We start from the raw sequence: 117,209 nt of genomic DNA on the forward strand, positions 1-117,209 counted from the left end.
AGGGATTTTTCTACCGTATAGGGAAGACGGTGATTATACCAACTGTGCTACCCAAGAAGACAATATCGAAGCCTTATTACTTTAGTCACAAGATCAAAAAGCAAAGAACAGTTTTTCGCTGCACCTTTTCTTGCAAAACCACATCCTTCCTAAAATGAAGTTTTCGAACGGATATCTTAAATTTTCCCTCTGATAAAACAGTGCATTTCGGTAGACGCCTTACTGAGTACTCTTAGTTAACGTTGATCATAGCTTGCCCATCACAGTAAATATTTCCCATGCAATCAAAGTGATTAAGATGCTTCCTAAACAAAGCTGCAAACAGTTCAATTCTGTAATCTTCTCTTTGTTTCTCGGAGCAAAAACTGCTACTACTCGGAAAAAGAGTAACTCAGAGAACAAATCTGTTTGCTAAAATCTCGAGGTTCTTTAATCTGCATCATTTAGATTTTTAATATATAGACGAAGAACTGGCAACCAATGCATTTAGGTCTCGAGTGATAATAGTGGTTATCATCTCTCGAGTTGCCGTAACTCAAAAGAGCAATATATTAGACAGAATAAGTTGCAACTCATTGAAATGTGTGGCAAAATTAAGCCATCTTCTTTCCAATGGTGTTAATATGCAAGATCCTTTGCTAAAGTATAATACTGTGAATTGAAATGACACAGAAGAAAATATAATACTTTTTTTTTTTTTTTTTTTTTTTTTTTTAACAAAACAGCACTGTGGTAACTGTTTACAATTTGTATAAAAAGAATTTTGTACTTTTTTTCACTTCCTACAGATGGAAGGAATGTGTCCAAAAATCGCTAAATTCTGTGAATACAGTACTAATTTATCATCACCTGATTTATAGGTTATTGAATATAGTACTGCAGTATTAGGCAATATGATTTTATTTTCAACTCACGTTTAATATGAATTTTTAGTATAACACATGAAAATTCATGGTCCCCAGTCAGGATATGTAATGGGGTTTTACTATATTATCAATTATTATCAGTTGACATTGGTGAAGCGTTGGTTTGCAGTGCAGTGCAGTATTGAGGAAACTCATATGAAAGATCAATTCTAAAAAAATACGTACGTTTGTATTGTATATTAATGAATGAAAACCAACTTGGAATCAAAATTCAAGATTTTGATTCATTAATATATCGTATATATATTTTTATACCAACGTCTCACCAAAGAATCGTTAAAAATGAGCAAATTCTGATTTAAGTCCGTCAGTATATTTGTGATATGATTGAAAATGTACTGACAAATATACTGACAGTATATTTGTGATATGATTGAAAATATTCTCTGAAATTGGAATATATCGAAAGTTTGCATGAGCGTCAATTTTTAAATTTATAAAGGGAGTCACCGTACTCGCAAGATTTCAAGAACACTGATGTACTCGAACATAGACTTTTTTTCTTTCACTGTTTTTTCTTTCTTCCCCATACGGGGTAGAATAACCACCCTTTTAAATGACATCAGCTGTTTTAAATTACGTTACATGCTTTGCATATAGTCTCCCCATAGAGTTAATAGGGTTGCTCATTTTAACAACAGCTGTTTTAACTGCTTTATCTCACAGCTAGTGATTTGACCTTTTGTCACTAACATACATATGTCACGGGACACTATCATTCCTCTCGACATAGTTCAGCTCAATTGATTTCCGCTGGATAGGAAGTCGTGGGATATTAAATAGAGAAGTCGGGAAGCAGAAGTTAACGATAGCTGTACAGGCACAATTGGGATCATCATGTCTACCTTTAGTGTGCAGAACGGTGTTACTTTGGAAGTTAAAGACCGAGCACATAAACTCTGTCGCCAGTATCTTAGTGGAGCCTGGGCTAAAGTGCAAAGTTCCGAGATAAAGCTAGAAAAGGTCAGGTAGGTTCCATTTATATATAAGCGAAAATTGAGTGACCGGGGTTCAAGCCCATGACTACTAAATACGGTGCTGTTTCTTGTGTTTTTTCGATCTTGTGAACGCCTTTGACAGTGTGGTTGTCCCAGAGTATAAACAGAAATTTTATAATCAGCTGCTGCCGTTTTTTGCACTCTTCATTTATATCTGATCTCCCACTATCTTTAATTATTTAAATTTAATTTTTTAGATGAGCGAGAGTTCATTTAAAAGTACCCAATGAATTATTAACATCTTAATAAATATTAGCACTCATATCTATTGTTTTTTTTTTTGAACGAGGTCCCCTTAAAAAAATATATTATTATTTCAAAATGAAGATAAAAATGTAAACTTTTTGATCTGAGCCATAATTTAAGACGTGGAGATTCCTCTTTGAAGCACCCCACCTGCAAAACAAAAAAAAGTTAAATATAATTTCTGTGCATCAAATAACGGCGAAACTACCATATTACTAGCTGTACTAACTCAGACGGCACAAAGAATCAAGGGGATTCTAGTGGCTAATATATACGGTATTTAATGAGCACAAGGAAGGGGGTTTCATTCGCCACTCTAGAGGTGGGGGAGACAGAATTTGTAAAACTTTAGATACGAGGTGCTGCGATATTGATCCGAAATCCCACTTGCTATATGGTTTTAACCCAACACTTACCGACGAATCATGAAGGAAACCTAACATAAGTCTGTAAATAACCATTTTTGATTATTTTACTCATATCCAATTACATTCTGTTTATGCTTATATGCACTAGATTAGGTTTGTGTGTATTAAGCGCCAAAGCAACTAAGGTGTCATTATGTTGTGTCTGTAATTACGTGTGTTCTTTGGTCGGTGTTCACTTTGCTGGATGAAAAACTCCACTTTCGAGAGAAAAAAACATGAAACTCTCGCCTGATGTCGACTAACTTAGCCACGCTGGGAAAGAAGCCGATAAAAATTACTCAGTCATTCAGTCCCTCAATACAGACACCGAGAAGTGTATTCAGTGAAGGGAATAATATGTGAATTATTGTTGCCTAGTTCATCAGTTATATATCTTTTTTCTTTTTCGATAATTTAAAGGAAAGCGTATACAATCAGTAAGAAGCCTTACACGGGAGAAAAGGACCCAGGAAAAACATTAAAGTTGAAGTGGTGAACATAATAAATAATGAGGTAATAGGCACTATTTTTGTTTAAAGTAGGCTTCTCCTGTTTGCAGATAATAAAGCATTCAAAACCTACGTTGGTACTATACTATTATGGTTATTTCCGAATTGGAAATATGTACATAATGTGGTTAAACGTTTCGTGGTATTTTCTTACCTCTTCTTCAGTGACAGTCACGTAATGCAATATCACGTAACAAAAGATCATTTCGCCCACAAGAACTTGTTATGTACATATTTCCATTATGACTTTATGTTCATATTTCCAAATCGGAAATAAACATAATACTAACATAGGTTTTGAGTGCTTTATTATCTTCAAACAACACAGTTTGTCTACGGATCGTGCCGCTCAAGGAATACCTTAGGCATCACTCGTTGTACGCCCTCGTGGGTAGCTCAGTTAGTAGAATCGCCGTCCTCCCAAACTGGGTGGAAAAGATCTGAGTTCCGTCGATGACGTGAGAAATAATTATGGGCCTTTTTTCACAACGTGGCTGAGTTATTCGGTTTTAGGAGAGGGATGCACGTTTTTCCCTCCCAGAAACTGGAGTTTTTCGTCAGTAAACAGAAAATCGACCACAGAACACACGCAATTACAGACAATATACACGAAGCAATATAGCCTTAGTCTCTGATGCTCTTAAAACCCTACAACAACAACAGCTTGTTGTACTTATGCAATATCTCTGGAGCTGGTCAAGCGAATATTCCAATGACTGATGTGCTGCTTGCAGCCAGCATGTTGTCATATTTGCACAAAAGATTCTGTATAATTAAGATGATTAAAAAAAAAATCATCTTAATTATACAGAATGTGTGAAGGTATTAGACAGAAACGGATTTATGCACAAGCGCATGAGCCGCTATGTCCATCCGTCAAAGTACTCCCAGGAAATGGTTGTAAAGGTCCTCTTCCCTTACGTAGAAGGATGCCTGTAGGGGGTTATCAATTTATTTTGCATCTTGGTCACCTTACAGTCGCTGACAGGAGCATTTCTTAAAATAAGATTTTAATAGACGTTGTTTTTCATCGTGTTAAAATAAAGCGGACAGCAAGCGCCATTGTTTTAATTTAAACCTTTTTCTCCTTTTTTGTTAAGATATGTAACGTCATAATTTTTTTTTTATTATTAGTGGAGGTCTCATGAATTTTCTCTTTCGATGCTCTCTTCCGGAGTTACAGCCATCTTTAAGCGACGAACCCAGAGAGGTCCTACTTAGATTCTATGGTGTAGAAGAAGTTTATGCTAAAAACCGCTTAGAAGAAACAGTAGTGTTCACACTTCTATCAGAACGTAAACTTGGGCCTAAATTGTATGGAGTGTTTACTGATGGCAGACTAGAGGAATATATTCCTGTAAGTTTATATTTATTATTTTTTTTATTTTCATCATTGTATGAAAAATTTATATTAATGTACTATTTACAAAGTTAAGTCTACTGTGGAAGGCTAAAGGAATTCTTGCGAACTGAAAGAAGTACTGCTTGAGAGATGTTAACCGCTACCAGCGTCGAGCAAAATATTAAAAAATCGACTGCAAAATTTCAGCACTGCTTGTTGTTGCTATAATTCCTTTAACGGGGTACAATAGTGTTTAATTTTGTAAATCATTATTTGATTATATTGTATTGCTGACACTCTTCTTTTGGTAAGAGATATTCAATCATAAGTCACTAAAATTACAAAATGTTAGGACATCCTTTGATTATGGATTCAGCAGAGAGCCAACACGATAAACTGTCCACCAATTTTTGATAAGTTTCGATGGAAGTACTTTGCCATTTTTCATGCAGGAAATCTTTTAATGCAGCTTGTGAAGTCAGTCTCAATTACTGAGCACATGTTTCATTAACTTATCTCATGAATACTCAGGGAGGCTAAGATCGAAACTCTGAGCCTTTTGTTCCTAAGATAGCGCATTGCTCTCTCTTCAAACCAGGTCATCATTTCACTCAATGTGTCCTGCGACTATATCATAAGGAGGATTGCCCTGCTGAAACTTGTATTGCCATTCACATCATAAAATTCCCTCATATATGAAGTGCAACGAGATTTAGAAGGCGCCTGTTGGAAGGGAGTGGTTCTAGGGTTCAAATCTAAATCTTATGTCGACCAGTAGTAGAAAGATTTGATGACTCCAATTAATAGTTAAAATAACTCTTCTTGACAGCTCAAATCCCTCCTTTCTTAAATTTCTGCATATGGCTCTTGTCTAGAATATCGTAGTAGGACAATCCATTCATTGTACCTTCTACAAAAATCATTGGTCCAACGATTTTTGGTTTTTCTCAGATTGACCAAGCGTGATTCATCACTCCACAGAATACTTAACTATTATAATATAAATTTTGGCTTCCATATGGTAATTAGGCTTCAAATCTCTCTTGTACCCTCTTGAACAATTTGAGTGATTTTAATGTAGCTATACTTGCTATGTTGTTTAGTAATATGTTTGCCTAATTTAAGACTTCTCTTTGTTATAATATGGGGTCGGCTGCTTTGCGATTCAACTTTCCCATTACCTTTCGTATTCCACTTCCCTGTGATTGCCCTCTTGGGTAGACACAGATAGCATTATCACCATTCTCCCACACCGGGTGAAAAGACCTGAGTCTGAATCTCGTCAATGACGCTAGGAATTTTTAATAACCTTTTTCCCAATGTGGCTAAGTTAGTCAGTCTCAGGCGAGGGTAGCATGTTTTTTTCCCCGGAGAGTCGGATTTTTCGTCCAGAAAACAGTAAACCGAAATGCACCCTGACAAGCAATTTACAGATATATTATACACCGCGCAATATGGCCTAAGTTGCTGATGAGCCTAAAACCGAATAACAACAACCTCATGATCTTTCATACAATGGGAAGAGGCTTGAATCAGCAGTATAGAGACTTCTTCCCTTTCCTACGCTTACGGATTAACTTAGCCGTCTAAATCCACCGCTTCTTATAACATTTTGATAAGACCTCATATATCAATATCCTTACTTGTGATGGCCATGCTATAGAATGTGTAATTTAACCGATTGTTATTATAGAATTTTTTCAGCCATCAGGGACAATATTCATCATCATCATCAACCATTTTCAATCCACTGCAGGATGAAGGCTGCTCCAGCAACTTTCCAGTTCCTTCTGTTTTGTGCAACAGCCATTCATTTACTACACACGAACTCGTGAATTTCATCTATCCATCTCCGTTGTTGTTGTCTTCCGGGTTTTCTTTTAGCTCCTCTTGGATACCATTCTATTATTTTCTTAGTCCATCTGTCATCGTGCCTTCGTGCTATGTACCCAGCCCAAGACCATCTCAGTTCTTTAGTTTTGATAAGAATGTCCTCTATTTGTGTTTGCTGTCTAATCCATGTGTTTCTCTTCTTATCTAACAGTCTGATTTTTAATATAATTCGCTCTATTCTTCGCTGTGTGGTTTTCAGCTTATCTTCCATTCTTTTGGTGAGTGCCCAAGTTTCACTTCCATAAGTCATGGTAGGAAGTATACATTGGTTCATTATTTTACGTTTCAGACAAATTGGGATATTGCTCCTCAGTATGTAACTATATTTCCTGAATGCTATCCATCCGAAATTTATCTTCTCTTGACTTCCACCCATTTATCATTATTGCAGCTAATGACTGCGAATGTCAGGGACAGTATTATTAGCTTGCAAAATATACTTTTGTCAGTTGCACTAGATTATTAGTCGCGGCAGAAGAAGTATGATTACTTTCAAATAGTGACTGTTATTACAGGATATTCAGGTTAAGCTTAAATATTATGATTTGAAATTGTGGCTTTGAATATGGTTAAAACAGTTCTAGCTGTGGCCGTCTGAAGTGGACCAGAGATTCTCGCAATCTTGTGAAGACCCGTTACTTTTCTTTTTTTTTTTTTTTTTTTTTTTTGTTAACTCGATACTTGTCCTCCTAGAGCTGCTCATACACTGTGCTGCCACTCTATTAGGTACTTCTGCCTAGTAGCGTGTTGAGCCTCCTTTAGCCTTCAAAACAGTCCGAATTCGTCTAGGCATGGATTGAACAAGATGCTAAAAACGTTGTGCAGGAATGGAGTACCATGCACACACGAATGTGTCACACAGTTCCTTGAGATTCGACGGAGATGTAGGCCTGTAGCGAACAGCCCTTTCCAGCTTATCCTAAAGATGTTCAATAGGATTGATATACGGGGACTGAGCGGGCCACTGCAGCAAAGAAAAGTCATTGTCATGTTCCTGGAACCATTCCACAGTGATTCAGGCTTTTTCGCATTATCCTGCTGGAAGTAACCATCTGACTGAGGATAAACTGTCAACATGAACGGATGCACTTGGTCAGCAAAGATGTTTAAGTACAATGTGGCATTCAGACGTGAATCTATTGGTATCAATGGACCCAACATAACACTGCTCATACCACCTCGCACAGTAGTCGTCAGACATGACAGGTCCATGGATTCATGTTGTTTTCGCTAAATTCTCAGCCTTCCATCAACATGATGACCATTAAATTCGACTCGTCAGACCAAGCAACTGTTTTCCAATCCTCGATAGTCCAGTGCTGGTGTTGCTGTGCCCACAGGAGGCGTGCTCTCTCTTGTTCTTCATTGATAACAAAGGTTCGCGATGTGGACGTCAGCTGTTGTAGCCCATTCGCGACAAAGTGCGACTAGTGGTCCGTTGCGATATTTTGTTCTGCGCACCAAGGTTGTATTCTGACGGGAGGTGCGACATTGTGGCCTGTCTGTTTGCTTGCACAATTCTAGCCATCCTCCTCTGACCTCTCTCATCAACAAGCGATTTTCTTCCACAGGAGTACCGTTGAGAGGATGTTTTCTGTTCGTTGCACTATTCTCGATACACCCTTGAAACTGTGGTGCATGAAAAGTTCAGGAGGACTGCCGTTTCAGAAATGCTTTGTCCAGCTCGTCTTGCACCTACTACCATGCCACATTCGAAGTCTGTTAGATCACTCCCTTCCCCATTCTTGTTACGGTTTGTATGCTTAATTGATACTAGAAAGGTTGTTCTGCTGCATTTATATCCATAACTGTGGTCATGTAACTTGCAGCATTGTGGGACAAACCATTTATGTGCACAGCAGGAGTGTGCCTAATAAAGTGGCAGCACAGTGTATATCTTAAGATCACTTCAGCTGGATAAGATACTGAAAACTTGCATATACTATGCACAGGTTATCAATATCCTTAAATTATAAGACTGGTGTTTTCAGAGAAAGTTACCCAAAATAAGTAAAGTTCACTAATCATCTTGAGATGATCCCCAAATTTATTCCAAATATAGTTACATGTTGAGTTAATCAGCAATCATGAAGAGGATACTTGAAACTGCAGGTGGCACTCACATTTTGAATGATAAGTATCCAAAAAACCGCCAAGTAAACTCAGACATGAGTTATTGCACGACATGCCTATAATTTATATATATTCTGTGGTTTTCTTTTTATTTGTATTTTTTTTTTTTTTTTTTTTTTGCATTTAAGAACGAAAACCCACAGTTTCTCAGATTTAAAAATTAAAATATACCTGGGCACAATTTCGTATAACGGTTTTTTTTCAGGTGAGGACTGCTAATATTTTTTTAATATTCCCTGAATACTAAAATAAATGTGAATGGAGCAAGAGATCCAAATTATAGTACAGTCAAACTGTATTTCCACATGGCGCTTTTGTCATGAAAAAATATGAATGGTAGGTCGAGTTGAAATAGGAATCTATATTTTCAAAGAATACAACATTTCAACATTTCATGACATTCTTCATTACAGAAACTATTCTGTTCCTTCCACGTTAGTCCATCCAGAGAAAAACATTTATCACATTCCTGCTTTAATGACAATGCACGTCCATTGAACACCTAAAATAAAGACATTCATTTAGTGGAAGCTCCTCGTGGTTAGCACAGTTGGTAGTATCACCGTCCTCCCCACACCAGGTATAAAATACCTGATTTCGAATCCCTTCGATGACGTGAGGAATTTTTATGATATTTTTTTCACAACGTGGCTGAGGTATTCGGTCTCAGAGAGAGAACAGCATTGTTTTTTTCTCCCGGAAACTTGGGATTTTCGTCCAACAAACATAAAATCGACCTCAGAACACACGCAGTTTACAGGCAATATACACGGAGCAACATGGCTTTAGTCGCCGATTCTCAAAAACCCAACATCAGGTCGGGAGTGGAAGACCCTTTTTTTCACTCTTCAAATTCTTACGTTGTAGTGTATTATAAACTGGCATTCCTTTTGTTTTTATTGTTTTTTTACTAAAATTATATCAAAAACAATAGCAGATTTCAAAAAGTCGACTTTATTTCATTTTTCTAGTCTAGGCAAGTTACAAATGAAGACTTTAAAGACCATAAAATCTTCAGCATGGTAGCAAAGAAAATGGCTAAGTTCCATTCACTGGAAGTTCCCACATGTAAAGAGCCTTCCTGGCTAATTGACACATTGACAAGGTTCGGAAATAATTCATGACAATTAGCATGCCATATATATAGATAAAATGGATAATTCTTTTCATATAATGTTTCAGTGATTCGTTAACAGTAAAAACAGAGCCATAATTTAAAGGTGAAAAGTACAAACTAAAATAAGCAAAAAAGTCCCAGTGAACATCCCGCCGTAAATGAACCGTTTTCGAGATAATGCACATTTTCTGTAAAGATCCGCCATTGACTATGGGAGCACTAGTTTAGCCAAAAGTTGTGAATCCTTTGCTAAGGGTGGTTTTGTTAAACATAAGATAATACATTTTTAATTATTAGTTTCAACACCACAGGATTTTAAAGATGTTACATGTTACAGGATGTTCTTTCTAACACCCTTTCCTCAACATCAGCTGTTATGCTTCTGGACTCACCTGCTCGTACTCCATGTGCGAAGCACCTATGTTCTCTAAGGCGTTGATGTACCTTGATGAATGTGCACCTGTTGGGCTGCCTTTTGCAGGGAAATGCTTCTTGTTACAAAATGTGCAACCTCGAGTGCACTGCCGTTGGCTTTACCAAACATGAAGTGCATGTCCGCATACTCTTCGTTGCTGTAACCTCTTTCCATGTTGACTATCCTTTGACGAGTACCAGTATACCTGAGATGGCAGAGAGGGAAACGGAGAGCATAAACAAACAAGTCAGTGGTGGATCTCAACTCTGTACACTTCATCTTGTCAGTGGTGGATCCCAACTAGAAATGTGCAATATCTGGAAAACGTTTCACTTAAGGACTCATATTTACTAGGTTTTTTTTGCATATTGTAGTCTGTACAGTTCACCTTTAAATTATTGACAATCACTTTTGAAACACCCTGTATATAACCTTTAAATGCAACCTTTAACATTTATATATAAACCTTTAACTTTTATATATAAAGGTTACATAATTAAAATAACCATTAATTATCTGTAAAAAATAGGCTTCATTTTGGAAATAACATTTGGAGCATTATTTAATAAAGTTAAATATGTTTAAAATTTAAAATTCAGTTTAATCGGGACAAACGGAAAAACAATTATGTTGAAGAAAAGTGAAAACAAAAAATTAAAACAAATTAATACAGAAGCTCTCAAGTCGAGGAGACTCTTCATCAGCTGAAATACGTTACTACGAAAACAAAGCATGCCTGATCGTGTTCATGTGAAGTGTGGCACAAGTGCAGGCAACAATTACTGGTTGAAGCTAGATGGTTGTAACTGTCACTGCAAAGCGCGTACATGGGGTGCGCGCCAACGTTCATCACACTGGAGGATAATTGCCTCCATAATAGGATGAATACGTGTTCCTTTATTTCGATTTAAAGCACTATGTTGTCAACACGATATATGGAGTGATTCTAGCCACAACTGTTGGTGGTAATTTCTCGAGTTCATAAAATGAGATCACTGGTCATATTCACTTTGGTGAATATGACTACAGTGGTCTCAGACAGTTTTTTAATCTTAAATATGTTATTTATTCGGTGAAAAATATATCGATGTAAGTGGTTTAACTCCTAGATTAATACATTAAGAGTCATGCAGTAAGAATCTGCAGGTTAAAGACCCACTGGGCCTCAGGTTACGTAAATGTAGGCTTTAGCCCTAAACTATACCGTAATCTAAATTACTACACACCATCAGGCATCGCTCATATTGTGGATTTATACTTCTCAACTGGGTTGTCCCCATTGCAACACCAGGGTACCTGTCCACCCACTGATGAGAAGCCAACAAGCTCTGAAACGGTGCCGTATGGGTGATGGTATCCGCTGAGAATAAGTAACACTAGTCTTCTCCTATGGTGAAGTGTTACTTATTCGAGGTAGGGCAATATCATGGCAACTCATTTTGAAGGTATTCACAATATGGGATTTGATACTAGAGAGCTTTTAAGTGCTCGATATTTCCTATATTCTATTATATTATGAATCAACAGGGCTTACCTTTATTTTTGATATAGGAAGCTTCTTTTCCAACTCTCCTTGTCCAACTCGCTAATAATTCATGGGGAAGGCGATATCAATTTTGCAAAACATTGTCATAAAGTTAGATTTTGGAGGTCTAAACTGGCTAATAATTAAGGATCGATATTTTTCTTTTTGGTGCTGTGGCAGGAATTTTGAGTTAAATTTAGGGGTCTAATAATTGGATATGGGGTGGGGGGTGGGGGTTATTCTCTACATTCCTTAAGTCGGACTAGAACTTTTCGGGGTGTCATGTTCACGGGAAGAGAGCTACTCACAATTAATCCGAAACTTTTGTCTTATGTTGTAGTGTTTGTTCTTCACGCAAGCGTATAAGTGACCAATCGTCGGACAATAGGAATGGCCTACGGATATTGATTGAAGTGGCATGTAGTTTCATCTCTAAGGTTTCTGCAATAACTAGTTTGTAGTAGTTGTGTTGAATATTTATAATTTTAGTTTCATTAAAGCCGAATGTATGTCGTTCATTTATGGCGTGGAACGAAAGTTCCAATGCATTTGAACGACCCGCCCGCACTGAAGCTTCGTGTTGTTTTGCTCGAAGCTGTGCCACTCCCATGGTGGATCCTACGTAGACAGCGTCACAATTTTTGCATGGCATACTGTATACTAGGTCATGCTGTGATTGGAATGTGGTATTTGAAGGTCGATTTCTGAAGAATGTGTATAATTTGTTCATGGGTTTTGCTATGATTTTCATGTCGGTTCCCTTGCATATTTGGTTAAGTTTATTGTACCAGTGCTCGATATATGGAATGGTGATGAAATATATTTTGGTCTTGTCGGATTTTTTTGCAATGTTTGTTGCGAGGTGGTTGTTATTTATTTTATCACAGGCTATTGTTTTGACTTTGTTTATATAGGTTAGTGGGTAACCCCTATTTGAGAATCTTCTAGTTAGTTCATTTATTTCAGTGGTTAGAGAAATCTGGGTGGAAGAATATTTAAAGGCATTTAGAAATTGGTTCAGCATGACCGATTTTTTGTATGGTTGGGGATGGTAACTGTGGAAGTGCAGAAGCATCCCTTTATTAGTGGGTTTTCTATACAGGGTGTTTCAGTTAAACGTTTCAGAACTTCTAAGAGGGGTAGGGTACATCCTGACAACTCGAAATCATATAGCAATGTGGGGTCGGAAATGCTTTCCTGAAGCGGTGTTGTACACAAAAGCACCATAAAGAAAAGAGACCGTAAGTGAGAAATCGTTTTAATAATACATGAAAAGAAGCAAAAGGTACATGGATTAAAGTAAGTGTTCGAAGTTTCTTCCACGGGCTACAATGCACGCCTCACATCTCCGACGCATGGACATCCGAACATTCTGGAATACTCCAGGCGAATTTCGAATTTCTTCGGCAGCTACAGCGATTCTTGCAACCAGCTCCTCAGCATTGTCAACAGGGGTGTCATAAACTAGCGATTTCATATGACCCCAGAAATAAAAATCAAGACATGATAGGTCGGGTGACCGAGCAGGCCAACGCACGGGACCACCACGTCCGATTCACTGTTGACCAAATGTGACATCCAGGTAGTTACGAACATCTCCGCTATAATGGGCAGGGGCTCCATCGTGTTGGAACCACATTGTCTGTTGCGTCCATGCAGAAATCTGTTCATCTCTCAAAAGTTGTGGCAATACTTGCTGCAGAAAGATCAAGTAGATAGGTCCGGTTAGACGACACGGTAACAGGTAAGGTCCGATGAGGTGATCTCCCATAATACCGGCCCATACATTGACCGAAAATCGAATCTGTGCTGCACGACGTCGTATTGCATGCGGGTTCTCGACTGCCCAGATATGGTTGTTATGCGTGTTGAAAATTTCTTCCCTTGTGAAGGATGCCTCATCGGAAAACAACACTTCAGCAGGAAAAAGGGGATTTGTAGCACATTTTCCAAGGTACCACTGTGCGAAAGCAATACGAGGTGCATAATCCTCCGGTTGCTGTGTCTGGACACGCTGCACGTGAAACGGATGCATGTCTTGTTCTCGGAGAATCCTCCAGACGCTGCAATGGGAAACCCCGACTGCGTTTGCTAGACTTCGTGTACTCGTTCTTGGATTCCCCTGTACATGCTGCAGCACATTCTGTTCGACGGCTGGAGTCCGTGCTGTTCTTACCCTGTCCCTGTCAGCTCTTTCAAATGAACCTCTCTCAGCTAACCTCTGGTGCAGTCTTGCAAAGAAATTATGACTGGGAATACGCCTCGTCGGATATCGTTCCGCGTACAAACGCTGTGCGGCTGGCCCACTACAATTTGCAGCCCCGTACGCCAAATGCATATCGGCTAACTCTGCGTTCGTGTAATCATCCATCCTACTAACTTGGCGTTCTTGTTCAAGAAATTCGAAATTCGCCTGGAGTATTCCAGAATGTTCGGATGTCCATGCGTCGGAGATGTGAGGAGTGCATTGTAGCCCGTGGAAGAAACTTCGAACACTTACTTTGATCCATGTACCTTTTGCTTCTTTTCATGTATTATTAAAACGATTTCTCACTTACGGTCTCTTTTCTTTATGGTGCTTCTGTGTACAACACCGCTTCAGGAAAGCATTTCCGACCCCACATTGCTATATGATTTCGAGTTGTCAGGATGTACCCTACCCCTCTTAGAAGTTCTGAAACGTTTAACTGAAACACCCTGTATATGCTGAAATTTAGTTTTTGGTCTAATCTGTGTATGGTAAAATTAAGGAAATTTATGGAGTGGGATTCTGCTTCAGTTTCTAATTCAAATTTTAGTCTCTGATGGTTGTTATTAAAAACCTGTAGAATATTGTTTATGGTCAAGTGATCTGCGATGATTAGGATGTCATCCAGATATCTTCCGTAACATGTGATATCTCCCTAGTGAACATGACACCCCGAAAAGTTCTAGTCCTACTTAAGGAATGTAGAGAATAACCCCCACCCCCCACCCCATATCCAATTATTAGACCCCTAAATTTAACTCAAAATTCCTGCCACAGCACCAAAAAGAAAAAAATCGATTCTTAATTATTAGCCAGTTTAGACCTCCAAAATCTAACTTTATGACAATGTCTTGCAAAATTGATATCGCCTTCCCCATGAATTATTAGAGAGTTGGACAAGGAGAGTTGGAAAAGAAGCTTCCTATATCAAAAATAAAGATAAGCCCTGTTGATTCATAATACAATATGGGATATACTTAATGATGCCAATTTATAACTATTTATGTAGTTGGCTACATACAGAAATGATCCAAATGCACTAACTTGTACATTAGTTAAACTATTTACGTAACCTGAGGCTTTAGCCTTAAACTATACCGTAATTATAATAGTTCGTAACTAATAAATATTCAGCCTATTTAGGTTTACAATGTTTTTAGGTCTCTGTATTTATTTATTATAATAATATTCTACGTTCAAAACGAACAAAGGCGAAGAATTTGTCAATTACTTCTACAGTGACTGCAGCAGTTAAATCCTGTTAAATAAATATTTAACAAGATTTAACAGGATAAAATAAAAAATGTCTATTTTATTATTTTAATTCTTTAGTTTTAAAATTCAACAATATGTTTTTTTTATGATTTCACAAAAATGTTTGCCACGTGAGACTACGAGGTCCCCCCTTCAAGATTCCCGGGGGTGACTCGCTCAGTCCCCCTGTGCGCATTCCTATGGATATATCCCTTTTCTGATCTGTAATCACTGACTTGCTAGAATAGAACTAACTATCCAGTTTAGTGCAAGTCGCATTAAACTGACTGAGCGGGAGTGCAGTAGCACACGCTCTTTGAGTAGACCGGGGTTCAAGCCCCTGACTGCTGAATACGGTCGTTCTGCCAACCCGCACTGGACCAGCGTGGCAGATTATGGTCCATTTCCCTCAGCATGAATTGTTGATGAGGCTTCCACCCTGCAGTGGGTTGATAATGGCTGCACTTTACTTTACTTTTATCCTAGTTAGTTTAGTGCAAGTCGCACTAAACTGGATAGTTAGTTCTTGTACAATTTTCTGGTATAGCAATCCCAACATTGCTATACCAGAAAGTTGTCTGATATAGCAATGTTGGGCACCTGGCAACTCACCTCTGAGATGGCAGTAACCATCAAAGTGGTCACTATGTGATGATATCATCATTCTTCTCTTTCTTGGTGATGTCCTTCTACTTATGACTCTCTCTCTCTCTCTGGGTAACTCGGGAATTTTTTTTTTTTTTTTTTGGCTGGTGCAGCATAAGCCACAGGCTTCCTTGCACCATATAACTAATAATAATAATAATATATTTCAACTACTGTAATTAGCTGTTTGTTTGATTTGCGTTTTCTTGGTAAATTAGCAAATAAGGATATAATGCGCCAAACAAATACAATAGGCCCTCTTTATATCGAGGTTCGCTTTACACAGGTTTCTATAACGCTGTTCTTATATTTTAACCTGTACTGTATCTCACTAATAACGCTATCACAACTCACTATAGTGCTCTTTTACCAGCGTACAGATTGAATTTTTGAATTGAATTCTTTTACAGATTGAATTTTTGGCATGTTTAAAACGGAAACGTTTTATGGAATGTAGTCGATAGCATGAGAATGAATAGCAAAACAGCATTAAAACGCTTCTCAAGCCGACTTGAGAAATTTTCCCACGCTCAGTAAAATTTTCTCCCATGCTAATCTGTTGCAGTCCAATGGCTTTTACATTGTTCGGAGATCAAAATTTGAAAAACGATCAAGCTAAATAATGGCTGATAAGCAACAACGTCTAGACGCGGTACGAAGACTACAAAGGTAAAAAAAAGATTGAGTTTGAAAATTAAATAAGACGTTTTGAAGCGAATCGATTCCAGTCAACGACGAGTGGATGTATGCAATAATTTAAGACTGACAGTTTCAACTGTAAGAACAATCATAAAAAATAAAGAATTAATTTTACCATCGGGAAAGACAACTGCTCCACTACAGGAAAATAAAATTGACTAGGGCTAAGCCGGCTATCATGATTGAAATGGAGCGACTTCTAAATAATTTTATTGAAGATAATATACAACTTAGAATTCCCATAAGTTCCAGTTATTATTAAATAAAAAGCGATTAGCATATATGAAGATCTGAAAAAAAGTTAACCTCCAAAAAAATGTGTAAACATTTAACGCTAGTAAGAGCTGATTCGATAGATTTAAAAAGCGCTATAACATACACAACATAGCTATCCAGAGAGAAGCCTAAGTGCAGATCAAAATGGAGCCAAAACCTTCAAAAAAGAACTTGTTAGCATTAGCAGTGGCATATGATGCATGTACATCAGTCAATATATAAAAAAAAAAACCCTTCCCATTTCACCCATCCATTCGTTCCAAACGTTTCTCTACTTCTTCCTTGAAATTATTTAAGCTATCAATTTCCACAATGACAGATGGAAGTTTCTTCCGGCAATCAACTACCTGCTGGCTAAAGGAAAATTTCCACACATCTATTCTACCACTGTCTTTCCTCAATTTGAGTTTATGTCCCTCAGGTTGTTAATCTGAACAAGAGAAAGAATTTCATCAGCATTGAGTCTGCTGCTCAAACCATTCAATTCCTTATACATCTCAATCAGATCACCTCGCAGGTGCCTAGTCTCCAGATGCTGCAATTTGCAGACTTATGCCTTTCTTCGTAAGAGCACCTATTTGTTCCCCTCACCGGCCTTGTTGCCCTTCTCTGTACTCGTTCTAGCAACTCTACATTCGTCTTAAAATAAAGCCTCCAGACCTGTATGCAGTACTCAAGATGTGGCCTGACCATTGCCTTATACAAGGGGATAATCATCTCTTTATCCTTCCTAGCAAAATCCTGTATATCATTGACAAGACCCCATGAGCTGCTGTGGCCGCCTGTCTGCACTGTTCAGAAAGCCCAATTTTCATTCTCCACTGTCCTGATCCTGAGTGTAGTATCACACAGATGGTACATTTCTCTGTGGTTACTACTACCCATATGCAGTTCTTTGCATTTGTCAGTGTTAAATGTCAGTTTTCACTTCTCAGCCCATCTGCCAACTTTTCTAGATGCTGTTGCAGTAGCATACTGTCATTACTGTTATTAACAAACCTGCTAACCTTTGTATCATCAGCAAAATTCAATATTAAGCCTGATATAGCTTCATCAATATCACTGATATAGAAAACAATGAGCTGAACACCGAACCCTGGGGGACTCTACTAACATGAGCCCATGAAGAGCAGTATCCATTGATTACCACTCTCTCTCTCTTCTCCTACTCAACTATCCTTTTATCCATTGTTACAACTTGCCCTTAATGCCACACTGCTCCAATTTGCACAGTAGTCTTCCATGTGTAATAGTAGCAAAAGCTTTCCTGAAATCCAAGTATATGATATCAAAATAATTTTCTGCATCCAGTTCCTTTGTGATCAATCATAGTATCCAATCAGATTGGTCAGACAACATTTTACCTTAACAAATCCGTGCTGTGTCTGAATTATTACTGCGGTTTTGTCTAGATGATCCTGCAATGCTTCCTTTAGCAGTGACTTGGTTATTTTTTGCCGGAACAGAAGTTAAACTAACAGGTCTGTAATAATCATGTCACCTTTTGATCTCTCCTTGTGAATTGGAGGTACATTTGCAGGAATTATTGATGAGGGATGTTACACTGCTCAACACCTCTTAAGGTGGTAGATGACTTTCATCTACCACCTATTGCTTATTGGAGGCTTGAAGTGGTGAAACCCATGTTTAGTCTCTAGAGCAAAGTTTCCGCCATCCCACTCCTGCCATACTTCTCCTTCAACCCATGCACGGTACTAAGTACTATAGATTTTGATACCTTTCGTGTTTGGGGTTTTCATAAAAAAAAAACAAAAAAAAAACGAGTTTTGAACATAAATGAAACAAGACTTTTTTGGAAACGAATGCCTAAAAGAAGTTTCTTGTCGAAAGAAAAAAAAACATGCAGAATCGGTTAACTTTATTGTTGGGTGGTAATGCTGCGGCGGATTATAAATTAAAACTCCTTAGTTTACCATTCAGAAAATCCAAGGGCTATTAAGGTTTTCCTAAATCAAGCCTGCCTGTAATTTGGAAGGCTAATAAAAAATCTCGGGTAACCAGGCCTCTTTTTGATGATTGGTACTCTGAAAATAGACAATGTGCCAGAACATCCAAGCTAAGAGAGCTTAGAAGACTTGAACAATCATATAAAATTTTTTACACACCTCAAAACAATACATCTCCGATCCAACTGATGAACCAAGGTGTTATTGTCACATTTAAGGCTTATTAGCATTAGTAGAGGCATATGATGCAAGAAAGCAAACTTATGCAGCATCAGCCAAAAAAAAAAAAAACTTTCACTTCACCCCTCCGTTCGTTCGAAATACCTGTCCAGCTGAGCCTTAAATTTATTTAGGCTATCAACTTCCACAATAAGGGATGGAAGTCTCTTCCACCAACCAACTACCCGCTGGCTAAAGGCAAATTTCCGCACATCTATCCTACATCTGTCTTTCCTCAATTTGAATTTATGCCCTCTCAGGTGATTATTCTGAGCAAGAAGCAGAATCCCATCAGCATTGAGCATGCTCAAACCATTCAAGACTTTATACACCTCTATCAGATCACTTTGCCTGTGCCTAGTCTCCAGACACTGTAATTTGCAAAACTTAAGCCTTTCTTTGTAAGAGCAACCCTTTGTTCCATTCACTAATCTTTTTTGCCCTTCTCTGTACTCGTTCCAGCAGCTCTACATCCTTCTTGAAATGAGGCCTCCAGACCTGTATACAGTACTCAATGTGTGGCCTCACCATTGCCCCATACAAACAAGGGAATAATAACCTCCTTATCCCTGCTAGAAAAATTCCTGTATATCATTCATATGACACCATGAGCTACTCTTGCCGCCCGTCTGCACTCCTCAGAGAACTTCATATCTGCCTGCACAATAACCCACAGGTCCTTTTTATTCTTTACATCTGTCAATGTATTACCACAGAGTTGATACGTTGCTCTGCGTTTGCTGTTTCCCATATGTAGTACTTTACATTTGTCAATGTTAAACTTCATTTGCCATCTCTCAGCCCATCTGCTCAACCTTTCCAGATCCTGTTGCAGCAGCAGCAGCATAGCGTCAGTAGTGTCCTTAACAACCCTGCCACCTTTTTTATATCGTCTGCAAACTTGTACATTAACCTTGATATACCATCATCAATATCATTTATAAACACAGAACAGAATAATGGACCCAACACTGATCCCTGAGGGACTCCACTGATAACATTAGTCCACGATGAGCAGTGTCCATTGATTACCACTCTTTGTCTTCTCCCCCTCAACCATAGCAGCCCTTTATCCCTTTATCATTCAACCCCTTTATCCATAGCAGCAATTTGCCCCCAATGCCACACTGTTCCAATTTGTTCACCAGTCTTCCATGTGCAACAGTATCAAAAGCCTTTCTAAGATCCAAGTATATAATATCAAAGTTATTCCCTGCATCCAATTCTTTTGTGACTGCATCATAGTATCTAATCAAATTGGTCAGGTAAGACTTCTCCTTAACAAAACCATGCTGTGTCCGAGCTATAACTGAAGTCTTGTCTAGATGATCCTGCAGTGCTTCTTTAACCAGTGCCTCCATTAATTTTCCTGGATCAGAAATTAAACTCCCAGGTCTATAATTACTTGTGTCAGCCTTTGATCCTTCTTTGTGAATTGGGGTCACATTTGCTCATCTACAGTCTATGGGTACCTCCCTGAGTCCAAGGAAGCTCTCATAATTATGGCAAAGGGTTTGCTTACTTCCTTTGCTGCCTCCTTTAATATAACTGGATAGATCCCATCCAACCCAGGTGCCTCTGTTGTGTTTATCTTCAACAATTTCTCCTCCACTTTACTTTCAGTTATTACAAGATTATCCAGCTTACTGCCAGAGTTGAATACACTTCTGGCATTCCCCTCGCTGAATAACTCATAATGTGTGAATGTCGTTGCAAAATATTCATTTAATTTGTTAGCTACCTAAGCAGGATCATCAACAGTTGAAGTATCGATATCAAGTGGACCAATCTCTTGATCTGATTATCAGTAGTGATTCTTCATGCATTAAGAATCTGCAGATAAATTCTATACAGTGGGACCAACTGATGATGTTACCAACAGCAAACTCAAAATGGGAAGCATTCAAGGAACTAATCTTGGAGGCTACCAGGCTTTACATACCAACTAAGAAATATTGTTCAAGGTTTAGGCCTAAATGGTTGTCAGATGAACTAATGAGACATGTGGCAGAGAAGAAAAATGCATGGGATACATACAAATTAATGGGTGACATGGAAGCCTATGATAGATATAAGTTGGTCTGTAACCAAGTCACAAAGGAGATTAGGCAGGCAAAGGCAGACTACGAAAAATGCTTGGCAAAGGATGCAAAGAAAAACAGAAAAGAGTTCTTTACCTATTTAAACTCAAGAAGGAAAGGGATGAATCAGATTGGTCCACTGGATATTGATGATTCAACAGTTGAGGATCCTGCTCAGGTGGCTAACAATCTAAACGAGTATTTTGCATCTACATTCACACATGAGGAGTTATTCAGGAAGGAGAATGATGTAGGTAAAGTAAACATTGGCAGTGAGCTGGATGATTTTGTAATAACTGAGAGGAAAGTGGAGGAGAGATTGTTGAGGATAAACATAAAAAAGGCACCTGGGATGGATGGGATCTATCCAGTTATATTAAAGGAGGCAGCAAAGGAAGTAAGCAAACCCCTAGCCATAATTATGAGAGCTTCTTTGGACTCAGGGGAGGTACCCATAGACTGGAGATGTGCAAATGTAACCCCAATTCACAAAGGAGGATCAAAGGCTGACACAAGTAATTATAGACCTGTTAGTTTAACTTCTGTTCCAGGTAAATTAATGGAGGCACTGGTTAAAGAAGCACTGCAGGATCATCTGGACAAGAATTCAGTTATAGCTCAGACGCAGCATGGTTTTGTTAAGGGCAGGTCTTGCCTTACCAATTTGATTGGATACTATGATGTAGTCACAAAAGAACTGGATGCAGGGAATAACTTTGATATTATATATTTGGATCTTAGAAAGGCTTTTGATACTGTTGCTCATGGAAGACTGCTGCACAAATTGGAGCAGTGTGGCATTGGAGGCAAATTGCTGCTATGGATAAGGGGATGGTTGAGTGGCAGAAGACAGAGAGTGGTAATCAATGGACACTGCTCAATGTGGACTAATGTTATTAGTGGAGTTCCTCAGGGTTCAGTGTTGGGTCCGTTGTTGTTTTCGCTGTTTATGAATGATATTGATGACGGTATATCAAGTTTAATGTCCAAGTTGCAGATGACACAAAGGTTGGCAGGGTTGTTAAGGACACTACTGACTCTATGCTGCTGCAACAGGATCTGGAACGGTTGAATAGATGGGCTGAGAGGTGGCAAATGAAGTTTAACATTGACAAATGTAAAGTACTACATATGGGAAACAGTAACCCCAGAGCAACGTATCAACTCTGTTGTACTACACTGACAGTGGTGGAGAATGAAAAGGACCTGGGGGTAATTGTGCAGGCAGATATGAAGTTCTCTGAGCAGTGCAGACGAGCTGCAAGAGTAGCTCATGGTGTCTTGTCAATGATATACAGGAATTTTTCTAGCAGGGATAAGGAGGTGATTATTCCCTTGTATAAGGCAATGGTTAGGCCACATCTTGAGTACTGTATACAGCTCTGGAGGCCTCATTTCAAGAAGGATGTAGAGCTGCTGGAACGGGTACAGAGAAGGGCAACAAGATTAGTGAATGGAACAAAGGGTTGCTCTTACGAAGAAAGGCTTATGTTTTGCAAATTACAGAGTCTGGAGACTAGGCACCGGCGAGGTGATCTGATAGAGGTGTATAAGGCTTTGAATGGTTTGAGCATGCTCAATGCCAATGGGATTCTTCATCTTGCTCAGAATAATCAGCTCAGAGGGCATAAATTCAAATTGAGGAAGAACGGATGTCGGATAGATGTGCGGAAATTTGCCTTTGGCCAGCGGGTGGTTGTTTGGTGGAACCGAGTTCCATCACTTGTTGTTGAAGTTGATAGCCTAAACAAATTTAAAGCTCAACTGGACAGGTATTTCGAGCGAACGGAGGGGTGAAATGGGAGTGTTGTGTTTTTTTTTTTTTTTTTTTTTGGCTGATGCTGAATAAGATTGCTTTCTTGCATCATATGCCTCTACTAATGCTAATGCTAATGCTAATCTGATTCATCCCCTTACTTCTAGAGTTTACATAAGTAAAGAACTCTTTTCTGTTTTTCTTTGCATCCCTTGCCAAAGATTTCTCGTAATCTGCCTTCGTCTGCCTAATCTCCTTTGTAACTTGGTTGCAGATCAACTTATATCTACCATAGGCTTCTGTGTCAAGTGTTAATTCATATGTATCACAAGCATTTTTCTTCTCTGCCATATGTCTCATTAGTTTATCTGACATCCATTTAGGCCTAAACCTTGAACAATATTTCTTAGTTGGTATGCAAAGCCTAGTAGCTTCCAAGATAAGTTCTTTGAACGCTTTCCATTTTGAATTTGCTGTTGGTAACATCATCAGTTGGTCCCATTGTATAGAATTTAAATACTGTCTCAGACCATCGTAGTCGCCTTTACAAAAGCAATAACTCTTCCCTTTACCCCTGATGGTAGTTACCTCTTTGAGTAAATCCCACTTCAGCACACTGTGATGACTGCCACCTGGTGGTTCCTCTATCTGCAGATTCTTAATGCATGAAGAATCACTACTGATAATCAAATCAAGAGTATTATTCCTTCTTTTTGCCTCCTGAACATGCTGATGTAGAAAACAATCATCCAATAAATCCACAAAAGCCTTGCTAGTGTGTGAGTGACCAACCCACAAATTCCAGTCAATATCTGGGAAATTAAAATCCCCCATTATAAGACTCTCTGAGTTACTGGCCCACAGTTTCTTATTATACTCATCAGAGTCATTAGGCTTATAGCACACTGCTACTCTCAATTTTGATCTCCCAATGCTTATGTCACACCAAAGTTACTCGACACTGCACTGTCCAGCGATGTTGACTGGCTTCACTTCCTTGGATTTTATGCGTTTCTTAACTAATAGCATAACCCCGTCCTCCCTTCCTATCCTGTCTATCTTTTCTGTACACCCCAAATTCGAGTTCTGCATTCCTTATATCTGTGTGACCCCACATCTCTGATATCCCAACAATATCCGCCTTTGATGCTTTGAGCAATACCTCAAATTCATCGGATTTATTTACCAAACTCCTAGCATTGGAGTACACGGAAGTATACATGCACCTGTTCTTTTTCTTAGCTACCCTAACACAACCCATGTGTTTACTTGTACCGCATTGACTTCCAGCAGTCGTTGAAATATCCTGCATCTTGTTTTCCAGGCTTCTGCTCATTCCAATAGAAGCAGTGCAAGAATTACTTTCACCTCTCCCAGTGGCTACTGTTAATCTATTAGTCCTTGTAACCCCCCCCAAACTAGCAGTTTTCTGACCCACTTAACACTGCCTCGATAGCATCAGCAAATATTCTTTCACCCTTTCTATTTAAATGTATCCCATCCCTGTAAAATAAAAAAAGTCTCTCCTGTTAACAAGTACAGAGCAGGCTGAAAAAAATTCTACCCCTTGAGCCTTGCACAATCTTTCCAGGGCTGAATTGATCGACAAGGCTCTCATCATATACTCCCTCCTATTGTGTCTGGGCAGAATTGGAGACACTTTCAAATTTAACCGTAACTCGTGACTTTTTTTCAACATTGACCTCTACTTGTTAAGTAATTCTGCAGGTCTCCTACTCTTAATGTCATTAGTACCAATATGTATAACAGTATCACCTTTTGTGCCCATAAAAGATTTTATCTGCTCTACAATGTCATCGATTTTTTCCCCTAGCAGACATACCCTGGTCCTGTTCCACCTATCCTTTTTACAAAGCATGTTCTCCATTTCCCCTGACAATAGAGTCACCAACAACTACTAGTTCCTGTGGGAACTGCGCATTCTGCCTTGGGGGTTGCCGCTGTGTTGCGTGATGACAAGTGCAAGCTCTGGCGTTGATGTGGGCAGCTGAGAACTTGATGGGCCCTCACTTTAAATCCTTCGAGGTCATCCACCCTGGCCTTCAAACTCTCATATAGACCCATAACAACGCTGAGTTGTTGCCTGATTTCGTTACACTCCTTGCATCGCGCATACACAAAGACATCCCCCATGGCAAAATCATGTCCCGTACCCGATTGATCCACAAGCATCATACAAGCAGTGCATTTTAACAGGCTGTGATTTATAAGGCAACTGCCCCCCCCCCCCCCCCCCCCCCAGTTCTCCTCTGAGCCACAGCACTCCAATTAGCTTGAGCCTTTTGCTTTGCTGCTCTGGTCTGAGTCATGACTTCGATTTAATTTCAATAAAATTAAATGCTGTTGGTTTCAATAAAATTAAATGCAAAATTATAACCCTAAACTTGTATCCAAACACAGTTATAACGCTATATATATTTTTCAGTATCAAATATTATCTACGAGTTTGGTTTATATAACTTCCGTATCAAGTTATGTATTAATTAATTATGTTTCGTTTGTACTCTAAGTCGTATGTATTTAATTAAAAGTACAATTTAATTGACAACGAAGTTTAACAAAATAAGTAGATTTTGCTGATTAATTGACAATATTATATTATATACTAAACTATACACATGTATACTATACTAAAGCTATCTAGTTCGGAATATAATGTATCGTATAACAATGGCGCAAGTTACGAACTGTAAATCTACGGATAATTAAGTATTAATTAACTTCCAAATCTTGCTGTCTCAATTCAGAATAAACTAACGATCCTGACTAGGTCTATAAGCTACTTATAGTAAATAATTTGATGTATCAATTGGACAATAAAGCGGCTAAATATGGCTAAAAAATGGCTTACTACATAAGGAACACCTTTTTCCAAGCTATTAAAGCCATCAGCACTTGTGAAAATGTATCAGGCTTAGTGTTGCCAACTCTTAACCCACCGTAAAGATACACTATTAACACCTCACATTTTACTAAAGCACATTTCTAGGGGTTACTACCATAAAACAATAAAAACAATTTCCAGTTGCGTTTCTGCTAGTGGAATCTGTTATAAACTGGTAGTAAACTCGATCTAATTGCATTCGCGATAATACCGATAGCTGGAATTTTACGTTATTATGGTGAAATGTGTTTCCCCTTCACTGATATAAAAAAACATAAATACATTTTCAGAATCTCCTCTTCATTCCTATCGTGTTGCGTTCAGTTGGGGTGATTTTGCGTTCGACTGCCATTTCTTGTAAACACAAAGGCGAATAGTGTATAAGCAAATTCGGTTCGTGTTATATAAGATATCGTTCCCCTATTTATAAATCGTGTATGATCGAATTCGTGTAATGTAAACACGTGTTATACGAGGACTGACTGTAATTACATTTGCCCTTTTTGTTAGTCTTTACAATCTGGTACCCCTTCCGATTGATCGCTGTGAGTAGCAATGATTGACACACCTTGCATGCAATGGTTAGTCTTAGTTAGAGTGTTTATCACTCCCTTGCCTTTGTTTTAAAATTGGATACTCATTTTCCGATTTTAAAACAGCGGCAAAATGGGGATAACCACCCTAAGACTGACCATAGTGGGCTAGGCATATCATCACTATTACTGACAACAATCAATAGGAAGGGTTATTAGATTGTAAAGACTAACCAGCCTTTTTTCCAAACAGAAGAAGCTATTTAACCATCAGTTTATTTATTCAAATTGTATTAGTCTTTTTTGACTTCATTTTTAAATTATTCTAGAAATGCAATTTAATAGAATGTTCATTACTTGTTTGTTTGGGGATTTGTTATGTGTGTCGGCAACTATAGCCATAGTGCACCAGTTCATTACTCTGGCAGTTGTTACCACTCATATAGGTGCCTCTGTAGCCAGGTGGGCAGTAGCAGCAGTGCGTAGCACATGCTTCTTGATTAGACCAGAGTTCAAGCCTGTGACCACTAAATACGGAAGATGCGGAAAGGTCAGGGAATGACCATCGCATATCCCCGGAGCAATATGGCCTTAGTTGCTAATGCTCCTAAAAAAAACCCAAAACCACTCATATATGACGATTACATATCTTCTAAAACTACAGTGGCAGACAAAAAAAATGCATCACCTTAAAAAAAGTAACATTTGTAGTGAAATGTATAAGATATTGTTTGATTATAGTTATTTTGTTTGTCACAAGGCAAAGGTATTGTATCAGATAATGCTTCTATTGCATCAGACAGTAATTGCAAGGTATTGCATCAGACGTTTCTATAAATACGGCATTGGAAGGGTATACACACTCATTAGTATCCTGTTTTGCAGATGTGTAAGCATGGTTCCATATGTTCAGTTGACACCAAGAAAAAAAAATGTAGCTGTTCCTCTGTCCCAGGAAGGATATTCTACACGTGCTATCGCTGATAAAATAGGCCACCAGTGAACAGTATCCTTGGTGCTGAAACTAAAGCTATTGTTATTGTTATTTGGTTTTTTAGGAGCATTAGCAACTAAGGCCATATTGCTCCGGGATATGCGGTGGTCATTCCCTGACCTTTCCGCATCCTCTGTATTTGGTAGTGACGGGCTTGAACCCCGGTCTAATCAAAAGCGTGTGCTACGCACTGCTGCTCCTTCCCACCTGGCTACAGAGGCGTCTGAAACTAAAGCGTGAAACCGGTGATGTGAAGAAAAGACCTGGATCAGGCCATAAGATCGATATTTGAAACGGCTATGCCATCATAATCGCCATGCTAGTGCTCCTGATCTAAAGCTGGACTTTGGAATGGCCTCTGGTGTTGAAACAAGTGCACAAACTATCCAAAGATGGCTTTTGGGGTGCCTCTGTAGCCAGGTGGGCAAGAGCAGCAGTGCGTAGCACATTCTTCTTGATTAGACCAGGGTTTGAGCCTGTGACCACCAATATGGCCTTTGTTGGTAATGCTCCTAAAAACCAAATAACAACAACAACAACGGCTTTTGGAATGTGGTCTGCATGCCTATCAGCCCAAGAAGAAGCCTATGTTAACCCAACAAATGAGGAAGAAGTGACTTGCTTGGGCTAAAATGCATGTTTCACGGACAAAAGAGCAGTGGGACACCGTCATCTTTTCTGATGAATCAAAATTCAACCTGCATGGCTCGGATAGGAAGCGATATGTCAGAAGACGAAAATCGGAGGCATACCATCCTGACTGCATAACACGGATTGTAAAGTTCCCTGCCGGTCAGATGGTCTGGGGATGCATAACAAGCAAAGGGGTGGGGCGAATTAAGTTTATTGAATTAAGTTTAAGAACAGTGAATGCAGAAACCTACATTGCTACCTTGGAGGAGTGCCTGAAACCTGTTACTAGGGGATCACCACACAGACTTCCAAAACTGCATTTTTCAACAGGACTCAGCACCTTGCCACACAGCAAAATTGGTCAGTTTTATGCTATTTAGATTTAATGATGAGGTTGTCTTCTTGTCTCACAAGGCTTAAAACATATTTACACCAATGTTTTCCCTTGTTTTTCTCCCTTAAGGTGCAGTCATACCTCAGAAATGCTGGCATTAGTGTTGGACTGGCCCGGCAACAGTTCAAATTTGAACCCTATTGAAAATTACTGGTACATATTGTAATCTAAAATTTCTCAGAAGGAGCCAACAAGTAAGATTCAGTTGCAGGAGAGCATTGTAAGGGTGTGATACCACGAAATTGGGCAACCGTATATCCAGAAGTTGATTAACTCTGTGCCAGATTGTTGCAAGGCTGTAATTGCAACTTGAGGAGGAACAACAAAATATTGAAAACTTATTTTGCTGATTTACAGTACATAATACTATTATGTTAACTTGTCATTTCAGTTTGTACACGTAAATGCAATAAAATGTATGTTTGGTTGTCATGATTTCTAATTTTTCCATTAATTATGGATTTTACCCTTTGGGAAGATATTTATGGCAGTTAGGTATATCAGGTGGGGTCTTTTTATTTTATTTCATTCACAGAGATATATATCCCATCTAACAAATGCATTTTGAACATTTCTGCACCCCACAATGCAGTGCAAAACACATTATTTGCAAAATTCACAAGTGATGCAGGTTTTTTGGTCGCCACTGTATATAAATAGCTGATATTTAACAAAATGTAGTGACTATTTAAAAAGTATGGCTACTAAATGTTTTTCAGATGGGCACACACTTTTCATAGCGATGTCCATACTTGTATGGATAATTTGCCTCCAAAACTTCGAGCTTTGGCTTCTAGATTGTTAGACATAAATTATGAAGAGGAACTCGAGTGGCTAAAGTAAGTACTTAACATACTCTAATGTAAATAATTACCAACAAGTAAAACTAGAAAAGTTATTAAAGAGCATGTTTTCTAGACATGGAATGTCTAGAAAACATGCTCTTTAATAACTTTAATAGCTGAATTACATTTTAAACATTCCATTTTTCTTTATGAAAACTTTTCAGAGGCACTGCTCTTTTGTAAACTAGGAAATAATGTTAAGATTTGAGGAATACTAGAACAGTATAATTATACAAATATGTATAACAGCAGCAACAATTTGAGTCACCAGAATGTCAGTTAGGACTTAACTGCTGCATTAATGCTCGTATTTATTGGATCAGAGTAACGTGACTGGCAACATTTCAATGGAAACAAATGTTAGTAGGTGAGCATTAAGTGCCAAAGAAACTAAGGGTATCAGGCGACAACAGTTGTCTGTAATTTTGTATATTCTCTGATTGATTTGCCTGTTTGACAAATGAAACACCCAAATTTCTAATGTAAAACCATGCAACCCTTGCTTGAGACCAACTAAATTGGCCACATTGTGAAAAAATCCTTTTGAAAATTCCTCAAATTGTTAATGGAATCCAAACATAGTTGTTTTCCAGTTGTGGGGCTTCGATGATATAACCACTTCCAGAAAGGACAAAAACACAGTAAGTTTGAAACAGCAGAAATTTTAATGAAACCTAAGTGTAATTCTTGAACAGTAATTTTAAAAAGATGTTTTTAAAGTTACTGTTCAAGATGTCTTTAAATGCATTGCATTAATGCATTAAAATGGTGCCCTCATGGGTAGCACAGTTGGTAGAACGTCCGTCCTCCCCACACTGGTTTTAATTGGAGGCCTCACTGTGCAATAGTGCACCTGAAGTTTCAAAATATGGCTAATTTAAATATCCCAAAAGGAAACCTTTCCCTCCACATTTGCTGATGCCTTGTCAGCAACTACTCTACATAAGAGATCAGGCAATTGTCAGCAGGTATATGATCTCAACCATATGTTGTGCAATACTCTACTGGCCAGATTTGGGGCTCACTGGCCTGACAACTACTGGCTCATGAAATGAGTCATTTCCCTTCAGACCTTAGCATGATTGAAATGGCTGAAACTTTAAACATCAGGATGTGCTATCCTTGATTCGTGAACGAAGACTAGCATTCATGATTAAATGTTTCACCATAGAAGTCACTGAATGCAGCATCTGGAGAACTTGATAATCCCCGGCCTCACCTTAATTTCGTGACATCACTCACAGCAAAGAAATATAGATTCGCCTTGATGGACAGATTCCTCCCTTTCCAAAATCTGTCATTAACTGTCAATAGATTGTAACTTCCAAAAATTTCTTTCCGATAAGGCATATCAATAAATAATCCTAAATAGTGAGTATTATAGCTTTGATATATCCTGTTTCATAAGATTTTTGTCATTTGTACTCTATTAACCAAAAAAAACTGTTGCTACACTCCAGGAACTCCTCTTTATATATGTTATTTTGTAATATTCGCTATTCTTAAGCCTACCTTGCTGTGTTGTAAATAGTTTGTTTAATCCTTGCTAGTTCATCCCTTGTCATTTTGTGCTGTTAAACCCTTGGGCCCAGCTGTGATATGCATTGTACATATTGCTTTTCAAATATCACGATAAAGGTTATTTATTTAGTACATATATATTGTGTAGTGTTGAAAAGCATAATTTTAATCTCACAAAATGAGCACATGAAGTTTGCAATATAGCACCATTAGTATAACATTTCATATTGTAAAATCCCTTGTGACTTGCTTAACCTTGCACTTTTGAATAAGTAACACTTCCATGATAGAGAAGACTTGTTGTTATTTATTCCCAGCTTAGTGCCATCATTCAGACTGCATTGGTTGGAAAATTTTTGTTCGCTCTTCACTGGACGAGTAGGTAATATGAGATGTTACAGTAATAATGCCATGTTGCAAACTTATTTTTTCTCTTCATCAGGTTATTGTGCATTAAAATTATACCTTTAGCACTACCCAATATGTATTACCACAATCAGAGACATAAAAAGGCCACAAATGCATTGCATTAATGCATTAAAATGGTTCCCTCATGGGTAGCACAGTTGGTAGAACGTCCGTCCTCCCCACACCAGTTGGAAAAGACCCGAGTTTGAATCCCGTCAATGATGTGAGGAACTTTTGTGGGCCTTTTTCACAGCATGGCTGAGTTAGTTGGTTTCAAGCGAGAGTAGCATGGTCCTTCCCCCCCCAGAAACTTGAGTTTTTCCAGCAAACAGAAAATGGATCACGGAGCATACACAATTTACAGACAGTATATATGGAGCTGTACGACTTTAGTTGCTGATGCTCCAAAAACCCTAATACAACAACAACAACGTTAATGAAAATTTATGAAAACTTCCTCCCTTAAGTGGACTTAGCTTTTCGACTCATGTCTTGTTCACAGTTTGGAAAACCGATGAGAGGTATGTGTGTGCTACGATACTAATAGGAGATTAATTGTTATTGCGCATGCATGCAAACAACCATAAATCAGAAATGAGGAAAGGATGCCGAACCGATGCAGCATATTGCCTTACTCTCAGATCCAAAGTACACCTGGTCGATCCTATATAAGTGGAGTCACACTTTTCAGTGTAAATTTCAATTTCATATGGATGTTATTAAATGTCTGTAAAACATTTGTAGTAATATCATCCGTGATGATAAGTATATCATCTAGGTATCCCCCATACTACATATACAGGGGAGAAATGGTGTTAAATGTATATGCTCAATTTTGTCTAAATAAATCTCTGCTATTAGGCCACTGAGGCTTAGGCCTGTCGGCAAACCAGAATTTTGTTTATAAATTCTGTCCTGGAAAGAAATGTAATTCACTTCGGTCAAAAATGTAACTAAATTAAAAACTTTTTTTCTTAGGTAACCTGGTCTGATTAATGCCAATAGTAGCATCATTCAAAAGATCACAAATTATATTTAACACGTATTCATTAATGTTTGTATATATTGAAGTAACGTACAATGAAAACAGTTTAACGTTGTGCCCAATCTTGCGATCTTTTAGATTAGTGAATAAGGTATTGTAGCTCTTAATATGAATTTCAGCACTTGTCTGAAAGGTTTTATAATGTGATACAGATGTGTAGCCAAGGGTAAGAATGCGGAGTTCTTACAGGAGATTATAGGTCGAATGGGGGACCTGGTTTGTGAAGCTTTACCTGTTTGAAAAGTACAAGTACATTATTTGTTCATGCCTTAAGCTGTTTTAATTGGGCAATCGAGATATAATATCTTTTTGACGCCTTCCAGCCGGGCTTACATTCGTGCCAGCATTCCTGAAGGAGGTTTGGGGATCCTGTCTTATAAGTGGACTATCCCTCTGTTGAAGAAGAATAGGCTGGAGAAGCTCTGGTATTCATCTTCAGCATTAACTCGTCATATTGCTAACTTACCTTATGTCGAGTCAGAGTTGGGAAAAATACGAAAGCTACAGTAAGATGGATCTGTATGCTTAGACTCAAAGGCGTCTGTGGAGGGGCGGTGGACCTGCCTCTTGCATGACTCCTTCAATGGTTGGGGCTTAAAGGAATCAGCAAAAGTCCACTCTCAGCACCAGTGGGTGAGTGACAGAACCAAATTGTTGTCCGGCCATACATATATAGACCTCATAAGAACGAGGATAAATGCTCTCCCTACCCTCTCAAGGACATCTAGAGGATGCAGTATGGAGAGAATATACAGAGCTGGATGCAAATCGATCGAGTTGCTCACCCACATATCACAACAGTGCATAAGAACTCATGGCTTGAGAGTGTGATGCCATGATGCTGTTATAGATATTGTGATGAACAGGCTCTGACAGAAGGGCTGGCAGGTTTGTAAAGAACCATGTTTCAATACTATGGAAGGGGTACATAAGCCTGACCTTCTGTGTGCAAGAGGTGAGTCCCTGGTCCTTCTTGACGCACAAATCGTAGGAACAGGTGATGATCTGGAGGTATTGCATAGACAAAAGAAAAATTATTATAATGATATTAGTTTTAAAAATGCAATAGCCTTGGAATATAACAATATTCAGCCTGTAGTGTCATCTATTACTATCTCCTATAAGGGGATTTGGTGCAAGAGGTGAGCTACATTTTGTGCAGCTACAGACTTAAAAATTTTGGCGATTTGGGCTTGGTTGGTTATTTGTTTTTTTTTTTTTTTTTTTTTTTAGGAGCATTAGCAACTAAGGCCATATTGCTCCGTGAATATGCGGTGGTCATTTCTGACCTTTCCGCATCCTCCGTATGTGGTGGTGACGGGCTCGAACCCCGGTCTAATCAAGAAGTGTGTGTGTTACGCACTGCTCCTTCCCACCTGGCTACGGAGGCGGCAAGCGATTTGGGCCTTGCAGGGGATGCTGGGGAGGGGCTCATCAGCAAATGACCACATGGTGGCATAGAAATATGTAAAGACTTGTTTGTTGTACCCAACATACAGTATTGAAAGTGAGCATTATGTTGGCTTAACCTTTGCCTATACAAATAAAGAGAAATGTGTAAATAAAAATGTCCGAAAAGTACAGGTATATTATTTGTTCTAGTCTTAAGCTGTTTTAATTGGGCCATCGATATATAATCTCTTTTTCGATATAAGGTAAGAGATTCATTGTATTAATTGACAGGATTATTAAATATGGTGGTGTCAGCCTCTTAATAGGTAGAACTGTCCATCATAATATTATCCAATTTATTAATGTAGTCTGTCTTGTTAAGGACAACCATTATTGTATCCCCCTTATCAGCCCTCTGTGTGGCAATATCATTGTTCTCAAGTAGTTTCCATAAGGCTACAGTTTCATTTTTATTTAACCTTGGTAACTGCAGAGTGTTTAAGCTGTTTATAACATGGTTTGCCTGTTGAATCAATAAATCTTTTTGCTGGATATCCCTAAGGCAAAATTACAAATCCACTACCAACTGTTTTTTTAGGAAGTATATGTGGAGGTAAATTATAATTTAACCCTTTCTCTAAGAGGGAAACTTGATGCCCTAATAATGTGTGTGAAGAAAGGATCCTGACCATGTGAAAGCACATTGCACTTCGACTGTGTGGATAGGGAGTGAGTTTAATTTTGGTTGCTGTTCTGGTTTTGTGTAACCATATTATTCACATGCAAAGAAGTTGCAGGTGGTACATTGCACCCACATGTAGGGATATCAGTTGTATTGCTATGAGTCTGATTAGAGCTTTGTAACGTCTGTACTTTGTTAAAATGTCTGGTTTGTATTTCAGTTGCCAAGGCCTCATACCTTAAATCTATAGAAGCCTTCAGGGCTGCCCAATCATTTTGTGTGGTGATTGTGACTCTGTAGGATCAAGCAGGTGTACTTTGGATCTAAGACTAAGGCAGCATGCTGCATCAGTCCGGGCATCGCATGCTGCAGCATCAGAATTGGCTTTCCATGCTATAAATGTAAGTCCATTGGCTTTCCATGCTATAAATTGAAATAACAATTAATCTCCTATTAGTTGTAGCACACACACACATACCTCTCACCTCTCATCAGTTTTCCAACCTGTGAACAAGATGTAAGTCCACTTAAGGGAGGAAATTTTCATAAATTGGTTTCATCTCGTCATCGTGTTTTTATTAAAATTTTATCTTTTGAGGTTTACTTTTACACCATAATATATTTGACATAATGTCTTCAGTCACTCAGAATTTCATGGGGGATTTGATATGTCCATGGTCAGGTTGGGACCTTCGGCTGTGATCCTGTGGATGTCGGGCCATTCACAGCAAAGAGTGAGGAACACATTAAAATTTTATTTTAATGTGTCCGCAGTAGCACATGCTCTTTGAGTGGACTGGGGTTCGAGCCCTTGACTGCCAAATACTATTAGCATTTGTATTGACTCTTTGGTCTCCCTCCAGTCACTATCTGGCAGAGTACAAGCAGCAAAATTATACACTAACTGATCTAGTTATCTACTAGAGAGTTACCAATAGGTTCAGTTCCATGGACTATCTGACGGCTGCCCTGTGAACACCATATTAGAGCTGTACCCTCAAAATTTAAGGAAGATCAGATCTCGCCATGATGGCTATCATAACCTCAAAAGACATCACTTATACTGTATGATGGAAGAGATGGGTTGCTGTATCTTTGCTCTGGAGACTAAAAATGGGTTTCACCACTTCATTACTCCAGTAAGCAAAATGATGGTATTGGACTCTTTGATTAGAGTTACCACCGAGTACCACCTTTGTCTGGTAACACAAAGGGGTGACATTCTTCTGTGTGATGTGGATGCCACACTTCGACCCCTGCTTATGTTGGTTCACATCTGGGTAGTTACCTCCAATATACTAGGTGCCACATTTCAGGACTTGTACACAGGGGTATACCCAGGGTTACTAACAGTCCCACCATTGTGAAGGTGAATATTATATTTGTTGTAAATTCCAATTAACCCCAGGGGCTCACATCTGGTGAGTATGGGCTTGGCACACCCAGGGTCCTGAGCTGGATATCATTATTCTTTTCTTTCTTGGCAATGCCCTACTACTCTCTCTCTTTCTCTCTCACAGGGTAATTCAGATTTTTTTTGATTTTTTTTTGCCTGGGTTTTTTTTTTGCCATAAGCTTCAGGCTTCCTTGCACCATACGGCTAATAATAATAATAAAAAAAACATGGAAAGCCAAATTTGTTGAAGAATATATTTCATGAAATTTTTTTATAATTATGTTTTTTATTTCTTATTTGCTTTAATTATTATCATCAGGCTTTATCATATGTAATATTTGCAGCTTATGGGTATACAAATACAGTCACACGAGGAATTTCTAATTCTTTGATGGCTGTTTCAATACTTTTATGGTTAGCCCAGTGGTTATGATTGCCACTCTCCCGCGTTATTTGTTCTCATTTTACATCACTTGTCATTACAGAAGGAACTTTTGACATTTTGTCACAAATCTGCTGAGTTAGTAGGTCATTAGTGAGGACTGCAGGGTTTTATTTCATAAACTCAAGTTTTTTTGTCTGGTGAACCACACTCTCACTGATCAAAGAATATTTGCTATTATATTTGCATAGTTGAGGTATATGATGCAAGAAAGCAAGCTCATACAGCATCAGCCAAAAAAAAAAAAAAAGAAAAAATCCCTTTTCATTTCACCCATCCAGTCACTCCAAATGTTTGTCTAGTTCAGCCTTAAATTTCTTTAAGCTATCAACTTCAAACAATAGATGGAAGTCTGTTCCAGCAATCAGTTACCTGCTGGCTAAAGGCAAACTTCCATACATCTATTTTACAACTCTCTTTCCTCAATTTGAATCTATGCCCCCTCAGGTTCTTAATCTGAGCAAGCAGAAGTATCCTGTCAGCATTGAGCCTGCTCAAACCATTCAAGGCCTTATACACCTCATCAGATCACCTTGCAGGTGCCTAGTCTCCAGATGCTGCAACTTGCAGAACTTAAGCCTTTCTTCGTAAGTGCACCCCTTTAGTATTAGCAGAGGTATATGATGCAAGAAAGCAAGCTTATGCAGCATCAGCCAAAAAAAAAAAACCACTTCCATTTCACCCCTCCATTCGTTCGAAATACCTGTGTAGCTGAGTCTTAAATTTATTTAGGCTGTCAATTTCCACAACAAGGCTGTCAATTTCCACAACCAACTGCCCTCTGGCTAAAGGCAAACTTCCACACATCTATCCTACATCTGTCTTTGCTCAGTTTGAATTTATGCCCTCTCAGGTGATTCTTCTGAGCAAGAGAAAGAATCCCATCAGCATTGAGCATGCTCAAACCATTCAAGGCTTTATACACCTCTATCAGATCACCTCGCCGGTGCCTAGTCTCCAGACACTGTAATTTGCAAAACTTAAAGCCTTTCTTCGTAAGAGCAACCCTTTGTTCCATTCACTAATCTTGTTGCCCTTCTCTGTATCATTCCAGCAGCTCTACATCCTTCTTGAAATGAGGCCTCCAGACCTGTATACAGTACTCAACGTGTGGCCTCACCATTGCCTTATAAAAGGGAATAATCACCGCCTTATCCCTGCTAGAAAAATTCCTGTATATTATTGACAAGACACTATGAGCTACTCTTGCAGCCCATCTGCACTGCTCAGAGAACTTCATATCTGCCTGCACAATTACCCCCAGATCCTTTTCATTCTCTGCTACTGTCAGTGTAGTACCACAGAGTTGATACGTTGCTCTGGGGTTGCTGTTTCCCATATGTAGTACTTTACATTTGTCAATGTTAAACTTCATTTGCCACCTCTCAGCCCATCTGCTCAACCTTTCCAGATCCTGTTGCAGCAGCATAGTGTCAGTAGTGTCCTTAACAACCCTGCCAACTTTTTTATATTGTCTGCAAACTTGTACATTAAGCTTGATATACCATCATCAATATCATTTATAAATACAGAAAACAATAATGGATCCAACACTGAACCCTGAGGGACTCCACTAATAACATTAGTCCACGATGAGCAGTGTCCTTTGATTACCACTCTCTGTCTCCTCACCCTTTGTTCCTCTCGCCAATCTTGTTGCCCTTCTCTGTACTCGTTCTAGCAACTCTACACTCTTCCGAAAATGAGGCCTCCAGACCTGTATACAGTACTCAAGGTGTTGCCTGACCATTGCCTTATACAAAGGGATAATCACCTCCTTGTCTCTGGTAGCAAAATTCCTATATATCATTGACAAAACTTTGTGACCTGCTCTGGCAGCCCATCTGCACTGCTCAGAAAACTTCATATCTGATTGCACAATTACCCCTTCAGGTCTTTTTCATTCTCCACCTCCTGAGTGTAGTACCACACTGTTAGTATGTTTCTCTTGGGTTACTGCTACCCATATGGAGTACTTTGCATTTGTAAATGTTAAACTTCAGTTGCCACTTCTCAGCCCATCTGCTTAACTTTTCTAGATCCTGTTGCTGTAGCATACTATCTTTACTCATTAACAATCCTGCCAACCTTTGTATCATCTGCAAACTTGGACATTAAGCCTAATATACCTTCATCAATATCATTGATAAATACACAAAACAACAATGGGTGGGCCCTGCACCAAACACTGGGGGACTCCAGTGTTTGATGCTGGACTTTTTTGCAGCAACTTGCCCTGAATGCCATACTGCTCCAATTCGTGCAGCAGTCTTCCATGTGCAACAGTATCAAAAGATTTCCTGAAATCCAAGTATATGATATCAAAATTATTTTTTGCAACCAGTTCCTTTGTGACCACATTGTAGTATCCAATCAAATTGGTCAGACAAGACTTCACCTTAACAAACCCATGCTGTGTCTGAACTATTACTGCAATCTTGTCTAGTTGATCCTGTATGACCTCTTTAACCAAGGACACCATTATTTTCCTTGGAACCGAAGTTAAACTAACAGGTCTAGAATTATTTGTGTCAACCTTCGCACTCCCTTTGTGAATTGGGGATACATTTACACATATCCAGTCCATGGCGGACCTCCTCCGAGTCCAATGATGCTCTGATAATTATGGCTAAAGGTTTGCTTACTTTCTTTTCTGCCTCCTTTAATATAACTGGATAGATACCACTTGCCCCACATGCCTTTCTATGTTTAACTTCAACAATTTCTTCTCCACGTTGCTCTCAATTATTACAAAATCACTTGACTCCCTGTTAGAGTTTGATAAACTTCTGGCATTCTCCTCCTTGAATAACTCCTCGTGTGAATGTAGATGCAAAATACTTATTCACTTTATCAGCTACTTGAGCAGGATCATCAATAGTCGAACCATCAACGTTAAGTAGACCAATCTGATTCATCCCCTTCCTTCTAGAGTTTACATAAGTAAAGAATTCTTTGCTGTTCTTCTTTGCATCCTTTGCCAAAGCTTTCTCGTAATCTGCCTTTGCCTGCCTAACCTCCTTTGTGACTTGATTACAGACTAGCTTATATCTGCCGTAGGCTTCTGTGTCGCCTGATCCTGTTGCAGTTTGCAATATACTAATGCCTCATGGGCTTAGTTGCTTTCTCATTTAACGTTACTAACTGCCTTGCCTGTATGAACAGATGTCAGAGATGTTTCTCTTACACATTTAACATAAAATTTAGCACATGTGCTTGGGCAATGTTCTCCATTATGTTGTATAACAATGTCTGTCTATAAATTTATTTACATATTATTATTATTAGCTATATGGTGCAAGGAAGCCTGAAGCTTATTTTGCAATAGTCAAAAAAAAATTCCCCAGTTATCCTAAGAGAGAGAGAGAGAGAGAGAGAGAGAGAGAGAGAGAGAGAGAGAGAGACAGTCAAAAGGGAATCACCAAGAAAGAGAAGAATGATGATATCCAGCTCAGGACCCTGGGTGTGTCAAGCCCGTACTCACCAGATGTGAACCCCTGGGCTTATATGTTTGTAGAAATATGGCTGCATACCTACATATGCACTAAAGTATGCTGGAGGTTTACTGTCATGTGCCTTATGGAAGTTCTGTTGAACCATGTAGCAGTTTTAGTTTCTTAAAAAAAAAAAATTAAAAGCATATGGGATTAGAGTAATAAATATTATACAGTTGTAATTAAATTCATGCTAAGTGCATGATATAGCACAATAGATCTTTATTGAATGTTCTATGAAGCTAGAATTGTATAAAGTTGTTACCTTATCAATTAGTCTTAGTAATTAATTGATAAGGCAACAACTATAATTACTAATCACAGAAAAAGAAAACAAATACAATTAATTTAAGAAAAAAAAATTAGCATGATTTAAATGTAACACACTGCATATATTAACTAACTTGTTTTAAATTATATTAATGGATGTCTTGTTCTTAACTACCAAGAATAGTGAAAAAAAGACCATTAATAACAATGTACCTGCCATGTCAGATATAGTGAACAATTTATTGAAGTTTTGATACATTTAGTTTACAATATACAGTTATTTTGTTTAATTTCAGAGACTTCCTATTATCTGTTAATTCTCCAATATTATTCTGCCACAATGACCTGCACAAACGTGAGTTATAATTATAAGAATTTAACTTTATTTCATATAAAATGACAGATAGTTATAATTTGCACATAAGCTGTACTGAAATGTTTTTTATAAAGTGATTCTTGCACTGCTTCTATTGGAATGTGCAGCAGCCTGGTAAGCAAGGTACCGGGGTTTTCAAGACCTGATGTGCGTCATCACAGAACAAGGAAATACATGGGCTGTATTAGGGTAAGAATAAGATTAAGAACAGGTGCAAGTATACCGGCAGGCGCCTCCGTAGCCAGGTGGGAAGGAGCAGCCGTGCGTAGCACACGCTTCTTGATTAGACCGGGTTCGAGCCCGTCACCACCAAATACGGAGGATGCGGAAAGGTCAGGGAATGACCACCGCATATCCCGGAGCAATATGGCCTTAGTTGCTAATGCTCCTAAAAACCAAATAAACAACAACAACAAGTATACCGGCATGTACACCAATGTTATGAGCATTGTAAATAAATTTGATGATTTGAAGTGCTGGTCAAGTCATTAAATGCAGACATTGTATGGATATCAGATACTTGGTGTCACTCAGATATAAGGGATGTAGAATTTGAATATTGGGAGTACAATGTATACAAAAAGGACAGACAGAATGTGGGGGTTATGCTCTTAGTTAAGAAGCACATGTAATCTAAGGCAGTGCATCCAGTTAATATGGGTGATGGCCAGTGTAATGTTGAGTCAGTTTGGTGTGACATAAGCACTGGAAAAACAAAAATTAGAATAGGGATGTGTTATAGTCCTGATTATTGTGATGAGTTCAATGAACAGCTATACAAAGAAATAAAGTGTACAGTAAATCAGAATGTCTTACAATGTGCGATTTTAACTTTCCAGATATTGATTGAAACTTGTGGGTTGGGTATTCTTACACTAGCAAGACTTTTGTGGATTTATTGGATGACTGTTTTAACAGCAGCATATGAGAGAGGCAGCAAGAGAGAGAGAGAGAGAGAGCAATATTCTTGATCTGATTATCAACAATAATTCTTCATGCATTAATAATCTGCTGATAAAAGAACCACTAGGTGACAGTGATCTCAATGTATTGATGGAACTATAACACAATGATATACAGAAATTTTTCTAGCAGGGATAAGGAGGTGATTATCCCCATGTATAATGCAATGGTTAGGCCACACCTTGAGTACTGTATACAGGTCTGAAAACCTCATTTTAGGAAGGATGTAGAGATGCTGGAACGAGTAATTAGTCTTAATTACTCGTTCAACAAGATTAGTGAATGGAACAAAAGGTTGCTCTTAAGAAGAAAAGCTTAACTTCTGCAAAATATAGTTTCTGGAGACTAGGCACCTGCAAGGTAAATTGAATGAGGTGTATAAGGCCTTGAATAGTTTGAGCAAGCTCAATGCTGATGGAATTGTTCCTCTAACCCAGATTAATTGCCTGAGGGGACATAAATTCAAATTGAGGAAAGACAGTTGTAGAATAGGTGTGCTGAAATTTGCCTTTAGTCAGTGGGTGGTTGATTGCAAGAACAAACTTCCATCTGTCATTGTAGAAGTCGACAGCTGAAATAAATTCAAGGCAGAACTAGACAAACATTTGGTGTGAATGGATTGGTGAATTGGGAAGGGTTTTTTTTTTTTTTTTTTTGGCTGATGCCGTATAAGCTTGCTTTCATACATCATATGCCTCTACTAATGCTAAAAATGCTAATGGCCCACATTAATGCCAGAGCAGATCATCAGGGAACACAGCGACAATTTCCAAGGTAGAATGTGCTGGTCTCAGAAGAACTAGTTGTTAATGACTCTGTTGTTCAGGGATATGGGAAATATATTGTGCAAAAAAAGGATAGGTGGAACAGGACCAGGGTATGTCTGCCAGGGGCAAAAATCGATGACATTGTAGAGCAGATAAAATCTTTTATAGGCACAAAAGGTGATATTGTTGTACACATTGGCACTAATGACATTAAGAGTAGGAGACCTGAAGAATTACTTAAAAAGTAGAGGTCAATGTTGAAAAAAAGTCAAGAGTTAGGGTTAAATTTGAAAGTGTCTCCAATTCTGCCCAGACACAATAGGAGGGAGTATATGATGAGAGCCTTGTCGATCAATTCAGCCCTGGAAAGATTGTGCATGGTCTGTGCTTGTTAACAGGAGAGACTGTTTTTATTTTACAGGGATGGGATACACTTAAATAGAATGGGTGCAAGAGTGTTTGCTGATGCTATCGAGGTAGTGCTGGGAGGGGCGGAAAACTGCTAGCTTGGGGGGGATACACACACATTGTAATAGATTAACATAGTTTCAGGCAGAGATGGAAGTGATTCTTGCACTGCTTCTATTGGAATGAGTAGTAGCCTGGAAGGCAGGTTGCAGGGGATCTCAAGATCTGCTGGGAGTCATCATGAAACAAGTAAATACATGGGCTGTGTTAGTGTAATTAAGAGTAGGAAGAGGTGCATGTACACAAATGCTAGAAGTATAGTAAATAAATTTGATGAATTTGAAATGCTGGTTGAGACATCAAATGCAGACATTGATGGAATTTCAGACATTCCAGTCAGATATAAGGGATGCAGACATTGAATATGGGGGAGTACAATGTGTACAGAAAGGATAGATAGGATAAGAAGGGAGGATGGGTTATGTTGTTAGTTAAGAAATACATAAAATATAAGGCAGTGCATCCAGTTGACATTGGTGCACAGTGCAATGTGGAGTCAGTTTGTTTTAACATAAGCACTGGCAAAGCAAAAATGAGAGTAGGAGTGTGTTATAGGCCTAATGACTGTGATCAGTACAATGAACCACTATACAGAGAAATAGAGTGGTCCAGTAAATCAGCATGTCTTATAATGGGGAATTTTAACTTCCCAGATATTGACTGGAACTTGTGGATTGGTCACTCGTACACTAGCAAGACTCTTGTGAATTTATTGGATGATTGTTTTCTACAGCAACATGTACAAGAGGCAACCGGAGGGAGTAATATTCTTGATCTGACTATCAGCAGTGATTATTCATGCGTTAAGAATTTGCAGATAAAGAAACCACAAGGTTACCAAAGTGTACTGATGTAGGATTTACTTAAAGATGTAATTGCCATCAGGTGTAAAGGGAATGATTTTTGCTTTTGTAAAGGTTACTAGAGTGGTGTTAGGCAGTTTTTAAATTCTATATAGTGGGGCCAACTGATTATGTTACCAACAGAAACTTCTAAATGGGAAGCATTCAACCCTGAATTAATCTTGTAACCTACTAGGCTTTTCATACCATCTAAGAAATACTATTCAAGGTGTAAGCCTAAATAGATCAGATGAACTAATGAGACTTGCGGCAGAGAAGAAAAATACGTGGGATGCATATAAATTATCTGGCACACAGAAACCTATGGTAGATATAGGCTAGTCTGTAATGAAGTCACGAAGGAGGTTAGACAAGCAAAGCAGATTATGAGAAATCTTTGACAAAGGATGCAAAGAAAAACATCAAAGACCTCTTTATTTATGTAAATTCTAGAAGGAAGGGGATGAATCAGGTTGGCCCACTTGATATCAGTGGTTCTACTGTTGCTGATTCTGCTCAGATAGCTGACAAACTTAATGAGTAGTTTGCATCTACATTCACACATGAGGAATTCTATACAGAAGTGGAGGATAGAAGCTTATTAAACTCTAACATAGAGCTAAATGATTTTGTAATAACTGAGAGCAAAGTGGAGGAGAAATTGATGAAGTTAAACATAAGGAAGGCACTTGGGATGGACAGTATCTATCCAGTTATATTAAAGGAGGCGGTAAAGGAATTAAGCAAATCCTTAGCCATTATGAGAGCATATCTCAGGGGAAGTCCCCATGGACTGGAGATGTGCAATTGTATCCCCAATTCACAAAGGGGGTTCAAAGGGTGACATGAGTAATTACAGACCTGTTAGTTTAACTTCTGTTCCGGGGAAAATAATGAAGTCACTGGTTAAAGAAGCATTGCAGGATCATCTAGACAAGACTACAGTAATAATTCAAACACACAGCATGGGTTTATTATGGGGAAGTCTTGCCTGACCGATTTGATTGGATACTATGATGTGCTCACAAAGGAACTGGATGCAAAAAATAGTTTTGATATCATATACTTGGATTCCAGGAAAGTTTTTGATACTGTTGCACATGGAAGACTACTGTACAAATTGGAGCAGTATAGCATTAAGGGCAAGTAGCTACAATGGATAAAAGGATGGTTGAGTGGGAGAGGACAGAGAGTAATAATCGATGGAAAAAACTGCTCATCGTGGAGCAGTTTTTTTCATGGAGCAACTAATAACCAATGTCATTAGTTGAGTCCCCCCCCCACTTCAGTGTTGGGCCCATTGTTGTTTTTTACATTTATCAGTGATATTGATGAAGGTATAGCAGGCTTAATGTCGAAGTTTGCAGATGACATAGTGCTAGGCGGGGTTTTTAATAACAGTAATGACAGTATGCTACTGCAACAGGATCTAGAAAAGTTGGCAGTTGGGCTGAGAAGTGGCAACTGAAGTTTAACATTGACAAATGTAAAGTACTGCATATGGGTAGCAGTAACCCCAGAGAAATGTACGAACTGGGTGATACTACACTCAGGGTAATGGAGAATGAAAGAGATCTGGGGATAATTGTACAATCAGATATGAAGTTTTCTGAGCAGTGCAGACAGGCTGCCAGAGCAGGTCATGGGGTCTTGTCAACAATATACAGGAGTTTTGCTAGCAGTGATCGGGAGATGTTTTTTTTTTTTTTTTTTTTTTATATGAAAACCCCAAACACGAAAGGTATCAAAACCTATAGTACTTAGTACCGTACATGGGTTGAAGGAGAAGTGTGGAGGGAGGGGGGTGCCGGAAACTTTGGTCGAGAGACTAAATATGGGTTTCACCACTTCAAGCCTCCAATAAGCAAAGTGGTGGGATTTCACCGGTTGATGAAAGTCATCTACCACCTTTTGCCCCATAGTGTAGCGCAGTGGTCGGGCCACACCATGAATGCTACGTACAGGTCTGGAGGCCTCATTTTAAAAAAGATATGGAGTTGCTAGATGAGTAAGGAGGGCAACAAAATTGGTGAGGGGAACAAAGGGGTGCTCTTACCAAGAAAGGCTTAACTTATGTAAATTGCATTATCTGGAGGCTTGGCACCTGTGAGGTGATCTGATTGGTGTATAAGGCCTTGAATGGTTTGAGTGGGCTTAGTGCTGATGAGATTCTTTCTCTTGCTCAGATTACAAACCTGAGGGGGCTTAAACTCGAATTGAGGGATAGTTGTAGAGTCGATGTGTGGAATAATGCCTTGGCTCAATGCTGATGATATTCTTCCTCTTGTTCAGACCACGCTCATGAGAAGGCATAAATTCAAATTGAGAGAGGATGGTTGTAGAATAGATGTTTGGAAGTTTGCTTTTAGTCAATGGGTGGTTGATCATTAGAACAAATTTCCATCTGATGTTGTGGAAGTAGATAGCTTGTATAAATTCAAGGAAGAACTAGACAAACTATTGGACAGGATGGATCAGTGAAATGGGATTTTTTTTGGATGATGCTGTATAAGCTTGCTTTCTTTCTTCATTTGCCACCATTATAATAATAATAATTTTATTTTTTATCTAAACCATAATTACCAAACAGAAGGCTTAACCTTTTTTAAAAACATTATGTTCACTTAATGTTAATGCTTACTTTGCAAATTTGCCTTTGGTCTTCTTAGCAATCAGCTTTTCCTTATACTGCCATTGTGTTGTAAAAGGACTAAGGTTTATTTGAACTGTTGAATTTAGTAAAATTAAGAAATGCATAGATCAAATTATTTTTGTAAAAGACTTGTAATATTATAAAGTTGCTAAATATACTTTGCCATAACATCTACTTCATCAAACCACACCAGTTGGCCACTTTATTACGAATTGTTACCTAATAATGATTAGTGTAGCTCTCGTTTAGCTCTCAGAAAAGCATGGATTCGTAGTAGCAATGACTCAGTGAGGTGTCTAAACACTATACAGGGATGCTGGTCTGTGGTGACTGAAATGACTCGCACATTATGCAAATTGAATTATTGCAGATTCTACTCCAAAGTGCCTCATTCACCAGGTGTTCAATTAGGCTGAACTGGAGACTGGGTAGGCCACTGCAGTATGCTGAATTTTCTTTCATGTTCTCTGCTTGCAGATAGCTACATTGTATCCATGAAGTGATGCATCTGGTTGGACGCAATTTTCAGATAACCAGTGGCATGGTATCAAGAGGGGGCCCCAGTGTGCATCACGAAAACATTTCCAACACCATTGCACCACCACACTAGCTCCCTGCATCGTGGATACCTGGCACAATGGTTCCATGGATGTGCTCTTTTTGTCATATTTTGGTCCTCCCTTCAGTGTGAAACAGCAGGAACCAAGGTTCGTCAAACCAGGCAGTGTGTTCCGAATACTCCATCGTTGTGTTTGTGACCCAACTGTGAGAGTACTTTTTTTTTTTTTTTTTTTTTTTCCCAGACAGGAGTGAGATTCAATTTAGTCATCAGCTGCAATAACCCAACTATGATAGTTGGGGTATCAGGGTTATAATCTGCAATAGTTGTGAGTTCTGAAATGCCTTTTTGTTTACCATTGGCTGTTGCACACTAGGTTGTTATTTAGCTGACTATAGCCTTTCTATTACCCTTCAAGCCTTGTCAGCCTCCATTGACCTCTCACATCAACAAGGTGTTTTAGACTACAGAATCATTATTGACTGGATGTTATTTAGTTATGGGACCAATCATAACACCCAAGACACAATCATGTGGGAAAACTCCAGCAGGGTTGCAGTTTATGAAATACTCATATCAGCATGGTCCTTGAGGTTGTCTCAGACATTCTCTCAGATATGCCAGACAAGCTGTTCTTGCTACCTGGGAGTCTAAAACGCTGATGGAACTGATATTCGGGTGACACTCAAGTCAAGTGGACCCAATTTCGGCGAAGTCCGGACGGTCTATGACAACCAAATCCTCTGCTTGCACCTTCACGATGGTGGGACTGTTAGTAATCCTGGGTATAACCTTCATGCTCAAGTACATGGTGGGTGACCACCCAGGTGTGAACCAACGTAAGCAGGGGTCGAGGTGTGGCGCCCACACCACATGGAGGAACGCCGCCCCTCTATGTTACCAGGCAGTACTAGGTGGTAGATGACCCTCATCAACCAGTGAAATACCACCACTTTGCTTATTGGAGGCTTGAAGTGGTGGAACCCATGTTTAGTCTCTAGAGCTAAGTTCCGGCCAACCCTTCCCTATCTCTTCCATCATGCAGTATGATTGATGATTTTTGAGGTTATGATGAATGTCGTGGCGAGATCCAATATTCCTTACATTTCGAGGGTACAGCTCTAAAACGGTGTTCGCAGGCCGGCCGCTAGATAGTACACTGGACCAAACCTATTGGTAACTCTCTAGGAGGCTTCCGGATCAGCTAGTGTATAATCTTGCTACTTCTACTCTGCCAGATAGTGACTGGAGGGAGTCTGAGTAGTGTGTATGCGGGGAGCATTGTCGAGGCCACGTTATGTCAAGGATCTGGGTATATTCTTACTACATGTACGCCATATCCAAAAATTTCATTACTTCATACAGCATGTCCCACCCACTTTTTCTTACTATTGAATACACCATGAATTGTCAAAATAATAGAGCAAGCTTATCTGCGAAAAGATCTACACCTCCCAAGGACTTCCTAATTCATTTCACAAATATACGTGGTCTCAATTCCAATCTCAACGATGTCCATTTCCACTTGCAGTCTTCCAAACCAACCCCATGTACTTTTTCTGACTGAATCTCAGTTATCAGTTGATTCAACTACTGCTCATCTCAGATGTCCAAATTATTTGCTGTATGATTCCTTTCGCCTCAAAGGTGGTACTTGTGCATATGTCTGTTCTGATATTCCCTGTCAGAGACTTAGCAATTTGGAATCTCCTCTCTTTGATCTTCTCTGGCTTAAAATCTCTCTACCTCATTGTGAAAAATTCATCTGTTGTCTCTACCGTTCTCCCAACTCCACTAATCACTTGGAGCTCTTTGACTTCCTCTCCTAGCAACTTGACTTTCTCCAGTCCAACTTTCCTAACAGTGAGGTAATTTTCCTTGGTGATTTTAACGTTCACAACTCCAGCTGGCTTCCGTTTTCTAGTCACACCAACCCAGCAGGTCGAGATGCTGAGGCTTTTGCAATTATTAATGACCTAGCACAGATTATTCATTTACCTACAAGAATACCGGACAATCCTAATCATACAGCCAATACGCTTGATCTTTTTCTCACAAACAACCCTTCTAAGCACAAGGTTGAAGTGAGAGGTCCTTTAGGCACTTCAGATCACAACTTGGCGATTGTCTCTTCTCCAATGGAAAGTTTATCTCATGGCTATTGCTAGCCTTGTGTTGTTTGGCATTACAAGAATGCAAAATGGGATGACCTGCGAGACTTCTTTTCTTCTTTTCCTTGGTCTGATTACTGTTTCAAAACTTCTGATGTCAACGTTTGCTCAGATCGTGTCAGTGAAATTATTCTCGCAGGAATGGAATCCTTTATCCCACACTCCACTTTAAAATCTCGTCCTTTATCTAAACCTTGGTTTTCCAATAAATGTGCTAAGGCTGTCCAAGAGAAGAATGTTGCATATCGTAATTGGCTTCTTGCTAATTCTTCAGTTTCATTTTCTGCCTACACCAAAGCTCGCAACAATTGTAAAGCAGTTATTAATCAGTCCAAACTAGAGTTTGAACAGGCTAAGAGTAGAAAACTTGCTTCTTGCCCTAATGGTAGCCGAGCATTCTGGTCTCTTACCAAAGCTATTGGCCGCAACTTTTGCCCATTTCTGCTCCCACCTCTGTCCAAACCAGATGGTTCTGTTGTCACTTCAGCCAAGGATAAAGCTGACCTGCTAGCATCCCATTTTTCTTCCAGCTCATGTATTAATGATCTTGGTAAAACACCTCCCACCATTCCTAACACGCTCCATTCAATGCCTCCTGTGGTCTTCCGTCAAAAGGATATCAGAAGGATTTTGATGAATCTTGATGCTAAGAAAGCTCCAGGTCCTGATGGTATTTCTCCACTTGTTCTCAAAACCTGTGCTCCTGAACTTACTCCTATTCTTTGCCGCCTTTTTTCACTTTCTTATTCCGAAGGTGTTTTTCCTTCTGCTTGGAAATTTGCTCGTATCCAGCCAGTTCCTAAAAAGGGTGACAAATCCCTCCCATCCAATTATCGTCCCATTGCAATTACTTCTACTCTTTCTAAAGTAATGGAGAAATCAATTAACCGCCAACTCTTAAACTACCTAGAAACCTTCCATCTGATCAACGATCGCCAGTATGGATTCCGTCAGTTTCGATCCACTGGTGATATTCTGGCTTATGTTACCCATTTATGGACTAATTCAATGGAAAGGTTCGGTGAAACAGAAGTAGTTGCTGTTGACATCTCAAAGGCTTTTGATCGTGTTTGGCATAAAGGTCTTCTAAACAAGCTTCCATCTTATGGTTTGCCAACTGTTTTTAGTAATTGGTTATCCAGTTTTCTCTCCGATCGCTCACTGAGGGTGATGGTAGATGGCTCTCTGTCTTCTAACTTCTCCACTAATGCCGGTGTCCCCCAAGGTTCAGTTCTTTCCCCCACTCTTTTCCTCTTGTATATCAATGACCTTCTTCCATTGACTGGAAATCCTATCCATAGTTTTGCCGATGATAGCACATTGCATTCAACTTTCCATTTTGAGAAACCTTGTCCTGCTCAATCAGCTTCAAGTTCTCGAAAATCTGCTGCCAATTCCTTAAATGCCAATCTTCAGGTAATTCTCCAGTGGGGCAAAGACAACTTAGTTGATTTCAACCCTTCTAAAACTCAATCTTGTCTTATATCTCGCAAAAAGGATTCTTCTGCTCCTATGCTTATCTTTAGTGACACTCCGATTTCTAGGCAAAATGATATATCTCTTTTGGGGATTACCCTGACTTCTAATCTCTCTTGGCACAAGCACATTACAAATATTGCTTCCTCTGCATCTAAAAAACTTGGTTTTCTCTTTTGCTCTCGGCGTTACTTTTCTTCCAAACAGCTGCTCACTCTGTATAAATCGCAAATCCACCCTGCCATGGAATATTGTTCCCACATCTGGGATGGTGCCCCCAAAACCTCTCTCAGGCTTCTTGATTCCATTCAGAAGAGGGCAGTTAGTTAATTAATGATTCATCTCTAACAGAGTCTCTCCACACGCTTTCTCATAGACGCACTGTTTCTGCTGCATGCCTCTTCTACAGATACTTCCATGGGTACTGTTCTTCTGAATTGGCTTCTATAATTCCTGCTCTCTCTTTCAAAACAGTCCGAACACGTGCTGCCACCAGCCAACATCCATTTACTGTCCAACTTCAAACCTACAGAACCAACTTTTCATCTTCCTCATTTATTCATTCAACTGCCGTTTTCTGGAACAACCTTCCTTCATACGTATTTCCTGAAAATTACAATCTACAGAAGTTCAAGTCCAATATCAACAAATATCTTCTTTCGTCTTCTCAACCTCCAACCCAAGCACGGTACTAAGTTCTATAGGTTCTAATACCTCTCGTGTTTCGGGTTCTCATAAAAAAAAAAAAAAAAAAGCATGTTTGGTGACAGTTACTTTGCCACATCCAAAATCACTTAAACCTTTCGTGTTGAATAGATGTGCAGAAATTTGCCTTTAGCCAGTGGGTGGTTGATTGATGGAACAAACTTCCATTTATTGTTGTAGAAGTTGACAGCTTAAATAAATTCAAGGCAGAAACTAGACAAACATTTGGAGAGAACGGATGGGTGAAATGGGAAGGGTTTTTTTTTCTTTTTGGCTGATGCTGTCAGCTAAACTTGCTTTCTTGCATCATATGCCTCTTCTAATGCTATTGCTCATTCTCACACTGAGCTGCATGTGCACATAGCATCCCTGCATACTTGATTTATATCGCATGATACAAACACATGATGCTTTGTGCGTGCAGTTCCATTTGTGTGGGTTATAATATATATTGTCAAGCATCCCCAGAGAGATTTCACCCATCCATTTGCCGACAAGGCTAGCCAGGTGGGTAAAGTGCCTGCCTGGCAACCCAAAAGGTCGCGGGTTCAAATCCCGCCTCGGGCTTGGATCAAAGTACTGCAAAAACCTTGGGAAGTGCATTATGGCCACAGAAGCCGATGCGCCAACAACTACTGAAAAAAAAAAAAAAAAAACACCCATTCATTTATTTTTCTTGTGTCATTTACAATATACAGTTGGTCGTCGACTTACGACCGACTTCTGTTCTGACTGACAGGTTGTAAGTCGATCTGGTCGTATGTCGGCCATATATTTATTAACAGTATTTTTTAACCTTTCTAATCTTTTTATTATCTTTATAATTTATTTTTATAATCTTTGAAATTTTTATCATCTTTTATTTTTCATTTTAAATACAGTAATGCTTTTATCTTTTACTTTGTTTCTACGCCTAGGCTATCTCTCTCTAGGAGGTTAAATTCAAACGCTCTGTACATTTTAATTGGTTTATTATTCATACTGTTTATAAAAAATACAAAACTACGATCTATAATTACATATACAGTATTGTCATAATTTGAAAAATAATACTGTACATAATGTACTGTAAACACAAAAATACAATCTAAAATTAATGTAAAAATTAATACAAATGAAATTTACAAAATCAAATTTTTTGTGGTCGTAAGTGCGGCCGGTCGTAAGTCGCATAGGTCGTAAGTCGACGACCAAGTGTACAAATAAAAAAAGGCTAGTAGTGTATATTAGTCTGTGTTTGTGTAATTTAGCATACAGTTGTATTGCTATGTTTCTCATCTAGTCACGTTGCCTAGAAGCCCATGGAACATCACTGACCTCTTAGTTACCATCCATTGGCATGAGATGCTAGTCCAGATCAGTAGGAACAGTTCTCTCGTGAGACTAACTCCACAGTTGCCTGAGCTTTCTGGGGATAGCCTGAAAAAAAAAAAGTTGGAATTGAGCATGGGAGGAGGATAGATTGAGAGATCAATGGATAAAGGGGAAGAGTATAGAGATAGAAGAGAGAAATAGGCATACACCAGGTGAAATGTGGGATAGAGGGATTCCTAAGGGAGAAAGATCCCTTAGGATGGGAATAACAGAAGCAAAGTCATAGGGTCAGGGCACCCTACATAAAACAAAAATGTTGGAAATGAGCACTGGGGGATAGATTGGGAGTTGAATGGGGAAGAATAAAGTGGTGGATGAGAGTAAGAGGTTCTATCAGTGGAAGAAGGAGGATATAGGTTAAGATGCTTTGTCTAGATCTGTGAGAGAATGCCTAAAATCCTACATTAGGTGATCCTAATGTTGTGGGGGGTCCAGGCACATTGGTGACTTAGACCATATTGCACCATGTTTATAATATCAGTTTTTATGGGCTGAAAAACCTGGAATAGCTAGGTGGGAAAATCCTACTTCCTCCTCATTTTTATTATTAATTAATTAAAGGGATATTTTTTCCTGTTTCATATATAAAGAGCATTTCCCCCAATCTCGTATTAGCATTAGCATTAGTAGAGGCAATGATGCAAGAAAGCAAGCTTATGCAGCATCAGAAAAAAAAAAAAAAAAAAAAAAGCTTCCACTTCACCCCTCCGTTTGTTCGAAATACCTGTCCAGATGAGCTGGACAGGTATTTAATTTAGGCTAAATTTATTTAGGCTATCAACTTCCACAACAAGGGATGGAAGTCTCTCTTCCACCAACCAACTACCCGCTGGCTAAAGGCAAATTTCCGCACATCTATCCTACATCTGTGTTTCCTCAATTTGAATTTATGCCCTCTCAGGTGATTATTCTGAGCAAGAAGAAGAATCCCATCAGCACTGAGCATGCTCAAACCATTCAAGGCTTTATACACCTCTATCAGATCACCTCGCCGGTGCCTAGTCTCCAGACACTGTAATTTGCAAAACTTAAGCCTATCTTCGTAAGAGCAACCCTTTGTTCCATTCACTAATCTTGTTGCTCTTCTCTGTACTTGTTCCAGCAGCTGTACATCCTTCTTGAAATGAGGCCTCCAGACCTCTATACAGTACTCAAGGTGTTGCCTGACCATTGCCTTATACAAGGGAATAATCACCTCCTTATCCCTGCTAGAAAAATTCCTGTATATCATTGACAAGACACCATGAGCTACTCTTGCAGCCCATCTGCACTGCTCAGAGAACTTCATATTTCATATGAAGAACTTCATATTTCTATATGGTTTCATATGTTGCCAGATGATGGTAACATATGAAATTATACCTATCGAGTCATGAAATTACCATGCTAAGCTCACTATTGCAAAAGTGCCTTAGGAGTCAGGGGTTTGACAGTTGAGCTGGTTTTGTATGGCTGTTACAGATCACATGAGCTGTTCTGGACATCCCAGAACGATATATACATTCGTTTGGCAAATTTTCTTTAAACTTATTTTATTCACCATTTTACATCTTTTTTTTTTTCCTGAACATCCTTATTTGCAGGTGAGCACTAGTTATTCTATTTTTCATTAGCGTACAAATTAAATTAATATTTGTGTATATAGCACATTTATCCTGCTATTGACTTGTATTCACAAAAATCAAGTCAGGTGAAAATCTCATTGGGGAGAAATTAAAACTGAAAATAAATCTTTACAAACTATAAGAACATATTTTTCTTTAAATATAGTGGGTTGTAGTGAAAACCATTTGAAATAATAAAAGCCAAGAAAAAAAAATTACTAGGAAGCCATATAAATGTCAAAAATGCAAAGAGAAATATAAAAACATTAAGAGTAAAATTCATATTTCTTATATGCAATTAACTGAATATAGTAGTATCCCACAAATCTTTATGGGCATGAGTTCTCCTGATACTTATTTGAACGTATCAATTTTGAATTTAGCTATGTAATGAAAATAATGCTATATTGAATTGTGCGAAACCCCATTTTATTTTTTTCATTCAAAAAACAAATAAACACTCAAAACTGAAAAACAATTTTTGAAATATTCACCAATGCATCATAAAGCTTAACTCCCCCCCCCCCCCCAAGAAGTGTGAGAGGATTAAGTGCAACCTGGATAGGTACAAGCACAGTTTTCTAACAGGTAACAATTTAAAAAGAAAAGTATTGATAATTTATTAATGATTCACCTATTTTTCAAACTTTAAAACAAGGGCATATGTCCCCTATCTCCCCAAGATTGTTTAGTAACAAACTGAAAAGGGAAGGAATTTTTGATAATTTCAAAAATATTTCATATTCATTGTTTACCTTTCCAATTTTTAAACCCAGATATATGAGGGATATGTTCCCCTCATATACCTATATGCTTACCAGGAACAATGCTGCATTGAATACATTTTTTGCTATGATGAATAAAATTTGTACGTGAAGTTGTGCTATTAATATACAGGGTATCTCAAAAATATTGGTACTAACATTTAGGGGAGGTAGGTAATGTCCAAAGGAATGTGAATCGCATAGGAACCCATAACCGGAAATGTCGCCGTAAGTCTGTACACGGCGCTGTTCATCAGTTCGTGAGAGGGAAAATTTCTGGTTTACTCATTCAAGCAGTAGTCACCCCATGAAGAGCATGCATCGATATATGAACTGTGAGCTGTCAGACATGCACCTAGTGTATGGATTAACAGAGGGCAATGGACGAGCCGCTCAATGAATTTGTGGAGAACGCTCCCCAGACAGACATGTACCGGATCACTGTTTGTTTCCACGTGTGCATCAAAATTTGTGCGATTATGGGTCATTTAGAGGTAACAGGAGTAGTGTGGGCAGACCACGTTCGATGCGAACTCCCACCATGGAAGAAAGTGTGTTGAATGCCGTCCAGTATAATCCTACTACCAGCACATGTGCTGTTGCCTCTGCCTTAGGAGTGTCTTGTTGCAGTGTACAGCCTGTCTGGCACGATGATTCCTTACACCCCTTTCATCTCCAAAGGGTTCAGTTACTGCTCCCCCAAGATCATCCTGCACGTGTGGCTTTTGTGCAGTGGTTTCTCCAAGAAAGTGTTCAAGACTTGAATTTTTCAGCCTATGTTTTGATCACGGATGAGGCTTATTTCACTCGGGAAGGCATTATTCAATCAGCACAATGCTCATGTGTGGGCTCACGACAACCCACACGGAGTGCGCCCCCATGCGGCACAACATCACTTTGCAATAAATGTGTGGGCAGGTATGGTCGGTGACTGCTTAGTCAGCCCATACCTGTTACCATCCCGCATGAACTCCGCTAAATATCAGATCTTTCTTGAACAAGTTCTACCAGGGTTACTTGACGATGTTCCAGCAAATGTGAGACACAACATTTGGTTTCAACATGACGGGCCGCCTGCCCATTATGGAAGGTGTGTTCGTGACCATTTGAACAGGCGTTTTGGGCATGAATGGATTGGCCGTGGTGGACCCGTTGCCTGGCCCCCACACTCACCTGATTTATCAAGCCTTGATTTCTTTCTGTGGGGGCCCTCAAATCTATTGTGTATGAATCGCCTGTGGAGACGGAAATGGATCTCGTGGTGAGACTCGTCTTCGCTGCTGCTACTGTCAAAGAAACTCCAGGTGTGTTCGACCGTGTCCGCCAATCCATGCTGCGTCGGTGTCACGCATGCATCGCGTCTCATGGTGGAACCTTCGAGCATCTGTTGTAACATCATGAAATGCATCCACATCGTACTCCATTGTTAATATTATGTCAAATAAATGTTTGCCACTAATTACTGTCTTGTGTCATTTCTGCTTCTTGTGCCTCTGCAACTACTTTCCCGTGACATTTCCGGTTATGGGTTCCTATGCGATTCACATTCCTTCAGATGTTACCAATATTTTTGAGATGCCCCGTATAGTAAATAGTAATTATATTATAGTAATTAAATATTAATTTATATAATAATTAGTGGATATAGTAAAAAGATAACTTTCTGATTTTTTTTTATGGCTGTCTTTAATTTTATATTCAAAAAAGTGGCACATTTTTAAAATATTAAATATGTAATTCAGTTGCATTATAACCAAGTCACCCATTTTGGTTGCCAAAAGATCTGGTTGGCATTTGTGTATGATATTTGTTAAAAACCTGCATCTTTATGGTATGAATAAAATCTTTTTTTCTTTTTGTTTTGTATACTGGGGGGGGGGGCAACCAATTTCTACTTGATCAGTGGTAGTTAGTTACAACGAATTTATGTGAGAAAGTGTATTCTTTTTAGCAACCACTTTGTTTCTTATCGAGCTCTCCATTTCATTTTCCTTAATAACATAATGAAAAGAACAGCTAAATCATTAATAGATATTCAACAGACTTATGGCTGATGAGGTTACAAACTACTGACAACAAAGCAGTCAATAGGCAAAGTCACAAACTTACTATAGTGCTTTGATTATTGACAAAATTTGCTTGAAGATATATGAGTCAAAGTGGATCGTGCAATATGACTCACTTTCTCTTCACTTAGTCATTTGCACTTATCTCAGTTATTACGTACAGTCATTCTCTATACAATAAAGCATCAATTAATTTATTTAAAATTTTTTTGCTATTGTGCGTATTTGTAAATTTGAACTAGTGGTTGGTGGTTGTCTGAATACACTGATGGTCCTGGAGAGGGGGGGGTAAAGCAGTGCTCTGGTGGAATCATTGAGCTTTAATCATCATATAGCAGTAAAAGAAATCCAGATTATTTTTTTTTATCATGTGGCAGAGAGTATAGTCTCAACTGCCACTGACTGAAAAGAAAGCTGCTTAATGTCAGCCAGTTTTTCTCAATACTTAACAGTCATGTTCTAAAAATGTGCCGACCGGGCTAGCCGAGTGGGTAAAGTACCTGCCCGGCAACCCAAAGGTCGCGGGTTCGATTCCCGCCTCGGGCTTGGATCAAAGTACTGCAAAACCTTGGGAGGTGCAATATGGCCACAGAAGCCGATGCGCCAACAACTACCAAATCAAAACAAAAAAAAATCTAAAAATGTTCAATATTTAACCACCGATTTACCTTTAAATATGGTAAATAACAAAAAAAAAAAAAAAAAAAAATGAATTTCATGTATAAAAGCCCTTGTAAAATACTTAATAATACATGAAAATCACTTCAAATTGGATTAAATTGCATTGTAGGCTTTTCTTGGCTGACCAGTTGCTTTACTAATAATGATATTGTTTATTGAATAATTTCTTTGAGAAAAAATTTAAATAATGGACACTGGCAGATATTTAAAAAAAACAAAAACAAAACAGATTCTTATAGAAATTATTTGTTGCAAAATCCAGTATATTTGAATGATTATTTATTACTATTAAAATAATATAAAATCAATTAATTAATTATATTTTTTAAATTACAGTTAATATACTTCTTCCCAGTGATATTCATGATGACACTAAACATGATGACATTGTTTTTATTGACTTTGAGTTTTCTGGTTATAATTTTAGGTAAGTTCAAACAAAATTCTGTGTCAAAATTTAAAAAAAAAAATTCTGTACAACAGGAGTTCTTAAACTGTGGGTCATGACTATCCCCCCAGGAGGGTCACGAACAACTTAGAGGTGGGAAGGGGGGCGAATCACAAAATTTCACCTCGGATTTTAAATTTCTTTTTTTATTTATTTCCAATGAAGTGGTTTTATTTTATAATGTTGTAAGGTTTATATAATTGTTTTATTTTATATACAGTTTAAAATATAATTATTAAAAGTAAGTGGTATATTTGTTTCTTGCTTACCTCTATCCCAAATGAAATCATTAGTTTTATTAATGTGTGGGGGGGGGCCTTGAAATATCTCTGAGTTTTAGAACTTCCGTTCTGCAGGTTTGTTCCCGAGTCAAGGCTATTGAAATATAATGCGTACTCCAAAACTGATGCCCCACAGTTATTTACGATATTTATTCTATAGCATTTTTACTTGTACGCTGTATAGGTACAGTTGTTTGCCTCATATTATGCTAACGACAGTCTTTATCTACAGGCATTGTTGCTGTACCAGTCATCAAACATGACTGCCTCCAAAAATGTGTCTGACAGACATTTTGTAGTCTTTTCCTCACACACACACACACACACACACACACACACACACACACACACACACACACACACACACACACACACACACACACACAAAGAATAATTCAATGACAGGACCTTCATAGAGGCAGCTATGTTTGCCTGCTGAAATACTGTCTGTGGGAAAGTGATGTCAATAGCTTAAGAGGTAAGAAGGATGTTCTTATATTTGTCCTTTTATTTACTGTTAGTTCACCTTGAATTTGAAAGTACTCATTGTATAAGTTAAAGCAGTTATCTTTTTATTTTTCACAAGATACTGTTAAGAATAACACTCGATTTAAAACTTATGAAAATATGAATTTTAGCACTCTGAAACATACCACTTTCTCCTCAATTTAAGAACAAATGGGTACCCCATTACCATAAATATCAGGATTAAAAAAAAAAGAAAGAATATTATTACTATTGTCAATACCAATTCATGTCAAGCTGCACAACCAGACAAGTGTGCTATCCCATTCAGGCATTTGTTCATTCAACTTGTACCATAAAATTTGGAAACATTCCCATTCAGCCAGGTTTTAAAATACCATTGAACTTCATCCCTGAGTCACCTTCCTACCAGACGTTATTTCCAAGGCCTGAACAGATGAAAGTCAGAAATGGCTAGGTCAGCCTCCACCCATAACACTGATTGCTGTTAGTATTAGTAGTGTCAAATGTTGCAAGGAAGCAGGCTTATACAGCACCAGCTAAAAAAAAAAAAAATTCCATTTCACCTATCCTTTGCTTCAATAGTTTATCTAGTTCTTCCTTGAATTTATTCAAATTATTCACTTCCACAACAATGGATGGAAGCTTGTTCCAGCAATCAACCACCCATTAGCTGAAGTCAAATTTCTGCACATCTATCCTGCAATCATCCTTCCTCAATTTGAATTTATGCACCTCATGTGCATAGTCTGAGCAAAGTGACCATCAGCATTGAGTTTGCTCAAGCCTTTCAAATCCTTAAACTCCTCAATCAGATCACCTTGCAGGTGCCTAGTCTCCAGATGCCGCAGTTTGCAAAACTGAAGATTTTCTTGGTGAAACTACCCCTTTGTTCCCATCACCAATCTCACTGCCCTTATCTGTATCCATTCCAGCAGCTCTACATACATCCTACAATGAGGCCTGAAGTATTCATGCAGCATTAAGCAGTACCCAAGATGTGGTGCGACCACTGCCTTATACAATTGGATAATCACCTCTTTATCCTGCTAGCAAAATTCCTGTATATCATTGACAAAACTACGTGAGCTCTCCTGGCAGCCTGTCTGCACTGCTTTCCAGGTCCTTTTCATTTTCCACTACACTGAGTGCAGTATCATTACTCTGTGATTACTGCTACCCATATGCAGAACCTTGCATTTGTTAAACTTCAATTTGCCATTTCTCAATCCATCTGCCTGATTTTTCTAGATGCTGTTGCAAGAGCATACCTTCTTTATTGTCATTAACCACCTTCCCAATCTTTGTATCATTTGCAAACTTAGACATTAAGCCTGATATACCTTCCTCAATATCATTAATAAAGACAGAAAACAATAATAGACTCAGCACCAAACCCTGGAGGACTCCGCTAATAACATTAATCCATGAAGAGCAAAACTAAACTAAACTATTATTTTTAGGCCACCTGAATAATTAAATTCATTTGCTGTGCTGTGTCTTATGTCTGTTAATTGCGTATGTTCATTGTTTGATTTGTGTGTTTTGCTGGACGAAAAATCCCAGTTTCTGGGGTAAAAACCTTGCTATCTATGCCTGAGACCTACTAATTCAGCCACGGAGTGAAAAAAGCCCATTAAAGTTCCTCGCATCGTCGATGGAATTTGAACCCAGGCCTTTTCCACCCGGTGTAGGGAGGACGGTGACGGTGATACCACTGTGCTACCCACGCAGACGGTTGTCCATGAAGGGCAAAGTGTGTTTAGTGTCAAATGGCACCAGGGGTTTCCCCCGTCTCCGCGTCCATGAAGAGCAGTGTCCATTGATGGCAACTCTCTGTCTTCTCCCACTCAACCATCCCTTCTTCCATAGCAGTAACTTGCCCTTAATGCCACAATGCACCAATTTGTACAGCAGTCTTTTATGTGCTACAGAATGAAAAGCATTCCTGACTCTAAGTATATGATTTAAAAATTATTTTTTTGCATCTAGTTCGTTTGTTACTGCATCACAGTTGCCAATCAAATTGGTCAGACAAGATTTCTCCTTAGCAAACACATTCTGTGACTGAAGTATAACTGCCCTTCTGTCTGGATGGTTCTGTATTACTTCTTTAACCAGTGACTACATTATTTTCCCTGGAACAGAAGTTAAGCTAACAGGTCAGTAATTACTCATGTCACCTTTTGGTCCCTATTTCTGATTTGGGGACCATTCACATATTTCCAGTCCACAGTGAACTCACCTGAATCTAAAGATGTTCTCATAATGGGGGGGAAATGTTTAGATTGGACTGCAGGAAGTTTTATTTTAGCCAGCAAGTTATAAATTACTGGAATAAGTTGCCTTCATGGGTGGTAGAGGCCGACAGTTTGGGGAAATTCAAAGGTCATCTGGATAGTACTTTCGGGTAAGGGAAGCGCATAGGATGATAGGTTTAATTTCCTTTTTTTTTTTTTTTATTAATTATTATTATTTAGTTATTTATTTATTATTTATTTATTTTTTTTTATTTATTTTTTATTTTTTATTATTATTATTTTTTTTTGGCTGGTGCAGCATAAGCCATAGGCTTTCTTGCACCATGCGGCCGTTACTAATACTAATACTAATAATTATGGCTAGGGGTTACCTTACCTCCCTTGCTGCCTCCCTCAATATGATTCTGTAGATTCCATCTACCCCAGGTGCCTTTCTTATGTTTAACTTCAACAATTTCCTTTCAGTTATTTACAAAATCATTTAGCTTCCTGTTAGAGATTGATAAACTTCTGGCATCCTCTCCTCTAAAGAATTCCCCATGTGTGAATGTAGATGCAAAATACCTATTCAGTTTGACAGCAACCTGAACAGGGTCATCAACAGTTAACCCATCGATATCAAGTGGCCCAATGTGATTCATTCCCTTCCTTCTATTATTACCATTAGTAAAGAAATCATTGTTCTTTTCTTGGCTTTCTTTGTCAAAGACTTCTCATAATCTGCCTTGGCTTGCCTAACCTCCTTTGTGACTTTATTGCAGACTAGTTTATGACTACCGTAGGCTTCTGTATTACCTGATAATTTATAAGTATCCCTTGCATTTTTTCTTCTGTGCCACATGTCTCATTATTTAATCTGACATCCATTTAGGTCTATACCTTGAACAATATTTCTTAGTCAGTATGAAAAGCCTAGTACCTTCTATGATTATATCTCTGAAAGCTTCGCACTTAGAATTTGTTGTTCATTATTAGTTGGTCCCACTACCATCATTAGTTGATATAGAATTTAAAAACTGTCTGAGATCACTGTTTTTTTCCCCTTTACCCTTGATGGTAGTTACACCTTTAAGTAAATTCCTCATTAATCACACTGTGATTAATCACTGCCACCTAGTGTTTTTTTTTTTTATCTGCAGATTCTTAATACATTAAGAATTGCTGTTGATAATCTGATCAAGAGTATTGCTCTCTCTTGTTGCCTCTCTAACATGCTGCTTCCTGTAGAAAGCAGTCATTCAATAAATCCACAAAATTCTTGCTAGTGTGAGAGTGACCAAACCACAAGTTCCAGTCAACATCTGGAAAGTTAAAATCCCCCATTATAAGACATTCCGATTTTTTGGCCCACCCTATTTCTCTGCACAGGTGTTCATCAGAGTCATTAGGCACCTCCATAGCCAGGTACGCAGGAACAGCAGTGCATAGCACACGCTTCTTGATTAGACCGGGGTTCAAGCCCGTGACCACAAAAATACGGAAGATGCGGAGAGGTCAGGGAATGACCACCGCATATCCCTGGAGCAATATGGCCTTAGTTGCTAATGCTCCTAAAAACCAAATAAAAACTACAATCAGAGCCATTAGGCCAAAACACACTCCTGCTTTCATTTTTGTTTCCCAGTGCTTATGTCAGACTGTCACCAGACTGATTCAACATAGTACTGGTCATCCATGTCAACTGGATGCACTGCCTTAGATTTTATGTGCTTCTTAACCAAGAGCTTAACCATTTCCCCTCCTGTCCTTTCTGCACACATTGTACTCCCCATATTCAAATTCAAAATCCCTTAGATCTGAGTGACACCACATCTCTGATATCTCCCACAATACTTGCATTTGATGACTTGACTAGCTCTTCAAATTCATTAAATTTATTTACTGTGCTCCTTAGCATTGTACACGCAAGTATTAACCCGAGGGAGTTCACATTTGGCGAGCCGACCGGGCTAGCCGAGTGGGTAAAGTACCTGCCCGGCAACCCAAAGGTCGCGGGTTCGATTCCCGCTTCGGGCTTGGATCAAAGTACTGCAAAAACCTTGGGAGGTGCAATATGGCCACAGAAGCCGATGCGCCAACAACTACCAAATCAAAAAAAAAAAAAAAAAAAACATTTGGTGATATGGGCTTGGCACACTCAGGATCCTGATTTGGATCTCATCATTCTTCTCTTTCTTGGTGATTCCCTTCTACTTCTGACTTTGTTCAAATTTTCTCTCTCTCTCTCTAAGGGTAATTCAGAAATTTTTTTTTTTGGCTGGTACAGCATAAGCCTCAGGCTTCCTTGTACCATATGGCTAATAACAATAATAATAATAATAATAATAATAATAAGTAATGACTGTCCCGATCATTGTTTCAACCACCAGTATGGTGCCAAAAAAATCCCTACATAACAGCCTAGCAGCAATAGGTCTCCCAGAGAACACCTACAAGGAACTCCAGAAAGTCACAATCCTGAACACCTGTAGGATAATCAGAGAGTTCCTCGACAAGCAGTAACACCAGACATTACAACCACCCTGTCTACTTGGTAGCAGTACCCATCACAGAGTGGAGTCCCCCCAATCGGGGAGAAATAATATAAGAGCAACAATAATAATAATAATACCACATTATCTTGACAACAATGGTACAATGCTGGAGGCTATCCACACAGCCGTATACTGTGCTATCAAGATGAGAAGATGAGAGATGAGAGAGTGGGAGATTCAAGAAGAAGTAAAACAGTCGATCAGGAACATCCACAACTTGCGAACCCCAGGAATTGATAACATCCACAACTACTGGTACAAGAAGCTCACTTGCACACACACAAGCACCTAGCAGAGCAGTTCACTTGAATGATAAGGCACCTGGAGACAATCCTGAAGTTTCTCATTGAAGGAGTCACATATAAGCCTAAAGACAAAGATACAGTAAACCCGGTGAAATACAGGCCATTCAGCTGCATAACCAAGAAGATATGAGACCACTTAGAGAGTCAGAACATAATGGCCAAACAGCAGAAAGGATGCAAGCAGAGGAGCAAAGGATGCAAGGAGCAATTAACCATAGATGCTGCAGTTATGGAGCAAGCCTACAAGAAGCACCGCAACCTATAAACGGCCTACATCAATTACCGCAAGGCCTCATAGCTGACTAATAGAGACCCTGAAGATCTACAAGGGGTCGATCCAATAGTGACAAACTTCCTAGGAGCAAAAATGACGAAATGGAGTACCACCATTAAGGTTGAGAACAACCAGACCAATCCCCATCAGAAGAGGAATCTTTCAGGGAGATGCTCTGAGCCCACTGTGGTTCTGTCTACCACTCAACCCACTATCCACCATGCTTAACGACAGCAAGTATGGATATAACTTCAAAGAAGGAAGGAAGGAAGAACCTGTACACCCTTACTCACCTGATGTACATGGATGACATCAAGCTCTACATGGCAACCGAGAAGCAACTCCAGCAACTACTCTGGATTACTGAAGAATGGAATTTGGTCTAGACAGATGCAACACCCACATACTGCACCAGGGAATGTTAGTCGGCCGAAACTACCACCTGCTGACTGGTAAAGAGAACAAAGCTATGACAGAAGGAGAGACATACAAATATCTAGGGATGATGCAGGCCCAGCAATTAGAGCACAAGGAAATCAAGAAGTGCCTAACTGAAAAATATCATCAGAGACTCAGAAGCCTGCTGAAAGCAAAATTGATTGGAGGGAACACAGTTAAAGCCATAAACAGTGGCGGACCTGTCAGGGTGTCAGCTTGCCCAGTGGCAAGTGGGCCCCCTTAAACATTAGACAATATGTTAAAAATGTTAATAACCTTTTAGTAGCTTGAAAATATAATTAAGCAAAAATTAAATGATAGCCTTATAGTTGCGGGTGGGGCCCCTTTAACCCCTGGCAACCAATATTTTTAGACCCAGTCTGCCACTGGCCATGAACCCCTATGCAGCTCCAGTACTAACATACTCCTTTGGGTTTATAGATTGGACTAGCACCGAGCTAGAGGATATCATGCAAAAGACAAGGACAACAATGATCAAGGGCCGCCAGCACCACCCAAAGTCAGCCGTGAGAGACTAACAATAGCTCGGAAAGAGGGAGGAAGGGACCTGATAGAGCAACAGAAAACAGCGATAGTTAACCTGAAGGATTACTTCGTGAACAACACAGCACCACTTTACCAGGCCATAAGGAAGATAAATAAGTGGTATACCCCACTCAACCTAAGCGAGGAGACCCTCCCGCCCAGATGGCACAAAAAATGCAGCTAGAAAGATAGGCAAAGAAGACACTCCATTGCAGACACTACAATCACCTCCATCAATATCACATTGATCATTGCTTCCAATGAATAGCTCACAAGTGGGATGCTCTTCCCCGAGACTGAAGGATTCATGCTGGCAATCCAAGACCAGGTAATCAACACCAGAAATTATAGAAAATACATCACAAAGGAGCCAGGAATGTCAGATGACACATGTCGATGATGCCACCTGGCCTCAGAAACGATCCAACACATCACCGTGGGATGCAAGGTCTGGGTGATCACCCAGACTGAGTACACTCATAGACACAAATCCTGCAGGTAGCCAGGATAATGCATCAGAAGCATCATAGGATAATAGTTTCAAACAGAGGATGCATACGCATACCTCTGTCCCTATTCATAATATTGTGGTCGGATGAACAGATTCGTAGGCTCTCGAGCCATTTACATTTCCAGAACCCATGCGCTCGATCCATGATAACCGCATCCTCTGGGGAAATTTGATGCTGCTTCTCCCAAAAATGTTCGGCCACAGCAGACTTATTGTAATCAGCGGTTTTTATAGCATTTGCATGCTCCGCCAGACGATCCTTGAGCCGTCGTTTTGTCTCGCCCACATAACACTCCCCACAATCCGGGCATTTTATCCTGTATACTACTCCACTACTCAGGTCCTTTGCTATTGGGTCTTTTACCTGAGACAACACTGTGTGCAATCTCCGCCCGGGAAGCTGCACACAGCGTGTTTTATAGCCCCGCAAAATTCTAGCGAGATGCTCAGGGTTCTGGAACTGTAAATGGCTCGAGAGCCTACGAATCTGTTCATCCGACCACAATATTATGAATAGGGACAGAGGTATGCGTATGCATCCTCTGTTTGAAACTATTATCCTAAGTACGGATGAACGGTTTTGCTTAACACGTTCCCGAGCTATTTCCGCTTCCAGTTCAGACCATGCGCCGACTGCACCACATGTATAGGTACCGTGAGCCAGTTATATATATGGACGTGCTGCAGGAAGTTTTGTTCCTGCTGAGGAAGGGAGCGCAAGCTTCCAAAAGCTCCAGAGATTTTTATCGTTTTTATCGCTTTTAATCCGGTTTATTTTAGTGTATTTTATCTCAAGGATTTTATCTCAAGGATTTTATCACAGTTTTAATGTTTTTACATGTATATTTAATATAATAGCAGTTTTTGTAAATATTTATTTTATTTTAATATGTAAATAAATATTTTAGTTACAGTAAATACTTATTCTTATGGTTGGTGTGAGCTGATTTAATACTAAAATATATTCAAATCTATTTGATACCACAAAATAGGATAAATAATTGTAAATCTCTGCACTGTAAACATGAATGCCTCTGACTATGCTGCCACCCTGGAGTATAAAGAGAAAATTTATTTATTTTATATGGCATGTTGTTTTTTTTATAATTAATGTGCTTCTTTCTTCTGTTTTTCAGAGCCTATGACATAGCAAATTATTTTTGTGAATGGATGTTTGATTATTCTTATCCACATTATCCTTATTATTCTATAAGGTTTGAGAACTTTCCAACAACGGAAAAACAGGTAGGAAATATTAACAATATTAAACTTTTATACTTGTATTGAGAAATGTTTTTTGAACATCAAATTACTCCATTCACTCCATTTAAATTGAAAAAGGTTGGTTGTAGGATAGAGGTATGAAAATTTGCTTTCAGCCAAAGAATGATTGATTTTTGGAACAAACCTCCATCTGGTTGTGTGGAGGTGGCTAGTTTGAATAAATAACTTTAAGAAATAATTATACAATTGATTAAAGGAAGAATGGAAAGATGAGGTGGGAGTATTTTTCCCCTGCTAATGCTGTATAAGCTTGCTTTATTGCATCATTTTCAACTACTAATACTAATATTCTGTTAGTATTAGGTTTATATTATATTGTGTGGTTGTTATATTTTATCTGAACAATTAAAAATCATCTTTTTTGTGGTCAATAACATAAAATATGCAATGATTTTATTGCTTCGTTTGTTTTCAGTAAAATAATAATGGCATGTTATGGGGACTAGTGTAGTTGGGAATCAAGACAGGGAAATAATTTGGATGTGAATACTTTGATGTATTATATCTCTGAGTCACTAGCCATTGTAAACTTCCAAATACGAGAGACTTCTAAAGAGGTAGATGGGGATAGCCACTCAGCCAAAGAGTTGCACATTGGGCTAAGAAGGGGCAACTGAAGTTTACCTTGACAAATGCAAAGTACTGCATATGGGTAGAAGTAACCCCAGAGAAATGTACCAACTGTGTGGTACTACACTTAAGGTGGTAGAAAATGAAAAAGACCTGGGAGTAATTGTGCAGTCAGATATGAAGTTTTCTGTGCAATGCAGACAGGCTGCCAGGGCAGGTCATGAGGTTTTGTCAATGATATAGAGGAATTTTGCTAGCAGGGAAAAGGAGGTGATTATCCCTCTGTATAAGGCAATGGTCAGGCCACGCCTTGAGTACTGCGTACATGTCTGGAGGCCTCATTTTAGGAAGGATGTAGATTTACTTGAGCGTGTACAGAGAAGGGCAACAAGATTGGTGAGGGGAATGAAGGGATCCTCTTACCAAGTGAGGCTTAAGTTCTGCAAATTGCAGTGGCTGGAGACTAGGCACCTGCGCAGTGATCTGATTGAGGTATATAAGGCCTTGAATGGGTTGAGCACGTTGAATTCTGATGGGATCATTCCACTTGTTCAGATTACGAACCTAAGGGGGCATAAATTCAAATTGAGAAAAGACAGATGTAGAATAGATGTGCGGAAATTTGCCTTTAGCCAGTGGGTGGTTAATTGCTGGAACAAACTTCCATCTGTCGTTGTGGAAGTTGATTGGTTGAATAAATTTAAGGAGGAACTGGACAGGCATTTGGAGGGAATGGTGTGATTTTTTTTCTTTTTTTTGGCTGATGCTGCATAAGCTCATACACTTACTTTCTTGCATCACATGCCACTAGTACTACTACTGCTACTACTACTACTACTACTACTACAAGCTCAAAAACCAAAATAACTCACATGCAGCATGGTTGTTATATTTTACCTCAACTTGAGGTAAATTAACCTTACTACTTGAGATAAATTAACTATAGCCGCAAAAAATTTTGTGAGATGAAATTGAATAATAGCTAAGATTGCCTTTAACACAAAGCTTGTTAATTTTGTTTATCCTTCTAATGCTGATATAGCACAACCCCTATTGCTTCCATTATGTAATATGAATGATGTCTTTTGAGGTTATGATAGCCATCCTGTGAGATCCAGTGTTCCTTAAATTTTGAGGGTACACTTCTAAAACAGCATTTGCAGCCATCTGCCAGATGGTCCACTAGACCAAACCTTTGAAAACAAAACTGGGAGACATCTGGATGAGCTATTGCATGATCTTACTGTCTCCACTCTACCAGCTAGTGACTGGAGGGAGTCCAGTCAGTTCTATCTACCGGATGCATCACAGATAGTCAAACTAATAGCAAAACTTCTCTGCAAAGGAAACTAAATCTTCCAAAAGCTTTCTCATTCACTTCACAAATATACATGGTCTTGGTTCCAATCTCATTGATGTCCATTTCTACCTACAATTTGCCAAGCCACCCCACTTACTTTTTCTGATAGAGTCCAATTATCGGTTGCTTCAACCACTAGTCATCTTAGTTGTCCTAACCATTTGCTCTTTGATTCCTTTTGCTTTGAAGGCAGTACTTGTATATGTCTACTCTGATATTCTGTGTCAGAGACTTTGTAATTTGGAATCTCCCCTTTTTGATTCTCCTGTGGCTTAAAATGTCTTTGTCCCTTTCTGTAAAATTTATCTATTTCCTTTCCTTACAATTCCACTAATCGCTCTGAACTGTTTGACATTCTTTCTTTTAAATTGTACTTTCTCCAGTCTAAGTTTACTAACTGTGAGGTAATTTTTCATGGTGCTTTTAATGTTCACAATTCCACTTGGCTTAAGTTTTCTAGATGCCAAGGCTTTTGCAATCAGTAATGACCCCACACAACTTGTTCATTTACATACAAGAATACCAGCCAATTTTAGCCACATACTGAACACTTTTGATCTTTTTCTCAACAATCCTTCCAAGTACACTACCTAGAGGACTTATTAGTCCTCTAGGCACTTCAGATCATAACTTAGTGATGATCTCTTCTTTAATGGTACCTCTTTTTCATGGCCCTTCTGAGCCTCATATTATTTTTCATTACAGTAATGCAAAATGGAAGATGATCTGTGTGATTTGTATTTTTTCTCTGATTGTATTATATTTTTAAATTTACTGATCCTAATATTTTCTCGGGTGATATCAGTGAAATTATTCTTGTAGGAATGAAATTCTTTATTCTGCATTACAACCTAAAATGTTGCATCTTATTTAATCTATGGTTTTCCAATGAATATGCTAAGGCTGTTCAAGATAAGTATGTAGCAAATTGCAATTGGCTTGTATTCAAATCTCCAGTTTCATTTTCTACTTATGCAAGAGCTTACAACAATCATAAAATAGTTTTTACTTGGTCTAAATTCAATCTTGAATAGGATAAGAGTAGAAAACTTACTTCTTGTCCAAATGATAGTCAAACAATTTGGTCTCTTCCCAAAGCTAATGGCCACAATTTCTGTTCATCAATATCCCCACATTTGTTACAACCTGATGGTCCTATTACACCAGGTCTTATTGCTAAAAAGTCAGCTAAAGAAAAAGCTGACTTTTTTTGCATCCTGTTTTCCCTCTAACTCTTGTATTGATGATCTTGGTAAACTACCTCTTATCTTACCCAATACACTCCATTGGTACCTCCTGCAGGAGGATGTCAGAATTCTGAACATTCTTGATGCCAGTTCTTGATGGTATTTTTCCACTTGTTCTTAAAATATGTACTCCTGAGTTTGTTCTCCTCTTTTGTGTTAGCTCCTTACACTTTGTTGCTCTGCTAGTGTTTTTCCTTCTGTTTGGAAATGTGCTCATATCTAACCAGTTACTATCAAGGGTGACAAATCCCTCCTTTATAATTATTGTCCAATTGCCATTACATCCACACTCTTTCCCAGGTAATGCAGAAATCCGTCAAACTCCAATTCTAATCATCTCAGAACTTTCCTGCTGATTAATGATTGCCAGCATGGATTCTCTCAGCGCCAATTCATTGGTGCTGATATATTGGCTTATTTTACTTGTCTTTGGAGCAACTAAAGCAGTTGCTCTTAAAATTTCTAAGGCTTTTGATCGTGTTTGGCATAAAGATCTAACAAGCCCTCATCTTGTGGTCTGCTGACTATTTTTTTTTTTTGCATTTGGGTATCCAGTTTTCTCTCTTGCTGTTCACTGCAGGTGGCGGTAGATGACATTGTTTTCTAATTACTTTCCAGTTTGAGACACTTTAATCCTTCCAAACTTGGTCCTCTCTCTTATTTCTGACAATAGTCTACTGCCTCTATTTCTAAACAAAATCACATGATCACAATTACCCTGATTTCTAATCTCTCTTGTGATAACCACATCAAATATTGCTGTTCTACATCAGAAAAACTGGGTTTTTTTTTTTTCCTTTTGCTTTTGGTGTTACTTTTCTTCTAAACAACTACTCACTCTGTACAAATCTTAAATCTATCCTCCTATCATGGAATACTACTCCCACATGTGAGGGAGTAATATTACTCCCGCATCTGAGGTAGTGCTCTCAAAACCTGTCTCAAGATTCTAGACTCCATTCAAAAGAGACATTCAGGTTATTTAATGATCCATCTCTTATAGTGTCTCTAAGTTTGGAATGTCTATGGAAACAATGTCTCCATCTCCATGGATATTCAGTTTCTGTGGCATTCCTTTTCTATGGATACTTTTACTGGCACTGATTCTCTGAATTAGCATCTCTAATTTCTCCCATTCTCTTCTGAAGCAGTCCGAACACATGCTACAAGCTGTCAGCATCCATTCACTGTCCATTTCCAAACTCACAGAACTGACTTTTCCTCACTTATCCCTTTCTACTTCTGCTTTCTGAAACAAATTTCCTTTACATGTATTTTCTTCTTTTTGTACGTTCTTTCAAACTTGGTTGGATGCTACATCAATAACCTTTCTATGCATGCAACTCTTACTTGTATGAATCACTCAAAATCCATTGTACAAAATGGATTTTCAAAGATGGAAACACTTGGCTACCACCTCAACAAAAAAAAAAAAAAAAAAAAAAAAGGTTTTAATTGGCTTCATAAAGATAATACAAGATAGTTAATGCCTCGTGTGTCATCAGTGGGAAACATTACATACTGGATCCAACAGGCCAGGGGACTATTATTAGTAAACCATGCAAAGTGAGCTGCATAGCATTGGGTTCAATGGTAGGGCAGCTGTGCGTAAGCCCACTGTCATGGGCATCAATGTGATATGGTGTTGGAATGGTATCACTTCTGTTATTCATGTTTGAACAGTAGCAGAAAGTTCTGTAGAGTGATAAATTTTGCTATTCAGTGTTTTGTTCCACTGGACACATTTGGGTATGAGGATTGGCCAGAAAACACTTCCCATCAAGTTGTCTCAATCATGTGGAAGCAGTCTGATGGTATGGGGGCTGTTTTGATTGGTTTGAACTTGGTTCACTGGCTGTAGTATGCCTGAAACGTGTGTGACCCAATTAGGCAATTGTACACTTTTTTTGCATTTCCTATACTATGGCAGTACTGTGGAAACAGGCCCTATTAGTATCAGCCTGAAAACTCTCCAACCCCACTGAAGACTTGTAGGATGAATTGGAACACTGGAATTGCTAATGGCTGAGATGCGCATCCTTCAAATCCTGTTCTGGCAGCTGTTTTGCAGGAGGAGTAGAGCCAAATTCCTGCTGACATCTATAAGAACTTGGTAGAAAGTATACCTGGAAGAGTTGAGACTGTTGTATACACCAGAAGTGAGCCTACTATGCATTAGGATTGTGAATTGAAAATCCTTTTTGCAATTGCCCATATATCTCTTACTTTTTTGGTCAGTCAAGTTAAGGGCTAATGTGGGCTCTGGTGTAAATTATATGACAGGAGTCCCTGCCCTGTGTTTCTGTGTCCACATGTTGATGTGAAGGTTAAAAAGCAACAAGTAAATTATTACATACACTGTCCAATGAAAAAATTATGCCTACCTACCTCATAGTGGGTGTCCTCCTCCTCTTGCTGCGAGTACTGCCACCACATAGCAAGGTATGGACATCCTAGTGACGTGGTACAACATACAGAAAGTAGGTTGTACCACATCACCAGTATTCCATTCTGCAGATCTGCAATAGTCCATGGTGGAGGATCCAAATTGTAGATCTGTCTCTCCATGTAATCTCAGAGCTATTTTATAGGATCCGTATCTGGTGAATTTGGTGGCTAAGGTAGTACCTGGAAGTTGCTTTTATGTTGAGTGAATGCTCTTGAACAGTATGAGCAATGTGACAGGGTACATTGTCCTGCAAATTCACATGCATAAAACACAAAGGGTATATACCCGAGCAGCCACAATGGATTGGTAATTTTTAGCATTCAGATTGCAGTCTAAGGGTATAAGGGCTCCAAAAGATTCCCAGGAAAACATCCCTCAGACTAAAACATTCCCACCACTTGCAGTTTTTTGCTGTACCCTCCATCTACCATCCACATGGCATAGCACAAAGAGTGATTCATTGGAAAAGGCAACTTTTTCCAGTCATCAATGGTTCAATGATACCATTCAGATGCAAACTTTAGGCATTTTTGGTGATGGGTAGCTGTAAGCATGTGTATCTTGAATGGGTGTGTAGCCATACAGAGGAGGGTTCATTGGATCATGGTATTGGAAACACTGCTGGTCATTCCCCTGGTTAAAGTACACGATCAGCTGTTCCACTGTTTTCCATTTATTGGCTCACACAAGACAGGACAGCTGATAATCATGACTGGCTGATTCTCTCTTCACTATCCATCCACTCTTGGAATGCCTTAACTACAGCACTCCTCAGACAGCCAGCAGATGGACTTGTTGCATCATGGCCTTAGTCTCCCTTGCACCATAAAAACCAAAATCAAACAGCCTGCAAAATTTGCAGCTTCTGTAATACTGCCACCCTTCAACCAGTACCTGACAATCATCCCTTTTTTTTCAGTCTATCATATATGTCCCTTACCCGTTTTGAACAAGTACTTTGTATGAACTGCATGTCATGAACCTGCAGTATCACATTTATCATGCTGTATGTCTCATCGTGACATGTGGCCACCATGTGGGGAGGAATGACTGATTGTTAAACCATGGGGGGAGGATGTCATAATGTCTTGACAGGACAGGATTATAATAAATGAATAAGATAAAAATTAATAAAATAAAAATGTTTTTCGTCGTTTTAAGTTTAAATTTTTTTATTAATTATTAAAAATGAATTTAATTAAGGTCCTGGCCAGGCCCCTCTTGAAGTATTATGGGTCCAGATACTGTGAGCTACCCCTTCTCATTGAGCTCGATACCATCAGCAAATATTCTTGCACCCCCTTCTATTTAAGTGTATCCCATCCCTGTAAAAACAAAATCTCCTGTCAACAAGCACAGACCATGCTGAGAAAAATTGTACCCCATGAGCCTTGCACATTTTCTCCAGGGCCAAATTGGTTGACGACTCTCATCACATACTCCCTCCTATCATACAGGGCAGAATTGCAGACACTTTCAAATTCAATCCCAATTCTTGACTTTTTCCCACCATTACCCTATACTTGTTGAGTAAGTCTCTAGATCTCCTACTCTTAAGATAATTAGTGCAACAATATCGCCTTATGTGCTCTTAAAAGACGATATCAGCTCTACGTCATCTACTTTTCATCCCTGGCAGACTATACCATATAATATAGATTCAGATACCTTGGAAAGAGAATTCGAATTCATATATGACTCCAGAGTTGTATTATGATTATACACTAGTGTGCAAAACTTAAGGACCAACACTATTTCTAAAGGTTACAACCACAAAATCTTTACTTAAGGTACTCTTTACTGATGAGTGTAAATTCAGTCTCAGTAGTGATTCTGGACATCAGCTAATCTGGCAAGAGGTTGGCACACAGTATCACCCCGCAAACATCACTGAAAGGCATCGATATGGCAGTCAGGGTATTCTCATCTGGGGAGGCATTATCTTGGATGGATGTACACAACTCCAGATACTGGAAGGCAGTACTGTGACTGGTGCACGATACTGTACTGAGGTAATCCTTCCCCATGTGCGTCTGTTCCGAGGTGCCCTTGGCCATGAGTTCGTGTTTATGGATGAAAACACCACACCCCATCAAACTGCAGCTGTTGATATGCTTTTGGAAAGTGAGGACATTGTTCGTATGGATTGGCCTGCCCATTCTGCCAATCTAAATCCATTGAACACATATGGGATGCTCTGGGGAGACACCTAGCGGCACATCCACGCCCACCAGAAAATGTTCACCATCTGAAGATGGCACTGACAGAGGAATGGACGATGTTACCACAAGAACTTATCAACAACATTGTTCTAAGTATGGACAGGTGGTGCAAAGCCTGCATCGACATTAGGGATGGCCATATTTCCTATTGAGGACCACCTCTTCCCTTTGTTCCATCTTTGGCAGTGATGCATCTTTATCATGGCAGCCAGTGTTATGTTGCCATTTTTGAATAAAGTCCCTCTGTACCATTTTTTTCTGTTGCTGTGTCTGTGTTGTTTCCTTCATCATTTCTGTACCTCACGAGGTTCCTTTGGTATGCTTTTCCCGTATCCAGACCACTCCTATGAGAAGCTACAGTTGAAAACCTGACTGGTCCTTAAGCTTTGCCTAGCAGTATAGTTGTTTGTTTATCAGAGCTTTATCTTTGGAGGCATCTTATGTTTTCGGATTTCTCTCTCTCTCTCTCTCTTTCTCTTTCTCTGTTGTATTGAGAGGTTCAAAAAGTTGCTAAGAATCTTTTTATGGTGCTTTAATATCATCTTACACATGAGCAAAGTGGTGTTGAGATCTAGCATTAGCATTAGTAGGGCATATGATGCAAGAAAGCAAGCTTATATAGCATCAGCCAAAAAAAAAAAAAAAAAAAAACCCTTCCCATTTCATTCATCGATTCACTCCAAATGATTGTCCAGGTCTTTCTTGAACTTATTTAAGTTGCTGACCTCCACTACAACAGATGGAAGTTTGTTCCAACTATCAGCCACCCACTGGCTAAAGGCAAATTTCCACACATCTACAATTGTCAAAAAGACAACTGTAGATGTGTGAAATTTGAATTTCTGCCCCCTCAGATGAGTAATCTGAGCAAGAGGAATAATCCCATTAGCATTGAACTTGCTCAATCCATCCAAGGCCTTATACACCTCAATTAGATCACCTCGCAGGTGCCTAGTCTCCAGAAACTGCAATTTGCAGAACATATGCCTTTATTGACACTCACCAGTCTCGTTGCTCTTCTCTGTACTCATTCCAGCAACTCTACACCTTTCCTAAAATGAGGCCTCCAGACCTGTAGACAGTACTCAAGGTGCGGCCTGACCATTACCTTATACGAGGAGACAATCACCCCTTATCCCTGCTAGCAAAATTTCTGTATATCATTGACAAGACACCATGAGCTACTCTTGCAGCCTTTTTTTCACTGCTCACGAAACTTCATATCTGACTGCACAATTACTCCCAGGTCCTTTTTATTCTCTGAGTGTAATACCAACCAGTTGATACATTATTCTGGGGTTACTGCTACCCATATGCAATAATTTACATTTGTAAATGTTAGACTTCAGTTGTTACCTCTCAGCCAATCTGCTCAACTTTTCCAGATCCTGTTGCAGTAGTGCATTATCATTATTGTCATTAACAACAATGCCAACCTTCCTATCATCTGCAAACTTAGACATTTTGCACCTGATATACCTTCATCGATATCATTGATAAATACCTAAAACAAGAATGGGCCCAACATTGAACCCTGGGGGGGGACTCCACTAATATTCATGCTCTTTTTATTCTGTAATTGGGTTTTATTGAGAATCCACTGTAACATCTACTGTTTTTTTTTTTTTGTTGTTGTTGTTCAGATTTTCTTATCTGGCAGTATAGTACACATTTCATTATTTCAAAAGTGGGCTGAGCTCAATGGATATCATCTTTCCCAACAGAAAATAGTTGTGATCCACTTTTGTAGTCAACGCAAATTGTATACAGATCCTGAACTTCGGATATCAAATTCCACCATTCCGATTGCCAGCAATAACAGATTCTTGGGACTAATCCTGGACAGTAAGCTGAACTTCTTTGAGCATATTAAATTAATATGTACTACCTGTCTTAAAAAGATCAACATGCTAAGAGCTTTATCTGCCCTGTCTTGGGGAGCAAATCGTATGACTTTGCTGCTCTTATATAGAGCACTGATTAGATCCCATTTGGATTATGGTGCTCCAATCTATGATTCTGCCCGAAGGAGTGTACAACGCTGGCTGGATCCTATTCAACATAATGCACTGTGGATTGCACTTGGTGCATATAGGACATCTCCAACTCAGTCTATACATTGAAGCTCATGAGCCCCCCTCTGTATCTCCCCAGAAAAATGCTATTACTTAAATATTCAGCTAAAATACAGACTTTCTCTTTGCATCCTATTCAGCCCATACCTTTTTATTCAACCACTACTCAACCTCTATAGAAATAAACCAAGTAAAATATGACCAGCAGGCCTATGGCTCCTTGAAATATCACAGAATTGGAATGTTCCTCTCCACAATAGGCAACAGATAAAGAATTACTCTCATTCACCGTGGACTCCCTTTCCTCAAGTGACCCATGATACTTATTTTCTCCAATAGGAAAAGAATCATCTACTGACCCCAAATGTGCAAAAACTCCATGCTAGCCATATTCAAAACTATGCTGACTTCTTGCTGATATATACTGATGGTTCTAAATCTCATTCAACTGTTGGAGCAGCAGCAGCAGCAGCATTTCCCTCTGCTATCATATCAGCTTCTCTTCCACCTGACAACAACTTTTCTGCAGAACTATATGCAATAAAATTAGCTATAGAAAATTTTACTCTATACCCATCTGCAAAATATTAGTTTAGACTGGCTCTCTCAGCTCAATTAGAGCAATGCAGAATCCCTCTCATAAGAATCACCTTATTTTTGCTATTGCAAATTGAAGATCGTAAACAACTAGTGAAGTTTTGCTGAATTCCAGCATATTCATGCATAAAAGGAAATGAACTTGCTGATATATCCGCCAAAAGTCCGTCAACTTTATACCTAACCTCTGTCCATATTCCAGTGTCTGATTATAATATCTTAATTCAAGCAGCATGCCATTGCCATGCACAGTGGACAGAGTTGTGGCATAACCAAATGAATAACAAATTTTTCCAGTTGAAACAAGACCCAAACAATCCATCTCGCTCACCTCCATCTACTCATGAGCAGTGTGAACACTGATAATCCTCCTCAGTGTCCACACTTCTCAGAAAATCTAACAGTTAAACATATTTTGATTCAATACTTCAAAATATGGCTAAACTTTGAGCACTGTTGACATTACATTATATCATTGGAGAGGAGGCAAATATTAATGAACTTTTTTTTTTTGCTTTTTAAAGCAAATTGGAGTGTATAAACTTTTATGAATAAGTTTCTGAACTGAAATGAAATTGAGCTGGCTTCATTCTTAATTATTTTTTAATAATCCTATGAATAGGTGCACTATAGCCATAGCAACTAATACACACACACACACACACACACACACACACACACACACACACACACACACACACACACACACACACACACACACACACACACACACACACACACTTCACTATATAATGTGACAAGTAGTGCTTCACTCATTTGAAGAGGTCTGAGGTTGAATTCCATCAGAGACTAGAATAATTCTTAAAAGCTTCTTTAGCTTCAGCTGGGACTATAGTTAGCAGAGGGTGAGATTTCCTCTGAGTTATTCCAGGGTTTTAAACTTGCACAACATGCAAAGATCAACTGTGAATGCACACATTATTCATGCAAATTACACTCAGCTCAGATATTACTACCATAAGAACTAATGCATTATGATAATTACATTCATCATAATGGCTTCCCACTGAACACTCCAAGGATTCCATACCAGTGAATTAATATATATAAGATAATGTAAGGAAGGAGGAGTGAGAACAAACGTACTTTGAGTTTTGTATCTGCTCCAAAGCCGAGTGGTCAGGAGTGGGAGTGCAGTAGCACACGCTCTTTGAGTAGACCGGGGTTCAAGCTCCTGACTGCTGAATACGGTCGATCTGCCAACCCAAAATGGACCAGCATGGCAGATTATGGTCCATTTTCCTCAGCATGAATTGTTGAGGAGCCTTCCATCCTGCAGTGGGTTCATAATGGCTGCACTTTACCTTTTTTATTTCAGGCTTCCCACTGAACACTCCTCCTCCTCATCTCACACACATGCATACTGAACATTAGGCCATGTTATTTTTCCTCTGATCTTTTGGCAGATTTGTATACTTATTTGACATCGAGCACACATCCCAACATGCTTTTTTTTATCATTGTAGTCAAATTGCCTGCATTTCTTATTTCTCTGCATACTTGTAATTAAGCCCTTGATCTGGAGTAACTGTTCAGCTATTTACAATCTGGATGTGTCCCACTATCAGCCCTGTTTTTGTAGATGTATTTTGACTCCCTCTCAGTAAAGCATAAAAAACATTATGCTAAATGCTTTGCCATTGTTCACATCTTTGATATTGTTTTATAAATACTGAACAATATTTTATTCTATTTTCTTCTTAAATTCACATCTCACAATTCAGTCATTGAAATTGATGAAACTAAAAATCGAAGGTGAATAAAATAGAAAATATGAAAATAAAAATGCTTACATTCTATAAAAATATTGTTAGCTCTAAACACATTTCTAGAATTCATATCCATTCCATATATATATATTTTTTAACTTTATTTCCATATTACTCATATTAAATATATACAGGGTGTCTCAAAAATACGTGGCATAACATCAGGAATGAGTTCCTCATATGTAGACAATAAAAATATTTTATATATTTTATAATTCCGGAAATGCTTGGTTTCCGAGTTATTAACCGGAATGTCTTATCTCCCGCAGGTGATTTCACTCATCACAAGGTACTGACACAATCTGGTGGTTTTCCATTCCGACCATGTACTCGAATCAGGAGCAAGCGGATATGCACTTTATGTATGGTTTGGAGGACAACAATGCTCTGGAGGCTCGTCATTTGTACCATGAAAGATTCCCAGAATGAAAATGTCCAGACAGGAAAACGTTTGAAGGTATCCATCGCTGCCTTTGTGAACATGGGACCTTTACACCTCATGCTGCCGACAGAGGACGACCAAGATCTACAACTCCTGAAGTAGAGGGGTGGACCAACTGCCTGTCCTCCACGCTCAGCTGATTTAAACCCACTAGATTTCTTCTTGTGGGGCCATTTAAAGTCATTGGTGTATTTGACTCCGGTAGCTGATGTGGAAACTCTCCGCAGTCGAATTGTGGCAGGTTGTGAGACAATACAAAACATGCCAGGAATTTGGCATCGTCTTCACGAGTCCATGAGACATCAATGTGAGGCAGAAGGTGGACATTTTGAACAATTACTATAAGGTGATGTGAACAGTTAAGTGTCATAGACAGACCTTCAAAACTCGGAAACCAAGCATTTCCGGAACTATGTTGATATAAAATATTTTTATTGTCTACATATGAGGAACTCATTCCTGATGTTATGCCATGTATTTTTGAGACACCCTGTATATATATATATATATATATGAGGGGTTTCCAAAAAGTAAGGTAACACATTTTTTCTTTCGGTGATGTTTAATAATACGAAGTTGAAATTACACACCAAGAAATAAGTGAACATGCACTACTTCTCCACAAAGTTTCCAGTTTTATTGATGGACTTGTCCCAACGATGGATCAGTTTATCAATACCAGTACTGAAGTCCGTGCTCACAGGCAGTAACCAACATCGCACCGCCTGATGAACTTCCTCATCCGTGGTGAAATTCTTTCCTGAAAGGTGTTTTTTCAGAGGGCCGAACAAATGGAAGTCTGAAGGTGCTAAGTCTTAACTGTAGGGGGGATGTGACAGAGTTTCTCAATGATTACGGCTCAGTGACTCACAAGTGGTGTGGGCAGTGTGTGGAGTTGCATTGTCATGCAACAAAATCACACTGCTTGTCAGGAGTCTTGGTCATTTGCGTCGAACGTTGGCCTTCAGTTTTTCCAACATTGCACAGTAAAGCTGTGCATTGATTGTTCCTCCCTTTGGCAAGAAATCCACCAACAGAATGCCTTGGCGATCCCAGAACACTGGCTATAACTTTTTGGACACTGGGAACAGTTTTGAATTTTTTGCGCCCAGGAGATTGTGGATATTTCCAGGTCATGGAGTCTTGTTTGCTCTCCGGGGTAAAGTGATGAACCCACATTTCGTCTGCTGCGACTATGTGAGCTAGAAAATCCTCTCCTTCATTGCTGTATCGTAACAGGTTCTCCAGACAAATCCCCATGCATTTTGCTTTGTCCTCCTCTGACAGTTGTCGGGGCACCCAGTGATATTACACCTTTCAAAAACCAAGGACATTGTGAACAATTTTGTGAACAGTCGACTTACTCATGTTCACTATTTGTGCAATTTAACACAGTTTCACTTGCGTGTTTTCAAGAACGATGCCCTTAATGCGCAAAATGTTGTCTTCTGTCTTGCTCGATGAAGACCCCCCCCCCATGTCAATCTTCAGTGTCAACATGGCCTGCTTCCTGCTTCTTTGTTATCACATTTTCACCATACAGCAACCAGTTCACAGTGAATGTCACTTGATGAAAACCCTTTTGCTTGCAAAAAGCAAATAACTTCACGAATGCCTGTTTTGGGCCACACTCGCACGGTAGCCACCATTTTGCAACTGGAATCTGCTGTGAGGTGACAGTACTGCAACACTGCACTGGCAGTCTTTTTGAACATTATTAACGGGTCTATCTGTCCACCATGTTTCATCTCATTCCCTTTCACCATTATTAAGAAAAAAAAATGTGTTACCTTACTTTCCGGAAACCCCTCGTATATATAATGTATGTATGTATGTATGTATGGTATATGAATCTATTAATTAATTTGCTTTATATTTTCCTCTAGCTTGAGTTCATTAGAATTTATTTAAGTAGTCTATCTCCACATATAAGAAAGAAGTACAGCACCATAAACAAGGAAGAGCATATTCTCAGAGAAGCCAATGCTTTTGTTCTTGCTTCACATGTCTTGGCATGCATATGGAGTATAAAGTCAGGTTCTGATCCAAAAATCAAATTTGGATATTGGGTAAGTAATGATATAGAAACCAATTGATTGACTAGAGTGAATTTAGACTTTCACTAGAACTTTTAAACAAACATTTCCCCAAGTGTTTATAATAGCAAATAGCTTATGGTCTCACCAATAAATATCTTTATGACAGAGGGAAGAGTGTGACCCACTATTTTTTTTATTTATTTTTTTATGAAAACCCCAAACATGAGAGGTATTAGAACCTATAGTACTTAGTACCATGCTTGGGTTGGCGGTTCAGAAGTTGAAAGAAGATATTTGTTGACATTAGACTTGAACTTCTGTAGACTAATTATCAGGAAATACGTGTGAAGGAAGGTTGTTCCAGAAAACAGCAGTTGAATGAATAAATGAGGAAGATGAAAAGTTGGTTCTGTGAGTTTGAAGTTGGACAGTAAATGGATGTTGGCTGGTGGCAGCACGTGTTTGGACTGTTTTGAAAGAGAGAGAGCAGGAATTATAGAAGCCAATTCAGAAGAACAGCATCCATGGAGTATCTGTAGAAAAGGCATGCAGCAGAAACAGTGTTCACAATTAAAAATGGTGTCAAAGCAAACACCTTCCATCTGCAATCTTGTGTATGCACAAAATTGAAATGAGATTATATGGAGTATGAGCGGGAGATGGTTTTATGTGAAATATCCTTTGCTTGGAATGATGTTTAGATAACGTTGATTCAGTAGTGTAAGTATCAGGTGTATGCCCACTACTTACTCTCCTGCAAACAATGTTAGTCAAATGACAGTTGCAGGAAGTATGATTGCAACAATGCAAGTTATGATAATCTGCCTCTGGTGGAAGCTGCAGATGATGTCACTTCCATGTTGCATTTTTTATGACCTATCAAATTTACTCGGTCGAGGTTCCCCAAGGACATTTCACATCAAAAAATGTCAGCTGCCTCCTTTGTGTAGATGAACCTTCATGTGCTCTTTCCTGCTACATTTTATTCCATATACTTGTCTTCCATTTCTATGAACAGTTTTTAAACAATGTGATTCTTTTTCTTCCTTAATTGATTTTTTTAATACTTCAATTTCCTAGTTAGCATATACTAAATTGTATGTACTATATGGAATTCTGAAGTCTAGTTAACTTTGGACTCTCCTTTGGTGAAACACAAAACTATACACAGGATATAGTACTCCATACAGAGGAATGGAGTACTATATTAAACTGATTGGCTTAACTAAACAATTTTGCATAACTGAACTGAATGAAATTGTTTTTAAATAAACAGTAATTATTACAATCCTTCACATGCAAATGTATTTGCTATTAGCAAATGCCCTGATTGGGTGTCAGTAATATTTCCCTGCCTATCTTCTTTGAAGTACAGTGTGGCAAATGCAAGTGAATATGTTAACAAGAGTGTGTCTTTGAAAGGAAGAAGCTTACAGTTCGCTTCAGAAATCATGGTGAGAAATGTTATGGCCTATTTTACAAGAGAAAGAAAAACAACTAACCTAAGTACTGCAGTATTTATGAAAGAGTAGTACAGACTTTAGGAATTACCAAATCAACAGTTGTGAAGTATACGTTAATAAACGAAAAGCAGAGAGAAGACCCATATTACATCAGTGTTATAGGAATCGACAGTTGTAAGGACTGCTTTAGACATTTAATTTAATTGCCATGCGATATCAAAAATTTATACTTGAATATATTAAAGAGAAAGCAAGTAGGTAATCGATCATTGTTGCATTGGGTCATGAATAACCTTGAATTTCTGATAAAAACATCACAGTCAAAATTTTAGTTGATCATACAGATATAGCATTTGCCAAGCAAATATATCTATTCCAAATGATTCTGCCTATATCCCATCTGGGGCTCTTTAAACATATGGAACAAGTGCCCTCCAGGCATTGTAATTAATATTTTTAATGTAGTTTGCAAGAGCTTTTCTTTGCATTAACATATATGAACTTTTTAAAATTTCTCATAAAGTATTTCTAACCCCAGGGGCTCACATCTTGTGAGTATGGGCTTGGCAAACCCAGGGTCCTGAGCTAGATATCATCATTCTTCTCTCTCTTGGTGATTCCTTTCTACTTCTCTCTCTCTCTCTTAGGGTAATTTGGGAATTTTTTTTTTTTTTTGGCAAGCGCCGCAGCATGAACCTCAGGCTTCCTTGCACCATGTGGCTAATAATAATAATAGTAATAACTAAATTTATTACTACAACTCCTAAGTTATGTTTATACTCTGGCACAATCACATAAGTCAGAGGATTTCATACTCTTGACATTCTGACAAGAGTGTGAACATTAACCACATTTAGTAATCATGTGGATTATAGCCATAGTCAAATGTTTCTATTACTACAACCTTGTATTAACCATTGGCTACATCAGGCCTTTAATTTTTATATATAGAGGGTGTCCATAAAACATAAGACGTATATTTTGCGAATCTGCTGACGAGGCTAGTGGAATTCAGAAATGTTCAAAGCCACTAAGTGGATTTTCTTATTTATTGATTTGAAATTATTGTTTTTCTAAAACTTTTGATTTAAATTTAGTAGTATAGCATTATTTTGTGATTTTATGATTAATCTGGTGTAGTTATTCTTTACTGGGTCTTGTAATTGCATAAAAGTATCGGTAAGGGTATCAAATCCACGTGTTACAAGCTGCAGCTCTGCTGAACGAGAAGTTTTTTAGCCATATTTAGCCGCTTTATTGACCAATTGTTACATCAAATTATTTTCTATAAGTAGCTTATAGACCTAGTCAGGATCCTTAGTTTATTCTGAATTGAGACAGCGAGATTTGGAAGTTAATTAATACTTAAGTGTCCGTAGATTTACCATTCGTAACTTGCCGCCATTGTTATACGACATGACATTATATCCCGAACTAGATAGCGTAAGCTTAGTATAGAATAGTATATAATATAATATTGCCAATTAATCAGTAAAATCTATTAATCTTGTTAAACTTCATTGTCAGTTAAATTGTACTTTTAACTAAATACATATAACGACTTAGATTACAAACGTAACATAATTAATTAATACATAACATGATACGGAGTTATATAAACAGAACTCGTAGATCATACTCGATACTGAAAAATATATATAGCATTATAACTGTGTTGGGATACAAGTTTAGAGTTATAATTTTGTACTGAAATTGAAATTTTATTGAAATTAAATCGAAATCATGACACAGACCAGAGCAGCAAAGCAAAAAGCTCAAGCTAATGGGAGTGTTGTGGCCCAGGGGAGAACTGAGGGGGCAGTTGCCCTCTGAATTACAGCCTTTTAAAATGCACTGCTTGCATGATGTTTGTGGAGCAGCGTTGTTATGGGCCTATATGAGAGCTTGAAGGATAGGGTGGATGCCCTCGAAGGATCTAAATTGAGGGGCCCATCAAGCTCTCAGCTGCCCACATCAATGTCAGAGCTTGCACTTGGTCATCACGCAACACAGCGGCAACCCCCAAGGCAGAATGCGCAGGTCCAACAGGAAATAGTAGTTGTTGGTGACTCTATTGTCAGGGAAACCGGGAACGTGCTTTGTAAAAAGGATAGCATTAGTAGAGGCATTTGATGCAAGAAAGCAAGCTTATGCAGCATCAGCCAAAAAAAAAAAAAAAAAAACCACTCCCACTTCACCCCTCTGTTCATTCAAAATACCTGTCCAGCTGAGCCTTAAACTTATTTAGGCTATCAACTTCCACGACAAGGGATGGAAGTCTGTTCCACCAACCAACCACTCGCTGGCTAAAGGCAAATTTCCGCACGTCTATCCTACATCTGTCTTTCCTCAATTTGAATTTATGCCCTCTCAGGTGATTATTCTGAGCGAGAGGAAGAATCCCATCAGCATTGAGCATGCTCAAACCATTCAATGCTTTATACACCTCTATCAGATCACCTCACTGGTGCCTAGTCTCCAGACACTGTAATTTGCAAATCTTAAGCCTTTCTTCGTAAGAGCACCCCTTTGTTCCATTCACTAATCTTGTTGCCCTTCTCTGTACTCGTTCCAGCAGCTCTACATCCTTCTTGAAATGAGGCCTCCAGGCCTATATACAGTACTCTAGGTGTGGCCTGACCATTGCCTTATACAAGGGAATAATCACCTCCTTATCCCTGCTAGAAAAATTCCTATATATCATTGACAATACACCATGAGCTACTCTTGCAGCCCGTCTGCACTGCTCAGAGAACTTCATATCTGCCTGCACAACCACCCCCAGGTCCCTTTCTTTCTCTACCACTGTCAGTGTAATACTACAGAGTTGATACGTTGCTCTGGGGTTGCTATCCTGTTCCACCGATAGGTGGAACAGGACCAGGGTATGTCTGCCAGGAGCAAAGGTTGATGACGTTGTAGAGCAGATATCATCTTTTAAGGGCACAAAAGGTGGTACAGTTGTACACATTGGCACTAATGATATTAAGGTTAGGAAACCGGCAGAATTACTTAACAAGTACAGGTTACTGTTGAAAAAAAGCCGTGAATTAGGGTTGAATTTGAAAGTGTCTTCAATTCTGCCCAGACATGATAGGAGGAAGTATATGATGAGAGCCTTGTCGATCAATTCGGTCCTGGAAAGATTGTGCAAGGCCCAAGGGGTAGAATTTTTTTCAGAATGGTCTGTACTTGTTAACAGGAGAGACTGCTTCTACAGGGATGGGATACACTTAAATAGAAAGAGTGCAAGAATATTTGCTGATGCTATCGAGGCAGTGTTAGGTGGGTCAGAAAACTGCTAGCTTGGGGGGATACGAGGACTAATAGATTAACAGTAGCCACTGGCAGAGGTGAAAGTGATCCTTGTACTGCTTCTATTGGAATGAGCAGCAGGCTGGAAAACAAGATGCAGCATATTTCAGAGACTGCTGGGAGTCATTGTGGTACAAGTAAACACATGGGTTGTGTTAGGGTAGCTAAGAATAGGAACAGGTGCATGTATACTTGCGTGTACACCAATGCTAGGAGTTGATTAAATTAATTTGATGAATTTGAGGTATTGCTCAAAACATCAAAGGTGGATATTGCTGGGATATCCGAGACGTGGTGTCACACGTCTCTGATATAAGGAATGCAGAACTGGAATTTGGGGAGTACAACGTCTACAGAAAGGATAGACAGGATAGAAAGGGAGGAAGGGTTATGCTATTACTTAAGAAACACATAAAAATCCAAGGAAGTGAAGCCAGTCGACATCGCTGGACAGTGCAGTGTCGAGTCAGTTTGGTGTGACATAAGCATTGGGAGATCAAAATTGAGAGTAGGAGTGTGCTATAGGTCTAATGACTCTGATGAGTATAATAAGAAACTGTACAGGGAAATAGAGTGGGACAGTAAATCAGAGAGTCTTATAATAGGGGATTTTAATTTTCCAGATATTGACTGGAAATTGTGGGTTGGTCACTCACACACTAGCAAGGGTTTTGTGGATTTATTGGATGATTGTTTTCTACATCAGCATGTTCGGGAGGTAACTAGAGGGAGTAATACTCTTGATCTAATTATCAGTAGTGATTCTTAATGCATTAAGAATCTGCAGATAAAGGAACCACTAGGTGGCAGTGATAACAGTGTGCTGAAGTGGAATTTACTCAAAGAGATAACTACCATCAGGAGTAAAGAGAAGGGTTTTTGCTTTCGTAAAGTCGACTACGATGGTCTGAGACAGTATTTAAATTCTGTACAGTGGAGCCAACGGATGATGTTTCCAACAGCAAATTCAAAATGGTAAGCATTCAAAGAACTTATCTTGGAAGCTACTAGGCTTTATATACCAACTAAGAAATATTGTTCAAGGTTTAGGCCTAAATGGATGTCAGATGAACTAATGAGACATATGGCAGAGAAGAAAAATGCATGAGATACATATAAAATAACATGTGACACAGAAGCCTATGATAGATATAAGCTGGTCTGTAACCAAGTTACAAAGGAGGTTAGGCAGGCAAAGACATTACGAGAAATCTTTGGCAAAGGATGCAAAGAAAAACAGCAAAGAGTTCTTTACTTATGTAAACCTCTAGAAGGAAGGGGATGAATCAGATTGGCCCACTTGATATATCGATGGTTCAGCTGTTGATGATCCTGCTCAGGTGGCTATCAAACTAAATGAATATTTTGCATCGAAATTCACACATGAGGAGTTATTCAGCGAGGGCAATGCCAGAGGTGTATTCAACTCTGACACTAAGCGAGATAATCTTGTAATAACTGAGAGTAAAGTGGAGGAGAAATTGTTGAAGATAAACACAAGAAAGGCACCTGGAGTGTATGGGATCAATCCAGTTACATTAATGGAGGCAGCAAAGCAAGTAAGCAAACCCTTATCCATAATTATGAGAGCTTCCTTGGACTCAGGGGAGGTACCCATAGACTGGAGATGTGCAAATGTGAGCCCAATTCACAAAGGAGGATCAAAGGCTGACACAAGTAATTATAGACCTGTTAGTTTAACTTCTGTTCCAGGAAAATTAATGGAGGCACTGGTTAAAGAAGCACTGCAGGATCATCTAGACAAGACTTTAGTTATAGCATTAGCATTAGCATTAGTAGAGGCATTTTATGCAAGAAAGCAAGCTTATGTAGCATCAGCCAAAAAAAAAAAAAAAAACCCACTTCCACTTCACCCCTCTGTTCGTTCAAAATACCTGTCCAGCTGAGCCTTAAACTTATTTAGGCTATCAACCTCCACGACAAGGGATGGAAGTCTGTTCCACCAACCAACCACCCGCTGGCTAAAGGCAAATTTCCACACGTCTATCCTACATCTGTCTTTCCTCAATTTGAATTTATGCCCTCTCAGGTGATTATCCTGAGCTAGAGGAAGAATCCCATCAGCATTGAGCATGCTCAAACCATTCAAGGCTTTATACACCTCTATCAGATCACCTCGCTGGTGCCTAGTCTCCAGACACTGTAATTTGCAAAACTTAAGCCTTTCTTCGTAAGAGCACCCCTTTGTTCCATTCACTAATCTTGTTGCAATTCTCTGTACTCGTTTCAGCAGCTCTACATCCTTCTTGAAATGAGGCCTCTAGACCTGTATACAGTACTCCTGTGTGGCCTGACCATTGCCTTATACAAGGGAATAATCACCTCCTTATCCCTGCTGGAAAAATTCCTGTATATCATTGACAATACTCCATGAGCTACTCTTGCAGCCTGTCTGCACTGCTCAGAGAACTTCATATCTGCCTGCACAACCACCCCCAAGTCCCTTTCATTCCCTACCACTGTCAGTGTAGTACCACAGAGTTGATACGTTGCTCTGAGGTTGCTGTTTCCCATGTGTAGTACTTTACATTTGTCAATGTTAAACTTCATTTGCCACCTCTCAGCCCATCTGCTCAACCTTTCCAGATCCTGTTGCAGCAGCATAGTGTCAGTAGTGTCCATGACAACCCTGCCAACCTTTGTATCGTCTGCAAACTTGGACATTAAGCTTGATATACCATCATCAATATCATTTATAAATACAGAAAACAATAATGGACCCAATACTGAGCCCTGAGGGACTCCACTAATAACATTAGTCAACGATGAGCAGTGTCCATTGATTACCACGCTCTGTCTTCTCCCCCTCAACCACCCCTTTATCCATAGCAGCAATTTGCCTCCAATTCAGATGAACTAATGAGGCATATGGCAGAGAAGAAAAATGCATGGGATACATACAAATTAACACGTGACACGGATGCCTATGATAGATACAAGTTGATCTGTAACCAAGTTACAAAGGAGGTTAGGCAGGCGAAGGCAGATTACGAGAGATCCTTGGCAAGGGATGCGAAGAAAAACAGCAAAGAGTTCTTTACTTATGTAAACTCTAGAAGGAAGGGGATGAATCAGATTGGTCCACTTGAGATCGATGGGTCAACTGTTGATGACCCTGCTCGGGTAGCTAACAAACTAAATGAATATTTTGCATCGACATTCACACATGAGGAGTTATTCAGCGAGGGGAATGCCAGAGGTGTATTCAACTCTAGCAGTAAGCTAGAGAATCTTGTAATAACTGAGATCAAAGTGGAGGAGAAATTGTTGAAGATAAACACAAGAAAGGCACCTGGGGTGGATGGGATCTATCCAGTTATATTAAAGGAGGCAGCAAAGGAGGTAAGCAAACCCTTAGCCATAATTATGAGAGCTTCCTTGGACTCAGGGGAGGTACCCATTGACTGGAGATGTGCAAATGTGACCCCAATTCACAAAGGGGGATCAAAGGCTGACACAAGTAATTATAGACCTGTGAGTTTAACTTCTGTTCCCGGAAAATTAATGGAGGCACTGGTGAAAGAAGCACTGCAGGATCATCTAGACAAGACTTCAGTTATAGCTAGGACACAGCATGGTTTTGTTAAGGGGAAGTCTTGCCTGACCAATTTGATTGGATACTATGATGCAGTCACAAAAGAACTGGATGCAGGGAATAACTTTGATATTATATACTTGGATCTTAGAAAGGCTTTTGATACTGTTGCACATGGAAGACTGCTGCACAAATTGGAGCAGTGTGGCATTGGAGGCAAGTTGCTGCTATGGATAAAGGGGTGGTTGAGGGGGAGAAGACAGAGAGTGGTAATCAATGGACACTGCTCATCGTGGACTAATGTTATTAGTGGAGTCCCTCAGGGTTCAGTATTGGGGCCTTTATTGTTTTCTGTATTTATAAATGATATTGATGATGGTATATCAGGCTTAATGTCCAAGTTTGCAGACGATACGAAGGTTGGCAGGGTTGTCAAGGACACTACTGACACTATGCTGCTGCAACAGGATTTGGAAAGGTTGAGCAGATGGGCTTCGAGGTGGCAAATGAAGTTTAACATTGACAAATGTAAAGTACTACATATGGGAAACAGCAACCCCAGAGCAACGTATCAACTCTGTGGTACTACACTGACAGTGGTAGAGAATGAAAGGGACCTGGGGGTGGTGGTGCAGGCAGATATGAAGTTCTCTGAGCAGTGCAGACGAGCTGCAAGAGTAGCTCATGGTGTATTGTCAATGATATATAGGAATTTTTCTAGCAGGGATAAGGAGGTGATTATTCCCTTGTATAAGGCAATGGTCAGGCCACACCTAGAGTACTGTATACAGGCCTGGAGGCCTCATTTCAGGAAGGATGTAGAGCTGCTGGAACGAGTACAGAGAAGGGCAACTAGATTGGTGAATGGGACAAAGGGGTTCTCTTACGAAGAAAGGCTTAAGTTTTGCAAATTACAGTGTCTGGAAACTAGGCACCAGCGGGGTGATCTGATAGAGGTGTACAAAGCCTTGAATGGTTTGAGCATGCTCAATGCTGATGGGATTCTTCCTCTAGCTCAGAAAAATCACCTGAGAGGGCATAAATTCAAATTGAGGAAAGACAGATGTAGGATAGATGTGCGGAAATTTGCCTTTAGCCAGCGGGTGGTTGGTGGGTGGAACAGACTTCCATCCCTTGTCGTGGAAGTTGATAGCCTAAATAAGTTTAAGGCTCAGCTGGACAGGTATTTCGAACGAACAGAGGGGTGAAGTGGAAGTGGTTATTTTTATTTATTTATGTTACTTTTTTTTTTTTTTTTTTTTTTGGCTGATGCTGCATAAGCTTGCTTTCTTGCATCAAATGCCTCTACTAATGCTAATGCTAATGCTAATGCTAATGTCACACTGCTCCAATTTGTGTAGCAGTCTTCCATGTGCAACAGTATCAAAAGCCTTTCTAAGATCCAAGTATATAATATCAAAGCTATTCCCTGCATCCAGTTCTTTTGTGACTGCATCATAGTATTCAATCAAATTGGTCAGGCAAGCCTTCCCCTTAACAAAACCATGCTGGGTCCGAGCTATAACTGAAGTCTTGTCTAAATGATCCTGCAGTGCTTCTTTAACTAGTGCCTCCATTAATTTTCCTGGAACAGAAGTTAAGCTCACAGGTCTATAATTACTTGTGTCAGGCTTTGATCCTCCTTTGTGAATTGGGGTCACATTTGCACATTTCCAGTCTATGGGTACCTCCCCTGAGTTCAAGGAAGCTCTCAGAATTATGGCTAAGGGTTTGCTTACTTCCTTTGCTGCCTCCTTTAATATAACTGGATAGATCCCATCCACCCCGGGTGCCTTTCTTGTGTTTATCTTCAACAATTTCTCCTCCACTTTACTCCCAGTTATTTAAAGATTCTGTAGCTTACTGCTAGAGTTGAATACACCTCTGGCATTCCCCTCGCTTTATAACTCCTCATGTGTGAATGTCGATGCAAAATATTCATTTAGTTTGTTAGCTACCTGAGCAGGATCATCAACAGTTGATCCATCAATATCAAGTGGACCAATCTGATTCATCCCCTTCCTTCTAGAGTTTACATAAGTAAAGAACTCTTTGCTGTTTTTCTTTTCATTCCTTGCCAAGGATTTCTCGTAATCTGCCTTCGCCTGCCTAACCTCCTTTGTAACTTGGTTGCATATCAACTTGTATCTATCATAGGCTTCTGTGTCATGTGTTAATTTGTAAGTATCCCATGCATTTTTCTTCTCTGTCATATGCCTCATTAGTTGATCTGACATCCATTTTGGCCTAAACCTTGAACAATATTTCTTTGTTGGTATGTAAAGCCTAGTAGCTTCCAAGGTAAGTTCTTTGAATGCTTCCCATTTTGAATTTGCTGTTGGTAACATCATCAGTTGGTCCCACTGTATAGAATTTAAATACTGTCTCAGTCCATCGTAGTCGCCTTTACGGAAGCAATAACCCTTCCCTTTACCCCCAATGGTAGTTACCTCTTTGAGTAAATCCCACTTCAGCACATTGTGATCACTGCCACCTAGTAGTTCATTTATCTGCAGATTCTTAATGCATGAAGAATCACTGCTGATAATCAAATCAAGGGTATTACTCCCTCTAGTTGCCTCCCAAACATGCTGATGTAGAAAAAATCATCCAATAAATCCACAAAAGTCCTGCTTGTGTGTGCTCGGACACAGCATGGTTTTGTTAAGGGAAGTATATATCATAGTCTTGTCTGACCAATTTGATTGGGTACTGTGATGCAGTCACAAAAGAACTGGATACAAGGAATAACTTTGATATTATATATTTGTATCTTAGAAAGGCTTTTGATACTGCTGCACAAATTGGAGCAGTGTGGCATTGGAGGCAAATTGCTGCTATGGATAAAGGGCTGGTTGAGGGGGAGAAGACAGAGAGTGGTAATCAATGGACACTGCTCATCATGGACTAATGTTATTAGTGGAGTCCCTCAGGGTTCAGTGTTGGGTCCATTATTGTTTTCTGTATTTATAAATGATATTGATGATGGTATATCAAGCTTAATGTCCAAGTTTGCAGACGATACAAAGGTTAGCAGGGTTGTTAAGGACACTACTGATGCTATGCTGCTGCAACAGGATCTGGAAAGGTTGAGTAGATAGGCTGAGAGGTGGCAAATGAAGTTTAACATTGACAAATGTAAATTAGTACATATGGGAAACAGCAACATATCAACTCTGTGGTAATACACTGACAGTGGCAGAGAATGTAAAGGACCTGGGGGTAATTGTGCAAGCAGATATGAAGTTCTCTGAGCAGTGAAGATGGGCTGCAAGAGTAGCTCATAGTGTCTTGTCAATGATATACAGGAATTTTTCTAGCAGGGATAAGGAGGTGATTATTCCCTTGTATAAGGCAATGGCATTGAGGACTGTATACAGGTCTGGAGACCTTATTTCAAGAAGGATGTAGAGCTGCTGGAACGAGTACAGAGAAGGGCAACAAGATTAGTGATTGGAATGAAGGGTTGCTCTTATGAAAAAAGGCTTAAGTTTTGCAAATTACAGTGTCTGGAGACTAGGCACCAGCGAGGTGATGTGATAGAGGTGGATAAAGGCTTGAATGGTTTGAACATGCTTGATGCTAATGGGATTCTACCTCTTGCTCAGAATAATCACCTGAGAGGGCATAAATTCAGATTGAAGAAAGAAAGATGTAGGTTGTTATGTTATTTGGTTTTTAGGAGCATTAGCAACTAAGGCCATATTGCTCCGGGATATGCGGTGGTCATTCCCTGACCTTTCTGCATCCTCCGTATTTGGTGGTGACGGGCTCGAACCCCAGTCTAATCAAGAAGCGTGTGCTATGCACTGCTGCTCCTTCCCACCTGGATACGGAGGCGCCCACAGATGTAGGATAGATGTGCGGAAATTTGCCTTTAGCCAGCGGGTAGTTGGTTGGTGGAACAGATTTCCATCCCTTGTTGTGGAAGTTGATAGCCTAAATAAATTTAAGGCTCAGCTGGACAGGTATTTCGAACGAGCAGAGGGGTGACATGGAAGTGTTTTTTTTTTTTTTTTTTTTTTTTGGCTGATGCTGCATAAGCTTCCTTTCTTACATCATATGCCTCTACTAATGCTAATGCTAATAGTTATGGGGTTTTTTTTTTAAGAAGGGAACTGAACTTCTGCTTTGAATGAAGCAAGAGAAAAACAGAAAACACTAAAATGACATGAATTTTTATTGATATAATGCAAAAGAGAAAGAAAACATATAGCATGTAAAAAAAATAATAATAATAAAATTCTGCAGTCAGAACTGTAATGAATTCAGTGATGCTGGAATAATGACATAATGCATCAAATGATATTGGAGTAATGAAAAGTAACATTTTTGGTACTCAAAAACAAGCATGTTTTTCTTAAAAATTTTTATTACCTAATCAGTGTTGTCATTAATAAATAGTAGCAAATAATGCAAGGAAAGCAAACTTATGCAGCACCAGCAAAAAAAAAAAAAGGGGTGGGGACAAACTACCCACGTCTTCTGTACATCCCCTCAAACAATTTATGTAATGCTTGCTTAAATATATTCAAACTTCCCTGTTCCACAACAACACCAGATGGAAGTTTTGTTCCAACAATTAGTTACTCTCTAGCTGAAAACAAACGTTTGCACATCTATTCTGCAGCCATACTTTTTAAATTTGCCTCCTGTAAATTTGTCTCCTTATGTGTGTTGTCCAAGAGAGTAAGGATGTCATTGACATTTAGTTTACACAATCCATCAGCTTAAACACTTCAATTAGGTCTCCTTGAAGGTATATAGTCGGAAAGCTCTGTAAAGTAGTCTTTGTAAGAGCACTTTTTTGTGTCCCTGACTAATTTATTTACTTTCCTTTGCACCATTCCAGCAGATATGCATCATTGTACTCTTTACTATGGGAGAAAACAATGTAATTATATTATTATTAAAATAGGGAACCACAAAATAAATACGGAAAATTAATACTTAATAAGCTTGTAAGTAAGGCTAGGTGCTGTTTTTTTCTGTTCCTATAAACCTAACCACTCCTATTTCAAAATAAAAATAAATTATAAACAAAAAAATATATAGTCTTGTGCAAATTAATGTGTCATAGCAATATTTTTCAGATTGGTACAGTTATTTTGTGCAAAATCCAGAGAAATACACTTTAATATGACCTCCTTTTCATGGCCTTTATAACCATCTTTACTTGTTTTGGTATCAATCAGTGTTTTGCAAGTTTCATTTATTTCTGAATAACAGAACCAAATCTTTATCACAGTATAGATTATCTCTTCTGTTGCACAATCCTTTTTTTTTTTTTTTTTTTTTAAGCCTTCCCTTACAGACAGCCCACAGATTTTCAATGGGATTGAGGTCAGGGAGTTTCCAGGCCATTCCAAGCACCTTATATTGTTTCCTCTTAAAAATTTGAATTTTTCTTGGATGAATGACCTGGTGCAAAGTCCTGCTTTGGTTATTCAGTTCGAACAACACTTTGGCAAAATGAATATGTATTTGTCACTATTCATCAGGTGCCTCCTTAGCCAGGTGGGAAGGAGCAGCAGTGCGTGGCACACGCTTCTTGATTAGACCAGGGTTCAAGCCTGTCACCACCAAATACGGAGGATGCGGAAAGGTCAAGGAATGACCACCGCATATCCCGAGCAATATGGCCGTAGTTGCTAATGCTCCTAAAAAACCAAATAACAAACAAACAAACAAACTATTCATCATCCCATCTATAAGTACAGGGAATCCAATATCTTGATCCAAAAAACAACTGCAAAACATGTTTTTAAATAGGTGTTTGTTACTCTGCTACATCAAAATGGCTTTTATCAGAAGAGAACTTTTTTCCAATCTTCTTTAGTCTGGCTTTTATACCCAACTTTTATGCTTAATTGGTCCAGTTCAGTCATTTTTACTTCATAGCTTGTGACAAGTTGGTTTGTTTTTTTGATTGGCTTGCGAGTTCTCCTGACAACCTCTAAAAGTCTATGTAAATAAAAAACATAGACTTATATAAAAAATATAATATTTGTAAAATAATAAGAGGAATTTACCTCAATATAGTACTTAGAACACTTCCGTATGATACTCTCCAGAAATATTACAGCTCTGATTCATACTAACTATAAAAAACATAAATAAAAAACATAAATAAATAAACAATATAAAGTGCTTGGAATGGCCTGGAAACTCCCTGAGAATCCCATTGAAAATCTGTGTGCTGTCTGTAAGGGAAGGCTTTAAAAAAAAAAAATGAACTGTGCAACAGAAGAGATAATCTATACTGTGATAAAGATTTGGTTCCATTATTCAGAAATAAATGAAACTTGCAAAACACTGATTGATACCAAAGCAAGTAAAGATGGTTATAAAGGCCAAAGGAGGTCATATTAAAGTGTATTGCTCTGGATTTTGCACAAAATAACTGTTCCACTCAGATATCCTTTAACTGGTCTATATACAGGGTGTCCGTAAATGATGTTACCGATTTTGATATTTTTTTATTCAGAATTACTTCAAGCTACACTCATAAAACACATGCTAATTGAAAGGTCAATTCAATAAATTTTATGAAGGTACATAAAGTCATTGGTAAAGTTCAATGTGGGCACCTGAGTAGCTCAAACAATATCTTAGCGATATTCAATTTGCGGCCACATACTGTGCTTCAATTCATGATCAATTTTACCAAAGGTCTCTATGATCCATGCCTTCAGCTCCCGCAGTGTCATTGGTAGTGGAGGGATGTACACATTGTCCTTCACATAACCCTACAAAAAGAAATCCATTGGTGTCAGATCAGGATTCATGAAATGCTAACACACAGAATTCTTTCTCTTGCTCCCTGTCGCCATTTTGCCATTCTGGCAAATGTAGTGCTGCATAGCAGGTAGGATGCAAAACTGGCAGTCGAGTGCCAATTTTAATAAAACTTATTGAATTGGTCTTTCAGCTGGTATTTGTTTCATGAGTGCAGATTGAAGTAATTCTGAATATAAAAATCGGAAACATCATTTACGGACACCCTGTATATGCATCAGTTTTGGTGTTGTTTTTCTTGTCTGTCCACATCAGCTTTTTCTTTTAGTGAAATTAAACCTGTCTCATATTCCAGCTTGCTTAGTTTGTTTAACAGCTCCCAAACTAACTTTACATTATTCTGCTGTCTTCTTTTGAGTAAAGGGAGTACATTCATTTAAGGGTTACATACAATCTTAGACTATTATTTAGGAGCCAAATCCATTTCTACAAAAAAGATCTTTGAAACTAAAGCACTCCTCAGATTTCTGTTTAAAGCACAGCTCTCTGCATAACTCATTCCATTCTTCTTTAAACTACATTTTTCATGACATTAAGCAATCCTGTAAAAGAAACAAATGAAAATAGTCATAAATAACTGTTCCATTCCATTCTTCTTTAAACCACATTTCTTCCTATCATTTCCCATTTTGTTCACATTGATTTTCACAAGACTATAATACTATCCGATATATCCTTTCCCCTATTTTACATTGATTGCTTTCTTCTGTCCTTTTTTCGTTTATTTTTAATGTTTTCTTTATGTTTTTAGCATTAGCATTAGCATTAGTAGAGGCATATGATGCAAGAAAGCAAGCTTATTCAGCATCAGCCAAAAAAAAAAAAATAAATAAAAACCCACTCCCATTTCACCCCTCCGTTCGTTCGAAATACCTGTCCAGTTGAGCCTTAAATTTGTTTAGGCTATCAACTTCAACAACAAGTGATGGAAGTCGGTTCCACCAACCAACCACCCCGCTGGCCAAAGGCAAATTTCCGCACATCTATCCGACATCCGTCCTTCCCCAATTTGAATTTATGCCCTCTGAGGTGATTATTCTGAGCAAGATGAAGAATCCCATTGGCATTGAGCATGCTCAAACCATTCAAAGCCTTATACACCTCTATCAGATCACCTCGCCGGTGCCTAGTCTCCAGACTCTGCAATTTGCAAAACCTAAGCCTTTCTTCCTAAGAGCAACCCTTTGTTCCATTCACTAATCTTGTTGCCCTTCTCTGTACCCGTTCCAGCAGCTCTACATCCTTCTTGAAATGAGGCCTCCAGACCTGTATACAGTACTCAAGATGTGGCCTAACCATTGCCTTATACAAGGCAATAATCACCTCCTTATCCCTGCTAGAAAAATTCCTGTATATCATTGACAAGACACCATGAGCTACTCTTGCAGCTCGTCTGCACTGCTCAGAGAACTTCATATCTGCCTGCACAATTACCCCCAGGTCCTTTTCATTCTCCACCACCGTCAGCATAGTACCGCAGAGTTGATACGTTGCTCTGGGGTTACTGTTTCCCATATGTAGTACTTTACAATTGTCAATGTTAAACTTCATTTGCCACCTCTCAGCCCATCTGTTCAACCTTTCCAGATCCTGTTGCAGCAGCATAGCGTCAGTAGTGTCCTTAACAACCCTGCCAACCTTTGTATCATCTGCAAACTTGGACATTAAACTTGATATCCCATCATCAATATCATTCATAAACACCGAAAACAACAACGGACCCAACACTGAACCCTGAGGAACTCCACTAATAACATTAGTCCACGTTGAGCAGTGTCCATTGATTACCACTCTCTGTCTTCTGCCACTCAACCATCCCCTTATCCATAGCAGCAATTTGCCTCCAATGCCACACTGCTCCAATTTGTGCAGCAGTCTTCCATGTGCAACAGTATCAAAAGCCTTTCTAAGATCCAAATATATAATATCAAAGTTATTCCCTGCATCCAGTTCTTTTGTGATTACATCATAGTATCCAATCAAATTGGTCAGGCAAGACCTGCCCTTAACAAAACCATGCTGCGTCTGAGCTATAACTGAATTCTTGTCTAGATGATCCTGCAGTGCTTCTTTAACCAGTGCCTCCATTAACTTACCTGGAACAGAAGTTAAACTAACAGGTCTATAATTACTTGTGTCAGCCTTTGATCCTCCTTTGTGAATTGGGGTTACATTTGCACATCTCCAGTCTATGGGTACCTCCCCTGAGTCCAAAGAAGCTCTCATAATTATGGCTAGGGGTTTGCTTACTTCCTTTGCTGCCTCCTTTAATATAACTGGATAGATCCCATCCATCCCAGGTGCCTTTTTTATGTTTATCCTCAACAATCTCTCCTCCACTTTCCTCTCAGTTATTACAAAATCATCCAGCTCACTGCCAATGTTTACCTACATCATTCTCCTTCCTGAATAACTCCTCATGCGTGAATGTAGATGCAAAATACTCGTTTAGATTGTTAGCCACCTGAGCAGGATCCTCAACTGTTGAACCATCAATATCCAGTGGACCAATCTGATTCATCCCTTTCCTTCTTGAGTTTAAATATGTAAAGAACTCTTTTCTGTTTTTCTTTGCATCCTTTGCCAAGGATGTTTCGTAGTCTGCCTTTGCCTGCCTAATCTCCTTTGTGACTTGGTTACAGACCAACTTATATCTATCATAGGCTTCCATGTCACCCATTAATTTGTATGTATCCCATGCATTTTTCTTCTCTGCCACATGCCTCATTAGTTCATCTGACAACCATTTAGGCCTAAACCTTGAACAATATTTCTTAGTTGGTATGTAAAGCCTGGTAGCCTCCAAGATTAGTTCCTTGAATGCTTCCCATTTTGAGTTCGCTGTTGGTAACATCATCAGTTGGTCCCACTGTATAGAATTTAAATACTGTCTCAGACCATCATAGTCTCCTTTACGAAAACAAAAACCCTTCCCTTTACCTCTGATGGTAGTTACCTCCTTGAGTAAATCCCACTTCAACACACTGTGATCACTGCCACCTAGTGGTTCATTTATCTGCAGATTCTTAATGCATGAAGAATCACTACTGATAATCAGATCAAGAGTATTGCTCCCTCTTGTTGCCTCACGAACATGCTGATGTAGAAAACAATCATCCAATAAATCCACAAAAGCCTTGCTAGTGTGCGAGTGACCAACCCACAAATTCCAGTCAATATCTGGGAAATTAAAATCCCCCATTATAAGACTCTCTGATTTACTGGCCCACTCTATTTCCCTGTACAATATCTTATTATACTCATCAGAGTCATTAGGCCTATAGCACACTCCTACTCTCAATTTTGATTTCCCTATGCTTATGTCACACCAAACTGACTCGACACTGCCCTGTCCATCGATGTCGACTGGCTTCACTTCCTTGGACCTTATGTGTTTCTTAATTAATAGCATAACCCCTCCTCCCCTCCTGTCCTGTCTATCCTTTCTATACACATTGTATTCCCCAAATTCCAGTTCCGCATTACTTATATCTGTGTGACACCATGTCTCTGATATCCCAACAATATCTGCCTTTGATGTGTTGAGCAATACCTCAAGTTCATCAAATTTATTTACCAAACTCCTAGCATTGGTGTACACGCAGGTATACATGCACCTGTTTCTATTCTTAGCTACCCTAACACAACCCATGTGTTTACTTGTACCGCAATGACTCCCAGCAGTCTCTGAAATATCCTGCATCTTGTTTTTCAGGCTTCTGCTCATTTCAATAGAAGCAGTGCAAGAATCAGTTCCACCTCTGCCAGTGGCTACTGTTAATCTATTAGTCCTTGTATCCCCCCCCCCAACTAGCAGTTTTCCGACTCACCTAACACTGCCTCGACAGCATCAGCAAAAATTCTTGCACCCTTTCTATTTAAGTGTATCCCATCCCTGTAGAAGCAATCTCTCCTGTTAACAAGTACAGTCCAGGCTGAAAAAAATTCTACCCCTTGAGCCTTGCACAATCCCTCCAGGGCCGAATTGATCGACAAGGCTCTCATCATATACTCCCTCCTATCGTGTCTGGGCAGAATTGCAGACACTTTCAAATTCAAATTTATGTATTCTATCATTTGGTTTTCAGTTAATGCAGTTAATAGAGCCAAGTATAAACTGGCTCCAAGTATAAATTTGTATTTTGTGTGTTCTGTTTTCTTATTTATTGTATAGAGGGCAGTGGCTATAACGTATTCTGTGTTCAGTTGGTTCATTATTTCTCTTTGTGTCCAGGGTGTATCAGGACACCCACTGATACTTGACTGTGATGGCAATTGATTGAAATAGGACCATTTTTGTAGTGGTGCTGGTGTCCATTTGAAGAATAGTACTTGTGAGCTGCATGTTCCTGTTTGTAGTATTGTATTATAAGTGGCACCCATTCTTTGGTAGCGTGGGTGTTTATGTCTTTGAACAAAGAGCTGTTCACTCCTCCAGAGATGGGTGTTTCTTTGGTCTTTTTTTTTTTTTGTTTATAATTTATTTTTATTTTAAAATAGGGGTATTTTTCAAGTGTTTGCTATTTTAATAGCTCCACCTCATTTCCTAAAATGAGCCTTCGAGACCTGTGTATTACTGAAGATAAGACTTAACCAATGTCTTATACAAAAGGATAATCACCACTTCCTCCCATTGAAAGAATTACTATATATCATCAAACAACCCCATAAGCTGTCTTAGAAGCCTGTCTGTGCTCCACAGAGAACTTTGTTGGACAGTACAATTACTTCTAGCTCTCTTTTATTATTCACATAACATGCCATTTGAGTGTGGCATGTTATTTGTGTTATGTTATTCTGGGATTCCTGATACTCATATGCAGCACCTTGCATTTATAAATTAAATCAGTTCCTACTTCTCAGCTGTCAGCCTTCTTTTTCTAAATTTTGTTGCATGAGTGTGTCTTGATTCCTGTCATTAACCACCCTGCTACCCTTTGTATCATCAGCAAACTTAGACAATGAGCTAGATATGCCTTCATCAGTATCATTAATAAATATTTAAGACAGTAAGGGGCCCATCACTGAACCCTGTGGGACTTAGCTGATAACCTCAGTTCAAGAGGAGTGGTGCCCATTCATAACTACCTTCTGTCTTCTGCCACTGAACCGTCCCTTTATCCACAACAGCAACTTACACACTGCTCTAATTTGTACAACAGTCATTCATGTGGAACAGTATCAAAAGCTTTACTGAAATTTAAATATAAAACTTCAGTTTTTTGCATCCATTTCCTTTGTATCTATCTCATAGTCGCTTAATAGATTGGTCACACAAGATTTCACCTTTATAAATGTATTCTCTGATTGCTGTATAACTTGATTCATATCAAAGTGATCCTGCATTACTCCCTTAACCATTAACTTCATTATTTTCCCTGGAACAGAAATCAAACTTACAGATCCGTAATTACTCACTTTGCTCCCATGATTCTCCCCCCCGACCTTGTGAATAGGAGAGACATTTGCACATTTCCAATCTGTAGAGATCTCCTCTAAATCCAAGGATGCTTTTATGATTATGGCTAATGTTTTGCTTACCTCTTTTAGTGCTTTTATTTAATATAAACAGATTCCATTGGCACAAATACCTTATTTATTTTTAGCTTCAACAGTTTCTCTTCCCGCTTCCTTTCAGTTATCCTAATATTATTTGTCTCTCTCTCTCTCTCTCAAGACTTATTCATATGAATGTAGCTGCAAAATATTTAATTTTTCAACAACCTGTACAGAATCATTGATAGGTATGCCATTCATATCCATTGGACCAATAACTAATGTTAATATAAACAAAGAATGGAATGATATTAAAAACTTTGCTGAAATCTAAGTACATTAGAATCTCGTTAATACAAAGTTCAAGAGACCTAAATTTTCACATTTTGTAATAACGAGGTTTGTAATAACAAGGTCCCCCAAAAGTGTCAAAATTTTACCTTTATTATTATTTTATTTATTTATTTATTTTTGGCACATACTATATAACTAAGAATAATAGTAAATAATATATATTTTTTTTTTTGTCCTCGCCTTTTCCCAGTGGCTATATGGGGTCAGCGTTTTTATTGTTTTGGCATGAACGTGTTATGGCTGGATACCCTTCCTGATGCCAGCTCTCACCCTTTATCTGGGCTGGGGATATGCGATGGTCATTCCCTGACCTTCCGCATCCTCCGTATTTGGTGGTCACAGCTCGAGCCCCGGTCTAATCAAGAAGCATGTGCTACGCACTGCTGCTTCTGCCCACCTGGGTACGGAGACACCAGTAAATAATACTATCAAAAATAAATAAAAATAATAAATTAATTTGAATTAATAAAATAAAATAATTAAAATAAAAAATAATAAAAACAAAAGCCTTGTCTAACAATACAGTAGGATTAACACACTTTTTAAAGATTTTATTTTATTTATAAGATAAACTAAGAGAAAAGCAATTAACAGAAATGAAAATATTGTGCAGTATATATTTTGATATATACAATATTTTTTATCACAGTAAAAGAATTAACCTTAATATAAAAGGAGACATACAATCCATTAACTTTTTGATAAATTAATCTAATTTAAAGAAAGAATCCAATGTTGTTTGCACAGTTTTTGTCCTATATTTTTTAACTACAGCACAGACATTATAAAATGCAATAGTTCTTTCTTTATCAACATTACTGCAGGCCAACACATTCTCTATTATGCTCAATGCATTTTTGGTATCTTTTTTAGATGGTAGTATGTGTGCTTCTTCACTTTCGCTGTTGCTGGTAACAAAAACATCATCGATTTGCTTGGTGCTTAGTAGCTCTTCTGGCGTTGCATTGCTGTGATATAAACTACATGTATACCTTCACAGACTCTTTAAATTCACCAACAAAATCCATAGCTCCTTCAAATTCCCCATTCCTCAAAGTTGCTATCACATTTCTGTGCTGTACCATGTTTTTCGATGATATTCTCTCCAAAGCCACTCTTTCTGAAGCAGCTGATTATTACGCTTAATGCAGTACTGTCCCAAGCAATAACAAGATTATGGATAGCATCCAAGACATTCCAATTTAGCTGCAAATTGTTCCCTCCTTCCTACGTTGAGGTACCTTATCAGGCAGGCTTTATATGCTCACTTGTTATAAATAATGCCTTGATCCAGTGGCTGCATAAAACTGGTGGTAAAAAAAAGGCAAACTGCAGGGGCTTGATCCCCAGTCTACTCAAAGAGCATGTGCTACTACACTCCCCCCCCTCCTGACCACTCGGCTACAGATGGTAATGGGAGGTTCAAAACAACAGCCATATATTTGTCAACTTGTGTCTTGGCAGAATGTGCTGTACAATGATCTAAAATCATCAAAATATTCCTTTTTTCTGAAACCATTCTTCTGTCCACATTTGATAACCAAGACCAAAAAATTTTGACCGTAAGCCAAGCACTTCTGTTGGCCACATAATCTCAGGGAAGTTGGTTAACTTCTTTAAAACATCTTGGATTGGAAAATTTACCAATCACCAGTGGGCATAGTTTTGTATTGCCATTTGAATTGCAGCATAACAGAATAGTGAGTCTTTGTTTACTTAATTTTCCACCATGTTTACTTAATTTTCCACCACGAACAGCAAATATTTTGTTTGGCAGCAAATTATAAAATAAACCTGTCTCTTCAAGATTAAAAATACTCTTTGCCTCATATTTTTCAAGAATGGACCACACAGAACACAACCAGTCTGTAGCCTTTTCCTTGTCGGCTAATCCAGACTCGCCGCAAACATTTCACGAAACCAAGTTATTCCTGTCTTTAAATCTTTGGAGCCAGCCACTGCTGCATTTGAAGTTGCTAATTCCATATTGCTGATCCAGATAATTTGCTTTTTCTTGCAAAATCAGACCTGATATTGGCAAATTAGATGCACACATTTGTTGGTACCACTTAAAATGGCGCCTCCTTAGCCAGGTGGGCAGGAGCAGCAGTGCGTAGCACACGCGTCTTGATTAGACCGGGATTCGAGCCTGTGACCACCAAATACAGAGGATGCGGAAAGGTCAGGGAATGACCACTGCATATCCCCGGAGCAATATGGCCTTAGTTGCTAATGCTCCTAAAAATCAAATAACAACAATAACATACCACTCAAAACGTTTTGTTTCAAGCTCCTTGTGTTTTGAACCAGGTATTCGTTTCCTGTTTTTTTATCGCTACTCCAGTGCCACGCAGTTCTTCAAGTTTTTTTCAGTTTTTCAGTATTGTAGATGAAGTAGGTAGAGGGATGTTGTATTCTTTTGCAATGTCCACTTTGCTAAGTTTAACCCTATCAGCCTCTTGTATAATTTTCAGTTTAATTTCCAGGATCAATTCCATCAGTTTACATTTTGTAACCATAACACCACTAGATGAGATTTAATATAAACAAACTTCAAATTAATTTAAAGACACAAGTTCTGAAAAAGACATCAGATAAAATGGCACAGAAAATAGATTACTATATACTGTAGCAAAAGATTCTTTGAACTGGCATAACAATTGTAACTGACCTTAATCCTGCTATGTGTATGTAAACAACTTAGAAAAACTGTTTTTATTTTGTTAATTTAACATGATGTTTTTCCGAATGCACTTATGTTGTAGCTACTATAGACTGGTTTTGTTTACACAAAAATAATTTCTAACAAGTCACTGCCATTTGCCTGGGAAGCAGGAAACTGGGTGGTCAGAGGCAATAATATGGGCAATAATCCAAACAGCTGTGTTAAGATTTGTATTAAATGTACAAAATAACAATATTTATTTCTCATGGGGCAAAAATGAACTTTGTAATATATATTAACTGAATTTTGCAATAAATGAATATATTTACATAGAAAAGCCTATCCTTTCACAGTTAAATGGTATATACTTCAAAGAAACGAGTACTTTGTATGAACCAAGTTTGTATTAACGTGATTTAGCATTAGCATTAGCATTAGTACAAGCATTTGATGCAAGAAAGCAAGCTTATGCAGCATCAGCCAAAAAAAAAAAAAAAAAAACCCACTTCCACTTCACCCCTCTGTTCGTTCAAAATACCTGTCCAGCTGAGCCTTAAACTTATTTAGGCTATCAACCTCCACCACAAGGGATGGAAGTCTGTTCCACCAACCAACCACCCGCTGACTAAAGGCAAATTTCCACACGTCTATCCTACATCTGTCTTTCCTCAATTTGAATTTATGCCCTCTCAGGTGATTTTTCTGAGCTAGACGAAGAATCCCATCAGCATTGAGCATGCTTAAACCATTCAAGGCTTTATACACCTCTATCAGATCACCTCGCTGGTGCCTAGTCTCCAGACACTGTAATTTGCAAAACTTAAGCCTTTCTTCGTAAGAGCACCCCTTTGTTCCATTCACTAATCTTGTTGCCCTTCTCTGTACTCGTTCCAGCAGCTCTACATCCTTCTTGAAATGAGGCCTCCAGACCTGTATACAGTACTCTAGGTGTGGCCTGACCATCGCCTTATACAATGGAATAATCACCTCCTTATCCCTGCTGGAAAAATTCCTGTATATCATTGACAATACTCCATGAGCTACTCTTGCAGCCCGTCTGCACTGCTCAGAGAACTTCATATCTGCCTGCACAACCACCCCCAAGTCCCTTTCATTCTCTACCACTGTCAGTGTAGTACCACAGAGTTGATACATTGCTCCGGGGTTGCTGTTTCCCATGTGTAGTACTTTACATTTGTCAATGTTAAACTTCATTTGCCACCTCTCAGCCCATCTGCTCAACCTTTCCGGATATACCATCATCAATATCATTTATAAATACAGAAAACAATAATGGACCCAACACTGAGCCCTGAGGGACTCCACTAATGACATCAGTCCACGATGAGCAGTGTCCATTGATTACCACTCTCTGTCTTCTCCCCCTCAACCACCCCTTTATCCATAGCAGCAATTTGCCTCCAATGTCACACTGCTCCAATTTGTGTAGCAGTCTTCCATGTGCAACAGTATCAAAAGCCTTTCTAAGATCCAAGTATATAATATCAAAGTTATTCCCTGCATCCAGTTCTTTTGTGACTGCATCATAGTATCCAATCAAGTTGGTCAGGCAAGACTTCCCCTTAACATTTTATTGTATATGATGTCAAAATTAGTTTTTGCATCCAGTTGTTTTGTTACTGCATCACAGTTGCAAATCATATTGGTCAGACAAGGTCTCCCTTTAACAAATCTGTGCTGCAATTGCTGTATAACTTCATTCCTGTGAAGTATAGCAAGTGTGCATTACTAATTTAACCACTGACTCCATTGTTTTTCCTTGGAAAAAAAGTCCATCATGTAGGTCTAGGATTACTTGCTTTGATTCCTCTTTGATTTCCCCCTTTGAAAATAGGAGAGATATTTGCATATATCTCTCCTATTTTCATGTATTTGGAACATCCCCAAATACACAGATGCTCACATAATTATGGCCAAAGGTTTGCTTACCTCTTTTGTTGCTCTTTTTAATATAATTAGTTAGTTTCCATTAGCTCCAAGTACTTTATTTACTTTTAGCTTCAGCAATGTCTCTACCAATTTTTTCTAAGTTATCTCAAAATCATATAGCTCCCAGTTATAACTTGGTATACTTCTTGGAAAGAGTGTTTGGGGCTGCTATTCCCATCCCTAAACACTCCTTCATGCTTGGTTAAAACAAATCTGGTGCTCTAACTAACAACATATGATGTTTAATTCTTTGAATTTTGAGTCACTGAGAAAGAGCTCATAGTGAGGTCTGCAATGCCAGACATTATAAATTTATGCATAGTTTCAAAGTTATTATGCCAAGAATGTAGAGTAGTATGCTCTTTTACAATATTGGTGTATATCTAGTTGTTTCATGCCCTTTAGTATAATAATAATAATTACTTAAGTTAGTATCTTCTTGATACATTTTTTCAGATGCAAAAATTGGTTGCATGAGAACCTAATAAAAATAATTTCTGAGCCAACAGAATCAAATATAGATGATTCCTTTTTAATAAAATATTGTTTTATAAAAGAATATTTGTCTTATCCTATATTAAATAATTATTATAACTGTCATCATTACCTTATCGTATACATTTTAAAGATAGCTGATTTTTTTTTTAATGTAGAGTTATTCTGTATTTCATGCTGTACAACAAAATACATATCTTATTAGAGAAGAGACATTCCTTGTAATAATAATTATATTAATCTTATTCATTAAACCTTTCCAGTTCATTCTTATTTATTATTATTCTTTTTTTTTTTTTTTTCATTATTGTTTTTCAGGAGTATGCTAACTCTAGACTGGATGCTTATTTAAAACACAAGTCATGGTTGCTTGGCAAAATTTAAAAGGATCATCCTTTTGATTTCAAATGAAATGCATTGTACACGAATTTGATTGTATATTCTTTGTGTTAAAGTACTGAATTTATATTTAGTGATTATCAGAGGTGTGTATTTTTTGTATTTTATATTTATTATTTGATTACTTTCTGTGAAAGAAAATCCAAAGTAATATACACTTAGTCAAGTAGCTAGTATAGATTTAAACCTCTTAATACATTGTATAACAATCTCCTTAACTCAGCATACTATGGCTGATCTCCTTCAAGATCTTTTTTTTTTTTTTTAAAGTTCATATCTAATTTCTGTATCCCAAACATTGCAAACTGCTGTTTTATTACTAATATAAATAAAGTTTTATTTTAAACAATTAATAAAAAAACAAATCACAGCAAAATACAGAAAGGAAAAATAAAAATAAAAAGTGCAATTTTGAAAGATGCCCATGTCTTGTTTTAAATATATATACTTTTAAATATACTTTATATTGCCACTTTTCATATCAAGAATTCTGTGGATAAGAAGCCATTTGCAATTTTTCTTTCAATTTTTTTCCATAATTTCCTACACATGTGACAGTAAATTATGAACTCCTGGTACACTGCATATAATGCCTCCTGTGGTCTTCCATCAAGAGGATGTCAGAAGAATTTTAAACAGTCTTGATGCCAAGAAAGCACCAGATCCTGATGGTATTTCACCACCTGTTCTCAAAATTTGTGCTCTTGAGCTTACTCATGTTCTGTGTTCCCTTTTTTACACTTTCTTATTCCACGGTTGTTTTTCCTTTCACTTGGAAATTTGTTCATATCTAGCCAGTTCCTAAAGAAGGGTGACAAATCTCTCCCATCCAATTATTGTTCCATTGCGCTTCTACTCTTTCTAAAGTAATGGAGAAATCCATTTACCCCAACTCCTAAATCATCTAGATGCCTTCCATCTGATCAATGATCGCTGGTATGTATTCTGTCGGTGTCAATCACTGGTGATATACTGGCTTATGTTACTATCCATTGGCAAATTCAATGGAAAGAAACTCACAATGGAAAGAAACTCACATATTTGGTGAAACTCACACAGTTGCTCTTGACATTTCAGAAGCTTTTGATTATGTTTGGCATCTTCTTCTTCTTTAATGCTGCCGAATGGCGTTTGCGACTTCGTTTTGATATTGTTCTCTGTCTAGCGCTACGTGTAGAATTTGTGCTGTTGTCATGTGAAGCCAGGTGTTGATGTTATCTAGCCATGCCATTTTCGGTCTGCCTGGGCGTTTCTTGCCTTCGATCTTTCCCTCCAGGATGAGTGGTAGTAGGTGATATTTTTGTTGGTTCCTAGCGATGTGACCTAGGTATTTGCATTTCCTGCTGATGATGGTTTTGAGCAGGTCCCGTTCCGTGTGCATGTCCTGCAGGACCTGTGCGTTGGTTATCTTGGCTGTCCACGGAATTTTCAGCATTCTTCGGTAGAGCCACATTTCGAAGGCCTGGAGCTTTTTTGTAGTGGCTGATGTTATGTTTGGCATAAAGGTCTAAATAAGCTTCAATCTTATGGTTTGATAACTATTTTTTTAATTTGGTATCCAGTTTTCTCTGTGACTGTTCACTGTGGGTGAATTCCACTAATGCTGGTGCTCCTCAAGGTTCAGTTCTTTCTCCTACTCTCTTCCTCTTGTAAATTAGTGACCTTCCTCTGACTGGAAATCCTACCCATACTTTTGCTGATGATAGCACATTCCAGTTTGAGAAACCTTGTCTTCCACAAACAGCTTCAATTTCTTGAATATTCCATATCAATTTCTTAAATGCTGATCTCCAGGTAATTCTCTAGTGGGGAAAAGATAACTTAGTTGATTTCAGTCCTTTTGTATATCTTCCAAAAAGGATTCTTCTATTTCTATGCTTATCTTCAATGACACTCAGATTTCTAGAACAAGATCACATATCTCTATTAGGGATTATCCTGACTTCTAATCTCTCTTAACATAAGTACATCACAAATATTGCTTCCTCTGCATCTAAAAACCTCTTTCACTCTTGGCATTCCTTTTCTTCCAAACAGCTGCTCACTCTGTATAAATTGCAGATGTGCCCTACCATGGATATTGTTCCAATATATGGGGTGATCCCCCATAACCTCTCTCTCAGTCTTCTAGACTCCATCCAAAAGAGGGCAGTTAGGTTAATTAATGACCCATCTCTTACAAAGTCTCTCCACTCTCTGTCTCATAGATGTTCTGTTTCTGCTGCATATTTTCTATGGGCACTGTTCTTCCATGATACTTCCATGGCTGTTCTTCTGAATTGGCCTCAATAATTCTCCTTTTCTCTTCCAAACTGTTCTGAACTCATGCCACAGCCAGCAAGCTTACTCTTACTATCAGACTTCAAACTCATAGAATCAACTTTTCTTCTTCCTTATTTATTCCTTCGACCTCCGTTTTCTGGAACAACCTCCCTTCACATATATTTCCTGAAAATTACAATCTATAGAAATTCAAGTCTAATGTTAACAAATTATCTTCTTTTATCTTCTCAACCTTCAACCTACACTTGGTACTAAGTACTGTAGGTTCTAATATCTTTCGTGTTTGAGGTTTTCATAAAAAATCAAAAAAAAAAACTTTTTCATTAACTGTACTTTCCTTGAATTACCTGATATGAAACCAACTAATATATTTCAGTTTTACATTTCCCATATTAGATTTCAATACTTTTAAAATGGCCTTGATTACTGATACTTGGAAATATCTATAACCAGTGTACAACAGCAGCTTTGTTTGTTTGTTTGTTTTTAGGAGCATTAGCAACTAAGGCCATATTGCTCCGGAATATGCGGTGGTCATTCCCTGACCTTTCCGCATCCTCCGTATTTGGTGGTGACAGGCTCGAAACAACAGCAGCTCATTCAGATTGTTAAAATATTCTATTAGCATATTTTTTTTTAAGACCTTTCACAGTAAGAATGTGCAAATTTAGGACACACTATAGTCATTGCAAATTCTGGGTGAAGCCTCTTTCTAGTTTCTGCTTTTCTTTTATGAATTTCTTGGCCTGGGTGAAACAGCCATTTCTCCTATGTTTTCCTCCCTAAGGTGGGAGGAAAACATTCTCCCAGTGCCAAAAAAAAAAAAAAAAAAAAAAAAAAGGTCAGAGAACAATCAAGAGAAATAGTAACAGTAGCCATTCTAGACTGCTAGCTAACATTGAGGTGAGAAATAAAAATGACATGTAAATATGCAAAACAACTAAGTGATAGAAAACTGATATCTGGCCCCATCTAACAATACATTTCATGATTGCATTTGTAATAGGTTGATTATCTTCTTTCATAAACCAGAGTATCACTGGATCCTCCAAGATAATTCAGACTTAATAACATATTGGTTGAACCAATAGCTATTCCAACTGCTCAGTCTGAGAAGTTGGAAGCTATCTGCTTTTGAATGCCATTGGTTATGCTAAACCTGCTCAGCCTTCAACACCAGTGCAATGATACCAGATAAGAACTTATGAGCTTTTTTTCATGTAGTTGGGTTAGTTTGACATGGGTATGGTTCTCCTGGTTTTTCATTCAAAACACAGACCATAGGATAACTAAATTTGCAGCCATAATAAACTTGCCTCTTAGCATTAGTTGCCTTTCTTTGAAATCAAAACAACATCAACTCTAACTCCCAATCTAAAATTAAGGACTGCCCCCCCCCATTCATTAATTTCAGATTCAGATCTCCTTGGCATTTTAAAAGAGGAACTGCTAAATGAATTCAAAGAACAAGGAATGGCATGGCTGGGAAGGGAGAAGTGTAGACTATGAGTTTACAATTTTTCAGCTAACTTAAAGTTTGGGATAATGATTGAAGTGAAGAAAAATCTCATTAAATTAGATGGCAACCTTATTTCTTTGCATTTAACTCATTACAGTACCTCACGTTTATCAAAGCTAGATATCTAGTATGCAACGTCAAGTGATTTATCCCAAACTCCCAGTGGATAAAAAGATGCCAGGAATTTATACAAGCTCAATAAGCTTGCAAAGGAACTCCTCACCCCATTTGTGAGAAATGTGAATCTGTACATCATTGCTGCCGAGGCTTTAGTGTTTCCCATATCTAATTGCCAAAATGTAAAAAGTCACCCAACTTACTCCAAGATATGTGATCAGTGGAAAAGTAAAAAAAAAACTATTCAGAAATATTAAGAAAATATTAAATGAATTAACCCACGTGTACTAAAATTATTCATAATGGTATTTTATTCCCCACCCAAAAGAACAGTTCTAGTTCTGGTCCCACAACTGTGAAAAATAGTGGAGAATTTACTCTTGGGGTGGAAAATGGTGGAGAAGTTACTCTAATGTTTTTAATAATACCATAAGTGTATAATACTCCTAATAGCAACAATTTGGTTGTCCGCTATGTGGACAACCAAATGAGTGCATCCAAATACTGATTGCTCCGATGGTTGAATACAGTGTTGAAACTACAAATTCTGGGCTCCTCTGCAAGATTAATGAATGCCCAACCAACTGTACTAGCTTACATGTAGCGGAGGACCAAAGTCTGAATTTAACTTAACATCAATGTGTAGAAACGCTGCTGTTATAGTATAACTACCATAGAAACCACAAGAAAAATCAAAAGAATTTAATATGAAAATCATTAAAAATAGTTCCCATGAGACTTTGTGATATACCTCACTTTTAATCATTGAAAGGTATTCTCAAAATTCCTCCAAAGTTATCTTTATGTTCAATCACATTCTTTTAGCTGGTATTAAATCATTTCCCTTTCATCTTCAGTTTTAACTTCAGAAAGAGAAGTCAACTGGACCCATATCTTGTGAATAAGGAGGACTTATCTGAGTAACCAGTCTCATGAAAATAACTGCTTGCACATTAATGCACGTGTACATTTCATGTAATCCTTTAAAGATTTTCAAAAATCGTTTTTCTGAACATTGCTTGTTTTGCAGTTTTTATCCCATTATTTTTCAGATGCACTCTGCACACTTCGTAATAATGGTTTCTTGAAATTTATGTATTTTATTACATTTAAAATTGTCTAGACAGCTTGTTAGTTTTTTCTTAAAATAGCATTGCATTTAATTGTTGCTGTTTTATACAATTTTTACAAAGAGATTATAACTTTGAAATTGGTACCTGTCATGAAGTACTGTACTGTATTGAATATGAGCAAACGGAAGCATTTGTCTTGATACATCCACTTCCTTTAGATATTCTCTTTGCAAAAATTCGCACAAAGGAGTTACATAGGGCAATTACATTGTGATCATTATAACTTACAAAATTTCAATAATGCAGCTGCATATTGGAAACTCTGATAGAAAAGCCACTCAGTAGCTGCAGTTTTTCTGTTGTTTAAAATATAAGCCAAAAAATTCATGACATATTCAGTTCGAACACTGTGCAAAAATATGAATTGGTTGAGTGGATGTTTGAAAAGAAAATTGAGAAAATTTGAAGAGAGAGAGAGAGAAAGAAAAATCAGCAGCAATCAGAGGGAAGAACAGCTTCCCCAGGCATGGACATTGTATAGGGGAAAACCTGGTTCTGGAAGGAAGAAGAAATTGGATAGGAATAGCAGGTACAGGTGATGAGGTGCACCCCAGGACCTGGGCTAGTTTTCAATGCTTCTGGATAAATATAAATACTCATTAAGCATCTCGGGATCAACAGTGTACATAAACCACATATCTTCCATCATTAAGCTTGAAATTTGGAAGAACTTGAATCAAAATGAATCAATTATATACAATAATAGAATTAAGACTAATATTTTAAGATTCCTCATTTCAACTATTTTTGTGTTTTATCCTCAAAAACTAATTGCTGTCTTTGGAATTTTATGCATTTATTTAATAAAATCATGATGGCACCTGCTGCCATGATCTTAATAAATGATATTAACAGAGGCAGACTGGCCATAAGACTTACGGGGGGGAAACTCTGGTGGGCCAGAGGCCAGAAGCCGATGGAGGCCGGTGTGATTTTGGCCATAAACAATATAGATATAAACACTAGTATGTGGCAGCTACAAGTTTTCCCCTGTAAGAATTTTTGACCCAGTCTACCTCTGGATATTAATAACTTTTTCCAGTATAATTAATTAATTTTCTTTCACAGAAGATAACAATTTAAAAGTGAAGTGTACCATTTTTACATTTTTTGTATTTTTCATTAAAATGTTTAAAAATTCCATTTAATTAGTATTGAAATCCATTAGTAAAGTATCAAGTATCAATATATTGCAAGCAGAATTAAAAATAATAATAAATAAAATAAAATAATCATTTTTCAGAAATAGAAAATTTGGATTCATCAGCCCAGGTGCCACAGTTTTCGTAACTGTTGGGCTAATAATTACCACTTTCTCTGATAAAAGGGTCATTGCATATCATTATTTTCACAGATTCAGTCTTTTTTGATCAGCCCTTGTGTGTATTATGAATTTATGAAATTTGCATCATCTGACTGTAAAGACTGCACAGGGCAATCATAAAATTCTTAGCAAAAAAAAAAAAATGTAAAATGAAGTTAGGTTAGGTGCATTTTAAAGTGCCAAAGCCATTATGGCTAAGAGGAATCAATATATTTGTGTATAATATTCAATCAGTTTGCTGAATGAAAAACCTGAGTTTCTGGAGGAGGAGGGGGGGTCCATCTGAGACCAACTAACAGCCACATGATAAAAGCTCATAAAAATTTCTGACATCATTGACGAGATTTAAATGCAGGCCTTTTGCACTCGATGTGGGGAGAACAGTGATTATATCCATTGTGCTAACCACGAAGCAGTAGTTGTAAAACTACACATTCAGGAATAAAATAAGTGGACTTATTTTGGAGAAATTAAAGATGTACAGTATTCATCAGCAGGGGACCAAGATTTAAGGCCACCATAGCTGAGTGGTCAGCACAAGCATGCATAAGTACACGTGCCTTGAGTAATTGGGGTTCAGGCCTGTGACTACTAAATATGGTGCTGTTTCTTGGATTCTCTCTATCTTGTGAACTTCTCTGATCATGTGGTCATCCCGGAGTATAACCAGAAAATTTATTTATTTACTTATTTACATATTAAGATGTTACAGTCATGGTGCCGGCAAGATATTTTGCACGATGGTGCATGTGAGAATAAATTTTTTTTTTTTGTTCACCAAATTTTTGAATACACCGATGAGCCAAAACATTATGATCACCTACCTAATATGATGTTGATCCTCCACGTGCAGCCAAAACAGCTCATACCCAGCAATGCATGGGCGCTACAAGATTTCTAAATTTGTCTTGGTATCTGATACCAACATGTAACTAGCAGATTCTTTAACTCCTGTAAGGTTTGTGGTTGAGATGCCGCAGATCAGAGTTGCTGTTCCAACACAAACCATGGGTGCTCGATGGGATTGATGTCTGGGGAATTTTGGGGGTCAGGGCAATACCTGGAAGCCTTCCTTATGTTCCGAACCAGTCTTGAACAATCCAGGCAGCGTGGCATGGCACATTATCCTGCTGAAAGACAGCACCGCCAGAGGGGAGGACCATTGCCACGAAAGGGTGTACCTGGTCAGCAATGATGTTTAGGTAGGTGGTAGCAATCAAAGTGCACGGCACATGGATGACTGGACCCAAGGTATCCCAGCAGAACATCACCCAAAGCATGACACCACTGCCACTGGCTTGTTTTCGTCTCACAGTGCATTCAGACGCCATCACTTCCCCAGGTAAACAACACACACGTACCCAGCCGTCCACATGGTGCAACAGGAAACGTGATTCATCAGACCAGACGACCTTCTTCCAATCACTCAAGGTACAGTTTCGTTGCTCGTATGCCCATTGTAGGTGCTGCTGCCGGTGAACCGTGGTTAGCATGGGCACTCGGATCGGCCTGCGGCTACGCAGCCCCATTTTCAGCAGGGTTCGATGTACTGTGTGTTGTAACACATTACTGCTGTCACCAGCATTCCAATTACCAGTGAGTTGCACCACAGTTGCCCTTCTGTTGCCACGTACCATCTGGGAGAGCCTCCGCTCACCTCAAGCATTGATGAGCCGTGGTCGTCCAACACCTTGCTGGCAGTTCGTGGGTTTCCCTCCTCGGACCACTTTCGGTAGGTGCTAACCATGGCTGACCATTATGGCTAAGAGGTATCCCACCAACCATGCCATTTCGGATATGCTCTGACCCAGTCGTCTGGCCATTACAATTTGGCCTTTGTGAAACTCGCTTAAGTCCGCTGCCTTTCCCATCTGAAGAACAAGAGTGATGCTGATTACCGTAGCTCAGTATCAGGTGTTTTTTATACCATGCCCCAACCCGCACATGTGCCATAGTTCATTTGCAGCTGCTTCGATTTGCATAACGACTCGTTGGTCATAATGTTTTGGCTGATCGGTGTACATGCAGTATGTAATATGGTTTCAGTAAATTAATGAAAATATTAAAAATTGTATATTACTTCAAAATCCTAAGGTGGTGCACTTACACCATGCTTCCGGCACCCATGGTTACAGTGTATGCACAAGGGAAAATGCCTTTTACTTTTAGTACTGTACGAAAAGGAAATAACATCAACAGCTGCTGCAAGCCTTAATAATTTGCTTTTTTTAATGAAAATAAGCAATGTTAATAATGCTGTTTATTTTTATTATGACATTCTGCAATTTTCCAGCTCTCAAGCATGTAACACCGGCTTCATTCTCAATAAAACCTCCTAGTAATGTGAAGAGTTTTTGAAGAAACAGAAATGTTTTCAACAGAGCACAAACTGGACGTCTTCAGGGTGGACAAGAAATTGTTGCACAGATAGTCTAATCTATAAATGAACAGACTGCCTGTAGTGCTCAGAGCATTTCTTAGGTTTCTTGAACTGTCAGTGTTCCTTAGAGCACTGTCGGGAAGGTTCTTCATGTTTATATCCATGATATCCCTATAAAATCACAAGGGTCATGAAGTGTTATCTGCAGATAAATGTGTGGCTGTTTGTTGTTTGTTATTTGGTTTTTAGGAGCATTAGCAACTAAGGCCATATTGCTCCGGGAATATGCGGTAGTCATTCCCTGACCTTTCCGCATCCTCCGTATTTGGTGGTGACGGGCTCGAACCCCGGTCTAATCAAGAAGCGTGTGCTACGCACTGCTGCTCCTTCCCACCTGGCTACGGAGGCGCCCAGGCCTAAATGTGTGGCATTTAGTTAATTGGTGCAAATGTGTTCTGTACATTTACTCCCACTTGTTTGGTGAACTGTTCTTGACTGATAAAGAACGTTTAAATTGACTGGGGTGCCGAACATTCATATTTGTTGCATTTAGCTTGCCAACCACACCAATTTCAAAGATGTCACTCTCCATTCTGAAGAGATGACTGAGTGATGTGGTCTACAATTTTTTTTTTATTCTTGAACCATTCTTTTTTTGAAAGCCCCACTACCAGTGGAAAGGAAATCACAACCATTACAGAAAACCATGTCAGAAGAGATTAAA

The 117,209-nt window shown here is 38.6% G+C and overlaps 1 protein-coding gene across 1 annotated transcript; it reads left to right on the forward strand.

The window, feature by feature from the left end:
- The first annotated feature begins 1,743 nt into the window (after positions 1-1,743).
- LOC150077536 (choline/ethanolamine kinase-like) lies at positions 1,744-107,806 on the forward strand. Its single transcript, XM_090386510.1, has 9 exons — positions 1,744-1,894; positions 4,221-4,443; positions 9,426-9,559; positions 28,835-28,954; positions 39,907-39,965; positions 57,416-57,506; positions 66,300-66,408; positions 81,086-81,268; positions 107,649-107,806. Exons 1-9 carry the CDS (start codon positions 1,764-1,766, stop codon positions 107,712-107,714), a joined length of 1,116 nt encoding a protein of 371 aa, XP_090242636.1. The 5' UTR covers positions 1,744-1,763; the 3' UTR covers positions 107,715-107,806.
- The last annotated feature ends 9,403 nt before the right edge of the window (positions 107,807-117,209 follow it).

This window comes from Mastigoproctus giganteus, chromosome 12 (assembly GCF_048544385.1).
Source record: "Mastigoproctus giganteus isolate SK-2022 chromosome 12, ASM4854438v1, whole genome shotgun sequence".
Lineage (NCBI taxonomy): Eukaryota > Metazoa > Arthropoda > Arachnida > Uropygi > Thelyphonidae > Mastigoproctus > Mastigoproctus giganteus.

Excerpts from the sequence above, each read along its gene's own strand:
- LOC150077536 (XM_090386510.1), top strand. The coding sequence starts at position 1,764 with ATGTCTACCTTTAGTGTGCAGAACGGTGTTACTTTGGAAGTTAAAGAC. Across the intron at positions 28,955-39,906 it reads GAGGAACTCGAGTGGCTAAA|AGACTTCCTATTATCTGTTA; the intron begins GTAAGTACTTAA and ends GTTTAATTTCAG. Across the intron at positions 39,966-57,415 it reads CCACAATGACCTGCACAAAC|TTAATATACTTCTTCCCAGT; the intron begins GTGAGTTATAAT and ends TTTAAATTACAG.